This window comes from Neoarius graeffei, chromosome 11 (assembly GCF_027579695.1).
Source record: "Neoarius graeffei isolate fNeoGra1 chromosome 11, fNeoGra1.pri, whole genome shotgun sequence".
NCBI lineage: Eukaryota > Metazoa > Chordata > Actinopteri > Siluriformes > Ariidae > Neoarius > Neoarius graeffei.
The window spans coordinates 62,339,216-62,453,866 of record NC_083579.1 but is presented as its reverse complement, the minus strand read 5'-3'; the positions used below and the strand labels follow the sequence as shown (position 1 = coordinate 62,453,866).

At 42.3% G+C, this 114,651-nt stretch overlaps 2 protein-coding genes across 2 annotated transcripts; one reads left to right on the top strand and one right to left on the bottom strand.

Annotated features, from left to right (window-relative positions):
* Nucleotides 1-9,540: 9,540 nt before the first annotated feature.
* fam167aa (family with sequence similarity 167 member Aa) lies at nt 9,541-11,979 on the top strand. Its single transcript, XM_060933116.1, has 2 exons — nt 9,541-9,915; nt 11,716-11,979. The coding sequence occupies exons 1-2, from the start codon at nt 9,547-9,549 to the stop codon at nt 11,977-11,979; spliced, it is 633 nt and encodes a 210-aa protein (XP_060789099.1). The 5' UTR covers nt 9,541-9,546.
* Nucleotides 11,980-48,798: 36,819 nt separating this feature from the next.
* On the bottom strand, nt 48,799-108,695 carry xkr6a (XK, Kell blood group complex subunit-related family, member 6a). The gene is made up of 3 exons (XM_060934548.1): nt 108,124-108,695; nt 49,973-50,169; nt 48,799-49,822 (listed from the first exon to the last, which is right to left on the bottom strand). Exons 1-3 carry the CDS (start codon nt 108,684-108,686, stop codon nt 48,861-48,863), a joined length of 1,722 nt encoding a protein of 573 aa, XP_060790531.1. The 5' UTR covers nt 108,687-108,695; the 3' UTR covers nt 48,799-48,860.
* Between the last annotated feature and the right edge of the window lie 5,956 nt (nt 108,696-114,651).

Genomic DNA, 114,651 nt, shown 5'->3' with positions numbered 1-114,651 from the left:
TCATCTCATTATCTCTAGCCGCTTTATCCTTCTACAGGGTCGCAGGTAAGCTGGAGCCTATCCCAACTGACTACGGGCGAAAGGCGGGGTACACCCTGGACAATTCGCCAGGTCATCACAGGGCTGACACATAGACACAGACAACCATTCACACTCACGGTCAATTTAGAGTCACCAGTTAACCTAACCTGCATGTCTTTGGACTGTGGGGGAAACCGGAGCACCCGGAGGAAACCCACGCGGACACGGGGAGAACATGCAAACTCCACACAGAAAGGCCCTTGCCGGCCCCGGGGCTCGAACCCAGGACCTTCTTGCTGTGAGGCGACAGCGCTAACCACTACACCACCGTGCCGCCCCAGCTTGAACCAATCTGGCCATTTTCCTTTGACCTCTCTTATCAGCAAGGAAGGTGCTGTTGCTCACTCAATGTTTTTTGCTTTTCGCACCATTCTGTGTAAACTCTTGAGACTGTTGGGTGTGAAAACCCCAGGAGGTCAGCAGTTTCTGAAATACTCAAACCAGTCCATCTGGCTCAAACAAACACCCATACCACAGTGAGAGAGTCACACTTTGAGATCACAATTTTTCCTATTCTGATGTTTGAAGTGAACCTTAACTGAAGCTCTTGATTTATATCTGCATGATTTTATGCATAGTGCTGCTGTCAAGGAATAGGCTGATTAGATAACTGCATAAAACATGTGTATGGGTGTTCTTAATCAAGTGGCCGGTGAGTGTAAATGTGCTCATGTACAAGAGCAGCTCAGTTTGCCAAATCATGTCAAGTAAGGTTGAAGATAAAAAAAAATGTTATTATTGAGGACAAAAAAAGTCTGTATAATTTTATTATAATATATGATTATTACTAGTGTAATCATCTTTGAGGTTATTACGTCTTAAACTAGACATACAGACTTGTACATAGTACCTGTCGACTTGTCCAGGGTGTACCCCGCCTCTCGCCCATAGTCAGCTGGGATAGGCTCCAGCTTGCCTGCGACCCTGTAGCGGATAAGCGGCTACAGATAATGGATGGATGGACTTGTACATAGTGTCTAGCTTATGTCTATTCAGTCATTTGATAGACTACTTTAGATGATCATGTTCCAGGTCATGCTAAGTTCTTAGCACAGTTATGTTAGATTTGATTTCCTATGTCCTAAAAGTGTCACCGCTCTGCTAGTATCCATTCCATTGTCAAGAAACAGTCAACAGTAAGAACTTTCAGCTGTCGTAGTTATTGCAGGTGTATTGACACTATTTATAGAATCACATATGAGCTTTTTTTTTAATAAATTCCATCAATAAAACAACCTATATGAATGCTAAGGCTTTTGTGTTGGTTATTGTGTATAGTTTGTTTGAGGAACTTACAACTTCTTTTCTGTATTTGCAATATTAATTTATAAAAATTAAACATCAAAGTTATAAAAGGTCAGTAAGTACACTGTCAATCAAATATTTGGATAGGCCTGCTCCTTTTTACAATAATGAAGACAACAGCACTATGAAACAACACATGAAGTGATACAGTGGCTATGTATTAATAAGTCAAAACTCTTTTATATTTGGAATTTTTAAGATTATTCCTGATGAAGCTTTTCATAGTCAGGCTAGCCAGCTTCATTTAAAAGCCTCCAATTCTGGATTCGAACCTGCTGGTTGGCTATAGGGCCTTTCGGTGTGGAGTTTGTATGTTCTCCTCGTGCCTATGTGGGTTTCCTCCGGGTACTCTGGTTTCCTCCTACAGTCCAAAGACATGCGGATTAGGTCAACTGGCTACTCTAAGGCCCTGTCCACACGGCAACGGATTCAGGTGAATCCGATACAATTGTTTATCGTTTCGGCCTGGCGTCCACACGGCACCGGCGTTTTGGGTGCCCCAAAACGCAATCTTTTGAGAACGGGTTCCAGAGTGGAAAGATCTGGCAACGTTGCCGTTGCGAAGTCGTCTGGATGAGTAGAACGGATTTGTTTACGATGATGTCACAACCACATGACTGTGAGTGCTTCACGCCGGGTAGAAGTGTAACGAACTCGATGCGAGTTGTCAACAAATCCTATAACTTGGTTCATGAAACGCGCTTACAAAATATTTTCACTGTGAATATTTATTGTGTAATGGTGCAAAGTGAGAGAGAGAGAGTGAGAGAGAGAGAGAGAGAGAATAGCCCTTAGGGCAGAGTCAATCCCTCCAGCAAAAATAGGGAAAAAAAGGAGCGATCTCACCTCTTCAGATGTTGGTTTAAGTCCTACAATACATTCCTCAAAAAGGGCGTAGAAGAACAAATTAATCCATCAACGTGTAGCATTCAATTTATTCTGGACCATTAAAGACGCCGCCTTCCGCATAGAATCATACGTCATCCTCACCGCCATATTGGATGGGTCAAAACGGAGAATAAAGATGCCTCATTCATGTGCTGCGTTTAACTGTACCAACAGGTTTACCGTCCAAACGAGATCACATGGGATTACCTTTCACAGGTGAGACTGGAAAAATACTTTTCATTGTATTTGGTCATTATAATGTAATTTTACGAACAGATTTTTCTGACTTTGTGGCTAATATGAAGTCTCGCGCATAATAGTTTATGCGCATGCGTCCTTACTTCTTCTATTGTTCTGGTGTCTCCGAAGGGACCATCTTACAGCGCCCATAGAGGTGTGGCATATGTATTGCATCATTTTCAGCAAGCGTTGCGTTGCCATATTGACCTGATATTTTACTGATCGTTGCCCATTTGGACGCGATATTTTTTTAAATAACATCTCGTTGCCGTTGTCGTGTGGATGTAGCCTGAATTGCCCATAGGTGAGAATGTGAGTGTGAATGGCTTTCTGTCTCTCTGTATTAGATTAGCCCTGTGATAGAATAGTGGCCTGTCCAGGGTGGACCACATCTCTGGTCCAGTATCTGCTGGGATTGACCCCAGCTCATCCGTGACCCATAATTGTTTGTTTTATTATTTTTGTTTGTTTGTTTTATTGTTTATTGCACATGCAAGAACAAAATTGGGTTAACAAAATATAACAAATACAAGACATGCAGGGGAGGGCCTGAAACCTGATGGTTTTTCGAAGGTTTCCCCTTGTTAAAATAAAAATGACAATATTAGGGTCAACTTATATAAAGCATAAAATTATGTGTGAGTGTGTGTGTATATATATATATATATATATATATATATATATATATATATATATATATATATATATATATATATATACACACACAGTGGCATATATATAGGCACACAGTTTGGGCACCCTTGCTGAAAATGTCTGTTACCATGAATAGTTAAGTGAGCAGAAGATGAACTGATCACCAAAAGGCATAAGGGTAAAGATGACACATTTCTTTAATATTTTCCACAATATTAAATTTTTATTTCCATCATTTACAGGCGTAAAATACCAAAAAATGAAAAGGACCTGAAGCAAAAGTTTGGGCACCTGGCATGGTCAGTACTTAGTAACACCTCCTTTGGCAAGTATCACAGCTTGTTAACACTTTTTGTAGCCAGCTAATAATCTTTCACTTCTTACCTGTGGGATTTTAACACATTCATCCTTGCAAAAGGCTTCCAGTTCTACAAATTTCTTGGGCTGTCTTGCATACACTGCTCTTTTGAGATCTATCCACAGATTTTCAATGATGTTTAGGTCAGGGGACTGTGAGGGCCAGGGCAAAACCTTCAGCTTGTGCCTCTTGAGGGATTCCATTGTAGATTTTGAGGTGTGTTTTGGATCATCGTCTTATTGTAGGACCCATCCTCTTTTTAACTTCAACTTTTTTACAGATGGTGTGATGTTTGCTTCCAGAATTTGCTGGTATTTATTCGAATCCATGCTTCCCTCGACCAATGAAATGTGCCCTGTGCCACTGGCTGCAACACAACCCCAAAGCATGATCGATCCACACCCATGCTTCAGAGTTGGAGAGGTGTTCTTTTCCTGGAATCTGGCACCCTTTTTTCTCCAAACATACCTTTGCACATTGTGGCCAAAAAGTTCTATTTTGATTTCATCAGTCCACAGGACTTGTTTCCAAAATGCATCAGGCTTATTTAGATGTTCATTTGCAAACTTCAGACGCTGAATTTTGTGGCTTGGACAGAGTAAAGGTTTTCTTCTGATGACTCTCTCAAGAATGTCATATTTGTTCAGGTATCGCTGCATAATAGAGCAGTGCACCACCACTCCAGGGTCTGCTAAATCTTTCTGAAGGTCTTTTTTTTACAGTCAAACAGGGGTTTTTATTTGCCTTTCTAGCAATCCAACGAGCAGTTCTTTCAGAAAGTTTTCTTCATCTTCCAGACCTCATCTTGATCTCCTCTGTTTCTGTTAACTGCCATTTCTTAATAACATTACAATCTGAGGAAACAGCTACCTGAAAACACTTTGCTACGTTCTTGTAGCCTTCTCCTGCTTTGTGAGCATCAATTATTTTATTATTCAGAATGCGAGGGAGTTGCTTAGAGGAGCCCATGGCTGTTGATTTTAGGGACAAGTTTGAGGAGTCAGATAATTTATACAGCTTTGAAATCTGCATCATCTGACCTTTCCTAACGAAGAATTTGAACAAGCCACAGCTCAATAAGCTAATTAAGGTCTGGAACCTTGGTAAAAGTTACCTGAGAACTCAAATGTATTGGGGTGCCCAAACTTTTGCCTGGTGTTCCTTTTCTTTTTTTACTCTCCAATTGTACAAAACAAAAATAATACACAAATCTTGCATAAAACGCTGAAAAGAAATGTGTTGTCTTTACCTTTATGCCTTTTGGTGATCAGTTTATCTTCTGCTCACTTAACTATTCACAGTAACAGACATTTTCAGCAAGGGTGCCCAAACTTCTGCATGCCACTGTATACGTGGCACTGTGGTGTAGTGCTTAGCATTGTCGCTTCACAGCAAGAAGGATCTGGGTTCAAGCCCAGTGGCCGGTGAGGGCCTGTCTGTGCGGAGTTTGCATGTTCTCCCCGTGTCCGCGTGGGTTTCCTCCGGGTGCTCCAGTTTCCCCCACAGTCCAAAGACATGCAGGTTAGGTTAACTGGTGACTCTAAATTGACCGTAGGTGTGAATGTGAGTGTGAATGGTTGTCTGTGTCTATGTGTCAGCCCTGTGATGACCTGGCGACTCGTCCAGGGTGTACCCCGCCTTTCGCCAGCTGGGATAGGCTCCAGCTTGCCTGCGACCCTGTAGAATTTCAAGCAGTTCAGCTGCCTTCTTTAGCACCTACAGTTTACGATGACCTGGATGACTGAGAACCTTCACAGACATACTTTTTTCTTAATTAATTTCTAAATTTATTTTTATTCATTAAAATACACTTCATGTCTTCAAGCAATGATGGATGTAAGCGGTTCTTGACATAATACGGATTACTACAGTTGTAGAATAGGACTATTTACTGTTTTTATTATTTGCTATTTGCTGTTTGATCTCAGACACATTAAGAAGGCAAGAAATTGCACTAATTAACTTTTGACAAGGCACGTGTTAATTGAAAAGCATTCCAGGTGAAGACCTCATGAAGCTGGTTAAGATAATGCCAGTAGTGTGCAAAGCGTCATGAAGGTCAACGGTGGCTACTTTGAAGAATCTAAAATATGAAACATGTTTTGTTTTTTGACACTTTTTTGCTTATGACATCATTTCATATATGTTCCAGATGTTGTTTCATAGTTTTGATGTCTTCAGTATTGTTCTGCAATGTAGAAAATAGTTAAAAAACAGAAAATGAATGAGTAGGGGTGTCCAAACTTTAACTGGTACTGTGTGTAAAAATTACAATTTACTTCTTAAAACTTAAGAAACGTTGGGCCTTATTTCCCATTCGTGACTGTATCTTTTCAGTTCTATGTTTTAAGCTCATGTAGTCATTTATGCACAGAACAGCTTATTTGTAATTAGCAATTACAGGTAGTCATTGACTTACAACCTATGCGACTTACGACCGATTGACTTTACGACCATCTGGTTATGGCTGGCAAGTGTTTCCCAGTTGAGCTAGCTGAGTGTACAACAGTTTCCGCCCCAGCTCCCGGCAGCGCCTCTCGCCGCGTACAACAGTTTCCGCCCCAGCTCCAGGCACATGCGCACTCTCTCTCGCGCTCCCTCGCGCACTCCGTCATACAGTTTCCACCCCAGCTCCTGGTTTATGAAACGAGCAAATGCTCCCGCCAGCCCGAGCGCTGCAACAGCTGATGATGACGTAGACGACCCACAGCCAAGCACCAGTGATGCCAGCGGTCACTAAGTTTTGTATTTTGCGATGTTTAACATTTGTATTTTGCTATGTTTCAAACTAAAATGTTTTCTATTTTTCACACCTGTATTTCGTATTTTTTGTTTTGCACATATTAAACGAATTGTACTGTACGCAGTGACTTAAACCAAATAATGAGCCAAGGTAATGAAATAAGAAAATGTTGATAAAATAAGACTTTAAGATGATTACAATATCATTACACATCACAATATACTTACGTTCATTTAACATAGGCCGACTTACGACCAGATCGGTTTACGACCAGTCAGTCGTAACCAAACGCAGTTGTAAGTCGACGACTACCTGTACACTAATAATTACACTTATTACCATAAGCGATGTTTGGTATGCATATAAATTACTAGTAGGATACCATAAGGTATATCATATATTTTATTCAGAGTTCAGGCAAGCAGAATTCAGGGCTGATAGGTTTATTTGGATGTATTCCAGATGTGACACATTTGCAGTAATAGTGTCCACACTTTTAATTGATACTGTTTTTAATGTCATAGAGTTTCATAATGCTTAGTGATAATAGCTATTCATCTGATCATTGAATGAATATGAAAATAACCCCATATGGGATGACATCCTGGATTATTTCTAAGTCATGTGTTCCTTTCTTTTTCATTATAATGCAGGTATGTTTCTATACCTATTTTGCTACATGCATAGATTCCCAGAAATTAGTTTTAATGTAAAGACAATAGCCCATTAAAAAAAAAAAAAAAATTAATTGATGAGTACCATTGTATTCACTTAATCACATAATCCAGGCCCCATTCCTGCGGCAGGTCCATGTGACTACTCCTCACTGTTTATGGGCAAGCAATTTATCGAACCCAGGGCCTCCTGAAAAGTCTTTCTGATATAAGTACTGTCATTTTAGCCTTTAGCCCTGTTGATTAAGCCTGTCTTAAGGAACAGACAGATGCCCTCTGTTCAGAATCGGTTCAGATGAAATGAAGACTAGCGAGATGAAGAGTCTGGCTGGACTCTAGGGGTTCCCAGTTTAGCAGGCAGCTGCTGTGTCCTACTTCACTGTTCACCGTCAGGAGCCAGTAAACTTCAGCCAAAGACTCTAGGAAACAGGTCCTGCTGATAGGGAGGTAGATTGAACATTTGCTCTAATCATTATCATTCTGAAATCATTAAATGACAGCAACTGGATGACAGATTACTTTGAAGTCGTGAGTCAAGGCACAAACCTAACCAGTTCATATGACTTCATATGAAATTCCTCGAAAAAGTGAATAAGCCTCGTTGTGGAAACACATCGATAGACAAACATTATCGCCAGAAGAGTTGGAGTACAATCTGTACCTTAAGCTTTAGCCTGAACTTTAGCCTGATTGCCACAATAGAATCAATTCATTCATGCTTTGTGACGTAAACTGATACGGTGGTCATGAGACTTTTTTATGCAAAACTCTGTGGGTCATTTTTCTTTTAGTTTTGTTGTCTAAAAGTCTTGAATATTTAATTCAGTGCCTTGATTTTTAGTAGAAGGAGATATTTAACAGTGCTTATGATTAGTATCAGAAAGCCACATATTGTATAGATAAAGATTTATGTTCTTTGTAATATGTATTTACTTGTTGTATATGAGTGATTCCACGCTTATGGGTACTGAAATGGGGACATGAACTTATTCACCTAAAACCATTTCTTTTTTTGCCATCAGGTCACAAAACATGTAATCTTTAATGAATGATATGTTAAAAGATAACTTTAATTTTCTGAGATGTAATAAAAACATATTTCTATGCCAAAGTCAAGCCTATGGGTTCCAAAATGATGTCTGTTACATTACTTCTGTTACGATTGTCCATCTCGCGTCTGTTACAAATTAATTACAATCTCGCTATATACCATGTTAATCTTATTGAAAGAATGTGTATGTTTATTCTACTACACATGTTTATTAATTATATTTGCTAAAACATCACCTTCCTATGTTTCAAAAAGTAATTCTACATTGTTAAAATTGAGAATATATATGTCCACAACACTTCTGTTACGTTCTGACTTTGGCATATAAATATGTTTTTATTACATCTCAGAAAATTAAAGTTATCTTTTAACATATCATTCATTAAAGATTACATGTTTTGTGACCTGATGGTAAAAAAAGAAATGGTTTTAGGTGAATTTTTAAAAATAAGTTCATGTCCCCATTTCAGTACCCATAAGCGTGGAATCACTCATATATGGTTTGAATTTTAACTTTTTAATAGTTTTAATATTTTTACTATGAATTATAGGCGGCACGGTGGTGTAGTGGTTAGCACTGTTGCCTCACAGCAAGAAGGTCCTGGGTTCGAGCCCCATGGCCGGCGAGGGCCTTTCTGTGCGGAGTTTGCATGTTCTCCCCGTGTCCGCGTGGGTTTCCTCCGGGTGCTCCGGTTTCCCCCACAGTCCAAAGACATGCAGGTTAGGTTAACTGGTGACTCTAAATTGACCGTAGGTGTGAATGTGAGTGTGAATGGTTGTCTGTGTCTATGTGTCAGCCCTGTGATGACCTGGCGACTTGTCCAGGGTGTACCCCGCCTTTCGCCAGCTGGGATAGGCTCCAGCTTGCCTGCGACCCTGTAGAACAGGATAAAGCGGCTAGAGATAATGAGATGAGACTATGAATTATTAATGGCTATTTGTTCTAATAGATGAAATACGCATTTGTTAATACTTCCTGAATGGATGAATTTGCATTTCATTATTTATAAAACACCAATTAACTCAACCAAAAAACCCTCTAATTCTCTTTATTTACATTCACAACTTATTCCAGTTTTTGCCCTTATTCTCGAAAAAGACACTGTTCCTACTAAGCTGTTTACATAGCTTATGAAAGTGAATATTTTACTAATATTATCATTTACAGGCAACTGTACATACTCTGATTGTCTAGTTGGTTTGGGTACAACACACAGAGCTGACCGTAAACAGGCAAGAGGCCGTTTGTTGCCGTAAAACCTCTAATATTCCAAATGCGCTGTATACATGTCCAAAGAATGCTCCTAAAACGCAAATAATATTGGCATATCCTACATATCTTAATTGGAAAACACTAAATTCAGACTAAGGCCAAATTCGGAATATCCAAACTTTACATGTTTACATGACCCTCATTGAATCATCAAATTCCATAGTCCGAATAATAGTGGAATATTAGTGTGCGTGTAAACGTATAATAACCAGTTACCACCTTTCTGGCTTTATCTTTCAGTGTGTTTGAACATTTCAATAAGCATTAATATTGGCTAAAATGTCCATAAAGATGATGCCCGTCCTACAGACTCTGATGGTAACCCTGAACAATCCAGATGAGGACAGGAGTGTTTCAATGACTCAGGATGACCATCTCTCCAGGTTGAAGGCTTTGGCTGAGAAGCTACACCTTGAGACAAAGAAGCCTTCATATAAGGAGTGGAGATTTCAGCTAGAGAGCCAGAGAACCAAAGCTCTGGAGACCTCAGTGGCGGTTAAAGAAGGACACATACAATCCTGGAATTCTCTGAAGTGGACAAAATCATCAGTGGACTTTCCTGTAAACAAGCTACAAAGGCATCCACCTGAGAGACTGAAAGGGTTTGGAAGCGTTACTGAGACACTGGAAAGGCTTAGAAAAGAGTTGGTGAGCTTTGCATGTCATTTTGTTTCAATGAAAATTGTTGGTTAACACATGCAAATGAATTAAAACAAATCTGTTGTCTATTTACAACTCGGGAGAAACTACAGGCCGTGATCTATTAAAGCGAGACGGCCTTTTGATTTCATAAAATCGGTGAAATTTAGTTCCCTCTGAAATTTGTTCATTGTTATATATGTTTATTTCTGCAATATCTCACAAAATATCAGGCCATTCTGTGGCTGGGAAGTTATTTAATTTGAGCGGATTCCTGAGCAAATAATGTGCATGAAATCGCTCGCTTTGCACAGTCAAGCGGACAGAGGAAGTCCGTGTGTGCATGCACAGGTTTACCTTCTTCTTCTTCTTCTTTTGGGTTTTACGGCCATCATTCTGTCGCTAACGAACGGCTGATCACACCGAGGTGCTCGCTGACCGCCAATATTTATTAGTTTGGTCCTGCGTTTCCTTTCCTTCGCAACATAACGTCTTTTCTTCTCGCTTTCTGTTACTGTAGTCGGTCTTTCATGTTTCCATACATGTCAACCTTTGGTCAATCAAACCTGTATAACCAACCTCCAAAATCCGTATTTCCCTTATAAAATCCATATAAGATGCAAATTAAAATAATTTACCTAAAATTTGAATGATAATTAACAATGATGTATCCCAGTTACTTTTTATTCAATATTAATAACAATAAACCTTCAGAATGAATACAAAGCTCCAGTGTTTGACAAAAACACAAAGTGTTATCAGCGTAGTTACGAAGGAAATACTTCGTTGTTTGGAGACAGGTTTCACCGAGCGGCTATTATGCGCGAGACTTCATATTAGCCACAAAGTCAGGAAAATCTGTTCGTAAAATTACGTTATAATGACCAAATACAATGAAAAGTATTTTTCCAGTCTCACCTGTGAAAGGTAATCCCATGTGATCTCGTTTGGACGGTAAACCTGTTGGTACAGTTAAACGCAGCACATGAATGAGGCATCTTTATTCTCGGCTACTGTCTAGACGCTATACCAGAGACGGCTGAAGAATCTCCACTTTGCCACATCCAGTATGGCGGCGAGGATGACGTATGATTCTACGCAGAAGGCGGCGTCTATGTTTATATGTCTATGACTTCACGGTTGGCGGGATTCTCGCAATGCGGTGTGCGCATGATCAAAAGTGGAACGAAGTCTTGCTACCACAAGATAACGCGTGATTTCATAAGACTCTTTACTGGCTGTCTGTGGTGTACAGTACGTTTGTAAATGTGATGCGCTCTTTTATCATCGTGGGAATTGATTATAGCTCTAAATAAATATTGAAGTTTTTTTAAAGAATCCGTATAACTTTATTTATACGCCCGTATACTACGTTTATTGAATCAAATCCGTATAAAATACGGACATTCCGTATAGGTTGACATGTATGTGTTTCATTCGCACACTCACATCCTCTATTTTTCTTTCCCGTTTCAAATTTGTATCCCACAATGCCTTGTGTGGAAAAAATAGCGGAGAATTTAGGGCTATGTGGCCCTAAATTCATTAATAGCTCTATTAAAAAAAAAAAAGCCTAATAAAATTGGAAGTCTGTGATTCAAATTCAGTAGTTTTTGGTCCACTAAACAAAAATAATTGGGTGTCTGTCTATCTATCTATCTATCTATCTATCTATCTATCTATCTATCTATCTATCTATCTATCTATCTATCTATATGCTACAGCTTGAAATTTGAATTTATTATATTAGTTGTTTAGTTTGCAAGCAATTGTTCTTACTTGCTGGTCTGTTTCCATTATGTACTGCAGAGGGAGATGCGTGTACAGGACCAGCAGCTAGCTCTCCAGCTTATGCGTCTACACGGTGATCTTAACAAGCTCAAAATTGAGCAGGCATGTAAACAGCATCGGAAGATGTTAAATGATGCTACATTTGAGCTGGAGGAGCGCTATGAGATGTTGGACCTGCTTTGTGATGTTCCTGTCACCTCGGGATTCAGCCTCTCCGCACCGCTTAAGCTCATTGGCATCACGAAGATGAACATCAGCTCCCGTCGCTTCTCCCTGTGCTAATCACTCTGTACAGACTGACTATAGAAGTATGTCAGATTTAATTAGAAGCTAAAAATGTGTGCTTAAAATGCATTTAACATGTTTGGTTTTAAGTGATTCTGTTTATGGTTTAATTCATTATTAATGTGGCAGACACTGGCAGTACGGTGATATAGTGGGTAGCATTGCTGGCTGAAAGCTCCAGGAACCTGGGCTTGATCCTGAGCTCCTTTATGGGCTGTGCGGAGTTTTACATGTTGATGCCATATTTGCATACGTAGGTTTCCTTTGGACTCTCTGGTTTTCCTCCCACTGTCCAAATAAATGCAGGCAGGCAGATTGCCTATGCTAAATTGCCCCTAGGGTGTGAATAAGTGTGTGAATGTGTGTGTGCATGGTTCCCTGCAATGGACTGGCATCCCAACCAGGGTAAATTCTCTTGCCTTACCCAAGGCTCTGACACTGATCAGGATAAAGTGGCTATTAAGAGTGAGTGAGTGTGACAGATCCAAAGCACACGTTTGTACTTATTTGCATAAATTGGCCCCCAGATTAATACAACACCTAAGATAAGATAAGATAAGATAAGATAAGATAAGATAAGATAAGATAAGATAAGATAAGATAAGATAAGATAAGATAAGATAAGATAAGATAAGATAAGAAGACCTTTATTATCCCACAATGGGGAAATTTCCTGTTTGCAGCAGCACAGTGGATAGCAACAGAAGAGGACATATCAAGCCACACAAATTTAAAAAATTATATATATATATATATATATATATATATATATATATATATATATATATATATATATATATATATACCTAAGATAAATATTAAATTACAGGAATTATGAAGTAGATGAAACACACTTATTGCACATATCAGGTGGTCATAATTGCAAAAGATAAAACAGAAAAAAGAGATGAAGAGATGGCAGATAAGAACATGTTAAATCAGAACCCTTTTCACACCCATGACTTTATTGAGTATTTCTTCCCCACTTAAAAAAAAAAATCCTAGCGCATCCATCCATCCATCCGTAATCACTTATCTTATGCAGGGTCGCAGGCAAGCTGGAGCCTATCCCAGCTGACTCTGGGCGAGAGGCGGGGTACACCCTGGACAAGTCGCCAGATCATTGCAGAGCTGTCACATAGAGACAAACAACCATTCACACTCACACCTACGGTCAATTTAGAGCCACCAATTAGCCTAACCTGCATGTCTTTGGAGGAAACCGGAGCGCCCAGAGGAAACCCACACAGACACGGGAAGAACATGCAAACTCCGCACAGAAAGGCCCCCTTTGGCCACCGGGCTCGAACCCAGAACCTTCTTGCTGTGAGGTGAGAGTGCTAACCACTACACCAGCCTAGCTCATACATCTAACAACTAAATCAACCAATTTCCTTTAGTTTTATTGTGTTTGAACCAGTTCTCCCTTTGGATAGCTGGACCTCCGTGAGTTACAGTTGACTAAATCAACCCTGATGACAGACTGCATACAGACAAACATTTCTAAAGGCACTGCACCGCCAGTCATTCACAGTGGGTCCAAGACGGATCAATCTGCAAACTGTACTCATGAGGACAACATTTCTAAATACGCCACATCACCTTTCATTCAGCGTGCACAAAGGACTAGGATCAGAAGGAACAGCTGCATTCTCTCTCTCTCAACTGAAGGCAATCTCAAGAATTTACATCTGGGCAGGAAAAGATAGTGTTGTTTACTATTATTGTGCATAGTTTTAACTTTTTAAGTTTTGAGAAGCCTTTTAAAATCAGCATTCTTTTCTTCAAAAGAGATTCCCATGAATATCCTCTGTCTCTGATCTTTCTCTAATCTTTGCATGCGATTTCACTCTGCTCCATGATCTCCATTTATGCCAGGGAAGTAAACCTGAAGTCAGTTACATTATGAACATTCACATTACTGTGATTTGGGACTTATTTTTGTCATCAGAACTAGCGTTTGGGTTTCTATGCTATCCATCCACCACACATACCCGCCATTTCTCTTTATATTGTTGACAGTTTCACTGATGAAGAGATGTGGCTACACAGCAAATTCCTCAGCGTTGAATTAACACTTTCAGAGTTAATTTGTGTCCAAGTGGACCTATATAAACACAGTAGGGTGTTAAATCAACACTCTGGGTGTTAATTCAACACTGGGGATTTTGCTGTGTACATGCATTACTTGTATATGGCCAAAAGTTTATGGGCACCTGATCATCGCACACATACAGTGCTGCTTGAAAGTTTGCGAACCCTTTAGAATTTTCTATATTTCTGCATAAATATGACCTAAAACATCATCAGATTTTCACACAAGTCTTTAAAGTAGATAAAGAGAACCCAGTTAAACAAACGAGACAAAAATATTATACTTGGTCATTTATATATTGAGGAAAATTAGCCAATATTACATATCTGTGAGTGGCAAAAGTATGTGAACCTCTAGGATTAGCAGTTAATTTGAAGTTGAAATTAGAGTCAGGTGTTTTCAATCAATGGGATGACAATCAGGTGTGAGTGGGCACCCTGTTTTATTTAAAGAACAGGGATCTATCAAACTCCGATCTTCACAACACATGTTTGTGGAAGTGTATCATGGCACGAACAAAGGAGATTTCTGAGGACCTCAGAAAAAGCATTGTTGATGCTCATCAGGCTGGAAAAGGTCACAAAACCATCTCTAAGAGTTTGGACTCCACTAATCCACAGTCAGACAGATTGTGTACAAATGGAAGAAATTCAAGCCCATTGTTACCCTCCCCAGGAGTGGTCGACCAACAAAGATCACTCCAAGAGCAAGGCGTGTAATAGTCAGCGAGGTCACAAAGGACCCCAGGGTAACTTCCAAGCAACTGAAGGCCTCTCTCATGTTGGCTAATGTTAATGTTCATGAGTCCATCATCAGGAGAACACTGAACAACTATGGTGTGCATGGCAGGATTGCAAGGAGAAAGCCACTGCTCTCCAAAAAGAACATTGTTGCTCATCTGTAGTTTGCTAAAGATCACGTGGACAAGCCAGAAGGCTATTGGAAAAATGTTTTGTGGACAGATGAGACCAAAATAGAACTTTTTGGTTTAAATGAGAAGCGTTATGTTTGGAGAAGGGAAAACACTGCATTCCAGCATAAGAACCTTATCCCATCTGTGAAACATGGTGGTGGTAGTATCATGGTTTGGGCCTGTTTTGCTGCATCTGGGCCAGGATGGCTTGCCATCATTGATGGAACAATTAATTCTGAATTATACCAGTGAATTCTAAAGGAAAATGTCAGGACATCTGTCCATGAACTGAATCTCAAGAGAAGGTGGGTCATGCAGCAAGACAACGACCCTAAGCACACAAGTCGTTCTACCAAAGAATGGTTAAAGAAGAATTAAAAGTTAATGTTCTGGAATGGCCAAGTCAAAGTCCTGACTTTAATCCCATCAAAATGCTGTGGAAGGACCTGAAGCGAGCAGTTCATGTGAGGAAACCCACCAACATCCCAGAGTTGAAGCTGTTCTCGACAGAGGAATGGGCTAAAATTCCTCCAAGCCAGTGTGCAGGACTGATCAACAGTTACCGGAAACGTTTAGTTGCAGTTATTGCTGCACAAGGGGGTCACAGCAGATACTGAAAGCAAAGGTTCACATACTTTTGCCACTCACATATATGCAATATTGGATTATTTTCCTCAATAAATAAATGACCAAGTATAATATTTTTGTCTCATTTTTTAAACTGGGTTCTCTTTATCTACTTTTAGGACTTGTGTGAAAATCTGATGTTGTTTTAGGTCATATTTATGCAGAAATATAGAAAATTCTAAAGGGTTCACAAACGTTCAAGCACCACTGTACAGTACCAGTCAAAAGTTTGGACACCCCTACTTATTCAAAGGTTTTACTGTATTTTGACTATTTTCACATTGTAGAACAATACTGAAGATATCAAAAGTATTAAATAATATATGGAATATACATGGAATTATGTAGTAGAGAAAAAAATGTTTAACAAGCAAATGAAAAGTTGTGCAGAGCATGATACTTGCGATAATCACAAAGAATCGGAAGTTATGGCTGCTTAGGTGTTTTTACCAGATTTGACTTTGGTGACCTTGACCTTTGATCTTGACCCACCAAAAACTAATGATGTCTTTGTGTGACCCTAGTGAGTTGTCCTGTACATTTTGGTGAAGATTGGTCAAACACAAAAAATCAGAAGTTATGGCTGATTAGGGGCGGCACGGTGGTTAGCACTGTCGCTTCACAGCAAGAAGGTCCTGGGTTCAAGTCCAGCAGCCGGTGAGGGCCTTTCTGTGCGGAGTTTGCATGTTCTCCCCGTGTCTGCGTGGGTTTCCTCAGGGTGCTCTGGTTTCCCCCACAGTCCAAAGACATGCAGGTTAGGTTAGCTGGTGACTCTAAATTGACCGTAGGTGTGAATGTGAGTGTGAATGGTTGTCTGTGTCTATGTGTCAGCCCTGTGATGACCTGGCGACTTGTCCAGGGTGTACCCCGCCTTTCACCCGTAGTCAGCTGGGATAGGCTCCAGTTTGTCTGCGACCCTGTAGAACAGGATAAAGCAGCTACAGATAATGGATGGATGGCTGATTAGGTGTTTTTACAAGATTTGACCTTAGTGACCTTGACCCACCAAAAAGTAATAATCTCTTTGTGTGACCCTAGTGAGTTGTCCTGTGCATTTTGGTGAAGCTTGGTCAAGAAATGTCGACACTAGAGCACCAACAAACAAACAGACAGATCAACATACTTGCAAAAATCTCCGATTTTCGCAAGTAAATATGTTGATTTAGAGGGTGTGTCCAAACTTTTAACTGGTACTGTATGTGCTTTTTGAATGTCCCATTCCAGATTTAGCCCTGCTTTGCTGTTATAATGACCTCCACATTTCTGGGAAGGCTTTCCACTCGATTTTGGAACGTAACTATGGAGATTTGTGCTTATTCAGCTACAACAGCATTAGTGAGGTCAGACACTGATGTCGGAAGAGAAGTCCGGGGGCTTAGTTGGTATTCCAGATCATCCCAGTGGTGTTCAGTGGGGTTGAGGTCATGGCTCTGTGCAGGCCAAGTTTGTAATTTTAATTAAGGAAAATTCAAAATGATCAGGTATAGAGGGCATTTTATGACATTGTCTAATGAGACTGATTATCTAATGATTAATTAAATTTACAGTGCTCCATTGCTGGTATGTACCTTGTATTTCTGGTGCTACCTGTATAAACTGAACTATTTCTTGTACAACAGGAAATAGTGCATGCCAATTGAGACAGTGGATGTTGTCTACTTTCCGGTTTCTTCACTATTGCTTCAGCTCTTTTCTGTGCACACTGATTTCGCCATCAGACTTCTCTGGGTCAGCCAGATTCACCTACATGGAAGAGTCTTTCATGACATGTTAAACCTCACAGACAATAGAATAATACGATAGTTTTTCATGATGCTGACAGGAAAAGGTATTACTTGTTAGATATTTCATGCAAGTGAAATGAGGACACCCGACATGGCTGCTCAATTACATTTAAGAAAACCTCAATTGGATTAACTGAAAATGATACAATATTTCATCCTTTAGAGATTTATGGAAGCGAATTACTGAGAAAATGTGTCTTACTGGAAATCATATTCGGTTATGCAAGTATAAGCTTAGCTGCTGAGCTAAAACCTTTGTAGGATCCCAGATATAAAGACAAGTTTTGAAATTGGCCTGTAATTTCACATGGGTCAAGGTAAGTTTATTTTTTTAAATCAATGGTTTTATAATTGCTAGTTTAAAATGTTTACAGTGTCTTGCAAAAGTATTCACCCCCCTTGGTGTTTGTCCTGTTTTGTCGCATTACAAGCTGGAATTAAAATGGATTTTTGGGGGGTTAACACCATTTGATTTACACAACAGCACCGCCTAGTGGTAGCGTGTCCGCCTCTCGATCGGGAGATCGTGAGTTCTATTCATGGTCGGGTCATACCAAAGACTATCATAAAAATGGTACCTACTGCCATCTGGCAAGGCACGCTGCAATACAGATGTGCATGGGGAGTTAAACTCTCGTGGTTACCAGAGGACTAGCCCCCCACTGTAACCCTAGCTATGTAATAGGCGAGAGGCCGAGGGCTATGGAAACGGAGATCGGCGCTGCCCGATGCGCCACATACAGGTTGGGCCTGGTTAGTACTTGAGTGGGAGACTGCCTAGGAATACCAGGTACTGTAAGGCGCGGGAAGGACTTTGACTTTTTGACTTGATTTACACAACATGCCTACAGCTTTAAAGGTGCAAATTGTTGTTTTATTGTGACACAAACAATAATTAAGATGAAAAAACAGAAATCTGGAGTGTGCATAGGTATTCACCCCCCCAAAGTTAATACTTTGTAAAGCCACCTTTTGGTGCCATTATAGCTGCAAGTCTCTTGGGGTATGTCTCTATTAGCATAGCACATCTAGCCACTGGGATTTGTGTCCATTCCTCAAGGCAAAACTGCTCCAACTCCTTTAAGTTGTGTTGGTGGACAGCAATCTTCAAGCTATGCCACAGATTCTCAATTGGATTGAGGTCTAGGCTTTGATTAGGCCATTCCAAGACATTTAAATGTTTCCCTTTAAACCACTCCAGTGTAGCTTTAGCAGTAGGTTTAGGGTCATTGTCCTGCTGGAATGTGAACCTTCATCCTAGTCTCAAACCTCTGGCCGACTCAAACAGGTTTTCCTCTAGAATTTCCCTGTATTTAGTGCCATCCATCTTTCCTTCAGTCCTGACCAGCTTTCCTGTCCCTGCAGATGAAAAAATATCCCCACAGCATGATGCTGCCACCACCATGCTTCATTGTAGGGATGGTGTTCTCAGAGTGTTGGGTTTGTGCCACACATGGCATTTCCCATGATGGCCAAAAAGTTCAATTTTTGTCTCATCTGACCAGAGAATCTTCTTCCATGTGTTTGGGGAGTCTACCACATGCTGTTGGGCAAACTCCAAACATGTTTTCTAAAGTAATTACTTTTTTTATGGCCACTTTTCCATAAAGCCCCACTCTGTGGAGTGTACGGCTTAAAGTGGTCCTATGGACAGATACTCCCATCTCCACTGTGGATCTTTGCAGCTCCTTCAGTGTTATCATTGGTGTCTTTGTTGCATGTCTGATTAATGCCCTCCTTGCCCAGTCTGTGAGTTTTGGTGGGTGGCCTTCTCTTGTCAGGTTTGTAGTGGTGCCATATTCTTTCCATTTTGCTATAATGGATTTAATGGTGCACCTTGGGATATTCAAAGTTTGGGATATTTTTTATAATCCAACCCTGATCTATACTTCTTCACAACTTTGTCTCTGACCTGTTTGGAATGGTGCTTGGTTTTCATGTTGCTTGCTTAGTAGTGTTGCAGAGTCAGGGTCCTTCCAGAACATGCTGATTTATACATACATCATGTGACAGATCATGTGACACTTTGCACACAGGTGGATCTTAATCAACTAATTATACGACTTATGAAGTGAATTGGTTGGACCAGCTCTTATTTAGGGGTTTGATACGAAAGGGGGTGAATACTTATGCTCACTCCAGATTTCTGTTTTCTCATCTTAATTATTGTTTGTGTCAATAAAACAATAAAAATAAAAAACAATGTGCACCTTTAAAGTGGTAGGCATGTTGTGTAAATCAAATGGTGCTAACCCTCCAAAAATCCATTTTAATTCCAGCTTGTAATGCGACAAAACAGGACAAACACCAAGAGGGATGAATACTTTTGCAAGACACTGTAGGTGCATAGCCAAGGAAGCAGAGGAATTTGAAAATTTTAACAGATGCTTGATTGTTTCTAGCAGTAGCAATTGTTTAGGCAAGTCTAGTAGCTCTTTCGGAAAATGTGTATGTATCACTAGCTACATGATCTCATCTCATCTCATTATCTGTAGCCGCTTTATCCTGTTCTACAAGGTTGCAGGCAAGCTGGAGCCTATCCCAGCTGACTACGGGCGAAAGGCGGGGTACACCCTGGACAAGTCGCCAGGTCATCACAAGGCTGACACATAGACACAGACAACCATTCACACTCACATTCACACCTACGGTCAATTTAGAGTCACCAGTTAACCTAACCTGCATGTCTTTGGACTGTGGGGGAAACCGGAGCACCCGGAGGAAACCCACGCGGACACAGGGAGAACATGCAAACTCCGCACAGAAAGGCCCTCGCCGGCCACGGGGCTCGAACCCGGACCTTCTTGCTGTGAGGCGACAGCGCTAACTACTACACCACCGTGCCGCCCCCTAGCTACATGATAACACATGATAACAGATGCTCAGTCGAGGGTTAAGTTCCTCATAGAGGTGCATTAAAATCATTTGGAACAAAAATCATGTTGTTTAATGTTGGGTTTCATGTGATGTCACATCCGCCTCATTAGTTATTCAAAACTTTAGCTGGTGGTCTACCAGAGCTCAGTTGACAAAGCGTTTGTATGAAGAAGGTGCATTGCTCGCATGAAAAATGCCTTACGCTTGCATTGTTTTAGGTTGTTCGAATCGATCAAACCATGAAACTGATAAACATTTCTTCAGGGTTCCCCGTGAACTAATAAAAAAGAGTGAACAAACACAGGATTTCACAAAAAAAGATGTCGAGAAAGGTGGCTTTTGAACCTCTCACTGAAATTGAAGGGAGCCGAGTCGAAGCATGCTCGAGTTTGCAGTGATCACTTGGTGAAAGGTTTGTATTCCCCTCTCAGCTATGGCCTTAGTGTTTTCCAAGCACTTGTCTTGCTATGTGCCGTTATTTTACGGTACTTTATTTACTCACGAAGCGCTAAAGTTTCTTTGTTTACTCCTCACAAAGTCCATATGCATGAAGGTCGCGACAAAATTCTTACCCAGCCATACAGTTACAATGCGCCGTGATCACTTCTCCGTCTTGTTTAACTAAGATCCAGGTCTTTAAAGGGGTTTCTGATGATCTTTGTGAACGATTTACCTGAGAGATAAGAGCCAACACAAGTGAGAATCAAGCCAACTGTTGTTAGTTTACACTTCAACTTGCAGCGCTTCGTTGTAAAGACGCGAACGAAAAGCTTAAAAAAAAATTTACTTACACGGGCAAAAACAATATAGGATTCATTCGGCAGCGACTTGATCCCGAGGTCCTTTACCCAGCCACATACAAAAAAGTTGTAAGCCTCCATACTCTTCCACGCTTTCATCTGTTTTGCGGTGTAGAAGGACGTCTGCAACACCAGATAGTTCGAGATGTCGGGGAACTCGACTGAAGGGTAGTTTTCGAGATTGTATGACAAATCCTTCTTTCCCAGACTGTAGGGGTCGATTCCATTGCACACAGCAATCTTCTGAATATATCTAAAGCGAGCAGTGGCTTCTAGAATCGAGCATACCCTGATAAGTTATCGCTAGTTGTTTGCACTACGGCAGCCGTTTAGACCACCAGCTATTTCACTTCCGGTAAAGAAAAGTCACGTATCTGAAACCCAGCAATACCTCTTATTTAGTTTATTGCAATAATGCCTCTCTTTCTTTATTCAGTAGAATGTTGTTTTAAAAAATCTTGGAAGTCTCACCAGTAACATACATGACAAATCAGCTTTTGATGAGTTACTGTATTTTATGTTCGTCACTGATTTTTGATATTAGTTTTAAACACAGTATATGAACGGTTGAATATCAATTGCAGCTATAATCATCAACAGGAAATGTTTGGGACATGGTTTTAATCATGTGTAGCTTGTTTGTGAGTGTACTCTCCTTGTGTCTCAGTCAGTCAGTGGAACGGGAAAGTGGAAAAGAAAGAAATGGTTACCATTTACAGCAGATTTAAGTATCAATGCTCACTTCTTATTCTTTTTATAGGTATGAACGCTGTGTTTTGCCGATTTTATGGCCTGCTTTTGCTGTGATCCACAGTGACAATGTGAGATTTGGTTCTACTTTGAAGCCTTTCTGATCAGGAAACACTGTTGTAAATATAGATATCTTCTTCTTCTTTTGGCTGCTCCCGATTAGGGGTTGCCACAGCGGATCTTTCGTCTCCATTGTTCCCTGTCTTCCGCATCCTTCTCTAGCACACCTGCCACTTTCATGTCCTCTCTCACCGCATCCACAGTGGCGTGCACAGACATTTTGGGGGGCAAGTGCTCTGGGGGGAAAAAGGGCACTTTTTTGCGCATGTGGAACACCTTATTATAAAAGTCTGAGATTTAACCCTCCTCTTGTGTTCGGGCCGCCACTGACCCGTTTTAGTTTTTAAAGGTGTAAAACAACCACGTAATGTTAATTTATTACATTAAGGCTTTTTGACTTTGCCAGGAATCTCTAGTTGAACAAAATAGAAAAATACATTTTTGTTTTCCTAAATCTGAAAATGGTCTAGCAAAAAATATAATACTTATGTGCAGTTGTTTCTGTATGCGACGGGCTACTTCACGACAAAATAATTACAGCTTGGGCTTAGAGGGCAAACAATACATTTTCACTCGATTCATGTGTTACCTGGCTGGTGGGGCAGGGGAAGAGCTGACTGACTGCCCGATGTGTTGTCTGCGCTACGACAAGGCCGTGGCTTCCAGGACGCTATGCTGCTGCAACCTCACATTGAATGCACTGCACGCTTGTTCACGTGACAGAGCAAGAGAGACAGAGGTCCGGTGTGTGTGCAGAGGGGGCACACATCGGGACATTATTTTCACACACGCTTTTAATGCCGCGGCTTTTCTAAAAGATCATGTCGACATTGGCCTCAGTAAACTGTAAAAAAAAAAATTCAAAAGGGCACTTTTTTGGACAGAGGGCAGAGGGGCAGGTGCTTGAGCACCACCTCGTGTCTATCTGTGCACGCCACTGCACATCCATGTATCTCCTCTTTGGCCTTCCTCATTTTCGTATGCCTGGCGGCTCCATCCTCAGCATTCTCCTTCCAACATGCTCTGCATCTCTTCTCAGGATGTGCCCATACCGTCTCAGTCTCATCTCTCTTAACTTAATTCCCAAGCTCTCCACATGTGCTGTCCCTCTGATGTGCTCGTTCTTCATCCTGTCCAACCTTGTCACTCCCATCACAAACCTTAACATCCTCAACTCCGCCACCTCCAACTTTGCCTCCTGTCTGTTCGTTAAGGGTACTGGCTCCAATCCATACATCACAGCTGGTCTCACTACTGTCTTATACATCTTACCTTTCACTTTTGTTGGGACTTTCCTATCACAAATGACTCCCAAAATCCTTCTCCAATTGCTCCACCCTGCCTGCACTCTCTTTCTCACCTCACTATCGCAGCCCCCATTTTCCTGCACAGTTGACCCCAGGTACTTGAATTGTTGTAAATATAGATATATGCATTGAAAAACCACAAGTAACACAATGGGGGTGGCATGGTGGTGTAGTGGTTAGCACTGTCACCTCACAGCAAGAAGGTCCTGGGTTCGAGCCCGGCGGCCGACAGGGGCCTTTCTGTGTGGAGTTTGCATGTTCTCCCCGTGTCTGCGTGGGTTTCCTCCGGGTGCTCCGGTTTCCCCCACAGTCCAAAGACATGCAGGTTAGGTTAACTGGTGACTCTAAATTGACCGTAGGTGTGAATGTGAGTGTGAATGGTTGTCTGTGTCTATGTGTCAGCCCTGCGATGACCTGGCGACTTGTCCAGGGTGTACCCCGCCTCTCGCCCGTAGTCAGCTGGGATAGGCTCCAGCTTGCCCGCAACCCTGTAGAACAGGATAAGCGGCTACAGATAATGGATGGACGGAGTAACACAATGCCGCCCTCTAACGGCCACGAAGGACAACTGCTGATTTAAACAGCAATCAGTGTTACCCAGTTTACTGAAGCTATTCTAGAGCTGTGAGTAAAACGTAATGTATATTGTAAATGAAAATGTCTGTCATTACAAGTGATTTAAACAATTGTCTCCCACATCCATAGGAAAATGAAATGTTTATTTTTTGTCACATTTTCATGTATTAAAAGGACAAAGATATAAAATTATTCGTTCATGTACACATTTGTACCTTGTCAATCAGAGGAATCTGTACAGTTCATATTTGAACATTTTTGATTATTAAAACTTCAGGTCATGTATAAAACTGTAAACTCAAAGGACATTTCAACTCAAAAACAATTCAGCTGTGTTAAAATAATGTATGAGAATCTGCCACACTTTTATACATTTTAACATGTTCAGGAGAAATTACAGATGCAAATCCCATTAAACTGATCTTGTAATTTATTAACATTCATTACTTTTCCTGAAAAGGACATTAAACTGAGGAAACCAGACAAGCATAAATTATAAATAAGAGAATCAAAGTGCTTATCAAGAGGAGACAAAACAATTTGTGCTATAAGGAACATTTTTTGTGAATGTTCATATAAATATGTACAGTATTTACTACTGTATGCTGGAAGTAATGCCCCCTTTATCATAGTTTAATTTAAAAAGCTCTGACATTATGTGATTAATGGGAACATAATCCATTGTACTACCGGTATATACAACATCTGATTTCATCCATAAGACTAAGGTATGAGTCACAATCTGTCACCGTATATAAATCAACTTGTCAATAAATTACCATATACACCTCTGTCAGTGAGTTGGTTTCTATAAAGTGAAGCACAGTGGCAGGTTTCATTTGAGAAATTGTGCAAAAAAAAACAAACCCAAAACAAAACTGAAAAATGATGTACCAGAAGTAAATATATAGAAATACCAGACAATGTTCATCCTCAGAAAATGGTCAACTACTAATCTCCTTCTGTATATACTGCAATATAGCCTTTAGATTCAGTTTGAGTTCTTGCTGGTGAGAACTTCAGAGACGCCTCACAACATTAGACAGCTACGTTCATGAAACATATTTCATGAAAGGAATTTCTCTCTAGGAATCAGAACAAGAGCCTCACAGTTAAAGGTACCAAAGGACCGTAAAATCCTAATACGACAGAGTCGCATAGAACAAAAACACACAGTTCCCTCTACGATTACTTGCACCCCTTGTAAAGATTAATAAAAAGGGCTAGAAAAAAATCCACCTTTTAGTGACGTCGCTTCATCTCGCACTGAAAAAAATGAGAAAAATCCAACCTTTAATTGAAATAAATTTATTCAGAGAAAAACAAATCCCTCTTCAATAAATAATTATTTTCAACAAAAACACAAGTGCCACTATTATTTCATTTTATTTTATTTAAGTGCCCTGCATTTAATACTTTGTATGACCTCCCGTCCATCCATCCGTTATCTGTAGCTGCTTATCCTGTCCTACAGGGTCACAGGCAAGCTGGAGCTTATCCCAGCTGACCATGGGCGAGAGGCAGGGTACACCCTGGACAAGTCGCCAGGTCATCACAGGGCTGATACATAGACACAGACAACCATTCACGCTCACATTCACACCTACGGTCAGTTTAGAGTCACCAATTAGCCTAACCTGCATGCCTTTGGACTGTGGGGGAAACCAGAGCACCCGGAGGAAACCTATGCGGACACGGGGAGAACATGCAAACTCCACACAGAAAGGCCCTCGTCGGCCGCTGGGCTCGAACCCGGACCTTCTTACTGTGAGGTGACAGTGCTAACCACTACACCACCGTGCCGCCCTTGTACAACCTCCCTTTGTCAGTAAAACAGCACTGAGTCTCTCCTGTAACATTTCATAAGGTTGGAGATACAGAGCGGGGCATCTGAGACCATTCCTCTTTACACAATCTCTCCAGATCATCCAGGGTCCGAGGCCCTCTCTTGTGCTCTCTCCTCTTCAGCTCAGCCCACAGGTTTTCACTGAGGTTCAGGTCAGGGGACTGAGATGGCCAGGGCAGAAGCTTGATTCTGTGCTCAGTAACCATTTTTGTGTTGATTTGGACATGTGCTTCGGATCATTGTCCTGCTGGAAGATCCAATGATGACCCAGTTTTAGTTGGCAGAAGCAGCCAGATTCTGATTTAAAATGTCCTGGTATTTCATGGAGTCCATGATGCCATGTACTATAATAACAAGGTTTCCAGGGTCTTTGGAGGAAAAACAGCCCCAAAATATCACAGAACCCCCACCATATTTTACAGTTAGGATCAGGTTCTTTTCATTATAGCCATCCTTCCTTTTACACCAAACCCAGCTTGAGTGTTTATTGCCAAAAAGCTCTGTTTTTGTTAAATCAGACCACAGAACAGGTTCCAGTCAAAGTTGTAGTTCCATTTCACAAACTTCAGGTGCTTACATTTGTGGTTAACTGACAGGAAAGGCTTTTTTTCTGGCAGACCTTCCAAATAATCTGTTGGCGGTGGAGGTGGCGTCTGATGGTACTTTTAGAGACTTGGAAACCCTAAGATTTTACATTTTCTTGTAATTCACCAACAGTGATCCTTGGGGATTTTTTTCCTCTCTTACCATCCTGCTCACTATACGTAAGAGCAAAATAAACTTGGGTCCTCTTCAAGACAAGTTCCTAACAGTTCTAGTTGATGTCCACTTCTTTATTTTTGCTCTAACAGTAGAAATGAGGGTTTTCAGGCAAGTAGCTTTTTTTTTTATAACCATTCCCTGACTTATGAAGGTCAACACACTTGTCCCTCATTTGGTTTCCCATGTTGATGGATGACTAAGGGAGTTTGAACTCTGTGTCACCTCATTTTTGTCCACCAGTTAATCAGGAGGTCATGGACTACAGCTTGAAAGTTCCTACACACTCCAATCAACTCACAAATGTACAATTTAAATGGGAAACATGCTTCAGTTACATTGTGTTCACTATCATTTCCATAACAGCTGATCAAGTGTTGAAGGAGCTGAGCAGGATCAAGACAAGGAAAGCTGCTGGCCCTGATGGTATCAACTCCAGACTGCTTAAGGACTGTGCAGATCAGCTCTGTGGGATTCTTCTGTACATTTTTAACCTGAGCCTCAGTCTGGAGAAAGTTCCACTTCTGTGGAAAACATCATGTGTGGTTCCAGTTCCCAAGACCGCGCACCCCAGGGAGCTCAACCACTTTCGGCCAGTAGCTTTAATGTCTCACCTAATGAAGATCATGGAGAGGATTGTTCTCTCCCACCTCCGACACCTGGTGAACAGCGAGATGGACCCCCTGCAGTTTGCATATCGACCGGGGATTGGTGTGGATGATGCTATCATTTACCTGCTACACTGTTAGGACTAGGACTGTTTTGGCCTCTAGAGGCCGCTGTTATTTCCTTTTCATGTCGTGTTTATTTTGGCCTCTAGAGGCCGCCACTGTTCCTGTGTTTTGTGTTTGTGTTAATTGCCTAATTATCTTCACCTGTCTCCTTAATTAGTTTGTCTATTTATACCCCTGAGTTCAGTCCTCTTGTCACGGAGTCTTTGTGCTGTTATGTTTATCTCCAGTTTCCTTTGTACTGTGTTTTTTGATCTTCTTAGCTTTTGAATTTTTGCACTTTGCTTTTCTTTTGGATTATACTCTTTGGTTTTTTTTTTGTCTTTTGTTTTGCCCTGTATATAGTGTATATAGTTTAAATAAACCTTTTGATTCTTTTTCTACTTCCGCCTCACGCCTCTGCATTTGAGTCATCCCCCTGGTGGCCTAGTGGGGGTTTGCTGGATTATCACACCAACGAACCAGGTTCGAATCCCAGCAAAACCCTAACAGAAAGACTCCGTCATGACCGACTCAGCAGAGGCTGCTTCAACTGTCTACCCGGCCAACCTTCAGGGAATTATGGCAGCTTTGACACGCTTCGGAGCGACCATGGACGCTCATGGACGTACGCTCACCAGCCAACGTGAGGCCCTCGCTCGCCACGAGGAACTGCTTCAGCAAATTGGGAAAACCCTGGCACAGCTGACATCTCTGCCTGCATCTCCTGCTCCTGATCCAGTTCCTGCTCCTGATCCAGCTCCCACTCCTGCTCCAGTGCCTCCTGCCATGCTGCCTTCCTCACCTCGCGAACCCAGCCTTCCTGCACCACAGAGGTATGACGGCAAGCACAGTGAGTGCCGAGAGTTCCTTACCCAGTGTCAACTCACCTTTGAGCTTCAGCCTACCACCTACACTACGGATCGCCGCAAGATTGCCTTTGTGATCACCTTATTAGCTGGTAAGGCGCGAGCCTGGGCTACTGCTATCTGGCAAAGACAGGGACCTGAGTGCTTTGATTTCCAGCTGTTTTCTGAAGAGATGCTTCGGGTCTTCGATCAGGCAGACATCAGTACCGACGCAGCCCGAAAGCTCATGTCCATCCGGCAAGGAGGAAGCGTCGCAGATTACGCCATCTCGTTCCGAACACTCGCAGCAGTAAGTGGATGGAACGAGACTGCCCTGGTGTCAGCCTTCCACCATGGTCTGTCTGACCCCATCAAGGACGGTCTGGCCTCTATTGGATGCCCAAGTGACCTCGAAACCCTCATCTCACATGCTATTCGTCTGGACAACAGGATGAGAGAACGCCACCAAGCCTTGAGCCCCCCCAGCCTCCCTACCTCTACCTGGAGACCGTCTACCTCCTTCAGTGACTGTCCAGAACCCATGCAAGTGGGTCGTACTCGCCTCTCCGCATCTGAGAGGGAGCGCAGAAGGAGGGACAAGTGCTGCATCTACTGTGGCAAGCCTGGTCACTTCCGAGCATCATGTCCCGAACTCTTGGGAAAAGGACCGCCCCGTCCAGCCGAGGGAGGGTTGTGACGGGGCCTACCCTCTCTCCCGGACTCCCTGGCCAAGGAATCTACATCCCGGTCTCCATCTCCTGGGGTGAGTCTGTCCACTCTTGTCAAGCTTTGATAGACTCAGGGGCGGCTGGGAACTTTATGGATATTCACTTCGCCCAAAGCATCAATATACCTACTGCACCTCTTGAAGTCCCTCTGTCTGTGTCTGCCCTCGATGGCCAAGCGTTAGGTGATGGAAGAGTCACCCAAGTTACTTCTCCAGTCTTCCTCCAGTCTCAAGGTCACAAGGAAGAAATATCCCTGCACCTGATTCCTTCACCTGAGTTCCCAGTTATTCTAGGCCTTCCTTGGCTTACTCGCCACAACCCTCGCATAGACTGGGTAACAAGCCAGGTTGTGGAATGGGGCCCTGCATGCCATGCCTCTTGTCTGCTCTCTAGCTCTCCTGTGTCTCCTGCCGAGCCCCCTGATCTCACCGAGTTATCTCAAGTTCCCACAGAGTACTGGGATCTCAAGGAGGTATTCAGCAAGAGCAGGGCCGCCGTTCTTCCTCCGCACCGGGCCTACGACTGTGCCATCGACTTGCTCCCTGGGACTACCCCTCCTCGTGGCAGACTGTTTTCACTCTCTCAGCCAGAACGCAAGGCCATGGAGGAATACCTCAAAGATGCCCTGGTCTCTGGGTTTATTCGACCCTCCACTTCACCTGCTGGAGCCGGCTTCTTCTTTGTCGGCAAGAAGGATGGGGGCTCCGACCATGTATTGATTACAGGGGCCTGAATAAGATCACTGTGCGCAACCGATATCCCCTTCCGCTGATGTCCACAGCTTTCGACCTGCTCCAAGGCGCCACCGTCTTCACCAAGTTGGACCTACGGAACGCATACCACCTCATCCGTATCCGACAGGGAGACGAGTGGAAGACTGCCTTTAACACCCCGTCTGGGCACTACGAATACCAGGTGATGCCCTTCGGACTCACCAACGCACCAGCTGTTTTTCAGGCCCTAATCAACGACGTCTTAAGGGACATGATTAACCTATACGTTTTTGTCTACCTCGACGACATCCTTATCTTTTCCAAGACCGTGCAGGAGCACCGCCACCATGTCCGCCAGGTTCTCCAGAGGCTGCTACAGAACAATCTGTTCGCCAAGGCCCAGAAATGCGAATTTCATGTTCCCGAGGTCTCCTTTCTGGGATTTATTGTACGGACAGGCCAACTCCAAATGGACCCTGCCAAGACCCTGGCCGTCCGGGATTGGCCTACTCCCAAGTCCGTTAAGGAGGTTCAGCGGTTCTTAGGATTCGCTAACTTCTACCGCAAGTTCATCAGGAACTTCAGTTCTGTGGCAGCACCCATGTCAGACCTCACTAAAGGGACAGGTGGATCTTATGGCTGGTCTCCTCAGGCAGAAAAGGCGTTCAAAGACCTCAAGGACCGCTTCTGCACGGCACCCATTCTGGTTCTCCCGGACACCTCCCAACCATTCATCGTGGAGGTGGACGCCTCGGACAGTGGTGTCGGCGCGGTGCTCTCTCAACGTTCGGAAGGAAAGCTGCACCCCTGCGCTTACTTCTCCCACCGCCTGAGTCCTGCTGAGTCCCGGTACGATGTGGGGGATCGAGAACTGCTAGCGGTCAAACTGGCCCTTGAGGAGTGGAGGCACTGGCTGGAGGGAGCACAACATCCATTCCTGGTTTGGACTGACCACAAGAACCTGGAGTACCTCCAGCAAGCCAAGAGACTGAACCCTCGACAGGCTAGGTGGGCCCTGTTTTTCAGTCGGTTTGACTTCACCCTCTCATACCGCCCCGGCTCCAAGAACACCAAACCTGACGCACTGTCCAGACTGTTCTCTGCCACTAACAGGGAGAATGAAGTCGGGCCTATTATCCCTGTGTCCCGGATTGTGGCCCCTGTCCGCTGGGGTATTGAGGAGGCTGTCCGACGAGCCCAACGCCAGGACCCCGGTCCTGGGACGGGGCCACCAGGCCTCTTGTACGTCCCACATCAAGCCCGGGCCAAGGTTCTCCAGTGGGGTCACTCTTCCCCTCTCACCGCCCACCCGGGAGCTCGGAGGACCCTGGACTTCCTGAAAAGACGCTTCTGGTGGCCTAACATGGAGAAGGAAGTAAGGTCATTTGTCCTGTCCTGTGAGGTTTGCACCAGAACCAAGAACCCACGACAGCGTCCCCAGGGTCTCCTGCATCCTCTGACCATTCCCCGGCGTCCCTGGTCCCACGTGGCAGTCGACTTTATCACGGGTCTCCCTGAGTCACAAGGTAACACGGTCATTTTGGTCTTAGTTGACAGATTCTCCAAGGCCTGCCGCTTCATACCACTGTGCAAACTCCCCTCTGCTCTTGAAACTGCGAAACTTTTGTTTAATCATGTCTTCCGAGTCTTTGGTCTTCCACAGGACATCGTCTCAGACCGAGGGCCCCAGTTCTCCTCCCGAGTGTGGCACGGGTTCTGCAAGGTCATCGGAGCCACTGCCAGCCTCTCCTCTGGGTTTCACCCACAGTCCAATGGTCAGACGGAGAGGCTCAACCAGGACCTGGAAACCACCCTGCGAGGCCTGGCTATGGATAACCCGACATCGTGGAGCACCTGGCTGCCATGGGCGGAGTACGCCCACAACACCCTGCAGTCATCGGCCACCAAGCTGTCGCCATTCCAGTGCCAATTCGGGTTCCAGCCACCTCTGTTCCCGGACCAGGAGGAGGACGCGGGGGTGCCCTCGGTCAACCAATATGTGAGACGGTGTCGCAAGACCTGGAGCAAGGTCAGGAAGACCCTCATACAGACCTCCAGAACCAACCAGACTCAGGCCAACCGCCATAGAAGACCTGCACACGCTTTCCGCCCTGGGCAGCGTGTTTGGCTGTCCACTAAGGACCTTCCACTGCGGGTGGAGAACCGCAAGCTTGCTCCTCGCTACATTGGCCCCTTCAAGGTGGTGCGCAGGGTGAACCCTGTCTCCTACCGGCTCCAGTTGCCCCGGACTCTGAGGATCAACCCCACTTTCCATGTTTCCCTGTTACGGCCCGTACTGACGTCTACGTATGCCCCTGCCCCTAGGAACCCCCCACCCCCCCGCATCTTCCAGGGGCAGACTGTGTTCACTGTGAATCGCCTGCTTGACTCCCGCCGGGTCCGCGGCGGGTTGCAATATCTGGTGGACTGGGAGGGCTATGGTCCTGAGGAGCGCTGCTGGGTTCCTGCTCGGGATGTCCTTGATAAAGAACTATGTCGGGACTTCCATTCGGCCCATCCGGATCGCCCTGGGAACGTCAGGAGACGCTCCTAGAGGGGGGGGTCCTGTTAGGACTAGGACTGTTTTGGCCTCTAGAGGCCGCTGTTATTTCCTTTTCATGTCGTGTTTATTTTGGCCTCTAGAGGCCGCCACTGTTCCTGTGTTTTGTGTTTGTGTTAATTGCCTAATTATCTTCACCTGTCTCCTTAATTAGTTTGTCTATTTATACCCCTGAGTTCAGTCCTCTTGTCACGGAGTCTTTGTGCTGTTATGTTTATCTCCAGTTTCCTTTGTACTGTGTTTTTTGATCTTCTTAGCTTTTGAATTTTTGCACTTTGCTTTTCTTTTGGATTATACTCTTTGGTTTTTTTTTTTGTCTTTTGTTTTGCCCTGTATATAGTGTATATAGTTTAAATAAACCTTTTGATTCTTTTTCTACTTCCGCCTCACGCCTCTGCATTTGAGTCATCCCCCTGGTGGCCTAGTGGGGGTTTGCTGGATTATCACACCAACGAACCAGGTTCGAATCCCAGCAAAACCCTAACAACACTGGTCACTTTTGCACCTGGAGGGCACTGGGAGCACTGGGAGAATCATGTTCTTTGACTTCTCCAGTGCTTTCAACACAATCCAGCCATCACTGCTTAGGGGGAAGCTGGAGGGAGCTGGTGTCGACTGCCACCTGGCTGCATGGATCATCGACTACCTCATTAACAGACCACAGTATGTGAGGCTCCACGACTGTGTGTCTGATGTGGTAGTCTGCAGCACAGGGGCTCCACAGGGTACAGTGCTCTCTCCTTTCCTATTTACACTTTACACGTCTGACTTTGGCTACAACACGGACAGCTGCCACCTCCAGAAGTTCTCAGATGACACAGCCATGGTTGGACATGTGTCAGAGGGGGACGATCTGGAGTACAGAGAGGTCATCACCAACTTTGTCGCCTGGTGCGAACTGAACCACCTGCGCATCAACGCCAGCAAGACAAAGGAGGTGGTGATCGATTTCAGAAGGACAGTTCCTCAAATTGCACCAGTGAACATCCAGGGTTTGGACATTGAGATCGTGGAGGAGTACAAATACCTGGGTGTTCACCTCAACAACAAACTGGACTGGACTAACAACACAGAAGTCCTGTACAAGAAGGGCCAAAGTCGTCTCCACCTCTTAAGAAGACTGAGGTCTTTTGGTGTGTGCAGGACACTGCTTAGGACTTTTTATGACTCTGTGGTAGCATCAGCGATTTTCTACACTGTGGTCTGCTGGGGCTGTGGAAGTTCAGAGAGGGACAGGAAGAAACTTAATAAACTGGTCAGAAGGGCTGGCTCAGTCTTGGACTGTCCTCTGGACTCCATTGAGGTGGTGGGTGAGAGGAGGATGTTAGCCAAGCTGACCTCTATCATGGATAACCCCTCTCACCCCCTACATGAGGCTGTGGGGGCTTTAAGCAGCTCGTTTAGTAGTAGACTGCTACACCCATGGTGTAAGAAGGAGAGATACCGCAGGTCATTCATACCTACTGCTGTCAGACTGTATAACACCCACAACTTGTAACGTAGCACCAATAACCTGTTTGTCATTTAATTTGCACTACTTCACCACTACTACCTCTGCCATCTCTCATCGATGCAATTATTATGTGCAATAATATAGGCCCTAAACTATTTTTATGCATACTTATATATATAAATATAATTTATGTGTGTATATATACAGAGTCTACCTGTAATGTGCAATTTTTCCGAGCCTCTCAATAAGGCAATTTTTCTATACTTTTTCACGGTAGATAATGCAAATAGCCCTCTGTATTTAATCCTTCATTTGTCTAATTTTTATTTCAGTTTTATTTGTTTGACATTTTCTTGCTACTGTATTACGTGAATTTCCCCGATGTGGGATGAATAAAGTGAATCTAATCTAATCTAATCTATCCAGGGGTGCTAATAATCGTGACACATGGTCTCATCTCATCTCATCTCATTATCTCTAGCCGCTTTATCCTGTTCTACAGGGTCGCAGGCAAGCTGGAGCCTATCCCAGCTGACTACGGGTGAAAGGCGGGGTACACCCTGGACAAGTCGCCAGGTCATCACAGGGCTGACACATAGACACAGACAACCATTCACACTCTCATTCACACCTACGGTCAATTTAGAGTCACCAGTTAACCTAACCTGCATGTCTTTGGACTGTGGGGGAAACCGGAGCACCCGGAGGAAACCCACGCGGACAAGGGGAGAACATGCAAACTCCACACAGAAAGGCCCTCGCCGGCCCCGGGGTTCGAACCCAGGACCTTCTTGCTGTGAGGCGACAGCGCTAACCACTACACCACTACACGACACATGGTTTTGTTGAAAATAATTATTTCTTGATGAAAAATTTGTTTTTCTCCGAATAAATTCATTTCAATTAAAGTTAGGATTTTTCTCATTTTTTCAGCGTGAGATGAAGCGACTTCACCAAAAGGTGGATTTTTCTAACCCTTTTTACTCATCTTTAAAAGGGGTGCCAATAATTGTGGAGGACACTGGAGACCAAAAACAAAACAAAATAAAACAAACATGACTTCAGGAAATCCCCTGAATACCAACCCTTAGTTTCTTCAGTGTGCCAAGTACACTACACACCCACGCAAAATTACAGACACATTTACCAACTGTTGTTGTTTTTTTTTTAGCAGCTCTTGAAAGCTACCAAAAACATACAATTAATTATTAACCCACATATATCTGAACTAAGTTTGTCAAATTGCTAATACAAAATATACATTTGGATTTTTTTTTTCGAAAAAAAGGTGTTTTACAGCACATCACACCCTCCTAAAATCCTTTATAATTATTATTTATATATTTATATCTCAGTTACAAACCATTCATTAAAAACAGTCCATACAATAAAAAAGAAAACAAAATATAAACTTATATTAGACAGAAACACATCTGATTGTTAAATATAAATTAGACACATGATACTGGGCATGTTCAAGTGCAAAAACATAGAAACATAGATATTTACAGATTTTAAAAATCACCGTCACTTTAATAAACAAACAAATAAACAAACAGTGCTCATACGTCATAATACTGTTCAGCTTTTAGAGAAAAACTTGTCAAATATGAGGATCAGAATTTGTCAAGGAATTCACATTTAACTGGCCCTAAAACCTTTTATTTAAAAGAATTACAAATGTTTTTAACCATCGTATTTTTTGCCTGACAACATACGTTGGATGACGGTTTTTAAAAACATAATTATACCTCAAATGACACTTCTGTTGCTCTAATTTATGTATATATTTTTAAAAACAAACTAGAGCGGCAGCTACAATTATCGACAGTCAATGATTATCGACACCTTTTCCGATTTACCAATTTAAAAAAAATTACAAAGGTGAATTTCAGTTATAACAGTTATTATTGGTTAATTAATTAACCGGAAGACCCCACCCCTCACCCTTTGATCTTGCCGTCTGATGACGCAGCTCGTTACCTGAGATGGAATTTTTTTTTAGTGTGATCAGCAATTTGAGGAAAACCCGGACGTTATCATCGCAGGTAAGCATGGTGGAAAGATCATGGACATGTTTTTACTCATCAAATTCACCGATATTTCATGATATCCTTGTCGAAACCTGCTTTGTTTCTTACTCTTTTATTTGACAGCCGCCATTTTGTAAACACGCGTTTGAGAAATCACGTGAGGTGTCGATAATACTGATCACTTTCACCGGTGTCCACCATTATCGACACCCTGTGGAATTAAAGACCCACTGACACAACTTTTTACACCACGTAATATGTGTATTTATTGTTTTATTGCTGTATTGTGAAATAAAATATCCAAAACTCAACTTGAATAAAGGGTCGTCTTTGTAGAAAATCAAGAATTTCAGAGCCGATTTTGTGTTTTTTGCCCCGGCTTCTACAAGCGCCATGAGCCATTTGCCCGTTTTTGCCGCTAGGGCGAGTGACGTCACATCAGTGTATGTCGTTCTGGATTGCATGAAAACAAAAAATGAAGCAGGGAAGCTATCGAGATTGTCTGCCCTCACGTCTATTAAAGATTCTGTTTAAACAGCATAATGTCTTAAACATATGGTCCTGGTCACGTCACACTATTGGTCCCACTCCAAAAAACATCATGTCTAAGCTCCTGTTAGATCATGTTAGATACAGTAGCTACCAGAAGTTTAGGTCATATTTATGCAGAAATATCAAAAACTCTAAAGGGTTCACAAACTTTCAAAACATGCCGGATGACATCTTATATCTATCACTCCACACATATATCATGTATATTATCCTAACTAAATATATGAAACAAGGTATTGGCCTTTCAGTTGTTGTACATTACTGGTATTAGCTGCTTTGGCCTATTGATAAGTAATATGCAATGGTATAAGACACATTTGTGACGTTACAACAAATTTTAAACAACATACATGTATTGAATAACAACACATAGCCACGTACCCTGGCTCGTTCTCTTTCGGCAAAGGCACCACCGGACTTTCGCTTTTTGACCGCCCCTTCGGGGGGTCTGCTGTCATCTGTTTCTCTTTTGACAGATTGATTCGGCCCGGGCCTGTCAAACAACGTCGGCACAGCTGACTCCTCCAACACCAGTGGATAAGTTGGATCAAACGTTCTTCGAGTTCTGGACGACAAAGTGAAACAGTGCTCCTCGAAATGTGCTGAACAGAGACGTGACCATTTTGTTGACTTCCAGTTCGCACGTGTTTTGGAAACGTTTCTTTCCCACTCTTTTGCTATTTCAGGGTGTTTTTTCCAAGGAAAGGAATGGAGTTTCACTCCTTCCGACATGGTGTTAGAACACCCGTAAGCCACACATATAATCCCTTTTCGGTTAGACGCCATTTAACTTTTTCACGCAAGGAAATCACAACAAAACCACAGCTCAATATCACAAGACTTGTGAGAACTGAACCAACATAGTGACTTGTAAACAAAAATGACACACTGATGTGACGTCACTTCCGGCATCTCTGAATGAGCCCAGTTCATATCCAGGTCAATCTCCCTGCGCGAAATTTAAAATTACTTCTGATGTTTAAAACGGACAGTTAAACCAAGAATTAAAACCAGAATTTATCTTTGGAGTCATATATTGTTTGTTTAAAAATTAATACGAAATGACTGCCAGTGGGTCTTTAAGGGACATTTACGGATTATGGGACAGTTTAGGGACAGTTATGGATCGATCTTTGTGTAACATTGTTGAAGTAGATGAAGTACTTTAAAAAAAAAAGTGCTGTGATCTCATCTCATTATCTCTAGCCGCTTTATCCTGTTCTACAGGGTCGCAGGCAAGCTGGAGCCTATCCCAGCTGACTACGGGCGAAAGGCGGGGTACACCCTGGACAAGTCGCCAGGTCATCACAGGGCTGACACATAGACACAGACAACCATTCACACTCACATTCACACCTACGGTCAATTTAGAGTCACCAGTTAACCTAACCTGCATGTCTTTGGACTGTGGGGGAAACCGGAGCACCCGGAGGAAACCCACGCGGACACAGGGAGAACATGCAAACTCCACATAGAAAAGCCCTCGCCGGCCATGGGGCTCAAACCCAGGACCTTCTTGCTGTGAGGCGACAGCGCTAACCACTACACCACCGTGCCGCCCAAAGTGCTGTGATTTTATAATAATTTTTTTTTCTGATTCATAACAGAATGGAATGCTTATAGAGTATTTGGAATCCTGTTGCAATAAATAGAATTAGACCAGAATTAAATTCCTAGCATATAAAAAATTACATGCTTGAAATATTCAGATTTTTCTATTCCATTCAGAAAATATATTTTTTTTTTACAGTTTGTTGTAAATATCTACCACATATTACAATATCAGTAGACATTTTATATTTTGGTTTAAGGAATGATATGTGACCTTTGACCTGGATTTTCATGCGGTTACAATGTCAATCGCCTGACATTTATTGTTAAACTACAAAACTAGAAATTAATACAAACAACAACGAATGATTAACAAAATGTGATCTATGAAAATACTTCAAAAGTGGATAGTAAGTGGAACAAAAAGATTTTCTTACAGGTTAAACATTATCAGTTCATTTGTTTACAAACATTAGAATTACTTCCTCATTTACATAAGCACCGACATCGATATATTTATATAAAAGATATTTTGTACTAAATATAAATCTATGTAAAACTAATTTTAAATAAAAACTATGTTTTGTTAACTTAATACCACATACCGATATTTAAAAAAAAAAAATCTGGGTGTCGATAATTGTTGAACGGTGTCGATAACTGTAGACAAATGTGTCGATAATTTTGGAACGGTGTCACGTGATCTGATACGCTAAGTAATCGGGAATCAACTCTTTTTTTTTTCCAGTGGAAGTTTCAGTAATTATTCATGCACAATTTATGTACTGAAAGTCTTTTCTACTTTTGCAATGGCCAAAAGATCGTTAAGGTGTCGATAATTGTAGCCGCCGCTCTATAATAACTTGATTAGAAAAAATTTTTTAAACTAGAAATATGCAAAAAGATTTAACACACAGCCAAAATCTCCTGCTGGTTATGTGATGATAATTATTTGGCCTGAAGTTTAGGACAAGAGGAACACAAGCGTAATCTTATAACAAAATCTTTTAACATAGATAGATGAAAAAAAAAAAAAAACATTTTCTTAACTGCCAGATGCATTAAACCCTGCCTTAGAGAAGACGACAATAATTATTCTTAAGTTACATTCTCCCAAAAATATTTCCTCTGGGTGCAAACTATTAAGAAATACACATACACACACACACACACACACACACACACATATACACACACACATATATATATATATATATATATATATATATATATATATATATATATATATATATATATATATATATATAAAATTACTAAACACATACAGTACCAGTCAAAAGTCAAAATTTTGGACACCCCTACTCTTTCCTAGGTTTTTCTGTATTTTGACTATTTTCAACATTTTTGAACCAAACTGAAGACATCAAAACTATGAAATAACACATGGAATGTATATGGATTATATAGTTAACAAAAAAGTGTTAAAAAACAAAATGTGTTTCATATTTTAGGTGCTTCAAAGTAGCCAGCGTTTACCTTATTGATGCTTTACACACTATCGGCATTATCTTAACCAGCTTCGTGAGGTAGTCACCTGGAATGCTTTTCAATGAACAGGTGCCTCGTCAAAAGTTAACAAGAGTGCTCTGAGAGCACAATATCCCCCACTGGCAACTATATCTATGCTATAAGTGCTTAATACACCCTCATGAAATTGTCAAAGTACAAGTTTGGTAATCAAGGGCCATAACTCTGGTAAAATGCGACTGAACTGAACGAAATTGCAACATGCGTATTACCGACTTATAACAAAGAATCCTCCCAAGTTTCGTGAAATTCCTCCAAAAATTGTGAGAGGAGTTGATTTCAGAAGGTCAGTACCCTTCCCGGGATGGACGGACAGACGGACGGATGGATGGACGGACATCGTCACGCCATAATCCCCCTTCGGGCCTTTTGGCCAGTGGGGGATAATTAGTAGAATTTCTTGCTTTCTTAATGCATTTGAGAGCAAACGGTAAATACTAAATAATAAAAATACAGTAAATAGTCCTATTCCACAACTGTAGTAATCCATATTATGTCAAAAACCGCTCAGCTAACTAAAGATGAACGACATCCATCATTACTTTAAGACATGAAGAAGAGTCTTTTAATTAATAAAAATAAAGAAAAACCATTGAATTAGAACGTGTCCAAACTTTTGACTGGTACTGTACATCTGATAAATATTCACTACAGATGTGCAGTTATTCTGAACTGCAACAAAACCATAAAACCACAATTATAACATTAGTCTTAAAGTCATACTTTAAAATCATGACAACAAACAAGCAAACAAATAAACCGGCATTTACGGATTAAAAGTGCTGTGATAGCAAAGGGGCAATCACCTTGTTCTGTCACTAATAGGTGGTGTTGCTCCACAAGAGCAAATGTACTCACTTCTGTATACTGTATTTTTGATGTCTTTAAAAAATATACTTAAACATGTAGTCTAGCTATGTTACAGCCCTTAGAGAACCATGACTTGGTCTGTTATTGTTTTTATATCATTACTTTACATCACTGAGCATTAGAACCATGACTAAGTTATCATAGACCGTTCTGTTTAAAACAAAATAAATAAATATCTGTAACCCATCACCGATTAGCTGATCACCTGAAACTATTACACGATTCAAGCACGTTATGTTCACAATGCAAGATGCTGAGCAAGAATAACATCAAAATTGTGATGTCATCAGCTTACAGTCGTACAAACACTACATAAATATTATTTAGCTTCACAGTATATCATATCATAAATATAAGCTATTGAATGTACAATATGTTAGTTATCAAAAGTATTGTTTTACTCCACCACTGGTAAAATATATACTGAGTATTTTCGAGCAACAGGAAATATACATTTTGTGTGCGTCATACTTTATACATTTTGTACAGAATTAACTACCTACATGCAGAAAAATAAGAAGGAAAGTGATGTGACCATTCCTTTCCAAAGCGACTGGTGTCAAAACCAGAATAGAGAACGTGATTATACTGCATTGTTTGGATACCAAAGACTATGTTCTTGTGCTTTGATAAAAAACTCAATTACATCCAACAAGGTGATGTCCCCTTATGCAACACAGACCAAATCAAGAAACTGGTACAAGGGCAACATTTTTAGATACTGTGCTGTGATAATTAAGTACAATATACAGTACAAACGTTTCAGAGAGTAGTTCCAAAACAACTTTGGTTAAGCCAACGTTCTTCATGACAAACCTGACCATTTTTACTGAATGACAGACTAAATGTTGAAATCTGGATTTACATGTCAAAGTAACACAATGTACTGCCATACAGAAAATCCAGCACTAATGATTAAAAAAAAAAAGATTGATGTTTAACACACATGCTGAAGAATAACTTATGTTAAACGTGTCTGAATAGCACAAAAGTTACATGGCACATAAGTCAGAAAAGCCAATATATGTGTATGTATGTATGTATGTATGTATGTATGTATGTATGTATGTATGTATGTATGTACACGCTCAGAAAATAAAGTACATTATTGTACCTTTAGGGATATAATGGCTTGTCACTGGGACAGTACCCTCTAAGGTACTTATTTGTAACCTTTATATACTGCTTGGAAAAATTTTTGGCCCTAAAAAGGTATACATAGTTACCTTGAGGTCCAATAATGAGCCCTAGGGGGTACATTAGTGTAGATTGTACCTTGGGGACAGAAATGGACTCCTACTGTACTCCTATTTCTGACAGTGCGCACACACACACACACACACACACACATATATGGATATGAGCAATTGTGTGCTCTGATTGGCTACTCTACTACTAGGCTATCAGCTCATTTACCGTGAGTAGAGAAAAAACAAAATGGCAGAGCACATCAAGTCTGATATATCACTTTGTCATCAAGTATATAAAAGAAACAGAAATAGCTAAATAAAAGAATACATCGCTTCCCCCCCATCTCCTGTTGCACACTCCAGCCCAGTCGGTGGCGATAATGCAACTTTAAGTTGGTTTGCCAACCGCCAAAAAAAGAAGAAAACACAATGGCGGACCATGTTACTAAGCCAACCGAGGATGAAATAAAAACTTTACTCGAAAACAAAACTCCAAAAAATAAAAAAATTTAAAAAATCAACATAATACGGAATAAAAGTATTTGATGGTAAGAACGTATCTTTTTTATTTTCAAGAATTATTATCATTGCATTTTTCACAAATTGCTCCTGTTATTTTGCCGGTTTGTTTACATCCTAAGCGGAAATGATTTTGTCGGACGTTTTGTATAAAGTATTTATTTATAGAATTTGCAAAAAATAAAAATGCTCTGTTTCTCAAAATCCAGTGAATGTAGATAGAATAAAACAGTTATTTCACTCAATCTCATCGTACATGGCTTATAGCCAACTTGGTGCTATGCGCCTCATCGGCTATCAGCTCATGTACAACTCGATTTCGTGGAATAACTGTTTATATATATATATATATATATATATATATATATATATATACACACACACACACACACACACACACTACCGTTCAAAAGTTTGGGGTCACTTTGAAATGTCCTTATTTTTGAAAGAAAAGCACTGTTCTTTTCAATGAAGATCACTTTAAACTAATCAGAAATACTCTCTATACATTGCTAATGTGGTAAATGACTATTCTAGCTGCAAATATCTGGTTTTTGGTGCAATATCTCCATAGGTGTATAGAGGCCCATTTCCAGCAACTATCACTCCAGTGTTCTAATGGTACAATGTGTTTGCTCATTGCCTCAGAAGGCTAATGGATGATTAGAAAACCCTTGTACAATCATGTTAGCACAGCTGAAAACAGTTGAGCTCTTTAGAGAAGCTATAAAACTGACCTTCCTTTGAGCAGATTGAGTTTCTGGAGCATCACATTTGTGGGGTCGATTAAATGCTCAAAATGGCCAGAAAAATGTCTCGACTATATTTTCTATTCATTTTACAACTTATGGTGGTAAATAAAAGTGTAACTTTTCATGGAAAACACAAAATTGTCTGGGTGACCCCAAACTTTTGAACGATAGTGTATGTGTGTGTGTGTGTGTGTGTGTGCACGCGCTCTGTCCAGTAAAAGTAATAAAGCATATACATACTATACACTGTCAGAAATAGGGGTACAGTAGGAGTCTATTTCTGTCCCCAAGGTCCAATCTATATGTCCTCTCTAGGGTTCATTATCGGACCTCGGGGTATCTACGTGTACATTTCTATGGCCAAAAAGGTCCAGATTATGGTCCCAAGCAGTATTTAAAGGGTACAACTAAGTACTTTAGAGGGTCCTGCCCCAGTGACAAGCCATTGTACCTCTAAAGACACAATAATGTACTTTATTTTTTGAGAGTGTATGAACAGTATGCCATGTGACAGGAAACATGCAGAGAGATTATGACTTGCAGTATAAGCACAGGACCAAAATCTAAAGAACCAAACAGACACAATGGTCTTTTCCCCACTGCATGCTGGGAATTCGGAGGCAGTTTAAACAGAGGGATTTTTGTCCTCTCACAACAACATAAAAAAAAAGTGTAACAAAATACATCTGGTCAATGGAAGTGTACATTTTACAGATTCCATATGGAAATTTTTCAGGTTCTTATAATCAGAAACCTATTTTCTGCTCCAGCAGAGCAACACTGGACATTAGATGCAGACATTTAACTCCTGGCTTTTACATAATTACTCACTGTAATATGATTAATAATATTCAAATAAATTTAAATGAATGTATTCAAATAAAGTTGCAATTCTGCTCATCTAGTTTTGCAGCACTTGAAGTTGCTCAAATACATGGTGTGACAATATGACCTCATACAATAAAGTATTCAGATTAATTCTATATAAGTAAAAGGACATTTAATCGGATTTCTTACCTATTTGTGTTAGTGGGGCCATGCTGACTACAATAATCCAATCTTGACTGATATCTGTGATACTCATTGGAACATGGAGAATGGAGAGAAACATGCGTACAATACATCAGATTACTCAAGTCTCCTGAACAGAAAAACAAACGTACGTACACCCTGGAAGCTACACTGTAGCTTTAGCATTCTGGTCCATTAGGATTCAGTACATTAGCATGTGCATTCATAACGGCATTTATGGAAAGACCACAATGTACATCTCAAGCAAAAACAAATGGAAAAAAAAAAAAAACCTCCCCAAAAATACATATTTCTTTAGATAATAGAACCGTACTTCTGTATTGTATTGTGTACAAGACATTTCTGTTCAGTATTGTTTTTAAATGAACAGTCTGTTACAGTTAATATACAGTAAGGCTTTATAAGAAAATCTATTTACATTTTCATAAACCCTATTATACAAAGGCGGTTCAGCTTTAGCACCTGGATGATCATGTTCTCCAAAGTCCACCAAGTACAGCAATACTGGACAACAAATTCTATCTTCAACGCAGGTCTTTAATGTGCTCGTTACATATTTTTAATCAATAATTCAAGTAAAAACTTTGCAATGCCACTTAGTTGTTAAGTTGTGCTTCGTGACAGGAAGGTTGTGAGTTTAATTTACACGATTGCCGGACGTCCTGCTTCAACTATTCAGTCGCTTTGGATGAAACTGCCTTCCAAATAAATCGATGTAAGTATCTAGTATTGCTGTATCTGTAACACTTTAAGAACAGTTATATTGGGCTGTGCACAGGATCGAACTTTCCTGTGCAGCTGCACCATAGAATCTCCAACTTCTGCAAATTACAATAAGACTGGAATGTATACTTAACTATCTGCGGCAATGTCATGTTACACACAAGTATCATGTTCGGCTTTTGCACGTGAAAAACAAACAAACAAACAAACAAACAAACAAACAAACAAACAAACAAACAAACCATTTTTTAAAACGTGCACTCTGGCACTGTCGTTTGCTGAAAGGTTCATCTTGGCAGCATTAAGCACCAGCAATATAAAAGCACCACAAATTAAAATAAAGAGGGCGCATAAAACAAAAAAGCACAAGGGATTGTTATTGAGATCAAGCATCTGCTCATGTGAAAATTATTTAAGTGTCTGAGCTGCGCACTGGTGGACACGATGAGTATTGAGTCATTTCCACCGTATTTTCTGCATTGTCAGTTGACGCCGTTCTCCACAGAGCTTGCAGTTTGACAGAATTGCAAGCAGAAGAACAGGATAAAGGACTCCGTATTTTAAAAAAAAAACTGAAAGCAAATAGGTGTCTTCAGATCATAACCATTAAACAGTGTTATGATACAAGAACAGTGGCTGTGATGAGGATACTGGATTGTTCCAGTGTATTACTGAACTGAAATCTCAGCTCAACACTGCTTTCAAATGAAACGACAATTGAAATGATGTTGCTGATGACGAAACAAACCAATCACAGTGTTTTAGCACCTGGAGGATGGAAATTCCCCATGGGACACACCCAACAACTATTTACACCTGGAGTACATTTTGGCAAAAGCAAAAATATAAGCAGAAACCTCCAGCAAACAACAAAACCAGAATCTAGGAAAGATGTGAACGAAAACAATTACCGAGTTTCAGTATTTAGTCTATACGCAGAGGTACTATGTTGTGAATGTTATTCAGTTAAATGTACAACATTTGAAAGAAAACCCAACAAGGATATTTGTAGTAATCTGTAGAATATCTGCACCAGAATATACCTGAGCCATACACTAATATAAGGGAAGGGCTAGCAGCAACCAGGGCAGGAGCTGTGTTCAAAGAGGCAGCGTACAAGAGCCCAAATTACAGCATCATATCCTCTTCAAATATTAATTTGAATGAATCACAAACAGTAATAAATCGTTTACCTCAAATGAATCTGTAACGTCAACCCTCATAATCTGTCCCTCAAGCTCCTTTCCAACCCTGGCAAGAACCCTTCACTTTGTTGGACGCACCTGCATGGCATCTGGGTTTTAGGATCACGGCAGGCACAATGGAGCCACAGCACTGTACACCTAACCAAACCTGAAGCGTGTGTGTGTGTTCATGATATAGATGACAAATATTTCAATTCACAGAATAAACTGGAAATGAGGATGATGTAATACTGGGATACAACAACTCAATGCCTGACAGTGCCTTAAATTTAAAGGCATCATGACTTATCTAGAAGATGTTTATCTTCTCAGGAGTTTGTTAATTCCAGGTTCCTTGGCTTCACTACAATTAGAGATTTAAATGGCCTGGATGACCGGGTGTTTTTTTTTTTTCGACAACAGTTCATGTTTATGCAAACAGATGCCAATTCAGCAGTCTTACCAAGCATTCTGAGCCCTAGCTTTTTCACAAAAGTATATGATCTATGTAAGAATGTAGCACCGTATACCAATCTTAAGCTGGTTGCTGAAGGAAAATTTAAAAACTATTTCATTGTAAGCACCTATCCAGAATAAGAAGGTTGTTCACAGGTGGTTAGGTTACAGTAGAGGATGTGATTTAAGAAAAACCAATCAGGTATATTCAGGCAAAGATAAGTATGTAGCGCCATGAGTTTCTCTTTTTTGGACAAAAGTAACTGCAAAAAAAAAAAAAAATCCAAAACTGGAAAAAATTTTTTACATACATACACATACGCATATATATATATATATATATATATATATATATATATATATATATATATATATATATATATGCGCAGCAAATGATTCCATCTGGAATCATTGACAAGCATTTGCACCTTTTAACTTTATTACTCGGTTTTATATCCAAATGGGGAATTGGACTAAAAACCATGAGAATGAGCACCAACAGAGAAATGCATGTGAGGGCTGGGAAGAATGGAGGAGAACTACCTGACCATTCCCACAATAGACAGTTTTCACATGACGTCACAGAGTCGGGGATTCCCTAGTGGCGGCCATCTTGTGGGTCAAGCTTACCGTACGGGTGACTGAGCACACATTGTAACGCGCGAGTACAAAGTCTTCAAAAGAACCCAAGCAGGCTATTTAAAGCTAGCAATGGTGCACACCTGTTGTATTCACGGCTGTCGTAATAGGTCAGATGATGACGTCAAGCGGAGCTTTTATGGAATTCCCACTGTACGGGAGCACGAAGGCGAGCAAACAAAGAAACTCAGCATACAAAGGAGAAATCTATGGCTTGCGAGAATCAACCGCAAGGATTATCAGCCTTCCAAACACAGCAAAGTCTGCTCCGATCATTTTATAAGTGGTAAGTTGTTTAAATAAACAATCAATTGTGTTTAAGTTTGTTTTTGGAAACCAAAACATCGTGTAAACAATCTCTGGAAAATGCCTAACTGGAACCGCTGAGTGTACGTTTACATTGTAATGTACACTTAATATCGCTCGTTTGTCACGTTTCTATTTGACACTTGTCACTTCACTCACGCAAGGATCATTTTTGAAAAACATTTTAGGTCTATGGGATGCAAACAGCGCACCTTTTGGCGGATGCCGCCTTTTTCACAGCTGAATCGCGCAGATCCAATTTTTTTTTTAGGGGGGGAGTTGGAGTGTCTGATTATAATTTCAAAGTAAATTCTGTATTAAAATTACTAAATAAGCAAAAAAACAGTTTAAATCGGAAAGCTGCGCACATTTGCGCGAGCTGCGCAAATGTGTGCAGTTTTCCGATTTAAACTGTTTTTTTCTCATCCTTATACTTCCTATGTTTCATGGACTGTAACGGATTTGCTTATTTAGTAATTTTAATACAGAATTTACTTTGAAATTATAATCAGACACTCCGACGCCCCCCCCTAAAAAAAAAAATCGGATCTGCGCGATTCAGCCGTGAAAAAGGCGGCATCCGCCAAAAGGCGCGCTGTTTGCATCCCAATGCATAACATTCAACAGTCTATTTAATGCTAGAATATATAAAGTTGTATATATCAGACAGCCTTTAAAATTTGATGGAGTCAGTTTCAGGCTTTGGAGCAGGCTTTGGCAGTTTCAGGCTTTGGCAGCCCTGCATAGTCACTTGAAAATGCATCTTTGTCCACTTCGTAGGGGTCAAGTCCCCCAATCAAGGCCAGTTTGGCTGCATACCGTTGTCGTGAGATGCCGTCTAATGTATCTATATACTTCTGTTTGCTTGATTTTGCCGACATTGATCTTTATTTTAGAAAACTGACTATATAACTTCATAAATTCGTCCGAGATAACGTAGCCGGTTATGGCGATGGTCCGTTTTGTCTGACCCACAAGATGGCGGCTGGAGAGCGTTCCCCGGAATGCCGTGACGTCAGTGAAAACTATCTATACCGCAGCAAGACAGATGGACAGCTAAGAAGGCAAGAGCACAATACTTTGATGCAGGGTTGCCAGGTCTGCGTCACAAAATTATCTCAACGCCCATTCAAACCCGTCCGAAGATCAGTAAACGTAGCCCAAATCTAAACCATTTTCCCCTTTTAAACACTACACACAGCTTTTAAATTGCACGAAGCAGCAGTAAAACACAGCTTGATTAAATAGTCTCATGTTATTACATATATTGTTATAATAGCTATGAGACCGATTCACTGATTGACTGACGATGCACTCCAGAGTAACCCAATTCAGCAGGAAAACAGTGCACTTGGCATCATTATTATGAAAAAATATTTCAGAGAGCTCTTCTTAAATCAAAACCTGTCCATTAAATACTGTATATACTCAACAAACGCTACAACTTTCACTTTGTGCCAGCTAATACTTAAATTTTGTGCAAAATGTACTTTATGAGCTTTGTGAAAGCTGTGCTATCATGAGTCAATGAGGTATCTCATGAAGTACATTTCCGAAAATAGGACTTCTTATTAAGGTATCTTTAAGGCAGTCAGTCAATGAATGCCACTATATACTCGTTTGCCTGCAGAGGTCAGTGTAAGTGCAAAGCAAAGACCGGCAGCCGACAGAACGCTGGGGGACAAACAGGAAGACAACTAAAGACAAACATAACCGGAACTGAATGGAATCGAAAAGTAGCATCAACCTGGTCAATCTACCTCCATTTTTCCAATGTGATGGTTTCAGCTAGCTGTAAACACACTGACAAAAGATATACATCCTCTTAAAGGAAGTCAACAGTTTTAAACAGACTATATAAAAAGAAAATGCATATGTACAAATAAATATACACTCACAGTTTGCATAAGAAAATCATGTACAATGACTCAGATCAAGTTTTGTTTTTCACATTTTAGGTATTCATTTATATTAAATAATTACAAAACGTTTGTTTGCAAAAAACTTTTAAACCCTTTTGATGAAATTAAAGGTAAAAAAAAATGACATGAATAGATGACGACTAAAGAACGGGACAAAAAGAGAAAAACAAGGGGTGGGGAGGAAAAAGGACATGGTCACAGCGAGGACTCGTACTGCAGGAGCTCATAGAGAAGTGGCCCGTCCCTGTACCTGATCCCGACAGCCGAGGGGCTGATAAACTGCAGGATGTTAATGGTCCTTCTCAGGCGCCGATCTACAAAGTGGGCATCCCAGGCTGGGTAACGTTTGCGGGGCATATCGATCTTGATGAGTGGCCCCTCTGGTCGATGGCGGCCTGATGGCGTGGTGGGTTCAGGGGAACGCACCTGAAACACTGGTAGACAGGTATCTGCCATGGAGTCTTCCTGCTGCCCGTAACCTGCCATAGACACCCGGCTTGGTGTTGTCTGTGCAGCATGAGGGGTCGGTGCCATTGGCTCGGCCTCAGGGGGTAAAGGGAGACCCCACAGTAGATCAGCACAGCAGGAACTGGCTAGCAGTCTCATCCTAGGGCCCATAGGGTGAAGGATTCCATAGTAGATGCCCATGAAGACCACTCCTGAAGCAAAACTTAGATAAACCCCACACAGGACTGGCACTGCGTAAGAGTCCGTGGTGGTTGGGTCTCTGTAGGTGTACCACAGACAGGTGAGCACCGTGTTTTCTGCCAGCACCACAAAGTAGTAGATCATCATCCGGTAGCGCGTCTGACCTTCCTTCACGTTAAACCAGCAGAATATGTAGACAATGCCAACTACCATGTTGAAGAGCACCTCTTCCCACTTGGACATGCAGAAATCAGTGCCTCCATGCACAATCCAGAAGGCCATGGCACACCAGTGCATCACCACGAAAATACCAAAGTAGATGTGGAAAATGGATGCAAAGAGAGCAAAGGAGAGCACCCGTGAAGAAATGGTGAAGAGCCTCCAGAAGATATGAATAAGTGCCCCTCGATAGCTCATGCTCTTCTTGTCATCTCTGGAGTCCCTCAGGAGCTTATGGTAGGAAGCTAATACCCAGGACAGAGACATCAATGATCCTAATAAAGAGATACCTGAAGGAAATGTAGCACAAATACATTTAGTAATCTATTTGTTTGCTCACTGAATATATTCTGTGTCCAGAAAACCCAGTTTTGTTTTTGTTTTTAACTTACTGACAGGAGGATTAAGACTAACTGGAGGTAAAAAGATAGATTCCTTACACTGCAAAGTCTCAGCCCGGTTCTTCTGGATCATAATGCAAAGTTGTAGCACCAGTTGGGGAGCACTCTCCAAAAATGTCTCCAGCAAACGAAGCATGTTGACATCAGCATACTCGTACATCATGGCCCAATAAAATCTCCGTCTGTGTTTGGTTTGACGCCGGCTCTGGATGCCCAGGTACATAGTCCGAATGTATCTGTTTGGAAAAAGTGAACATAGCCAAAATATGTTTACAGCATGTGCTGAGGAGAAAAGTGTCACAAGTTGTAGTGAAAACGACAACCTACTTTCTCTACTTTCACATACCCATAATGCTTTGCGCCTTGGGGGTTGACCAGGTGCTATATTTGTTTACTAAGTCAGATAACCTCAGTCATTTCTTTGAATTCGCACGGGAAAAAAACTTTTCCTGATTTAAAGAATCCCTACAGAAGCTAAGCACCGAAAAGCGCGGTTAGACAGAATTCACCGTCAAAATTTTACACCAACAGACAACACGCGATTGTGTTCTGCACACTTCAGTAATGGAATAAAGTCTGATGATCCAAGTCATGAAGCATACAACCCCTCTGTCTTTGTGTTTAGTCTTTAAAAGTGTGAAAACCGAAAAACAAGGACAAGTCAAAGAACTGAAAAGGACAACTTTATTGAAGGATCAACTCCCAAAACAAAGCGCAAATGATGCAGTGTAAGGAAGCTTACGTGTCCTTCACCTTTTAGTGTTAACCTAACCTGCATGTCTTTGGACTGTGGGGGAAACCGGAGCAAACCCACGCGGACAACATGCAAACTCCACACAGAAAGGCCCTCGCCGGCCACGGAGCTCGAACCCAGAACCTTCTTGCTGTGAGGCAACCGTGCTAACCACTACACCACTGTGCCACCCAACTCCCAAAACAAAGTGCAAATGATGCAGTGTAAGGAAGCTTACATGTCCTTCACCTTTTAGTGTTTATGTAGGTAGATCAAATGTAGTATTTGACCCTGTAGTCCTAACAGCTTCCTCTAACAGCCCAAAGATTGTCGTAATCTGGTAGCATATAAACTCTAGGAAAATCAGAATGAAGGAAATCAAAATCAATAAATGTGGCAGTTCTGCTGTGTTTACAGTCCTTCCTTGACTGAGTGAATTCCTTGCTTGTGTTCCCATGCACGAAGCATTTTGTATTTTCTTACGGCTTTCTCGTCGTAACCAGCACCCAGCAAAAACGATTTCATGATGGATTCGTCTATAATAAGTATCGATCTTTCTCAGCTCTTCTGCCAATTGCTGGGTTTCACGTGACGTCACATCTGCCTCATTAGCGATTCAAACCTTTAACTGGTGGTCTACCAAAGCTCAGTTGACAAAGCTTTTGTATGAAGAAGGTCCATTTCTCGCATGAAAAATGCCTTACGCTTGCGTTGTTTTAGGTTGTTTGAATCGATCAAACCATGAAACTGATAAAAGTTCTTCAGGGTTCCCTGTGAACTAATAAAAAAGGGTGAACGAACACAGGATTTCACAAAAAGATGTCGAGAAAGGTGGCTTTTGAACCTCTTGCTGAAATCGAAGGAAGCTGAGTCAAAGCATGTTCGAGTTTGCAGTGATCACTTGGTGAAAGGTTTGTATTTCCCTCTCAGCTATGTCCTTCGTGTTTTCCAAGTACTTTTCTTGCTACGTGTCATAATTTTATGGTACTTTTTTTAGTCACAAAGCGCTAAAGTCCCCAGCTGTTTTTTTGTTTACTCACAAAGTCCATATGCATGAAGGTTGCGACAAAATTCTTCCCCAGCCGTACAGTTACAATGCGCCGTGATCACTTCTCCATCTTGTTTAACTAAGATCCAGGTCTTTTAGGCCGTGGGCCGATGTAGATTATTGTGGTAAAGTGCCTCATAAATAACGTGAAGAGTATATCTCTACATGATAAAAAAGATCAGTGTTTTTTTGCTATAAAATGAAAATGTTCTACTAAAAATACACTTTTGCTAGTTAGTAAATTGAACTTGAAAGTGGTCGATTTTTTTTACGGTTGCCATAGCGATGAACACGCTTTAGCCAATCAAATTGCGCCTAAGCCATCAGCTCGGTACACCCAAGATGGCAGCGCCCAACTCTGGGTGTGCGTGCCATGTTATCAACTTGGACAACGAGCCCATCATATCCTTTTTGGATACCTCATGGAAAAAATTATCCGAATGTATGGATACTTGGGCAGCTCTAAATGGCCCTGAAAAATTGTTAGCAGTCAATTTCGACAGCCTTTCACGTACCAGTGCTGGCTATCATCGCCGCTGTTACCAAAAGTTTACCGACAAGAGACGAGTTGAACAAGCAATAAGAAGACGAGAAAAAGGCTGCTCGCGGACAACAATACAAGATCATGCCTTCTCCTCCGAAACTATTAAGATCGGTATTAAAATCATCAGCCGAGAGACGCTCAAAACACGCTCTACCACACGAATGCATAATCTGTTGTAAAAACAAAACTACTCTGGACAAAACAAGTCGAAAATGGAAGAAAGAAAAGTTGGTAACGTGTGAGACCGACGCTGCAAAACTTTTGCAGGCGGCCAAACTGAAGAAAGACAAAAGAATATTAATACAGGTAAATATTTTTTGTTATCATCGAGTCATTCCACGCCTATACGTATGCAATAAGTCTTTTAAAATTAGTTCAAATATCAGTTTTAATATTGGTAAATGTGAGGAAGTGAGTTAAGAACTGACTTTGTCATATTTATAAGTGTTAGTTATTTATCAATTTTATTTCATTCTTAGCATCTTGTTTATTTCAGGTTGGAGATTTGGACTAGGGTTGGGCGGTATCCAAATTTTGATACCTTTAAACTGTCTCTGTGTTTTCCCGGGGTATACGGTATTACCGAGAAAAAAATATTTTGTTTCGGCCTACTGTGTAACGTGCGCCTATACCGGCGGACCTTGTCCAGACCTGCGCCTATGCCTCAAATGTACTATTTAAAAGCAGCATAGCGAATTGTGTGCATTGTGGTATGGATTAAGCAGCAAAGCGAATTTTGTGCATTGATGAATGGATTAAGAGATATTTCAAAGCATCACGCAACTCTTCCTTCATCTTGAAAATAGCATTCAACTGTTGTTTACACGTCTGCGTTGAAACGCCATTTGCAGCACTATTTCACCTACTCCATCAAAAAAAAGTACACGATGAGCAGGATCATACCCTTTCAAGCATGGGAAATTAAAAAAAAGAAAAGAAAAAGAATCAACCAACACCCAAGTCCGTTTAGACTGCGCGATAAACCATATTCTTCAGCGCAAATGAGGCGAACCTAATTCAAATGCGTGATAGCTGCACAAGGCAAAATCATATGGGCCCACGTCATGCCATGGCGGGGAAATTAATAATCAAATGGCCTTACCTTGCTTAAAACGTTGTCTTGATCACATAACTCCTTACAATTATTCCACTTAAATCCATACGGTTTAACACACCCAACAAAGATAGCAAGCGCATTGCTAATTCCCACCAGAAACCTAACAGTTTACGCTACGATGTTTTCTTCCGTTTCTTCAGTAGATGACATTTCAAACGTTTATTACCCACATCCCAAATGTCATACGTTATATTATTTTACCTTGTTGTTACTCATGTAACCTACTCAAAACACAACTCATTGGAGAGATCTCGTGGAAGTGGAGTACCCCAGGCTATGGTGTGCCTTAGGGGACATATTAGATTTTTTTCGATTTTGCGCGGTCATTTACATTATTGCTGGCTCTTCCTTTTCGTTTGGTTTGAAACCAAAATACTGCCACACTGCCGATGTTGTATTTTTTTTTTGCCACTAACTCGTTATCTTGACTTGCCATCTTTCAACCGCGGTCTCAGTCTCTTGCGAAGCTTTCTGTCAGACTCCCAATGTCACGCAGGGTTGCCATGGTAACGACATAAACAACCCTGCACGCGATGAGAACTTCTTTAGGAAATTGATAGAATTAGTGAAAATACGATCACACAGTTATTCGGGATGATCTTCAATTTATTATTTTATATTATGACCTCATGTACTCCATATTTAGATATTATATATATTTTTAAAATGACGGTAATGAGATCGATACCGTTGGTACTTTTGGATACCTCGGGATACCTTCTTACCGTAATACCGCCCAACCCTAATTTGGACCCAGTATCCATTGAGGTCAGATACCATGCCTCCTGTTATAAACATTACACACGGTGTGTTTATGTAGTAGACTCTCAAAAAGATCAGCGTCCACTGTCAAAGTTGCAGCAATCGTCATGTTACTCAGTGTGACAGTGATGATAGTGAGGAGGAGTCATAAACCAAATGAGAAACATTGTGCAGAAAGTTATGTAGACACATTTATGAATGTACAAAGGATTTAATAATGCAAATCCCTGTGTTAGGGATCAGTGTTTTGTACATCACTGAACTTTGAGCATGGTTTCATTTAAACTGGTTCAAAATTTGTAAGTGTTAATAATGTTTTATATTGCAGTGTAATTTAAAATGTAAAACATAATTAACTGTGGGCGGCACGGTGGTGTAGTGGTTAGCGCTGTCGCCTCACAGCAAGAAGGTCCTGGGTTTGAGCCCCGGGGCCGGCGAGGGCCTTTCTGTGTGGAGTTTGCATGTTCTCCCCGTGTCCGCGTGGGTTTCCTCCGGGTGCTCTGGTTTCCCCCACAGTCCAAAGACATGCAGGTTAGGTTAACTGGTGACTCTAAATTGAGCGTAGGTGTGAATGTGAGTGTGAATGGTTGTCTGTGTCTATGTGTCAGCCCTGTGATGACCTGGCGACTTGTCCAGGGTGTACCCCGCCTTTCGCCCGTAGTCAGCTGGGATAGGCTCCAGCTTGCCTGCGACCCTGTAGAAGGATAAAGCGGCTAGAGATAATGAGATGAGATGAGATAATTAACTGTTTCAAGAAAAACAGTTGTAGTTGTTCATTATCACTGTATGTTTTGTAAATATGAGACAATTTCTTTCCATACTGATGGAGTACCTTTTCTCATAAATTTCATTTTTACACAGACGGTATTCATTTTGAAATCTATTTTATTGCATAGTGAAAGGCAGTTGTGAGGAGAACATTTTATTTTTAGAAAGAGGAAGGTCTGATGATTAAATTGATATATAGATATTGTAGTCACCAAAAAAATGAGGCCATTGAAAAATTTAGGCACAAATACAGCTTCGGCCTACGGTCTATTTAAAGGGGTTTCTGATGATCTTTGTGAATGATTTACCTGAGAGATAAGAGCCAACACTAGTGAGAATCAAGCAAACTGTGCAGGCTATCTGCTGGTACCTCTGATGATCTTTGTGAATGATTTACCTGAGAGATAAGAGCCAACACAAGTGAGAATCAAGCAAAAGGTGCAGGCTATCTGCTGGTACCTCGTATAGTGAAGACTACATCAGGGGGCAGAGCCTTTTCTTACAAAGCCCCACCGTTATGGAACAGCCTTCCAAGTAGTGTTCGGGAATCAGACACAGTCTCAGCGTTTACGTCTAGGCTGAAAACATATCTGTTTAGTCAAGCCTTTTGTTAATGGTGTTTATGAGGTAAAGGAGTAGATCTGGAGGGTCCTCAGACATAGAGTGTTTTGGTAAACTGGGATGTATGGATGCTGTCAGTCCCCACTCGCTTGCTCACTCGAGTTTGTTGATGGTGTAGTGGCTGCTGCTTTATGTCCCGGGGCTCCCTCATGCCTGTGTTACCTTCTGGCTCTCTCCTTTTAGTTATGCTGTCATAGTTAGTTGCCGGAGTCCCTGCTTGTACTCAGTGCAATATGTATACTGTTCCTACTTATTCAGGTGACATTGGGCATACCTAACCACCTGTGTTTTCTTTCTCTCCCCCCCACCCCAAATCTGTCCCTCTGAGTTACATGGAGTCAACAGGAAATCTTTTGGTGGAGACGGTGGGGACCTCGACTGGCTATCGTAGCCTGCAGGGAATCGGCAGTCAGACTTTCTGTCGCATGTCCCAGACCCGGTGAAATGTAACTGAATTGTCTTGGCCAGGCCTAAGGGTCCCATCTGCATCTCATCATTGCTGAGGAGTGTGCTCCCATCACCCAATCAAGCATCCAGCCAGAGCAGGTCATGATATTTTTTACCATATTAACATGCCATTGTGTGTCATGCCTGATGTAAAGACTCTCGTCTCTGCGAGCCTACCACACAGATTTAATACTTGTCATTTTTAGGGCATACCTAACAACGTGTTTTCTTTCTCTCTCTCTTCCCCCCCCCCCATCTGTCCCTCTGAGTTACATGTTGATCCTGGGATTGAGATGCTGGCCTCTTCTGCCCCTCGGACCTGCTTGATCCATCCTGGTGCCCTGTGTCTGGTCGGAGTTTTATCGCCCCACTCCTGTGAAGGACGGCCCCATGAGGACAGTTGAGGGTTATACCTGTTAAAACTGTTAATATTATAGTCAGGCTGTCTGTTGTTGCCCAAATGAGGATGGGTTCCCTTTTGAGTCTGGTTCCTCTCGAGGTTTCTTCCTCATGTCGTCTGAGGGAGTTTTTCCTTGCCACCGTCGCCACAGGCTTGCTCATTGGGGATAGATTAGGGATAAAATCAGCTCATGTTTTAAGTCGTTCAAATTCTGTAAAGCTGCTTTGCGACAATGTTTATTGTTAAAAGCACTGTACAAATAAACTTGATTTGATTTGATTTGTTTGTTTACGCTTCAACTTGCAGCACTTAAGCAAACGAAAAGCTTAAAAAACATACTTACACGGGCAAAAACAATACAGGATTCATTCGGCAGCGACTTGATCCCGAGGTCCTTTACCCAGCCACATACAAAAAAAGTTGTAAGCCTCCATACTCTTCCACGCTTTCATCTGTTTTGCGGTGTAGAAGGACGTCTGCAACACCAGATAGTTCGAGATGTCGGGGAACTCGACTGAAGGGTAGTTTTCGAGATCGTATGACAAATCCTTCTTTCCCAGACTGTAGGGATCTATTCCATTGCACACAGCAATCTTCTGAATAGATCTAAAGCGAGCAGTGGCTTCTAGATTACGAGTGTACTCTGATAAGTTATCACTAGTTGTTTGCACCACGGCAGCCTTTAGATCACCAGCTATTTCACTTCCGGTAAAACCGCTAAGAAAAGTCACGTGACTGAAACCCAGCCATCTTTTAACTTGTGCAGGTAATTGCTGGAACACCTGTGCTGACAAAGAAGGTTGCTGACTGTCACCCGAAGTAGAGCTGTTCAAAGCGTTCAATACAATATTTACAAGCACTTTTTTTACCGATTGATTTCTCGAAGTCCACAGAAAAGGCTTTGCAGATTTCTTTAAGCTTTGGTTTAGTTAGTTTTGACACGTCTTTGAAGGTTTTAGTGATATTTAAATTTGAAAGATTACTGTCAGCGTGTGATGCTGTGTTGTTTTAGTTTGTTTATATTTTGGTTACCCCCCAAGGCGCAAAGCATTATCTCATCTCATCTCATTATCTGTAGCCGTTTTATCCTGTTCTACAGGGTCGCAGGCAAGCTGGAGCCTATCCCAGCTGACTACGGGCGAAAGGCGGGGTACACCCTGGACAAGTCGCCAGGTCATCACAGGGCTGACACATAGACACAGACAACCATTCACACTCACATTCACACCTACGGTCAATTTAGAGTCACCAGTTAACCTAACCTGCATGTCTTTGGACTGTGGGGGAAACCGGAGCACCCGGAGGAAACCCACGCGGACACGGGGAGAACATGCAAACTCCGCACAGAAAGGCCCTCGCCGGCCACGGGGCTTGAACCCGGGCCTTCTTGCTGTGAGGCGACAGCGCTAACCACTACACCACCGTGCCGCCCGCAAAGCATTATGGATAATGTAAAAGTAGTCAATTGGGCACTGTGTGGCATTGCAGAGACATACTATTCATTCTTCATTCCAGGGACAGACATCAACAGAATTCAGGAGCTAATTGGATCTTATTATGTTCTTCCACAGTCTTCACAACAAGTAGTAGTACACTAAAATAGTAACAAACCACTGAATCATGCTCCTTGCGCATGTTGAGAGACATTTGTTGAATGGACAGTAACATATTTATAATGTGACTTATTTATGGATCCACACATTTAATATTTAAGCATATTTTCGCCTTCAAAAATGAAACTGATTTGTTTAAGCTGTGCATCAGCGTAAAGAAAGATGGCTGTCTGAATATTCACCACAGCCTGATACCGGAGATGGAATTTTGTTTATAAAAATATAGCTTTGGCTCTTCTTTAATCCCTTAAAGGGGAATTGAAGTCATTTTTAAACTTGCTTTATTTCTTAATTAACGTGTTATTCAATTACGTTTTCAGTTTCAGTAACCTTATATTGTGACTCGTATTGGCAACTAATTGCAATTAATTATTATACTTATCGGCCTATTTGGTTTTTAGCCGTGTTGAATTTAGTTCGTTTGGTCCACAGCAGGCGTCGCTTATACGCGCGATCTTCACGAGACTTGTGCGAGACTTCGAAACGTGAAGTGTCAGCCAGGTGTCAGTGCCGCCATTTTGAAAACTGTTTTCCAAACGAAATATTGCACAAAAACGAGTTTAAATGACGATTAATGCCTACTTTTTTTCAAACTTTCCTGATTACTATGAAAACAAACAAAACTCCGGCTTGATTACATCAGCATTCGAAAGAGGGCACGCGCGTCTTTTGACAACGTCGGCAGATGTTGGTCACTTTGATTTCCGCTGTATGTTTTACTTCCGTCCTACGATGTCTCGCACAGGTCTCAACGAATCTCGTTTACGGCCATCGCTTTGACATATGGACTGATATATTACAGAGAATATTTCAAACACTCAAAGCTTGCTATAGCAGTGACAAAATAGCGATCAAAATGCATTTAATAAAATGAGATAAATAGAATTTTGATAATAAAAAATTTGCCTTCAGTTCTCCTTTAAGGTCACAGGAGCAGGTTTGTCTAGACTCACATTCCGCACTATTGCATCTATTAGTTTCACTGTAGTTAATGCATAATATTTAGTAGTTAGTAATTACGTTGTTTAGGACTTATTTTTCCCCAACGTTTGACTTTTAGTTGCCCAAGTCTGTAGGTTCAATCACTAAATGTACCTTGTCACTTCATGAAGTAAAAGAGCTGTGAATAAACATGTCATTTTCCAGGGTTCCCGCTGGCGCTCGTCATGCTTGTCATTGATGAACATAATCCATCAGTGACGAAGAGAAAATTCCTAGCAGTCGTCACAGTGATGAATGTATTTATACTTTATCATTATCATAAGTCATCTTTTCTAAAAATCCCTCCACAAATCCCTCCATTTGCCAAAATCCAACCGCAGTGAAGAGACAGCGGTAAGCCAAAGTGTAAACAATGAGCACGTGCTTGTGACCAATAAAAGTTGACTACACATAATGACCAAATGAGCGCCAAGTTTTTGACTGATCGCAGTGCGAATTAATCGGCCTGGTGTGGTGGTGTAATTATCTCTACGTGAACCAAACAAGGGCGCAGTCTAAGCTGGTGAAGTTTTTTGGGCGGGCTTCTTCAAGCACTGAAGATGATTTCAGGGCTGAAACAGCCACGGGGAGGCACACTCAGAGCCCTGACCATCTCCAAGCACATCGGACAGTGTCAGTAATACAAGGGTCGGTTAAAAAAAAAAAATGGCAAAGTGAAAGTGCTGTCAACCGGCAAGCGACTGAAGGGCTGTATGTTTCAGGGGGCATGGCGTGTTGAGTCCCCGTGACAAATGTATGATCAAAAACGCAGTGTCATTCTGTGTTCGGTTCGTAAATCGACGCGAAATTTGGATTCCTTCACTGTTGGTTGTTCCCAGATTCTTCTTGACTCTGTTCAGTTGTAAATCAAGTTTTGTGTTGAAGTAAAGGCTAAAGGGAGTCCTAATATCTCTTTTGAATAATGCCATGCTAAAATACCCTGAAATAAGTTCAAACTAAAGAGGTTTATTTTAGCTCCATGGTGTACAGGCTGCCCAAAATCAAGTCTTTCTTATTATAGGCTGGAGTGAAGCCCAGATTAACAAATATTTGAATTGTGCCAGTTTGGTTGGTATAAACCTGTATCAAGTCCATTTTGATATGTCTAAGAAAAAATACAGACAAAGTGAAGAAAAAACAAGAACAAGAGCGCTCTGAGAGAACAATATCCCCCCTGGCAATGATGCCATAACTCTGGTAAAATGCAACTGAATTGAACAAAATTGCAATATGCGTATCACCGACATATAACAAAGAATCCTGTCAAGTTTCATGAAATTCCTCCAAAAATTGTGAGAGGAGTTGATTTCAGAAGGCGAGTGCCCTTCCCGGGACGGACAGATGGACATTGCCACGGCATAATCCCCTTTCGGCCAGCGGGGGATAAAAATTGTGAGTGAAGTTGATTTCAGAAAGCAAGCACACCTTGATGAAATTGCCAAAGTACAAGTTTGTTAATAATCAAGGGCATAACTCTGGGAAAATTTGCCCAAATTAAACAAACTTTCAATATGCGTATAACTGTCATATAACAAAGCCTTATGCCAAGTTTGGTGAAATTCCTCCACACATTGTGAGAGGAGTTGATTTCAGAAGAACGTACACCCTCATGAAATTGTCAAAGTACAAGTTATTTAATCAAGGGTCAAAACTCTGGTAACATTTTCACAAACAAAATTAAATCACAATATGCGTGTTACCATCATATAACGAAGCCTTCTGCCAAACTTTGAGAAATTCGTCCAAAAATTGTGAGAGGAGTTGATGTCAGAAGGCAAGCACACCTTCATGAAATTGTGAAAGTACAAGGTTGTTAATCAAGGGCCACAACTCTGGTAAAATGTGACCAAATTTAACAAAATAACAATATGTGTACTACCGACATACAACAATGCCTTTTGCCAAGTTTGGTGAAATTCCTCCAACAATTGTGAGAGGAGTTGATTTCAGAAGGAAAACACTCTCATGAAATTGTCAAATTATAATTTTGTTAATCATGGGCTGTAACTCTGGTAAAATGTGACCCAATTTAACGAAATTACAATATGCGTATTACTGACATATAACAAAGAATCCTGCCAAGTTTCATGAAATTGCTCCAAAAGTTGTGAGAGAAGTTGATTTCAGAAAGTGAGTACCCTTCCCGGGACGGACAGACAGACGGAAATCGCCATGACATAATCCCCCTTCTGCCCTTTCAGCCAGCAGGGGATAAAAAGTGAAGAATACTTCTTTGACTTGATTTTTCAATGAAAAAAGTGGAGAATGTTTTTCAGAACCCAGGAAGAACGCTGATTTTTGGCATTTTCACATTTGAATTATGTAGTGATTATATATCAATATTTCCAAAGAAAATTCTCTATTTTCTACTGAAAGAAGGGCAACAATGAAAGTGAGCAAAGAGAAGAGCAACACCAAAGCGAGTGAGAATAATTTTCTGGCCATGTTTCTCTACTCTATCAGTATTTATCTTTACTTCTGTCTTCTCTCTTTCCTTCATGACGTTTCATGAATTACACTTAATCATGTTCCGGGCTGCCAGGGCAGTTTCATTCCAAGGAAAACTAGTGGAGTTTTCCTGTGTGCTCATTTCCAAACCAGGTATTAATAGCAAAGACGTCACCTCATGACTGTGACCGTGACCTCATGTGTGTAGCCTATAAAAAGGCCCTCATTACCTCATGTTTGTCCTATATCCTATTTTCGTCTTGCTGAGGAGAGAAAGAAGCAGACTCAAGATGATGAGAAGTGCCCAAAAGTCCTTGTAAAAGATTGCATGAAATTGTTCTAGTAAAATCTTCATCACTAAGGAGAGCTGAACTTCAGTACTTCAGTATTGGTTTGTCAATATGCGCCACCTACTCAGAGAGCAGACATTAAAGGGCATATTCTGGACCAATTTCGTTTTTTTTTATATGAAAGTATGTCCCTTTACACATTCATCCAGAAGGGTAATTTTGCACAAGGCCATCTGTCTACAGCAGAAAAAAATAAAATAACAAAACGCGTCTGGAAAAATCCTAAGGGAGTCTGGAGCCAGAATCGTGACGTTACCTGCGGAAGCTCCAGCAGGCTGCGCGAGCTTTGCACGGTTTCAGTGCACAGCCTGTGTAGACCAAGCGCTCCCATTTCTCTCTCATTGTCCGGTCTTTTGGGAAACGATGAGTACTAATCCCATCAAGATTGGTGTTGCTACACCCTCCTATGATACATCTCTTAACCATTTTAATAATTACGCGATAACGTTGAAGAAATTTGCAGAAAACCACCAGGTCATTTTCTCTTAAACAAACCAGCGCTGACGTAGGATTCAGAGGGAGGTTTCCCACAGATGACGTCACGAAAATCAATGTTTCCCAGGAAATCCAAATGGCAAGTTTTTTCAGAGGCGGACCAATTCGCCTCAAATGGCTTGATTTCAACTGAATTTTTCTGGTATTGCGCAAGGTAAAAAAAATTGCACAAAATGCAAAATGTGACAGATATTTGACCAAAGTTTAAGATAAAATAGGAGAATTACATTGATCTTGCTGCTGAATTTACCCGTGATACGCACTTTAAGCCGACTGTTTGTGATGGCTCTCTGCTAAGAACGCAGACTAACTCATATCAGAACTTTCCAAGTTCATAATCACATTCATCCACCTTCTGAAACCTGTTTATCCTGATCAGGGTCACAGTAGATAAGGGCACCATGCACAGTAAGGGTTGTTTATATGTCACACTACCTTTATCTGTTTAGTGCTCCAAATACCCCTATTTGTATCTGTATTCAGATTGGAACCTGACGTGAGTGTGGCTTATACCAGAAAAGTTCTTTTCCCCCTTTCTTTTCTTTTCTGTAAATATGAACCCTATTACTATGCTCCCAGAAACACTGGTACACACTGGACAAAACCCAGAGGGAGAAATAATTGCTCACAACTGCATGAAAACACCTCTCAGGCTACAGAATAACTGCTGGCTATTGACTACTTTCACATACCCATAATGCTTTGCACCTTGGGGGGTTACCAGGCGCTATGTTTTTTTACTAAGTCAGATAACCTTAGTCATTTCTTCAAATGCACATGAGGAAAATTGACTTTTCCTGATTTAAAGAATCCCTAAAGAAGCTAAGCGTCAAAAAGCGTGGTTAGACAGAATTCGCTGTCCAAATTTCCCACCGACAGGCAACATGTGACTGTGTTCTGCACAATTCAGTGGTGGAGTAAAGTCTGATGATCCAAATCAAGAAGCCTGCAACCCCTCTGTCTTTGTGTTTAGTCATAAAAAGTGCAAAAAACAAAAAACAAGGACAAGTCTCCCATCTCATTATCTCTAGCCGCTTTATCCTGTTCTACAGGGTCGCAGGCAACCTGGAGCCTATCCCAGCTGACTATGGGCGAGAGGCAGGGTACATCCTGGAAAAGTCGCCAGGTCATCACAGGGCTGACACATAACCACAGACAACCATCACACCTACGGTCAATTTAGAGTCACCAGTTAACCTAACCTGCATGTCTTTGGACTGTGGGGGAAACCGGAGCACCTGGAGGAAACCCACGCGGACACGGGTAGAACATATAAACTCCACACAGAAAGGCCCTCGTCGGCCACGGGGCTCGAACCCGGACCTTCTTGCTGTGAGGCGACAGCGCTAACCACTACACCACCGTGCCGCCCCCAAGGACAAGTCAAAGAACTGAAAAGGACAACTTTCTTAAAGGATCAAGAAGAAGAACAACTTTATTCATCACACACTTGTGAAATGGGCGGCACGGTGGTGTAGTGGTTAGCGCTGTCGCCTCACAGCAAGAAGGTCCTGGGTTCGAGCCCCGGGGCCGGCGAGGGCCTTTCTGTGTGGAGTTTGCATGTTCTCCCCGTGTCCGCGTGGGTTTCCTCCGGGTGCTCCGGTTTCCCCCACAGTCCAAAGACATGCAGGTTAGGTTAACTGGTGACTCTAAATTGACCGTAGGTGTGAATGTGAGTGTGAATGGTTGTCTGTGTCTATGTGTCAGCCCTGTGATGACCTGGCAACTTGTCCAGGGTGTACCCCGCCTTTCGCCCGTAGTCATCTGGGATAGGCTCCAGCTTGCCTGCGACCCTGTAGAAGGATAAAGCGGCTAGAGATAATGAGATGAATGAGATGAGACACTTGTGAAATTCCTCTCTGCATTTAACCCATCTGAAGCAGTGAACACACACACATGAGCAATGAGCACACACACATACCTAGAGCAGTGGGCAGCCATGCAAATAGCGCCCAGGGAACAGTTGGCCATCCCGTATTAACCTAACCACACGTCTTTGGACTGTGGGGGAAACCTGAGCACCCGGAGGGAGAAAACCCACGCAGACACGGCAAGAACATGCAAACTCCACACAGACAGGCCCCCGCCGGCTGCTGGGCTTGAACCCAGAACCTTCTTGCTGTGAGGCAATCGTGCTAACCACTACACCACCCAACAGTGTTGTGCAAGTTCACACTTTTTTTGAACTAGTTCAAGTTCAGTTCAAACATGTTAAAAGTGAACTGGTCACGTTCATAGTTCTCATCATCTCATTATCTCTAGCCGCTTTATCCTTCTACAGGGTCGCAGGCAAGCTGGAGCCTATCCCAGCTGACTACGGGCGAAAGGCAGGGTACACCCTGGACAAGTCGCCAGGTCATCACAGGGCTGACACATAGACACAGACAACCATTCACACTCACATTCACACCTACGGTCAATTTAGAGTCACCAGTTAACCTAACCTGCATGTCTTTGGGGGAAACCGGAGCACCCAGAGGAAACCCACGCGGACACGGGGAGAACATGCAAACTCCACACAGAAAGGCCCTCGCCGGCCCCAGGGTTCGAACCCAGGACCTTCTTGCTGTGAGGCGACAGCGCTAACCACTACACCACCGTGCCGCCCACATTCATAGTTCACAGTTTTAATTCTGAACTAGTTCAAAGTTCAGTTCATTTTACTTTTAGGCGGGATATGAAAATAAAGACTAAAATCATATGCTACATTCTAGCTCAAAACTACTCACATATTATAGATATTATATTCTATCACACAAAATGGAAGTTATTGTACATACTATATATGGAAAAAGGACAAAATATTTTGATTTCTTCACTGACTCAACCACTGCACCAAAACGTTACATGTGACTTCAAACAAATGCTTTCAGTTTCAACTAACAGTAACTTCTAATAAACGACAACTAGACTTCCTCATAAATGTGTGTGTTTCTAAAAAGATGACTGCCAATATGTATATACACTGAAGGAGTGCTATTTTAAGATCCATATCAACAGCATTGACCATATCAACCATATTGATCAGACAGGGGGATGCATGCTCAAGGCTCAAGGGCTTTTTATTTCTCAAAATACAAAACAGGAAAACTTCAGATAGCCTCATTCTTCAGTATACATCTGTGTATGCACACAACAATCAAATTTCTAAAATTATTTGGCATTGTACTCAAAAGTGGGCGGCACGGTGGTGTAGTGGTTAGCGCTGTCGCCTCACAGCAAGAAGGTCCTGGGTTTGAGCCCAGGGGCTGGCGAGGGCCTTTCTGTGTGGAGTTTGCATGTTCTCCCCGTGTCCGCGTGGGTTTCCTCCGGGTGCTCCGGTTTCCCCCAAAGACATCCAGGTTAGGTTAACTGGTGACTCTAAATTGACCATAGGTGTGAATGGTTGTCTGTGTCTATGTGTCAGCCCTGTGATGACCTGGCGACTTGTCCAGGGTGTACCCCGCCTTTCGCCCGTAGTCAGCTGGGATAGGCTCCAGCTTGCCTGCGACCCTGTAGAAGGATAAAGCGGCTAGAGATAATGAGATGAGATTGTACTCAAAAGTCTGACAATATTTCAGGCCCAACTGTTTCCATCTTCTATGCTTTAAAGTGCAACACCTCATTTAAGTTGCAGGAACAGTATGAACATATTTTAAAGATGAAATAACAAATAAATTTGAGAACGACGTCGATGTTCTTACTTATTTTTTCAGAGCAGGCGGACAGAGCTTACACAGAAAGGTAAGGTTTTTACCGTCTGAGTCTTTGTGTGAAATTGTGTAAAATTGCTGTAAATAACCATGAGGAGAATCCGTCTCATCTGTGTTCTCCGTGCCGCTACTTGAACTTTCACTGGCCATGTTGCTGTGAGTGTGCGCCGGCTGTGGTGTGCGTGCTGTCTGCTGCCTGTAGCTAGGGAACGCTGGGTTACGCCTGCTCTGCTGCATCATGGGTAACGTAGTATGGAGCCAAATCATAGAGCCATCCACTATCTCCTGCTTCACACTACGTTATCCATGATGCATTGCACACACGCGGCACCTCAGGGCAGTGAGTGACCACAACATCAGACTGACAGTGAAGTAGTAGAACGTAAAATATCTTGCAAGTAGACGTGCCACTCGATTCATCAGGTTTCATGTTTCGTTCATCTTCATGTTTGTCGTTCATGTCGCATAATTTGAACGAATTCACGTTCAAGTTCTTTCATTACAAAGATTTTGCGTTCAGTTCAAAGTTCATGGAAAAACGAGCGTGTTCAGTGAACGTGTTCTTTTGAACGCGTTCATGCACAACACGGCCACCCAACTCCCAAAACAAAGTGCAAATGATGCAGTGTAAGGAAGCTTACATGTCCTTCACCTTTTAGTGTTTATGTAGGTAGATCAAATGTAGTATTTGACCCTGCAGTCCTAACAGCTTCCTCTAACAGCCCAAAGATTGTCGTAATCTGGTAGCATATAAACTCTAGGAAAATCAGAATGAAGGAAATCAAAATCAACTTAAAATAAATGTGACAGTTCTGCTGTGTTTACAGTCCTTCCTTGACTGAGTGAATTCCTTGCTTGTGTTCCCATGCACGAAGCGTTTTGTATTTTCTTACGGCTTTCTCGTCGTAACCAGCACCCAGCAAAAAAGATTTCACGATGGATTCTTCTATGATCAGTATCGATGTTTCTCAGCTCTTCTGCCAATCTTTTAACTTGTGCAGGTAAGTAATTGTTGGAACCCCCGTGTTGACAGACAAAGAAGGCTGCTGACTGTCACCTGAAGTAGAGATGTTCAAAGCGTTCAATACCATATTTACAAGCGCTTTTTTTTACCGATTGATTTCTCAAAGTCCACAGAAAAGGCTTTGCAGTTTTCTTTAAGCTTTGATTTAGTTAGTTTTGACACTTCTTTGAACATTTTAGGGAGATTTAAATTCGAAAGATCACTGTCAGTGTGCGACGCCATGTTGTTTTAGTTAGAGGCCCCCATGGGACATGGGAAATATATGTATTCACTGTCAAAAATGCTTGTCACCAAGCTCCAGGAAATAATAAGGTGTGGGACGCACATTAATGGGTGCAGATATATTTGGAATGCCCTTTTCTCGACCTGGCAACAGTTTGGCGACAAACTGTCAACATCTAATATCAGAAAACTGACCTTTATTCCGTCAGCCGGTCTTCATCACCACATATTTATATAGAGATTCACTTGCATGGATTCGTGACCATTCTTGTCACCAAACTCCAGGTAATACAAAGGCATGGGGTGAGCATTAACCCTTTGATGCAAACCATATGCACACCCCTTCTAATGCACAACATGGGTCAAAAATGACCCGCATTCATTTTCCAGGTTATTTCATGCTGACTGAGTTTTTCTTTGCTCTATCTTTTGAAATCAATTTATTTTATGATTGAATATTCCAAGTATTCTTTAAATATCTTGTTTTTAATTACCACAAATCATTAATTTAATTTTTTCTTTCCTACTTTATGAACAAAAATACTTTTTATATTACTACACATGGGTCATCCAAGTGTGATTTAAAATTAAATGTCTTAATACTATAATAATAATTTGTTTCAGGTAATTACTTTAGCAGTGAATGGGGCCAGTTATTTATTTATTAACTATGTAGTTAGCTAAGCCAACTACAATAAAATTAGCTAACTAAAGTAGAATATGTCAACAGCTCGGTAGCTAATAGTAATTACTTGTAACTTTCTGACAAGTAATCTACTCACTCTCAAGGGAACCTAAACATAATCAATTTTTTTCTAAGGTAATGTTAGAACAATTGAAAATCATTACTTACATGTATGAGATGGGCAAAGGGCGCTGTGCTGAGCTGTGAAATGTCTGACACAGGCACAATTCACAGTTCCCACCAAACGCTGGAGTAAATACATGCGGGTCGTTTCTGACCCATGTGTGTAAACTTGATGTAGAATTACAAAAGCTGTGCTTGTTCATAACTTAAGAAAGGAAAAATAAAAATGATGATTTGTGCTAAACAAAAACAAGATATTTACTGCATATTTGGAAAAGTAAATGACAAAATGAATTTATTTCAAAGGTGCATCATAGAAACACTCAGCCATACATGAAATAACCTGGAAAATGAATGCAGGTCGTTTTTGACCCATGTTGTGCATTAGAAGGGTAGTGATACAAAAAGGGGTTTTATTCAAAAAGTAAGAAAGGAAAAAATAAAATAAGGATGTATGATGATCAAAAAGAAGTTAATTGAGGAATACCTTGAATACTGAATGATGGAATTCAGCCGGGTCACTTTTGACCCATGTTTTGCATCAAAAAGTTAATGGGTGGAAATATGTTGGGGATGCCCTTTTCTTGACTTGGCTACAGTTTGGATACAATCTGTCAACATTTCATACGAGAAAAGTGACTTTTATTTAATGAACCGTGCATCTAACCAGCCGCCATGGCAGTGGCTGAACGGGCTGGATTTCTCTGAGAATGTATTCCATTCGTGCTCTCGTTTAACATGTTGGGGATTATTTCTGCTGAAATGCCAAAAATGCCTTGAAAAAACTTGAAATATGAAACACTTGATATTCCTCTTACATTGTGCATGCTCTGCATCGTAATGTAATGCTCTGGATCTCTCTGACACCATGTGTAATTATAAGGCTAATGGTATATGTTGTCCAATAAATCGACAGTCTTCTGTCTTTGGCCTCCTCTGTTGCTTCCATGTTTCTACGGTGAAAATGACAAAGAACTATGACAGGTCAGTAAACTGATCCGCTTTTTTTTCCCTTTGAATGCCATAATGACAGAAAATGTGATTAAACTTTCAGGAAAAAAAAATCATAGAAAAATCTAGGTAAATGACCATTCATAACGGCTGCATGACTGTCTACGAAAATGCTGTCGGAAGGGGCCTCGTGTTCCTTGAACACATTTCTAGTTTTTTATATTTTGTTATCCCCCACGGTGCAAAGCATTATAGGTAATGTGAAAGTAGTCAGTTCAGTGACCTCCCTCAATGCAGCAGAAATGCAGAGCGGCAGAAAGCAAGCAACCAATGTGGCTGCAAGCACCTCCTGGAAAAAGAAAGTGAACTTTTTTTGTGTAAAGGATAGAATGAATGTCCTTACTGTGTTGGAATGTAGAGTAGAAAAGCTGGGCGTGAGCATTGCCCAAATGCAAGAGTTGTTAAAGATCAAAAGGTGCAGGCTATTTATTGGTACCTCAAATAATGAAGGCTAGAGCAAGGGGCAGAGCTTTCTCTTACAAAGCCCCACCGTTGTGGAACAGCCTTCCAAATAGTGTTTGGGACTAATACCCTGTCCACACTAGGGATTTTGTACCGATACGAAACTACTTTCGTACCGCAACACCTGTCCACACTAGCAACTATACCGGTACTGTAGTGGTATAACTGTATCAGTACGAAACCCACAAATGTATGGGTTTCGTACCGGTACAGTATCGGTACTGTAGTGCTTCGCTGTAGTGTGGACAGATGAAGCGGCTCTGTATCGATACAAATATAATACGCAAGCGCAATGAACCATTCCTACGTCTTCCGGGTTATTCATACAATACAATACGCCCGTGCTTTCCAGCTGTAAATAAAATGTCAAAATGGCTCAAAATGACCGTGGAGCTACATGGAGCAAAGAAAGGGGGGAGGGAGGGAGGGAGGGAGGGGGAAAGAGGGAGGAAGAAAGGAGGAAGAGGGGAAAAGGGAGAGAAAGGGGGGAAGAGAAGGGAAGAGGGAGAAAGTGAGGGGAAGAGAAGGAAAGAGGGAGAAAGTGAGGGGAAGAGAAGGGAAGAGGGAGAAAGTGAGGGGAAGAGAAGGGAAGAGGGAGAAAGTGAGGGGAAGAGAAGGAAAGAGGGAGAAAGTGAGGGGAAGAGAAGGGAAGAGGGAGAAAGGGAGGGGAAGAGAAGGGAAGAGGGAGAAAGTGAGGGGGGAGAAAGGGAGATTCATTTTCTTTGTTTCTTTCTCAACTGCCTCGCGCGTTTTATACGATTCGACTGAATAAATGACCACCAGAAATACAGACTGTACATTGACAACAAAAAGCACACACACGTTGTTTCATCCGCCATATATTCTCGGAAGGAAGTTACTCGGTAACCACGGAAACATTTCGCGCACGCGCATTTCAACTTCCATGAAAGAAACCCGCAAACATTTCTCGCTAGTGTGGACAGATGCACTAAACTGTACCGGTATACTTTGTGTCGATACAGTTATACCACTTTCGTACCGGTATAAGTGTGAACACAGCACAAGACACAGTCTTGTGTGTAAGTCTAGGCTGAAAACATATTTGTTTAGTCGAGCCTTTTGTTAATAGCTTTTTATGAGGTAAAGGAGCAGATCTGGGGGGGGTTTCTTGGCTACAGAGTGTTTTGGTAAACTGGGATGTATGGATGCTGCTCCCACCCCCACCCGTCTCACACGTTCACTCAGGTTTGTGGGTGGTGGAGTGGCTGGCCACTTTATGTCCCAGGGCACCCTCATGTCTGTGTTACCTTTTGGCTCTCCCTTTTAGTTACGCTGTCATAGTTAGCCTTACCGGAGTCCCTGCTTGCTCTCAGCACACAATGCACACTGTTCTTTTTCCTTAGCGTCGTTGCCTCAGATTTGCTCATTAGGGATAAATTTAGTAATTGATATGTTTAAAATCTATATTTTTCTCTAAAAGTGTTTTGCGACAATGTCTGTTGTTAAAAGTGTGATATGAATAAATTGACTTGACTTAAGCCTCGGTCACAACCGGCCGTACGTGCTCCTACGGCCGGTCTACATGCAAAAAACGCAAGAAATGCACGGAGGGGGCGTGTGAAACGGGCCCTCTACGGGCGCTTACGTTTTTTTCAGGTTGCAAGACAAACTTACAGCCAACGCGCGTCTTTCTCCATGAAAAAAAAAAAAAACGCAGCGATTTGGGAAACGCCAAAAATCACACGGCCAAAAAATCGTACGTCCGGTTGTGACCTAGGCTTTAGAGGAATTGCAACAGCCAAGTGAAGTGTAGAGCTCAGGGGAGCTTAGTACACCTGCTTCACATGTAGAGACAGACCACTTTGCATCATCTGCCACTAGTTCCTGTGCAGGTCTTTGGTGCACAGGTTCAGGAAGCCCTGGATGATCACCTCTCCTTGGTTGAAATGTGAAAAAAAAACAAAAAAAACCCCAGAAGGGACAGCAAGATACTGGTGGATAGAATGAGCTGCCATATACAGCATGCAACATAATGGTAAGATGACATGGAATAGAACAGAAGGAGGGTTCAAATCCAGGCAAATAATGACCAAATCACCAGAGCGCAATCCACTAGAAGCACTGGAGAATTCCAGCAACAAGTTTGAAAATACACAGTCAGTAGTGAGCTAACCAGTTTACCCATCTGCAATTAAAGCACTGGAAGTTGATGAGATCAGATCATAATAAAGTACAGTATGAACAGACTGAGTGTTTTATCATCAACAGAGCTGCATCAGTACTTTGACTCTTGTCTGCAACAGACAGCCCAACAGTATCAGGACTGGAGTGATTCTTATTCTCAAATAGGTTCAATATGAGTCCTTGTGTGGATCTTTCCCTCAATAAAGAGCAATCTCACACTTGAGTGACTACAGTCCTTAAGAAGGAATATCAATGATTTGATTGGTCATGAGTCCCCATAACAAAAAGGTATGAGCACTTACTATCCAGGGAATGTACAGTCCAGGAAATGCACTAGTGCGTGTTAAGAAGCGTTGTGATGTCTTTGATATACAGTCTCCATTAGAAGGAAACCATCCTAGTAGTCCAGAGTATACAGAGGTGCTTGAAAGTTTGTGAACCCTTTAGAATTTTCCATATTTCTGCATAAATATGACCTAAAACATCATCAGATTTTCACACAAGTCCTAAAAGTAGATAAAGAGAATCCAGTTAAACAAATGAGACAAAAATATTATACTTGGTCATTTATTTATTGAGGAAAATGATCCAATATTGCATGTCAAGGCGGCACGGTGGTGTAGTGGTTAGTGCTGTCGCCTCACAGCAAGAAGGTCCTGGGTTCGAGCCCCGGGGCCGGCGAGGGCCTTTCTGTGTGGAGTTTGCATGTTCTCCCCGTGTCCGCGTGGGTTTCCTCCGGGTGCTCCGGTTTCCCCCACAGTCCAAAGACATGCAGGTTAGGTTAACTGGTGACTCTAAATTGAGCGTAGGTGTGAATGTGAGTGTGAATGGTTGTCTGTGTCTATGTGTCAGCCCTGTGATGACCTGGCGACTTGTCCAGGGTGTACCCCGCCTTTCGCCCATAGTCAGCTGGGATAGGCTCCAGTTTGCCTGCGACCCTGTAGAAGGATAAAGCGGCTACAGATAATGAGATGAGATGAGATGAGATTGCATGTCAGTGAGTGGCAAAAATATGTGAACCTCTAGGATTAGCAGTTAATTTGAAGGTGAAATTAGAGTCAGGTGTTTTCAATCAATGGGATGACAATCAGGTGTGAGTGGGCACCCTGTTTTATTTAAAGAACAGGGATATATCAAAGTCTGATCTTCACAGCACATGTTTGTGGAAGTGTATCATGGCACGAACAAAGGAGATTTCTGAGGACCTCAGAAAAAGCGTTGTTGATGCTCATCAGGCTGGAAAAGGTTACAAAACCATCTCTAAAGAGTTTGGACTCCACCAATCCACAGTCAGACAGATTGTGTACAAATGGAGGAAATTCAAGACCATTATTACCCTCCCCAGGAGTGGTCGACCAACAAAGATCACTCCAGGAGCAAGGCATGTAATAGTCGGCGAGGTCATAAAGTACCCCAGGGTAACTTCTAAGCAACTGAAGGCCTCTCTCACATTGGCTAATGTTAATGTTCATGAGTCCACCATCAGGAGAACACTGAACAACAGTGTTCATTGCAGGGTTGCAAGGAGAAAGCCACTGCTCTCCAAAAAGAACATTGCTGCTCGTCTGCAGTTTGCTAAAGATCACGTGGAGAAGCCAGAAGGCTATTGGAAAAATGCTTTGTGGATGGATGAGACCAAAATAGAACTTTTTGGTTTAAATGAGAAGCGTTATGTTTAGAGAAAGGAAAACACTGCATTCCAGCATAAGAACCTTATCCCGTCTGTGAAACATGGTGGTGATAGTATCATGGTTTGGGCCTGTTTTGCTGCATCTGGGCCAGGACGGCTTGCCATCGCTGATGGAAGAATGAATTCTGAATTATACCAGCGAATTCTAAAGGAAAATGTCAGGACATCTGTCCATGAACTGAATCTCAAGAGAAGGCGGGTCATGCAGCAAGACAACAACCCTAAGCACACAAGTCGTTCTACCAAAGAATGGTTAAAGAAGAATAAAGTTAATGTTTTGGAATGGCCAATTCAAAGTCCTGACCTTAATCCAATGGAAATGTTGTGGAAGGACCTGAAACGAGCAGTTCATGTGAGGAAACCCACCAACATCCCAGAGTTGAAGCTGTTCTGTATGGAGGAACGGGCTAAAATTCCTCCAAACCAGTGTGCAGGACTGATCAACAGTTACCGGAAACATTTAGTTGCAGTTATTGCTGCACAAGGGGGTCACACCAGTGCACACCACAATTCTAGAGGTTCACATACTTTTGCCACTCACAGATATGTAATATTGGATCATTTTCCTCAATAAATAAATGACCAAGTACAATATTTTTGTCTCATTTGTTTAACTGGGTTCTCTTTATCTACTTTTACGACTTGTGTGAAAATCTGATGATGTTTTAGGTCATATTTATGCAGAAATATAGAAAATTCTAAAGGGTTCACAAACTTTCAGGCACCACTGTAAGAAAGTAAAAGACTAAATGGAAGCCTACCAGACCATCTGTGACACTTAGGTTAATGAGAATGGCGAGAGAACAAATATGATATAGTGGAGGTCATTTGTGCTCAACTAGGAAACCTGGAGAAAACCTACTAGATCCAGCACTAACTTGCCCTGGTGGCAGTGGCAGTGAGTGGTAACATTTTGGGTGAGGGGCAGTTCAGATTCAAAAGCCACAAAAAATTAAATCTTTATTATACGATTTATTTGAATATTCAAAAAGCAATGCAATCATTTTTAAATCAATATGTGACGAGTCATGGAATCCACGGACACATGTCGGCCGAAATGAATCCAAGAAAATCGCAAAAGAAGCATTTTTTTCGAAAAAAAAAAAAGCTTCTTTTGCGATTTTCTCGGATTCGTTTCGGCCGACATGTGTCCGTGGATTCCATGACTCGTCACATATTTTGTGTCAAATTATTGATTTCTTGAGTAGTCAGGGTCCTGATCAGCCTCCCGGGGTTTATTTCGCAATAATGACTGGCTTGCTGTACATTATCCCTTAGTTAAAGGATACAGTTAGGTCCATATATATTTGGACACTGACACAAATTTTGTTTTTTTACCTGTTTACTGAAACATATTCAAGTTATAGTTATATAATGGACATGGACAAAGTCCAGACTTTCAGCTTTCATTTGAGCGTATCCACATTAAAATTGGATGAAGGGTTTAGGAGTTTCAGCTCCTTAACATGTGCCACCCTGTTTTTAAAGGGACCAAAAGTAATTGGACAATTGACTCAAAGCCTATTTCATGGGCAGGTGTGGGCAATTCCTTCGTTATGTCATTCTCAATTAAGCAGGTAAAAGGCCTGGAGTTGATCTGAGGTGTGGCTTGCATTTGGAAGATTTTGCTGTGAAGAAAACATGCGGTCAAAGGAGCTCTCCATGCAGGTGAAACAAGCCATCCTTAAGCTGCGAAAACAGAAAAAACCCATCCGAGAAATTGCTACAATATTAGGAGTGGCAAAATCTACAGTTTGGTACATCCTGAGAAAGAAAGAAAGCACTGGTAAACTCATCAATGCAAAAAGACCTGGACGCCCACAGAAGACAACAGTAGTGGATGATCGCAGAATAATTTCCATGGTGAAGAGAAACCCCTTCACAACAGCCAACCAAGTGAACAACACTCTCCAGGAGGTAGGCGTATCAATATCCAAATCTACCATAAAGAGAAGACTGTATGAAAGTAAATACAGAGGGTTCACTGCACGGTGCAAGCCACTCATAAGCCTCAAGAATAAAAAGGCTAGATTGGACTTTGCTAAAAAACATCTAAAAAAGCCAGCACAGTTCTGGAAGAACATTCTTTGGACAGATGAAACCAAGATCAACCTCTACCAGAATGCTGGAAAGAAAAAAGTATAGCGAAGGCGTGGTACAGCTCATGATCCAAAGCATACATCATCATCTGTAAAACACGGCGGAGGCAGTGTGATGGCTTGGGCATGCATGGCTGCCAGTGGCACTGGGTCACTAGTGTTTATTGATGATGTGACACAGGACAGAAGCAGCTGGATGAATTCTGAGGTATTCAGAGACATACTGTGTGCTCAAATCCAGCCAAACTGATTGGTTGGCGTTTCATAATACAGATGGACAATGACCCAAAACATAAAGCCAAAGCAACCCAGGAGTTTATTAAAGCAAAGAAGTGGAATATTCTTGAATGGCCAAGTCAGTCACCTGATCTCAACCCAATTGAGCATGCATTTCACTTGTTAAAGACTAAACTTCAGACAGAAAGGCCCACAAACAAACAGCAACTGAAAACCGCTGCAGTAAAGGCCTGGCAGAGCATTAAAAAGGAGGAAACACAGCGTCTGGTGATGTCCATGAGTTCAAGACTTTAGGCAGTCATTGCCAACAAAGGGTTTTCAACCAAGTATTAGAAATGAACATTTTATTTACAATTATTTAATTTGTCCAATTACTTTTGAACCCCTGAAATGAAGGGATTGTGTTTAAAAAATGCTTTAGTTCCTCACATTTTTATGCAATCATTTTGTTCAACCCACTGAATTAAAGCTGAAAGTCTGAACTTCAACTGCATCTGAATTGTTTTGTTCAAAATTCATTGTGGTAATGTACAGAACCAAAATTAGAAAAATGTTGCCTCTGTCCAAATATTTATGGACCTAACTGTATATTAGTGATATATTAATACAGCACTCTCCACAATTATTGGCACCCCTCGTTAAGATATGTTCTTAGGCTTCTAATAAATTCTTTTTTTTTTAAATAATATAGGACAACAATGCAAAAAAAGAGAAAAATCCAACCTTTAATTCAAGTGCATTTATTCAGTGGGAAAAAAATCCCACATTAAGAAATAATTCTTTTACATGAAATCATGTGTGCCACAATTATTGGCACCCCGATGTTAATACTTTGTACAACTCCCTTTTACCAACAAGACAGCACTTAATATTCTCCTATAACATTTCATAAGATGGGAGAATACAGACAGAGGGATATTCGACCATTCCTCTTTGCACAATCTCTCTAAATCATCCAGAGTCCTGGGTCCTCTCCTATGCACTCTCCTCTTCAGCTCACCCCACAGGTTTTCAATTGGGTTGAGGTCTGGGGACTGAGATGGCCATAGGAGGAGCTTGATTTTGTGTCTGGTGAACCATTTTTGTGTAGATTTGGCCACATGTTTAGGGTCATTATCTTGCTGAAAGACCCAGTGATGACCCATCTTCAGGTTTCAGGCAGAGGCCACCAGATTTTGATTTAAAATGTCCTGGTATTTCAAAGAGTTCATGATGCCATGCACCCTAACAAGGTTCCCGGGGCCTGTGGAAGAGAAACAGGCCCACAGCATCACCGATCCTCCCCCATACTTCACAGTGGGCATGAGGTGCTTTTCCGCAAACTCATCTTTTGTGATGTATTAGAGTGTTTGTTGCCAAAAAGCTCTATCTTAGTCTCATCTGACCAAAGCACACAGTCCCAGTTGAAGTCCCAGTACCGCTTAGCGAACTCCAGACGTTTACGTTTATGCTTGTAAGCGAGAAGGCTTTTTCCGTGCATGCCTCCCAAACAGCTAGTTGGCATGTAGATGGCGCTTGATGGTTGTTATGGAGACTTTGTGACCCCAAGATGCTACTCTTTGATGCAGTTCTCTAACAGTGAGCTTTAGAGAACTTTTTACTTCTCTTCCCATCCTCCTCACTGTGTGTGGTGGCAAGATAAACTTGCATCCTTGTCCAGGCTTGTTTGCCACTGTCCCAGTTGGTTTAAACTTCTTGATGAGTCCTCTGACTGTAGGTATGGGCAGGTGTAGGCAAGTGGCTATTTTATTGTAGCCATTGCCTGACTTATGAAGGTCGACACACATCTGCCTTACTTGAATGGTGTGTTTGCTTGTCTTTCCCATGTTGAAGAGTGGATAAGAGAAATAGGCCTCTGTCACATCATATTTATACCCCAGGGAAACAGGATGTGATGAATTACTAATTAAAGGTTCCTAGATAGGGGCGGCACGGTGGTGTAGTGGTTAGCGCTGTCGCCTCACAGCAAGAAGGTCCGGGTTCGAGCCCCGTGGCCGACGAGGGCCTTTCTGTGCGGAGTTTGCATGTTCTCCCCATGTCCGCGTGGGTTTCCTCCGGGTGCTCTGGTTTCCCCCACAGTCCAAAGACATTTAGATTAGGCTAACTGGTGACTCTAAATTGACCGTAGGTGTGAATGTGAGTGTGAATGGTTGTCTGTGTCTATGTGTCAGCCCTGTGATGACTGGCGACTTGTCCAGGGTGTACCCCGCCTTTCGCCCGTAGTCAGCTGGGATAGGCTCCAGCTTGCCTGCGGCCCTGTAGAAGGATAAAGTGGCTAGAGATAATGAGATGAGATGAGGTTCCTAGATACTCTGACCAAATTTATAAACTACAGTAGAAATGACAGAAATGCTTCAATTACATTTATTTTCTGGGAATTGTTATGGGTGCCAATAATTGTGGAACAGGTGATTTTATGAAAAATAATTATTTCTTAGTCAGGGATTTTTTTTTAATTCACTTGAGTTAAAGGTTACATTTTTCTACAATTTTCAGTGTGAGATTATGCTTCTGCAATAAAAATTGAATTTATTTTAAGGCTTTTAACACATCTTAACCAGGGGTGCCAATAATTGTGGAGGGCGCTGTAAGATCGGACTGATATTTCCTCATACGCTTAAGCTTCTGTTATTTCAAAATTCCACCTTAAAATGCATACTGGAAAATTTCTACCTTAAAATATGTGCTCTTCTGAGTTCTTGTGAACTTGACCTTGGATACAGATAAAACATCTCATCTCATATAGTAAATATATAAGAAAAAAAAATTACAGGAAATAGATAAGCTTTCTAATGCCAATCTTGCAGCCTACATCCAACAGTCTAGCAATATTTAACTGACAAAAAAATTGAGCCTGGTGGCATGGTGGTGTAGTGGTTAGCGCTGTCGCCTCACAGCAAGAAGGTCCGGGTTCGAGCCCCGTGGCCGGCGAGGGCCTTTCTGTGTGGAGTTTGCATGTTCTCCCCGTGTCTGCGTGGGTTTCCTCCGGGTGCTCCGGTTTCCCCCACAGTCCAAAGACATGCAGGTTAGGTTAACTGGTGACTCTAAATTGACCGTAAGTGTGAATGTAAGTGCGAATGGTTGTCTGTGTCTACCGTATGTGTCAGCCCTGTGATGACCTGGCGACTTGTCCAGGGTGTACCCCGCCTTTCGCCCGTAGTCAGCTGGGATAGGCTCCAGCTTGCCTGCGACCCTGTAGAACAGGATAAAGCGGCTACAGATAATGAGATGAGAGAAAAATTGAGCCTCGTTTATATTTTTGAATCAGAAAGATGTTTAAGTGTTGCACCCCGATGTTATGTTCGAGCCTCAGTGCAGACACTTTGAAATAGCAAACAGGGAAACCAATAAATAAAATAAAATCTCATCTCATCTCATTATCTCTAGCCACTTTATCCTGTTCTACAGGGTCGCAGGCAAGCTGGAGCCTATCCCAGCTGACTACGGGCGAAAGGTGGGGTACACCCTGGACAAGTCGCCAGGTCATCACAGGGCTGACACATAGACACAGACAACCATTCACACTCACATTCACACCTACGGTCAGTTTAGAGTCACCAGTTAACCTAACCTGCATGTCTTTGGACTGTGGGGGAAACCGGAGCACCCGGAGGAAACCCACGCAGACACGGGGAGAACATGCAAACTCCGCACAGAAAGGCCCTCGCCGGCCACGGGGCTCGAACCCAGGACCTTCTTGCTGTGAGGAGACAGCGCTAGCCACTACACCACCATGCCGCCTAAAATAAAATCAATAGAAGTAAATTAAATCAAATCCTCAAATCCATAACATTCATATATTAAAGCTAGACGGCCTTTCGATTTCATAAAATCGGTGAAATTTAGTTGCCTCAGAAATTGGGTCACTGTGATATACAGTACCAGTCAAAAGTTTGGAAACACCTTCAAATTCGATGTTTTTTTTTTTCCTACATTGTAGAACAATACTGAACTCATCAAAACTATGAAATAACATATGGAACATATGGAATTATATGGTAAACAAAAAAGTGTTAAAAAAACGTTTCATCTTTTAGATTCTTCAAAGTCGTCACTATTTACCTTGATAGCAGCTTTGCACATTATTGGCATTATCTGAACCACCTTCATGAGGTCGTCACCTGGAATGCTTCTCAATTAACAGGTGTGTCTTGTCAAAAATGGAATTTCTTGCCTTCTTAATGCATTTGACACCATCGACCAGTAAAGAGTAAATAATAAAAATACAGTAAATAGCCCTGTTCGACAACTGTAGTAATCCATATTATGTCAAGAAACACTCAACTAAGTAAAGAGAAATAACAGTCAGTCATTACTTTAAGACACGAAGTGTCTTTTAGTTAATTAAAATAAAGAAAAAACATCAAATTTGAAGGTGTTTCCAAACTTTTAACTGGTACTGTATGTTTATTTCTGCAATTTCTCATCTCATCTCATTATCTGTAGCCGCTTTATCCTGTTCTACAGGGTCGCAGGCAAGCTGGAGCCTATCCCAGCTGACTACGGGCTAAAGGCGGGGTACACCCTGGACAAGTCACCAGGTCATCACAGGGCTGACACATATACCCCTTTTCCACCAAATCAGTTCCAGGGCTGGTTCGGGGCCAGTGCTGGTGCTGGTTCACAACTCGTTCAACTTGTGAGCCAGCTGAGAACCAGTTTGCTTTTCCATACCTTGCGGTGCTAAGGGAAGCCACGTCATTACGTCGCTGTATACGTCAGTTATGTCGTTGTATACGTCAGCTACGTCGCTGTATACGTCAGTTACGTCGCTATGTTTGCATAAACCTTGGTGCGAATATCGAAGCAAAAACAACACGGAAGAAGCAGTAGCAGCAGCAACAACAACAACAATAATAATAATAATGGATGACTTCACGTTTGTACAGCTGCTGCTTCTCGTCGCTTAAAAATGGCGATCTTTCGCGGTCTTGTTATTGTTGTTGGTCTTAACAACTCCGCCCCCCCGCTGACGTAAGCGGTTCATTCCTCTGGCCCAGCAGAGAGTTGGTGCTAGCCTGGAACCAGTTTTTCTGGCCCCAGAGCCAGTTCTTTGTCAGTGGAAACAGAAAACCCGGTTCCAAACTAAGCACTGGCCCCGAACCAGCCCTGGAACTGCTTTGGTGGAAAAGGGGCAACAGACACAGACAACCATTCACACTCACATTCACACCTACGGTCAATTTAGAGTCACCAGTTAACCTAACCTGCATGTCTTTGGACTGTGGGGGAAACCGGAGCACCCGGAGGAAACCCACACGGACAGAACATGCAAACTCCACACAGAAAGGCCCTCGCCGGCCCCGGGGCTCGAACCCAGGACCTTCTTGCTGTAAGGCGACAGCGCTAACCACTACACCACCGTGCCGCCCCAATTGTAATAATATTGTGGGATATTATTGCAGTTTTGCAATAACAAAGACTGGAGAATATTGCGCTGCAGAAAAAAAAAATCTACAATTATAGCAGTAGCAAAAGAAGAGAAAAATGCAATCTAGATCACTTGCTTGAACAAACAAACACTATGATTCCAACATCAACAACTTTATTCATCACACGCTTGTGAATTTCCTCTCTGCGTTTAACACACACATGCGAGCAATGAGCACACACACATACCCAGAGCAGTGAGCAGCCATGCTAACAGCGCCTGGGGAGCAGTTGGGGTTTAAGTGCCTCGCTCAAGGGCACCTCAGCCCAAGGCCATCCCATATTAACCTAACCGCATGTCTTTGAATTGTGGGGGAAACCGGAGCACCCGGAGGAAACCCAAGCAGACACGGGGAGAACATGCAAACTCCACACAGAAAGGCCCCCGCCGGCTGCTGGGTTCAAACCCAGAACCTTCTTGCTGTGAGGCGACCGTGCTAACCACTAACACCACCATGCCGCCCATAACAAGGTCAAAGGTATCAGAAATCAGTAGCATGTGTGCATAAGTCTTTTAAAGGAGAACTGAAGTCATTTTTAAACTTGCTTTATTTCTTAATTAACATGTTATTCAATTATGTTTTCGGTTTTAGTAACCTTATATCGTGACTCGTATTGGCAACTAATTGCAATTAAATATTATACTTATCAACCTATTCGGTTTTTAGCCGTGTTGAATTTAGGTCGTTTGGTCGACGGCAGGCGTCACTTATCCGCACGATCTTCACGAGACTTGTGCAAGACTTCGAAACGTGAAGTGTCAGCCAGGTGTCAGTGCCACCATTTTGAAAACTGTTGTCCAAATGAAATATTGCACAAAAACGAGTTTAAATGATGATTACTAACTACTTTTTTCAAACTTTCCTGATTGCTATCAAAACAAACAAAACTTCCGGCTTGATTACATCAGCATTCGAAAGAGGGCGCGCGCGCCTTTTGACAACGTTGGCAGATGTCGGTCACTTTGATTTCTGCTGTACGTTTTACTTCCGTCCTACGATGTCTCGCACAGGTCTCAACGAATCTCGTTTACGGCCATCGCTTTGACATATGGACTGATATATTACAGAGCATATTTCAAACACTCATACAGTAACTTGCTACAGCAGTGACAAAATAGCGATCAAAAAATGCATTCCTATATTTAATAAAATGAAATAAATAGAATTTTGATCATAAAAAATTTGCCTTCAGTTCTCCTTTAAGAACACAATGTTCTATGCACGTCTACACTCACACCAAACTGTGAAGCCATCTAACATCTTGGCCAAGATGTGCAGGATAGTTTATAAAGAGCTTCATTTAAGCTTGGCAGTGTATTCAGTGAGTCATGCTGCTTATGACTGACTATAGACAAATTAGCCCTGACAAACTGAGCTCGAGTTTTGATTGCCCACACAAACCCACATGCTTGCTACACTCCGAACGGGAAGGCGTGATCGTCCATCATCTGTACCTACAGCCATATTGGAACATTCCACACTCCACATGACTCACTGAAGATTCAGAATTCACGTTATCCACTCAGGCATTATGAAGATACAGATTTTACTGGAAGACTGAACATAAATTTTAAGAAAGCCTCAAAGTTAAAATCCATGAAACAGTAATAATTTCCTGGCTAAAACATGATTTAAACTTTAACGGAAGGATCTTGCGCAAGACATTCAGTATCCTAGTCTGAATAAGACCAAAGTAGCAAACAAAAGGGTCAGACAATACTAGTCACAAAGTAACAGAGTCCAGGTTGTTTAAAGGTCCAACACATCCATTGCAGGAACCAAGCAGCGATCCTCCAGGCCATAGCCCTCCCAGTCAATAACCCTAACCCCTGACTACGTCATCCCTTGTTTACCGCAATGCATTATGGGCAATACCCTGGGTCAGTTCCGCTATATTGTTTACTTTCGCCTTTGTTAAACACTGCATTGTTCTGTCTATCCAGTTTTAACCATGCCTAAAGTGAATTGCTGTGTGCCTAACTGTGTCTCCACAACAAAGAAAACACCTAATTTGAGCTTTTATCAGCTGCCAGTCGAGGAGAAGAGAAGAAAGAAATGGATAAGTTTAATCTGCAACAAAAACCTTCGAAATGAATCAAAATGGACAAGTGTTTGTAGCTTAGATTTCTCTGATGGGAAAAGATGTTGTTAAACTGTGACCCAGCAATATTTCCATGGTCTGCGGAACGGCCTTCGGTTATAGAAGATTATAACAATCGACACTGTTCATCGTCTGAAACTAGTGATATTCCAAAGCCTGTAAAACACAGAAGCATTCTTTGGCCTTTGCCTCTCAATGTGCCGAAGCACTCGGCAGCCGAATGAACCTGTCAGGCCGATAAAACTCCCACACCGTGAAGGGTTCTCTTTCAGGTATGGATAATGTTCAGTGTAGCTCACTAGCGGCATTTATTGAAGAAAATGCATTTATACTGAACATAACACGGCGGCTCAGCAGGTTTCCAAATATTAATTTTTTTTTGTAATGTTTCCTGACACCAAGTTTTATTTAACTACTCATTTATAAATGTGGGGCGGCACGGTGCTGTAGTGGTTAGCACTGTCGCCTCACAGCAAGAAGGTCCGGGTTTGAGCCCCGTGGCCGGCGAGGGCCTTTCTGTGTGGAGTTTGCATGTTCTCCCCGTGTCCGCGTGGGTTTCCTCCGGGTGGTCCGGTTTCCCCCACAGTCCAAAGACATGCAGGTTAGGTTGACTGGTGACTCTAAATTGACTGTAGGTGTGAATGTGAGTGTGAATGGTTGTCTGTGTCTATGTGTCAGCCCTGTGATGACCTGGCGACTTGTCCAGGGTGTACCCCGCCTTTCGCCCATAGTCAGCTGGGATAGGCTCCAGCTTGCCTGCGACCCTGTAGAACAGGATAAAGCGGCTACAGATAACGAGATGAGATTTATGAATGTTTTCATAAGACATTCTGAGATTTGATATTGTTGTTGTACAGTATGGTAAACTCGGTCAGTCTCTAGGTTGTACGAATTCTTGCCACTTATGTCTTACCTTCTCACCAAGCTTGATTTGGATTCAGATTTTTTTGATTGATTGATTGATTGATTGATTGATTGATTGATTGATTGATTGATTGATTGATTGATTGCTTTATTCCGAACAGTAAAGAAGATATAAAAACAAACAAAAAAACAAAAAATAAAAATAAAAAATGCAATCATCAAAACATCGTCATAAACAGAATAGCGTAGCCACAAGGCAATAACATAATAATATTCGGAAAGGATTAGGAAGAAGTAAATAACTTATTAAATCCTAACCCTCTATACCACCGTTAATCAAACGTCACTTTCCGCCATAATAAACTATATATACAAAAGAAAGCAAAATCAACAAAAAAAACATACCAACATACCAAGACATACCAACATGGTATAATATCGCCCAAATCAAATCATATATATACAAATACTTATGCTATGCATATATACACACATACAATACATATATACAGTACATACATATACACCTACCTATAACTATACACATCCATACATACACAGACACCCATATCATAATTATGCATATTATGCTTATATATTATATACAATTATGCAATATATATATATATATATATATATATATATACACAAATACTCACTTTTTATATAATATATCCGTATGTACCCATATACACTTATATTATCAGTAGCATGTTATTGTAATTTTTCCTGCTGTAAACCCTCGACATGTTATCCACCTTTTTAAATCACCAATTTCATTGTCTTCCATGACAGAGCATGGCAAAATCACTCCTCTCACATCACTTTCACGTAAAATTAATCTAACAGCCGCGATATTGCACAACTACCAACCCCGGCTATCCTCCATAATGCATTGCAATCAACAAGTGATCACGTAGTTGTGCTTGGGGGCTATTAGGTATTTCAGGTGCCCTTGACAACAAGAGTCAAGGATTGCCCTTATGTACCGTAATCTAGACCCCTTCGCAGTAAACGTCATTCATACGTAAGCGGAAATTGCGCGCGCAGCCTGGACCCAAAAAAGACTCAGAAATGCCTAGTTGTTGTGTTGTCGGGTGTCAGAATCGTAGCAGTGATGGGGTTAAAATGTACAGAATTCCAGCAGGATCTCACCCATTCCAAAAAAATTGCCGACGTCTATGACTACAAGCCATCAAACGTGTAGACTGGGATGAAAGCACCATCAAAAATGCGCGGGTTTGCAGCGGCCACTTCATCACAGGTAAGATCAGGCTATTTATTAAATCTTTCTTTTTTATTCTTTCTAGTCTTCGTTTATTGATGTAGCAAAATACTTTGGTAACGTTTGTCTGATTAGCTGGGTCATAGTTACACAATGTAATGAATATTGTTAGCATGTTAACTTAGCTTTGCATGCAATTTTGTTTGTAGGAGAGGTCTCGCTTGACTCAAGCAGTCCAGATTTTGTGCCATCATTATTTGTGTATGCCGAAAATCACAATTTTAAAGCAAGGATGGAAAGGTAAAATTGTGTGCCCTCACTCTAAATGCCAACTTACGCTGACTGCTCTAACCTAGCTCCCGCCCCGTTCAGTTTCATTTCTGCTCTCTGCCTCTCGCTTTTTACGCAGCTCTGATTTCTCTTAGCTGTACTCTTTACACTATCATTCCTTTCATGCCATTACCTCCTGCACATTGCTGTTTAGTGTTGGTATTTGCTGTTGTAGCTAAAGCCACATTGCCATCACACCACTGGCATAATTTGATTAAAACAAAATGAATATGAATGTCCCATTGTTCATCAAGTTGTACATGCCCGCACATAACATAATCATATGCGTCTAAAGACTTGTAGGCACGAAGTTTTTCGTGGGTGTACACTGAAGTCTTGTCAATAAGGTACGAGTATATATCTGGCCCTTGTATACCAGGGAACTTACTAACATCGTCCGTCCACTCTTTAATTAAATGCGGATCCAGTAGGCGATGTCCACTTGTTAGAGTTAACTTATTTATGTAGCATTCTCGATCTTGTAACGACAATTGTTTGGCATAATCTGACAGCTCATAATACCGGCCTATGGGCAGCGCCATTGTTTCTGGGACCAGGCTGCGCGCGCATCCTGGCAACGGTCGGTTTGTTTACAAACATGCGAAGGGGTCTATACTGGTGTTCTTTCAGTATCTTTTTACCGGGGGAGCCTTCATCTAGAGCAGTGTTTCTCTAACTTTTTCAGACCAAGGACCACTTTGTCCCAAAAAAAATTTCAGGGACCACCTGTCAACACCCGCCCCCCCCGCCCCACACAACACACACACAGACCATACAGAGATGTGTACTATTAGGTGTTTTTAATTGAAAAAATTATGATTAACTAAGTGGGCGGCACGGTGGTGTAGTGGTTAGCGCTGTCGCCTCACAGCAAGAAGGTCCTGGGTTCGAGCCCCGGGGCCGGCGAGGGCCTTTCTGTGTGGAGTTTGCATGTTCTGTCCGCGTGGGTTTCCTCCGGGTGCTCCGGTTTCCCCCACAGTCCAAAGACATGCAGGTTAGGTTAACTGGTGACTCTAAATTGACCGTAGGTGTGAGTGTGAATGGTTGTCTCTGTCTATGTGTCAGCCCTGTGATGACCTGGCGACTTGTCCAGGGTGTACCCCGCCTTTCGCCCGTAGTCAGCTGGGATAGGCTCCAGCTTGCCTGCGACCCTGTAGAAGGATAAAGCGGCTAGAGATAATGAGATGAGATGATTAACTAAATACATTAAAGGCCTATCCATTCCATATCCTCCGTGGTTTTTAAAGGCAAAAGTATGGAGGTTTAAAATTCAGCAAACAGTTAATCAGAACATTTCATATCAATAGTTCAAAATTGTTCAAAATTAGGAGGAACATGAATGAACTGAAATGAACAAAACAAATTTTAGATTTAACAGATTACACTTACTTGTCTTCTGCTCAAAACTGACTCTTTTCTTAATGGGAGGAGTGGTGCTGATGCATACTAAGCATCAATGATTTAATATCTGGTTCCAAGCTGGACAGCTTTAATCTGAGATTGGGGGCCACATTGACTCGGTTTCGCGTTTTAGTTTTCAACCCAACCAGTGCTGAAAACCCAACCTCGCATCTGTATGTGGATGAAAATGGCAGGAGTGTTTTTAATGCAGACTCAGCAAGTTTGGGGTGTTCTGGCTGCACATGAACCCAGAAATCTGTTAGTGATTTTTCCCTAAATGCCATCTTTAGGGAGCCATCCGCTGCAATGTCCACTAGGCTGTCAACCTCTCTTGCAGATAATGCAGAACTGACACGTTCGATGTGGGTTTTGTCGTTAGTGTCAGGTTTTTTCCACTTAACTGAACCTGTCAGCCACTTCTCCATCCTTGTTGTTTCACTTTCAGTAAATTAAAAAAATCGCCACGAACACGAGCTAGTTAGGATTAGCCTATTATATGTTCAGAATTTTCGTTTGTTTGTTTTCAGGTCTGCCTGCCTGTTTGCCTGTGAGACAGAGATTTGTGAGGTGACTGTTGCCTAGAGATGAGAGGCGGAATAAGAGCACGTGAACACTACAAGTTTTATGTGGCGCAAATTCAGATGCAGAACGCTTTTTAAATAATAATAATGATGAAATTACAGGCCCGTTTGATTGCCGTCAAAAACAAGATTGGGGCAATTCCATGTAAATGTCAACCTCACCATGCAAAATTAAAGCAACATGTAATACATCAAAACCACTCCCAGAGATATCACCTAGGCCTGTATTTTACAGATGTGAATAAGTTGAACCAATTTGTAACCAACCTAATATGTCACTGTCAGTCTTTCTTTCTTATAATGTAAAACCCAAGCTAAAATCAACTTTGATCATGTACAATTCTATATTATTGCCACAAGCCACAGAAATGTATGCTAAAATCCACAAAACAGCAAAACAATAGCCATCCTAAATATTATTTAAGAGCTTTGATAGTTTTAGCTGATATTTAGAGAGTTTTTCAAAGGGTTATGGTGGTTAAATTGCTGATTTTCTAAACATATGCCATGTCTATTTCAGACGCGTCACATCCATAACGGAATTTCGTCACATCCATAACGCTGACTTTTCCTTCCGAAACTCTGCATGAAATACAAAATATTTTAAACAAAGATTTTTTAATATTCACCTTGGACCCCTCTATCAAATGGATATCTCCATTTCGACATTAGGTTTACAATTTCACAGAGTTTGATAAAAATGTACAGTCACCCAAGAAAAGTGATACTTTTTCTGTCACATCCATAACGCATCTTTTATTGGCATTTTCTGGCATGCCCTAGATGTACTACGGGAATTGTTCTTGTTCTATCACTTCTCCAGTATGGTACAGCCTTAAAATATGCAACACCTGTTTAAATACTGGGAGACAATAAAACATGCACTGGGTCATTTGTTGCCATTTTGAGTTCAAGTGTCACGTCCATAACGCTGGAATTGCTCTTTGGATAAATTTAACTTTCTAATAATGTTACAAAGCATACGCTAGCTTATCTTGAAAACGCTGACTACATTTGTAGATCACCTCGCGGACCACTTGAGGTCTCTCGCGGACCACCAGTGGTCCGCGGACCACACTTTGCGAAACACTGATCTAGAGGACCAGGGTCAGATGACTTGAGAAGGGAAACATGGGTGCTTGGGATATGCAGTCATGACATGGCAGGTATAGAGGAGAAGTTAGTTTGTTGATTTGTTTGATTATTTTGATAGAGCTGACGTACAAATTTCTTTCCAGGTCAAAGGTCCTGTGTTGACAACCATACCCAGTCACACGGTTCATAATTGGTAGTCAAAGATCTGTGTGTCAACAAAGTAGGGTTGGTTTTTTTTTGTATTTCTTAAGCACATTAGAGTACAGTGAAATTCTTTCTCTGCATTTAACCCATCTGGGGATGTCAGCATTACATTACATTACAGGCAGACATCTTATCTCTTATCCAGAACGACATACAACATTCCCAGAGCAGAGCCTGGGGAGCATTTGGGGTTAAGTGCCTTGCTCAAGGGCACATCAGCCATTGCTGCTGGTCCAGGGAATCAAACTGGCAACTTTTTGGTCCAAAAGCTGCTTCTCTAACCATTAGGCCATGGCGTCCCCACACATACCCAGAGCAGTGGGCAGCTGTGCTGCAGCACCCAAGGAGCAGTTGGGGGTTAGTTGCCTTGCTCAAAGGCACTTTAGCCGTTCCTGCTAGTCCAGAAATTGAACCAGAGATCTTCAAAAGGTTGCCAGTTCAATTCCCCGAACCAGCAGGAATAGCTGAAGTGCCCTTTAACTGTAATTGGACTGCTTGTCCTCCCTGTCCATACACCTCCTCCCATGCTCCCTCGCTCTTTCAAAACAATCTTATCAACAGCTGGTGCGTCTGTGGGTGTGTCCCAGGGAAAAAGACTTGGGCCCTGTTTACATTATTTCGAATCAGCGGATCATCAGATTAACGTTTTTAAAACAATTCGCGTACACACACAAAATTTCTGTGCCCGCAACAAAACCGTTCCCCGTGAACACAGCAACGCCAATACACGGATACGCTAATCACATGACTAATTAGACGGCACGTCACATGATCCCAGTGCATATCGGGCATGCGCAAGTCACTCACCACTTGCAAGTGGAAGGATGTCGTTGTAAAAAATGAAGTATGCCAGTCTGTTATCGGCGGTACTGGTACTACAATGACGCCTTTTTTACACTGTGTATGGCCTTCGTGTTTATGCTAGAAGGATCTAACAGTGTTCGGTACACTCTTCACCTCGCAGAACAGCCGTTTTTTGCGATTACAACAAGACTATTTAGTGCTACAGTAACCAACACACTTCCTGTATTGCTCATTCACTTAATGACTTCCTCAACACACTTCCTGTATTGCTCATTCACATGACCAACGTGGCATGACCAACGCCAGCGAATCAGGAAGGTGGATGTCACAGTGACGTTGTCCAATGACGACGTCAGCTAGAGCTCAGCACTGCGTATGCTCATTCCTCAATGTTTACACAGCACCGGATCAGATACGTACTGGGTTGAATACGTGGGCCCTGGCGGATTCAAACTGTTCCGCCTGTGGAGTCGTTTTCCGGCGTTTTAATGTGCACGGACAGTGCATCTGCAACGAAAACGATACGGATACGGTCTAATGTAAACACCACCTTGGTTAGTATTCCAGTACCAATGGTAAGGTGTGAGCTGGGTAATTGAATGGCTCAGGGAAATCTGGGCATATTCTTTCTATGGAAGGAAATGAGATCATTCCTCTGGGTGGCCATTACAAAGTGTAGAAGAATCAACCAATTTTTTGGTTGGCTCTTTCATCTTGCCCAGGCATAGGTTTACCACCAGAGAGCATGGAATCTTGGCCTGGTAACACATGGGGCATGGCTTAATAAACATGTATGTTTTGTATCATAGTTTTCCACCATTATTTCGTGGTAAAGAGTTGATGAGTCAGGTGACCAGTGGCAATGGAGTGACCAGTGGCAACAAAAGTATGAGCTCATGTTAATAGAGCATTGTGAAGACTGTAAGATCTTATTTGGAGGCCAGGGTGATCTTAGTGAGTCAAGGTGATTTGGTGATTGATATCACAACTTATGGTAGTAATTCAACACAATTCTTGCAAAACGCTGTTGTGATTGGTGGATTTGGAATTAGTGGGATACGTTTAAAAGGGGGAAACTGCTTTGATATTTTTGGAAACTGGATTATGTGAGATAGTGAAATGAAATCTGGTAAGGATGAGGTAGAATCTTTGATCCTCCCTTAAGAAGTGCCATGAGAGGGGATAAAATGACATTTTTGTTAACTCTTTGGTAAAAATTTGCTAACTCTATGAATCTCTGTAGTAGTTTTTTGATGTTTTGTCGAGTGAGTCACTCTGTTACTGCTTGGATCTTGTCTTTACCCCTGACAACACCCTCTTGACCTAGAAACATAATTCATGGAACTCACATTTCTCTACATTTGAAAAGTAGGGAGGGTCCAACTGGGTTAAGGAGTTGGAGTTGATTAAGATGTCATAAAGGCTATCGGAAATTTTTCGCAGACATTAATGAATGGGGGCGGCACGGTGGTGTAGTGGTTAGCGCTGTCGCCTCACAGCAAGAAGGTCCTGGGTTCGAGCCCCGTGGCCGGCAAGGGCCTTTCTGTGTGGAGTTTGCATGTTCTCCCCGTGTCTGCGTGGGTTTCCTCCGGGTGCTCCGGTTTCCCCCACAGTCCAAAGACATGCAGGTTAGGTTAACTGGTGACTCTAAATTGACCGTAGGTGTGAATGGTTGTCTGTGTCTATGTGTCAGCCCTGTGATGACCTGGCGACTTGTCCAGGGTGTACCCCGCCTTTTGCCCGTAGTCAGCTGGGATAGGCTCCAGCTTGCCTGCGACCCTGTAGAAGGATAAAGCGGCTAGAGATAATGAGATAAGATGAGATGAGATTAATGAATGGCTGGAAGATAGCAGGGGCATTGACCAGTCCATATGGTATTAGACTATACTAGATCGTAAACACTTCTAGGTGTTGGCTGTTTGTAGAGCTGAGGGCACCAGAGGCAGTGGGTATCTGTATGTTACTGTGCTTTGGTTCAGGCCATGATAATCACTGCATGTATGAAAACCCCCTCCAATCTTCTGCACAAATAAGAAACATGCAGATGTTTGCCTCAGAAATGCATGTGTCCATGAGATTGTGGGTCCAAGAAGGAAGCCCAAATAATCTCTTGTAACAGAACATCTTAGCAAAAATCTGTTGCTCTGTGATTTACAGGATGAAGCAGCTAATTCATACATCTCAGATTTTAGGGTTATATCCTGGTAAGGGTCTGGTCCTACAACACCGGTAACTATATACCTATAACTACAACTATAACTATACCTATGCCTGAGTTTAGTTCCAGTCTGGAGCAGTCACACCACAACTATAATCCGGACTAGAATATCAGTTGGTCCTGCCACTCAAATGCATGCAATTTAGGAATAGTCATGGAAGTTTTTTCCAAGTAGTAGCACATTATTTCGGGTCATACTGTACAGCTTAGACTTCAAAACAACCCATGCAAATACTCCGGTGGTTGATATAATACGGATAGGTCACGGACAATGGAAATATATTAAAAAAGAATACAAAATATGAAGTGGTTACGGATTTTAACACGGATGCAAATAATTTACGGATTGGTTATGGACATTTCGGTATATTACAGATTGGTTACCAATTTCATACGGATGATACATCACGGATAAAAAATTAAGAAGTCTAAAACAGTGAAATGTTTGGACTGCTGAAATTCATAATTAAAATATCTTGCCTGCATTTATATGTTTACTTTATTAATTTACTATCGCTATCTCATGGAACATGTCACATATCTGTGAATAAAAGATCCGTGCTTTGTTTTATATTTTGTATTTTCCGTGAATCCGTATTCCGTGACTTCATGATGCAATAAGGATGTACAAAGATGCCCGGGGAAAAATAGCACATGCTCAAACAATGTCACATGTAAACAATGACCTGATTGGTCAGATGTTTCATTGGATCAGGTCCAGGCCTGGGAAAAAAAAAAAAAAACGCTCCAGAAACAATCTTATCGATACTGATAACCCCAGACCTGGGCTATAGGTATCGTTATCGGTCCGGTGCGACCACCAACCACATAAACTGCAGGGGATTGATTTATTTATAGTTATCGTTATAGTTATCGGTATTGTGGGACCGGGCCTTAAGAATTGTTCACATAAAAATGCATGTGTAAATGTGCTAATAAGACGTTTACAGACAGACAGTTTCATTTTATCCAGGTGTAAAGAATATTCTGTCTCTCTAAGGCACAGTTAACATCCAAAACTCCCCCAAATATATCATAATATGATCATGTAATTAATCAAAGCTGCATTTGGTTTTCACCAGGAAAACTAAAGACGGTATCAAGCAGGTATCACCCGTATTATAGTCACCAAATGGGAGAAAGCTGTTTAAAATTTGAAGAGAACGCTCCTCTTTTGATGTACTTTGCAGTAGATGTTTCTGTGTTACAGCGCAGATGAAAGACATGCACATCTGTGTAATCCCACAAGAGCCTCCGGTGTTTTTCTGCAAACAGCTTCCTGGGGAGGGTGTTCAAACAGACTCTCCTCTTCAAATGACTTCACTGAACAAGTACACAGGAAGAGGAAATGCCCGGCTCAGCAAAATACTCTCCACCATCATAAATGCTGAAAAGTTTTGATGGAGAATATACTTTGTGGACAAGTGTAAATTAGGGTTATACTTCTCATCTCATCTCATTATCTCTAGCCGCTTTATCCTGTTCTACAGGGTCGCAGGCAAGCTGGAGCCTATCCCAGCTGACTACGGGCAAAAGGCGGGGTACACCCTGGACAAGTTGCCAGGTCATCACAGGCCTGACACATAGACACAGACAACCATTCACACCTACGGTCAATTTAGAGTCACCAGTTAACCTAACCTGCATGTCTTTGGGGGAAACCAGAGCACCCAGAGGAAACCCACGCGGAGAACATGCAAACGCCTCACAGAAAGGCCCTCGCCAGTCACAGGGCTCGAACCCGGACCTTCTTGCTGTGATGCGACAGCGCTAACCGCTACACCACCGTGCCGCCCAGGGTTATACTTCAGACCAAATTATTAAGTGTTTAATTCTGCCGCTGTCATTAACTAATTGGGAAATTTGACTCCAAGACAGAAACCGTGGACATAAAATGCCCAAAAACTGTGGATAAAGAAAAAGGAAGTGTGGATAAATGGAGAGATGGACTTACAAGAACCTTGCTCCGTGGCCCACTTTTTTTCTTTACCCTCTGCAGAGAGAATAAGTGTAAAACCCCCCATCTCAAACCCAAGAGCTTCTTTTAGGAGCATCAGTCCATTTGGGCAACTAAAGCAAAACAAACAGAAAAGAATGGAGTCATGAAATGAGAATGGGGCGAAGGCAGAAGTACAGAAAATAAAACCAAACTGACAAAATCATGGTATAAAGTTGATGCTGAATAAAATTAATAAAGTGAAACCTCATGGCAAATAATGACAGCTGGCAGTGAAGCCTCTGTTCTCATTCCAAATCATTTTCAAATATTACATTCAGAGGGCTAAAAAATCCACTTCAGTGTAATGCAGTAAATATATTTCAAAGAATAAGTGTAAGGTCACATGGAGACAAAGTATAAATATAAATATAATAAAAATGCCCTTGAGAACGAAATTATTATTTTTTTAATTCTTGTCCATTAATCAAATGTAAAGAACATGGTATAATAGGAACTCTTGAAACTGTATTATAATCTCTAAACAAAAGCAAATCATTTAATAATTATTGCCCTAAAATATAAGGAGCCTATTAGAAAGCCTGTAATTTATATTTTTCATGTCATACATTACTCAATGTCTCTGCTCTACTGCTTCTCACCGGACTGTAACAGAAACTACTAGCTCCTCTGTTGTTTCTTAATCAAAAAAAAAAAAAATATATATATATATATATATATATATATATATATATATATATATATATATATATATATATATATTTAAAATGGGTCTGTCTCAGAAACTGGGTACTGTGGGGGTACCCCACTAAATATACTTACAGTCAATAAACTATACGGTTTTGAATGGTGATGTTGGTTTTAATTTGAAATAAAATGATGAAAGAAATAATACAGATAAAACTAAATCTTTGATGTGAATATTCAGAATTTGCCAAAAATTCTGCAAATTTGTGGAAAAATGGCGGCTTGACCTGGGACATGATAAATGGTTGACTACATCACATTCCCTTAAAAAGGTTGTAGTCCACTGAAAAGTCTACAGTTATCACTAATTGTATTTTAAGTTGTGACTTTATACAACCCCGATTCCAAAAAAGTTGGGACAAAGTACAAATTGTAAATAAAAACGGAATGCAATGATGTGGAAGTTTCAAAATTCCATATTTTATTCAGAATAGAACATAGATGACATATCAAATGTTTAAACTGAGAAAATGTATCATTTAAAGAGAAAAATGAGGTGATTTTAAATTTCATGACAACAACACATCTCAAAAAAGTTGGGACAAGGCAATGTTTCCCACTGTGAGACATCCCCTTTTCTCTTTACAACAGTCTGTAAACGTCTGGGGACTGAGGAGACAAGTTGCTCAAGTTTAGGGATAGGAATGCTAACCCATTCTTGTCTAATGTAGGATTCTAGTTGCTCAACTGTCTTAGGTCTTTTTTGTTGTATCTTCCGTTTTATGATACGCCAAATGTTTTCTATGGGTGAAAGATCTGGACTGCAGGCTGGCCAGTTCAGTACCCGGACCCTTCTTCTATGCAGCCATGATGCTGTAATTGATGCAGTATGTGGTTTGGCATTGTCATGTTGGAAAATGCAAGGTCTTCCCTGAAAGAGACGTCGTCTGGATGGGAGCATATGTTGCTCTAGAACCTGGATATACCTTTCAGCATTGATGGTGTCTTTCCAGATGTGTAAGCTGCTCATGCCACACGCACTAATGCAACCCCATACCATCAGAGATGCAGGCTTCTGAACTGAGCGCTGATGATAACTCGGGTCGTCCTTCTCCTCTTTAGTCCGAATGACATGGCGTCCCTGATTTCCATAAAGAACTTCAAATTTTGATTCGTCTGACCACAGAACAGTTTTCCACTTTGCCACAGTCCATTTTAAATGAGCCTTGGCCCAGAGAAGATGTCTGCGCTTCTGGATCATGTTTAGATATGGCTTCTTCTTTGAACAATAGAGTTTTAGCTGGCAACGGCGGATGGCACGGTGAATTGTGTTCACAGATAATGTTCTCTGGAAATATTCCTGAGCCCATTTTGTGATTTCCAATACAGAGGCATGCCTGTATGTGATGCAGTGCCGTCTAAGGGCCCGAAGATCACGGGCACCCAGTATGGTTTTCCGGCCTTGACCCTTACGCACAGAGATTCTTCCAGATTCTCTGAATCTTTTGATGATATTATGCACTGTAGATGATGATATGTTCAAACTCTTTGCAATTTTACACTGTTGAACTCCTTTCTAATATTGCTCCGCTATTTGTCGGCGCAGAATTAGGGGGATTGGTGATCCTCTTCCCATCTTTACTTCTGAGAGCCGCTGCCACTCCAAGATGCTCTTTTTATACCCAGTCATGTTAATGACCTATTGCCAATTGACCTAATGAGTTGCAATTTGGTCCTCCAGCTGTTTCTTTTTTGTACCTTTAACTTTTCCAGCCTCTTATTGCCCCTGTCCCAACTTTTTTGAGATGTGTTGCTGTCATGAAATTTCAAATGAGACAATATTTGGCATGAAATTTCAAAATGTCTCACTTTCGACATTTGATATGTTGTCTATGTTCTATTGTGAATACAATATCAGTTTTTGAGATTTGTAAATTATTGCATTCCGTTTTTATTTACAATTTGTACTTTGTCCCAACTTTTTTGGAATCGGGGTTGTACACCTAAGGATTGGTGCGCTCACAGAATAATCATAACTGTAATAAAACATCATGCAAAATATTTGATCACCGTCGTAACTCCATTTTCCGCATACCCAAAACCAACATGATCGTGTGTTTTTATCTAAACGGAAAGCCTCAGGGTCAAGGTCACTACCTCAGCAAAAGTCGCAACTTAAAATCACTACGCCATATAAAAATTTAGTTTCTGCGATTTTGTTTTTTAAAATGAAAGCTGAAAGTTAGGTATAGAATATGTTTCTTACAGAATATGTTACGATGGTAGCTGGTCTTGTATGAATTTCTGAGCTATAAAATGAGTTGTGGTCTATTTTTTACCGTAGCGTGTTATTTGTGTGCGGGGAAGGACACACATTAACAATTTGCATGTGTAAAATGGAATTTTCCACTCCAACAGTTAGAAGTTGATCGTGCTTCCATTTGCGGTCTTTCTGTTACGCGGGTGATCTGTTTGGACGTTATCACTGAAAAGGTGAGTTTTGAGTTTTATTTTGTTTTAGTCTTGCAGTATAAGGCAATAGAATGTTTCTTTTTCATCTTACTTTCTTATTTCGTAGTGTTTGCGTATTTTTGGCCAATATTTTGCAACCATGGTCAATTTAGATTGAACTTTTGATAGAATCTACGGCCAGTCATTTTGCCCCGCCCCCGCTCCATCCGGTGCGGTAGTGATGTCCCGTTGCTCGCGTGCCACAGCAGAGACCCGCGCGACCTTCAGCCGGTACAGTCACTGTTCTTTTACCACCACCGTTATTCTCATCTTTCCGGTGTGTTCTTGATTTTTCCATTGTGTCCTATTTCGCCATATCAAATACCCAAAATGTATCATATTGCTCATATTTAAGTGAATAATCAATTCAGTCATCATAACTTGGCATTTTTAACCCAAGCAATCAAAAAGAGGAAATTTATTCAATATTTTCACTCATCTGTGAAGGAGGGGCTTTAATTCTTCATGATGTAGTTATTTTATATGGAAATCAATTTTACAAACGCATCTGAATTGTAATAAAAAACAATTTTCCACAGTGGAGGCCAGATAAAGCAAGATACTATCTTTATTCTTATTAAGCATGACAAAAGAAACATTGAGTGTTAGGTAAATGCAAAAAAAATAGTAAAATTAGAAATTTTATTTTTTGACCATAATGTCCCAAATGAGAGACCAGTTTCTGAGACGGACCCATATATAAACCTTTATTTGTCACATGCACACTTCAAGCACAGTGAAATTCATCCTCTGTATTTAATCCATCTGAAGCAGTGAACACATGCACACACACCCAGAGCAGTGGGCAGCCACACACAGCGCCCGGGGAGCAGTCAGGGGTTCGGTACTTGCTCAAGGGCACTTCAGCCCAAGGCCTCCCCACGTTAACCTAACTGCATGTCTTTTATATATATATATATATATATATATATATATATATAAAATCTGCACAAAGAACATTAGGCTGTTTTCTAAACCCATGAGTATTATGAACAGATCTTAGAATGGTTACAGTGCCTTGTAAAAGTATTCATCCCCCTTTGTGTTTGTCCTGTTTTGTCGCATTACAAGCTGGAATTAAAATGGATTTTTGGACGGTTAGCACCATTTGATTTACACAACATGCCTACCACTTTAAAGGTGCACATTTTTTTTTTTTTTTATTGTGACACAAACAATAATTAAGATGAAAAAAACCCCACAGAACTCTGGCATGTGCATAAGTATTCACCCCCTTTCGTTTGAAACCCCTAAGTTAGAGCTGCTCCAACCAATTCACTTCATAAGTTACATAATTAGTTGATTAAGATCCACCTGTGTGCAATCAAAGTGTCACATGATCTGTCACATGACATCTGTATAAATCAACCGGTTCTGGAAGGACCCTGACTCTGCAACACTACTAAGCAAGCAACATGAGAACCAAGGAGCCTCCAAACAGGTCAGAGACAAAGTTGTGGAGAAGCATAGATCAGGGTTGGGTTATAAAAAATATCCCAAACTTTGAATATCCCAGGGAGCACCATTAAATTCATTATAGCAAAATGGAAAGAATATGGCACCACTACAAACCTGACAGGAGAAGGCCACCCACCAAAACTCACAGACTGGGCAAGGAGGGCATTAATTAGAGATGCAACAAAAACACCAAAGATAACACTGAAGGAGCTGCAAAGTGGAGATGGGAGTATCTGTCCATAAGACCACTTTAAACTGTACACTTCAGAGAGTGGGGATTTATGGAAGAGTGGTAAGAAAAAAGTCATTGCTGAAGAAAACACGTTTGGAGTTTGCCCAACAGCATGTGGTAGACTCCCCAAACACATGGAAGAAGATTCTCTGGTCAAATGAGCCAAAATTGAACTTTTTGGCCATCATGGGAAATGCCATGTGTGGTGCAAACCCAACACCCTGAGAACACCATCCCTACAATGAAGCATGGTGGTGGCAGCATCATGCTGTGGGGATGTTTTTTCATCTGCAGGGACAGGAAAGCTGGTCAGGACTGAAAGATGGATGGCACTAAATACAGGGCAATTCTAGAGGAAAACCTGTTTGAGTCAGCCAGAGATTTGAGACTGGGATGAAGGTTCACGGTCCAGCAGGACAATGACCCTAAACATACTGCTAAAGCGACAGTGGAGTGGTTTAAAGGGAAGCATTTAAATGTCTTGGAATGGCCTAGTCAAAGCCCAGACCTCAATCCAATTGAGAATCTGTGGCATAACTTGAAGATTGCTGTACACCAACGCAACCCATCTAACTTGAAGGAGTTGGAGCAGTTTTGCCTTGAGGAATGGGCAAAAATCCCAGTGGCTAGATGTGCTAAGCTAATAGAGACATACCACAAGAGACTTGCAACTGTAATTGTAGCAAAAAGTGGCTATATAAAGTATTGACTCTTTTTTTTTTGGGGGGGGGGGGGTTTGAATACTTATGCACACTCCAGATTTCTGTTTTTTTTTTTTTCATCTTTAAAGGTCCACATTGTTTTTTTATTCAATAATGTTTGTGTCACAATAAAAAAAACAATGTGGACCTTTAAAGTGGTAAATATGTTGGGTAAATCAAATGGTGCTAACCATCCAAAAATCCATTTTAATACCAGCCTGTAATGCAACAAAACAGGACAAACACCAAGGGGGATGAATACTTTTGCAAGGCACTGTATGTGTCTTAGCCTGGAAAATGATTTGAAGCTGTGTAATTCTTCAGCCAGTACTTGTCTGTGGTGAAGCATGCACTTAGTTCCTGAGGACAGAAAGCCCTCCTGCATTTGGAATAATTACACCAAGCCATTAATATTGATTCTCCAACTGCTGTCTGATACAAGTAGCACTGAATCATCAATGGCACAACGCTCAAACTGAAAAGGGGAGTAGGACTGGAGTCAGCATCTCCTTTTTCCTGGAATACGAACCGCTATGTGTCCTTGAGTTGTTTGTCTTCTTGTATTGCCTAATATATTTCTCTGTATTTCGTTCCTAGTCCACGATGTTTTGCACTGCCCTGGTTTTATACGGAAAGGTTAAGAGACACAGGAGGATCTAATGGTTTGCTCAAGTGTGAAATACTGCATCACTGCTTGTGTCCAGCCCATCTCAAGGTGAATGTATTTACCACCTATGGCTATGAGAGTCAGTCTCATACTGATGATGGTTAAAGGAGAACTGAAGGCAAATTTTTTTAACTATCCTGCACATCTTGGCCAAGATGTTAGATGACTTCACAGTTTGGTGTGAGTGTAGACGTGCATAGAACATTGTGTTCTTAAAGGAGAACTGAAGGCAAAATTTTTTATGACCAAAATTCTATTTATCTCATTTTATTAAATATAGGAATGCATTTCTAACAGCTATTTTGTCGCTGCTATAGCAAGCTATGAGTGTTTGAAATATGCTCTGTAATATATCAGTCCATATGTCAAAGCAATGGCTGTAAACGAGATTCGTTGAGACCTGTGCGAGACATCGTAGGACGGAAGTAAAACGTACAGTGGAAATCAAAGTGACCGACATCTGCCACAGTTGTCAAAAGACACACGCGCCCTCTTTCGAATGCTGATGTAATCGAGCCGGAAGTTTTGTTTGTTTTGATAGCAATCAGGAAAGTTTGAAAAAAGTAGGCGGTAATCGTCATTTAAACTCGTTTTTGTGCAATATTTCGTTTGGGAAACAGTTTTCAAAATGGCGGCACTGATACCTGGTTGACACTTCACGTTTCGAAGTCTCGCACAAGTCTCGTGAAGATCGCGTGGATAAGTGACGCCTGCTGTCGACCAAACGACCTAAATTCAACACGGCTAAAAACCGAATTGACCGATAATTCATCTCATCTCATTATTTCTAGCCGCTTTATCCTGTTCTACAGGGTCGCAGGCAAGCTGGAGCTTATCCCAGCTGACTATGGGCGAAAGGCGGGGTAGACCCTGGACAAGTCGCCAGGTCATCACAGGGCTGACACATAGACACAGACAACCATTCACACTCACATTCACACCTACGGTCAATTTAGAGTCACCAGTTAACCTAACCTGCATGTATTTGGACTGTGGGGGAAACCAGAGAACCCGGAGGAAACCCACACGGACACGGGGAGAACATGCAAACTCCGCACAGATTGGCCCTCGCTGGACACGGGGCTCGAACCCGGACACCTTCTTGCTGTGAGGCGACAGCGCTAACCACTACACCACCGTGCCGCCCCTAGACCGATAATTATAATATTTAATTGCAATTAGTCGCCAATACGAGTCACGATATAAGGTTACTAAAACTGAAAACGTAATTGAATAACACGTTAATTTAAGAAATAAAGCAAGTTTAAAAATGACTTCAGTTCTCCTTTAAGGCCAAGTTTACATTAGACCGTATCTGTCTCATTTTCTTCGCGGATGCACTGTCCGTTTACATTAAAACGCCTGGAAACGCCGGGAAACGGGAATCCGCCAGGGTCCACGTATTCAATCCAGAACGTGTCTGGTCCGGTGCTGTGTAAACATTGAGAATACGCGGATACGCGGATACGCTGTGCTGAGCTCTAGCTGGCGTCGTCATTGGACAACGTCACTGTGACATCCACCTTCCTGATTCGCTGGCGTTGGTCATGTGACGCGACTGCTGAAAAACGGCGCGGACTTCTGCCTTGTATCACCTTTCATTAAAGAGTATAAAAGTATGAAAATACTGCAAATACTGATACAAATACTGCCCATTGTGTAGTTATGATTGTCTTTAGGCTTGCCATCCTTCCACTTGCAAGTGGTAAGTGACGCGCATGCCCGACATGCACTGAGATCACACACACAGCGGCTCAGTCCCAAATCACTGCTCGTGCACTCCACTCGCACGCTCTGTGAGCTGCGCAGGGCCGGAGTGCGCACCCTCCAGAGGGCACTCGCTGTTCAGGGCGGAGTGATTTGGAGCGCAGGATGCCTGCGGAGCCGAGCGTATCCGTGTATTGGCGTTGCTGTGTGCACGCGAATCGTGTATTGGCGTTGCTGTGTGCACACTAATCGTTTTAAAAACGTTAATCTGATGATCCGCTGATACGGTCTAATGTAAACCCCACCTAAGTGTGATTACTGGAGGCAGAAGATGAATGCATTTAGTGCAAGGGGGGAAGTGTAGACTGGGATGACTGATGCAGGAAAGTAGGTTCCATGTTAAAGTCAGTGGAAAATGGAAAATTGTGTGATGACTGAGCGTAGGGTACTAATGGGGTGTAGGAGTGCACTAAACACAGTGGGAATTCAGCCCAGCATGCCAAGACTAACATCTGGGTACGAGCCATCTCCTAGTGCTGGTCCATGGTGCGCTGTGACAAAACTTTACATACAGTAAGCAATAAGCAATCACTTGTGAAACGTCTATCTGTACACCCTCTTATTATTTAATCTGAAAAAAAATATTACTCCATTCAGTTCAATACTTTTCAGAGCACATTGTATGTAATATATATAATGATAATAGGTTCCTTTATGCACTGGGGCTTTGTTATCAATCCAATTCTGCTTTTCAGAATCTTACATTAGTAAAACTGTCCCAGATGAAACAAGAAGACTGCAAATCTGGCTAATAGTTACAGTGAAATGTTTTGTTTTCAGTCGGCTTAAAGGGGATTTTCATGCCAGCCAAACTCCGCAACAAGACTACACTCTTAACACTCCAATCAAGCCTCATTAAAGTCAGCTTTGCCAAGAGCAGCATATGTGCATAACCAGTGAGCTTAAATGATGCTGATGGGAAGCAAACATTTTTGCTTGAGTGTGCCAGTTTTGTGCTGCATGTATTCGGACAACCACAGGGAAACAGTCCAACATAACTACCGTCAGCTCATTATCTCTGCAGAAGGTAGACCACCAGACTCAAATATCAGCCCACCTATCAGACTCCTGAAACTGGCACTAGCACTGAAAAATGTTAATCAGTATCTCATCTTTATGAGCATTATTAACTTTAATCTCAAATGAATATTGACATAATTACAATAGGGCGGCATGGTAGTGTAGTGGTTAGCACTGTCGCCTAACAGCAAGAAAGTTCTAGGTTCGTGCTCAGCGGACAATGGGGGCCTTTCTGTGTGGAGTTTGCATGTTCTCCCCGTGTCTGCATGGGTTTCCTCTGGGTGCTCCGGTTTCCCCCACAGTCCAAAGACTGTGGGGGAAAGGTTAGGTTAACTGGTGACTCTAAATTGACCGTAGGTGTGAATGTGAGTGTGAATGGCTGTGTGTCTCTATGTGTCAGCCCTGTGATGATCTGGCGACTTGTCCAGGGTGTACCCCGCCTTTCGCCTGTAGTCAGCTGGGATAGGCTCCAGCTTGCCTGCGACCCTGTAGAAGGATAAAGCGGCTAGAGATAATGAGATGAGACATCACAGTGATTCAGCTTCATTAAACCTACAATTCCTGGACATATGGTTTCTCCACATTATTTCAATCAAAGGTTTGCTTCAAAGAAGTAAGCAATCCATGTGGATGTTTTCGAAGCATATTTTAAATCAAGCCCAGAAACACAGAACAGCGGCAGAGCTGCCGTTCTCTAGGTGCAAAGTGAAATCATATTGGTCTCCAACCCTGATACACTGTCAGAAATGGGGTACAGTAGGAGTCCATTTCTGTTCCCCAAGGTACAAACTACACTAATACACCCCCTAGGGCTCATTATTGGACCTCAAGGTAACTATTGCCGCTTTTCCACTACCAACGCGGCTGAGTTGGGCTGAGCCGTGCAGTGCTGAGTTGGGCTGAGTCGAGCTGAGCGGGGCTGTTGGAGTTGCATTTCGACTACAACCGCGCTGAACCGTGCTGGCTGGAAGTGGGTGGACACATTGGGTGGAGTTAGCGAAAGTGGGTGGACGTCACATGATGTCATTAGGCGGCGCAAACAGTGACATCAGTGATCTTTTAAGCGGTAGTCTCACGACCCGGATAGTAAACAATAAACATGGAGGACATGGAGTCGTTAGTGTTGCTGGTCTTGGTGCTGTGGCTTGTTGTCACCGACAACGCCAACAGATACTGGCAAGAGCGTATAGATGAGGCGAGGCGCATAAGGCTTCAGAAATTCTCGTAATTCGTAATTATTATTCTTCCGGGTTTACGGTGTTTACAGATCCCAGCGTGCTCGCGGGGCGTGTGGGGACACTCCTCCTCACCAATCAGTGCACAGGGGAGTGTCTCCTCACGCCCCTAGCCCCACTCGGCTCGGTTTGGCTCGCTTCAGCCCCACTCCAAAACCGTGCGAGTTTTGGGGGGCTGAGTAGGGCTGAAGTGAGCTGAGTCGTGCTGTTCTCAGGTAGTTGAAACGCGAGCCGTGTCGGGCTGAAGTGAGCTGAAGCGAGCTGAAGTGAGCTGAAAAAGGGTAGTGGAAAAGGGCCATAGGTGTACCTTTTTAGGGCCAAAAAGTTACATATATGGCCCCAAGCAGTATATAAAGGGTATAGATAAGTCCCTTAGAGGGTCCTGCCCCAGTGACAAGCCACTGTACCCCTTAAAAAGTACAATAATGTACTTTATTTTCTGAGACTGTATAATCCTAGGTGAAATTCTAAATATTCAATATTACAACATGAAACCAGGGTTCTCATACAAGAGTAAAAAAAAAAAAAGCTGATAAAAGCAAATCTGCTGATTTATTAGTAACTATTTTAGATCATGATTTGTGTCTGAGCCTCCCTTCACTACCACTACAACTTTTATAAATAGTGGCTGAAAGAGTATTCAAGGTGTAGCCACATATTATTAGCAATAAAATTTGTACTGATTTGAATTAAGATTTATTTTAAATTCTAACGCAGTATTGTTTGTCGGTTTCTTTACCACTGCAAGTTACTAATTATAAACCAAATTTTCCAGCTGTTAGCAGTGTTGTTCAGTCGTTTTGATGGTTGCTGACCTTGAAGAAGAAAAAGTGGTTTTATTTTGGTGGTTATAATGCAGAACCCGCAGCTTAAAAAAGGCACACGAGAGTGTTATTACATCCTCAACACAGTAAAACAGTCTTCATACCATATGTCAGTGCTTTACCTGAAGGCCCTGACTTGAGAACTTCATAAATAAATAGTTTAGAATACATAAATAAATTGCTTATAAGCAATTTATAATTATCCATCCATCCATTATCTGTAGCTGCTTATAATGTTCTACAGGGTCGCAGGTCGTAGGCTGGGAGCCTATCCCAGCTGACTATCAGTGAGAGGCGGGGTACACCCTGGACAAGTCGCCAGGTCATCGCAGGGCTGACACACAGAGACAAACAACCATTCAGACTCACATTTACGGTCAATTTAGAGCCACTAGTTAGCCTAACCTGCATGTCTTTGGACTGTAGGGGAAACCGGAGCACCTGGAGGAAACCCACGGCAAGAACATGCAAACTCCACACAGAAAGGCCGTCGCCAGCCGCTAGGCTCGAACCCAGGACCTTCTTGCCGTGAGGCGACAGTGCTAACCACTACACCGTCGTGCTGCCCTGAATTTATAATTATATCAGTAATGAAAATATCAGTGTGGTTTAGGTGTGAATGAAAACTCCTGGATGAGTGAAGAAGGTCTTCAAGATTAAAATAAACTATAAGTCGGATCATTTTTCACATTCATTGTGACCTGGAAGACAGAAAATCTTCAGACTTGAACATCCTCCAGAGCAAATGCAGGTACTGAGTGCACGGGCAGCACGGTGATGTTGTGGTTACCGCTGTCGCCTCACAGCAAGAAGGTTCCGGGTTCGATCCTCGTGGCTGACGGGGGCCTTTCTGTGTGGAGTTTGCATGTTCTTCCTGTGTCTGCGTGGGTTTCCTCCGGGTGCTCCGGTTTCCCCTACAGTTCAAAGACATGCAGGTTTGGTACAATGGGGCCACTGTAATTGGTGCAAGCTGTAGTGGTTTCCCAGCCATAATGTATGTACATATATAGATCAACAAAGCTAATAAATCACATGGGTATTACAGAACAGATGTGATGATTGAGACCATGGAGTCCACTCAGCAGTGCATCAGCTTTTCTCAGTGAACAGCAAGAGTGGCAACCAAAACTGTCTTCCTACATTCAAGCATGACTCATAATTAACTGTGCCAGTGCACAGGGAGATGACTGATGCATTTGTAAGATAAGATAGCCTTTTATTATCCCACAAGGGGAGATTTACATTGTTAAAGCAGCAAAATATATAAAGAGAAAAAGATAAGGCAGTGAAGGAGTAGTGCAAAAGTACTATCCATCCATTATCTGTAGCCGCTTATCCTGTCCTACAGGGTTGCGGGCAAGCTGGAGCCTATCCCAGCTAACTATGGGTGAGAGGTGAGGTACACCCTGGACAAGTCACCAGGTCATCGCAGGGCTGACACATAGACACAGACAGCCATTCACACTCATGATCAATTTAGAGCCACCAATTATCCTAACCTGCATGCCTTTGGACTGTAGGGGAAACCTATAAGTAGTTTGCTGTGATTATATAGTGGTTAGAACTCTCCGTTGTGGCTGCAGTAACCCTGGTTCGAATCTGGGTCATGGCCAAAAAAAAAAAAAAGCTACCTGAGGAGGTGTAATTGGGCGGCATGGTGCTGTAGTGGTTAGCATGGTCGCCTCACAGCAAGAAGGTTCTGGGTTTGAACCCAGCGGCTCGCGGCCTTCATCTCATTATCTCTAGCCGCTTTATCCTGTTCTACAGGGTCGCAGGCAAGCTGGAGCCTATCCCAGCTGACTACGGGCGAAAGGCGGGGTACACCCTGGACAAGTCGCCAGGTCATCACAGGGCTGACACATATGCCCCTTTTCCACCAAAGCAGTTCCAGGACTGGTTCGGGGCCAGTGCTTAGTTTGGAACCGGGTTTTCTGTTTCCACTGACAAAGAACTGGCTCTGGGGCCAGAAAAAACGGTTCCAGGCTGGGCCAGAGGAAAGAACCGCTTACATCAGCGGGGGGCAGAGTTGCTAAGACCAACAACAATAGCAAGACTGCGAAAGGTCGCCATTTTTAAGCGACAAGAAGCAGCAGCTGTACAAACGCGAAGTCATTCATTATTACTGTTGTTGTTGTTGCTGCTTCTTGTTCTCCGTGTTGTTGTTGCTTCAATGTTCGCACCAAGGTTTATGCAAACGCAGCGACGTAACTGACGTATACAGCGACGTAACTGACGTAATGACGTGGCTCCCCTTAGCACCCTGAGCTATGGAAAAACAAACTGGTTCTCAGCTGGCTTGCAAGTTGAATGAGTTGTGAACCAGCACTGGCCCCGAACCAGCCCTGGTGGAAAAGGGGTAATAGACTCACACTCACGGTCAATTTAGAGTCACCAGTTAACCTAACCTGCATGTCTTTGGACTGTGGGGGAAACCGGAGCACCCGGAGGAAATCCATGCGGACACGGGGAGAACATACAAACTCCGCACAGAAAGGCCCTCGCCGGCCACAGGGCTCGAACCCGGACCTTCTTCCTGTGAGGCGACAGCGCTAACCACTACACCACCGTGCTGCCCCAAAAAAGGATATATATATATATATATATATATATATATATAAAGAAATAAGGGTGGCACAGTGGTGTAGTGGTTAGCGCTGTCGCCTCACAGCAAGAAGGTCCGGGTTTGAGCCCCATGGCCAGTGAGGGCCTTTCTGTGTGGAGTTTGCATGTTCTCCCCGTGTCCGCGTGGGTTTCCTCCGGGTGCTCCGGTTTCCCCCACAGTCCAAAGACATGCAGGTTAGGTTAACTGGTGACTCTAAATTGACCGTAGGTGTGAATGTGAGTGTGAATGGTTGTCTGTGTCTATGTGTCAGCCCTGTGATGACCTGGCGACTTGTCCAGGGTGTACCCCGCCTTTCGCCCGTAGTCAGCTGGGATAGGCTCCAGCTTGCCTGCGACCCTGTAGAACAGGATAAAGCGGCTAGAGATGATGAGATGAGATGAAATGAGATTGCACAAGCCTGAGTTGAAGTAAAGGTGAAACAGGGTTCTCCAAGGTGCATCTCAAGTGTGAGTGTTTGAGGAGGAGGAGGAGATCAGAGAGAGAGAGGGAGAGAGAGAGAGAAAGAGAGAGCACTGGTTTCTGAAACCCCAGCTTACCTCCACACTTGGCCCATTTGCAGGAGATGCACCAGCACCTGCCAGGTCCAGATGGAGATGTGGCAGCACGCGTCCCTGCCGTACTTGCCTGCGCTGAGTCCAGCGGTGGCTCTCCGGCTCAGACCCTGCACCGGACCGAGGCCTCCGCCCGTGTAGTCCTGCACGAACCACCTGAAGCTGAGGATCTGCACGAGCACCGACGGAGCGAGCACGAAAAAGAGCGTGAGCCCGAACCACGCGTAATCCCGCTTCCTGTAGTAATCCACGGCCAGCCACACATCCGTGCCCACGTCCCAGAAGAACACGAGCATGGCCAGCACGATCCACAGACAGTCCAGCCATAAGCGCTCCTCCGCTCCTCTGCCTGCTCTCCGGTTCCCCTTCACCGTCAGGGAGCGCAGGCACGCGCTCCGGCAGCCCCAGTAGCACGAGGACGACTTGCAGCAGTGACAGATGTGGATGGCCGCGCTGTCCAGCTCGTCGTCGTTGGCCGCCGTTTCATCCTGCTCATCCAGCTGCGCGAACCCGGTACCGACCCCCACGCCATCGGATTTCGCTGCCATCTTGCTCGCCGAAACGTTTCGTCCCCCCCTTCCTCCGTTTCAGGGCTGGTGACGTCACTTCCCAAATACCTGTGCTCTGCAGCCTCTACCCATGGACATGAGAACTTCATGAAGCTGTGAGTCAAGCATGAATGCTCAGGAAACTATAGCCTACAGTAAATGTGCACGTTTTGGTCTCCAACCAGCATCTCACTGATTTATCAAAACCAACACTGTAGGTGTCAAAACTGTGCAAGCACAATGACTGTGTATCATCTCATCTCATCATCTCTAGCCGCTTTATCCTGTTCTACAGGGTCGCAGGCAAGCTGGAGCCTATCCCAGCTGACTACGGGCGAAAGGCAGGGTACACCCTGGACAAGTCGCCAGGTCATCACAGGGCTGACACATAGACACAGACAACCATTCACACATCTTCACATTCACACCTACGGTCAATTTAGAGTCACCAGTTAACCTAACCTGCATGTCTTTGGACTGTGGGGGAAACCGGAGCACCCGGAGGAAACCCACACGGACACGGGGAGAACATGCAAACTCCGCACAGAAAGGCCCTCGCCGGCCACGGGGCTCGAACCCGGACCTTCTTGCTGTGAGGCGACAGCGCTAACCACTACACCACCGTACCGCCACCCCAAACCAGCTTCACTGGGAGACCAAATTTTAAACCGAGTTACACTACCGTTCAAAAGTTTGGGGTCACTTTGAAATGTCCTTATTTTTGAAAGAAAGCACTGTTCTTTTCAATGAAGATCACTTTAAACTAATCAGAAATACACTCTATACATTGCTAATGTGGTAAATGACTATTCTAGCTGCAAATGTGTGGTTTTTGGTGCAATATCTCCATAGGTGTATAGAGGCCCATTTCCAGCAACTCTCACGCCAGTGTTCTAATGGTACAATGGGTTTGCTCATTGCCTCAGAAGGCTAATGGATGATTAGAAAACCCTTGTACAATCATGTTAGCACAGCTGAAAACAGTTGAGCTCTTTAGAGAAGCTATAAAACTGACCTTCCTTTGAGCAGATTGAGTTTCTGGAGCATCACATTTGTGGGGTCGATTAAATGCTCAAAATGGCCAGAAAAATGTCTTGACTATATTTTCTATTCATTTTACAACTTCATCTCATCTCATCTCTTTATCTCTAGCCGCTTTATCCTTCTACAGGGTCGCAGGCAAGCTGGAGCCTATCCCAGCTGACTACGGGCGAAAGGCGGGGTACACCCTGGACAAGTCGCCAGGTCATCACAGGGCCGACACATAGACACAGACAACCATTCACACCTACGGTCAATTTAGAGTCACCAGTTAACCTAACCTGCATGTCTTTGGACTGTGGGGGAAACCAAAGCACCCGGAGGAAACCCACGCGGACACGGGGAGAACATGCAAACTCCACACAGAAAGGCCCTCGCCGGCCCCAGGGCTCGAACCCAGGACCTTCTTGCTGTGAGGCGACAGCGCTAACCACTACACCACCGCGCCGCCCCTAAAAGTGTGACTTTTCATGGAAAACACAAAATTGTCTGGGTGACCCCAAACTTTTGAACGGTAGTGTATGTCTTATCATTTAGTGCAATCAGTTGCAATTAATTAACCAAGTACCATGTAAGTATACATTTAACAAGGAAAACGAAGATCTATGTTATAAGATATACACACAAGATCATGTTGGTTAAGAAAAACAAAACTAAAATTTGGTTACTGAGATGGCTGATGTCAGAATCCGATGTCATTACTGTGTAACTTTGAGTGACTTTGACATAACATTTGTGCTTGGTAATTGCTCTTGATAGCTGTGTAGTCACTGTAGTGTGTTTGTCTGTATGGTGATTGGTGAACCACTTTGCATCACAGAATATGCCGCAGCGGTGCAGCCGCATGGACTCTGGGGCCTGTGATTGTATTGCCCAGACCAGTTGGTCTCCTAGTGGAAAATCCTTAAAAAATGCTCTGGAACCAACCCATAGACTTGTGTCCTCTGTAGTTGATATTTGTTTTACGTGCACACCCTCTTACTCTTTCAAGCTATTCGCTTGAATCCTGGTGTCTTGTAAAGAGTGCATCCAATGATATGTCAGGTCAAGTTTATTTGTACAGCGCTTTTAACAATAAACATTGTCGCAAAGCAGTTTTGCAGAATTTGAACGACTTAAAACATGAGCTAAGCCTGTGGCGACGGTGGCAAGGAAAAACTCCCTCAGACGACATGAGGAAGAAACCTCGAGATAAACCCATCCATCAAAAAGGAACCCATCCTCATTTGGGCAACAACAGACAACATGACTATAACATTAACAGTCCTAACATAAAGTCAGCTTCATTGATGCTATAAACCCCTCCGACAGAAACCCGAGCGCAAAACCGTTCACGACAACCGCAGTCCTAAAGTCAGCAAGTCAACTGCAGTCCCCGGCCACAAAAGCACCACTGCAAGAGTCCAGAGCGTCCTCCAGGCACGACCCCCAACTGTCCACATGGGGCCATCCTCCACAGGAGTGATGCGATGAGACTCCAACCAGACACAGGGCACCAGGATGGATCAGGCAGGTCCGAGGAGCAGAAGAGGTCAGAATCTCGATCCCAGGACCGACATGTAACTCAGATTTGGGGGGGGGGGGTAGAAGAGAGAGAAAACATGTGACTAGGAGGGTTGCTGGGAAATTCCTAGTAAGGAAATCACAACAAAAGAGAAATTGAGAGACACGTTTTTTTTTTTCCAGGAGGTTAGACAAAGCACAAGTTTATTCATCACACTTGCGAAATTCATCTCTGCATTTAACCCATCTGAATCAGCGAACACACACATACCCAGAGCAGTGGGCAGCCATGCTAACAGCGTCCAGGGAGCAGTTGGGAGTTAGGTGCAGCACTCAAGGGCACCTGAGCTCAAGTCCTTCGCACGCCAAGTGGCACCGATCTCTGTTTCCATAGCCCTCAGCCTCTCGCCTATTACATAGCTAGGGTTACAGTGGGGGGCTAGTCCTCTGGTAACCGCAAGAGTTTGACTCCCCACTCACATCTGTATTGTAGCATGCCTTGCCAGACAGCAGTAGGTACCATTTTTACGATGGTCTTTTGGTATGACCCGACTGTGAGTCGAACTCAAGATCTCCTGATCAAGAGGCGAACACATTAACCACTAGGCCACTCGCCGGTTTTTACTTCAGCCTAATGGTTCTTCTGCACATATCTCTTCAAAACATCTATGAAGCTTTTTCTTTGGCGATGAATTCCAGTGATACATCACAGTGATTCAGCTTCATTAAACCTACAATTCCTGGACATATGGTTTCTTCACATTATTTCAATCAAAGGTTTGCTTCAAAGAAATAAGCAATCCATGTGGATGTGTTTTCGAAGCATATTTTAAATCAAGCCCAGAAACACAGAACAGCGGCAGAGCTGCCGTTGTCTAGGTGCAAAGTGAAATCATATTGGTCTCCAACCCTGATACACTGTCAGAAATGGGGTACAGTAGGAGTCCATTTCTGTTCCCCAAGGAACAAGCTACACTAATACACCCCCTAGGGCTCATTATTGGACCTCAAGGTAACTAGGTGTACCTTTTATATGGCGGCACGGTGGTGTAGTGGTTAGCGCTGTTGCCTCACAGTAAGAAGGTCCAGGTTCGAGCCCCGTGGCTGACGAGGGCCTTTCTGTGTGGAGTTTGCATGTTCTCCCCGTGTCCGCGTGGGTTTCCTCCGGGTGCTTTGGTTTCCCCCACAGTCCAAAGGCATGCAGGTTAGGTTAACTGGTGACTCTAAATTGACCGTAGGTGTGAATGTGAGTGTGAATGGTTGTCTGTGTCTATGTGTCAGCCCTGTGATGACCTGGCGACTTGTCCAGGGTGTACCCCGCCTTTCGCCCGTAGTCAGCTGGGATAGGTTCTAGCTTGCCTGCAACCTTGTAGAACAGGATAAAGCGGCTAGAGATAATGAGATGAGAGATATATATATGGTCCCAAGCAGTATATAAAGGGTATAGATAAGTCCCTTAGAGGGTCCTGCCCCAGTGACAAGCCACTGTACCCCTTAAAAGGTACAATAATATACATTATTTTCTGAGACTGTATAATCCTAGGTGAAATTCTAAATATTCAATATTACAACATGAAACCAGGGTTCTCATACAAAACTTTAAAAAAAAAGCTGATAAAAGCAAATCTGCTTATTCATTAGTAACTATTTTAGATCATGATTTGTGTCTGAGCCTCCCTTCACTACCACTACAACTTTGATAAATAGTGGCTGAAAGAGTATTCAAGGTGTAGCCACATATTGTTTCCCCCACAGTCCAAAGACATGCAGGTTAGGTTAACTGGTGGCTCTAAATTGACCGTAGGTGTGAATGTGAGTGTGAATGGTTGTCTGTGTCTATGTGTCAGCCCTGTGATGACCTGGTGACTTGTCCAGGGTGTACCCCGCCTTTCGCCCGTAGTCAGCTGGGATAGGCTCCAGCTTGCCCGCGACCCTGTTGGACAGAATAAGCGGCTACAGATAATGGATGGATGGATGGATTTTATCAGGACCTCAGAGAATCTAGAGGAAAACCATGTGGACACAGGGAGAGTGTGCAAAACTCACCCAAGCTCACGGTTGAACCAGGGACCCTGGAGCTGTGATATGGCGTTCACCCATTCTCAGTCCATTCACACTTGAAATGTAATGCAGCTGGCATAACAAAAAGAAATCCCATACATTACTTTTAGACTTGCAAATTGAAGGTATGCAAATTGCCTGCACAAAATTGGTTTGAATTAGTGTGTGAATGCTATGTATGCATAGTGATCAATGACAGATGGTTCATTCCTTTTGAAAAATGATTACATATGTGCATAATTGACTTGAATAAACAGTTTAATTTGTGAATCACCATAGGATTCTACCTAATAAGCACCACGTTTAATATAGCAGCAATATATTTAAGGACTATATAGGAGAGTCTACATTCCACAGCCTCCTTCATTAAAAATGACACTTGCCAAGATTAGCACAACCTGAATGCTCTGTCAAAGATAACTGCAAAATGACAACTTTGATGGAGAAAAACAGCATACAAGATGCACACCTGATTTTACAGGCATTGTTTCTTCCCAGGCAGCATGGACAGTGGTTAGCACTGTTGCCTCACAGCAAGAAGGTTCGAGGTTCGAGCCCAGTGGCCGACGGGGGCCTTTTTGTATGGAGTTTGCATGTTCTCCCCGTGTCTGCGTGGGTTTCCTCTGGGTGCTCCGTTTTCCCCCACAGTCCAAAGACATGCAGGTGAGGCTAATTGGTGACTCTAAATTGACCGTAGGTGTGAATGTGAGTGTGAATGGTTGTGTGTCTCTATGGTGGGGTTTACATTAGACCGTATCAGCGGATCATCAGATTAACGTTTTTAAAACGATTAGTGTGCACACAGCAACGCCAATACACGATTCGCGTGCACACAGCAACGCCAATACACGGATACGCTCGGCTCCGCAGGCATCCTGCGCTCCAAATCACTCCGCCCTGAACAGCGAGTGCCCTCTGGAGGGTGCGCACTCCGGCCCTGCGCAGCTCACAGAGCGCGCGAGTGAAGTGCACAAGCAGTGATTCGGGACTGAGCCGCTGTGTGTGTGATCCCAGCGCATATCACTTACCACTTGCAAGTGGAAGGATGGCAAGCCTAAAGACAATCATAACTACACAATGGGCAGTATTTGCATCAGTATTTGCAGTATTTTCATACTTTTATACTCTTTAATGAAAGGTGATACAAGGCGGAAGTCCGCACCGTTTTTCAGCAGTCGCGTCACATGACCAACGCCAGCAAATCAGGAAGGTGGATGTCACAGTGACGTTGTCCAATGACGACGCCAGCTAGAGCTCAGCACAGCGTATCCGCGTATTCTCAATGTTTACACAGCACCGGACCAGACACGATCTGGATTGAATACGTGAGCTCTGGCGGATTCCCGTTTCCCGGCGTTTC

Bases quoted from the DNA above. Each gene is read 5' to 3' on its own strand.
- fam167aa (XM_060933116.1), top strand. From the start codon at position 9,547: ATGTCCATAAAGATGATGCCCGTCCTACAGACTCTGATGGTAACCCTG. The intron at 9,916-11,715 runs GTGAGCTTTGCA...TATGTACTGCAG, and splicing joins AAAGGCTTAGAAAAGAGTTG to AGGGAGATGCGTGTACAGGA.
- xkr6a (XM_060934548.1), bottom strand. From the start codon at position 108,686: ATGGCAGCGAAATCCGATGGCGTGGGGGTCGGTACCGGGTTCGCGCAG. The intron at 50,170-108,123 runs GTAAGCTGGGGT...TTTTCCAAACAG, and splicing joins CAAATGGGCCAAGTGTGGAG to ATACATTCGGACTATGTACC. The intron at 49,823-49,972 runs GTAAGGAATCTA...CATTTCCTTCAG, and splicing joins CCGGGCTGAGACTTTGCAGT to GTATCTCTTTATTAGGATCA.